This window comes from Sycon ciliatum, chromosome 10, assembly GCF_964019385.1.
Source record: "Sycon ciliatum chromosome 10, ocSycCili1.1, whole genome shotgun sequence".
Taxonomy (NCBI): Eukaryota; Metazoa; Porifera; class Calcarea; order Leucosolenida; family Sycettidae; genus Sycon; species Sycon ciliatum.
The window spans coordinates 6946444-7090622 of NC_088652.1; the positions used below are offsets into that span (position 1 = coordinate 6946444).

The 144179-nt window shown below is 47.2% G+C and overlaps 3 protein-coding genes and 2 long non-coding RNA genes across 9 annotated transcripts in view; 4 read left to right on the forward strand and 1 right to left on the reverse strand.

Annotated features, from left to right (window-relative positions):
* LOC135826578 (coadhesin-like) overlaps positions 1–3581 on the forward strand; it is a 5131-nt gene extending 1550 nt beyond the window's left edge. The window contains exons 3-6 of the mRNA XM_065339183.1: positions 1–589; positions 1368–1610; positions 2470–2703; positions 3120–3581. The exon at positions 1–589 is cut by the window's left edge and continues 250 nt beyond it. Of these exons, the coding sequence (XP_065195255.1) occupies positions 1–589; positions 1368–1610; positions 2470–2703; positions 3120–3364 (1311 nt within the window). The 3' untranslated portion in view covers positions 3365–3581. The remainder of the gene's footprint in view (positions 590–1367; positions 1611–2469; positions 2704–3119) is intronic.
* A 13816-nt stretch (positions 3582–17397) lies between these two features.
* Positions 17398–51140, forward strand: LOC135825657 (SCO-spondin-like). Of its 4 annotated transcripts, XM_065338273.1 has the most exons (16): positions 17398–17480; positions 19363–19791; positions 24674–26017; positions 27997–28212; positions 28571–28623; positions 28983–29120; positions 30690–30815; positions 31075–31203; positions 34883–35008; positions 35447–35575; positions 46444–46569; positions 47008–47136; positions 47913–48044; positions 48673–48729; positions 49195–49254; positions 50271–51140. In XM_065338273.1, the coding sequence occupies exons 1-16, from the start codon at positions 17402–17404 to the stop codon at positions 50373–50375; spliced, it is 3378 nt and encodes a 1125-aa protein (XP_065194345.1). In that variant the 5' UTR covers positions 17398–17401; the 3' UTR covers positions 50376–51140. The 4 variants fall into 4 exon arrangements, with proteins under 4 accessions (XP_065194345.1, XP_065194346.1, XP_065194347.1 ...); XM_065338274.1 differs by lacking the exons at positions 34883–35008; positions 35447–35575; XM_065338275.1 differs by lacking the exons at positions 31075–31203; positions 34883–35008.
* A 2128-nt stretch (positions 51141–53268) lies between these two features.
* LOC135826079 (uncharacterized) lies at positions 53269–71497 on the forward strand. 2 transcript variants are annotated; one of them, XM_065338717.1, is made up of 9 exons: positions 53269–53496; positions 59503–59577; positions 60389–60508; positions 65678–65754; positions 66676–66831; positions 67109–67231; positions 68928–69125; positions 70269–70367; positions 70811–71497. In XM_065338717.1, the coding sequence occupies exons 1-9, from the start codon at positions 53406–53408 to the stop codon at positions 70898–70900; spliced, it is 1029 nt and encodes a 342-aa protein (XP_065194789.1). In that variant the 5' UTR covers positions 53269–53405; the 3' UTR covers positions 70901–71497. The 2 variants fall into 2 exon arrangements, with proteins under 2 accessions (XP_065194789.1, XP_065194791.1); XM_065338719.1 differs by lacking the exon at positions 59503–59577 and having other exon boundaries at positions 53270–53496.
* An 86-nt stretch (positions 71498–71583) lies between these two features.
* On the reverse strand, positions 71584–73329 carry LOC135826080 (uncharacterized). Its single transcript, XR_010555208.1, has 2 exons — positions 73030–73329; positions 71584–72385 (listed from the first exon to the last, which is right to left on the reverse strand). It is a non-coding gene; the product is annotated as an uncharacterized LOC135826080 (long non-coding RNA).
* Positions 73330–106123: 32794 nt separating this feature from the next.
* LOC135826340 (uncharacterized) lies at positions 106124–130799 on the forward strand. The gene is made up of 3 exons (XR_010555258.1): positions 106124–106289; positions 118402–118854; positions 130359–130799. It is a non-coding gene; the product is annotated as an uncharacterized LOC135826340 (long non-coding RNA).
* Positions 130800–144179: the final 13380 nt, after the last annotated feature.

Below are 144179 nucleotides of genomic sequence, written 5' to 3' on the forward strand. Positions count from 1 at the left end.
CCTGCTAACAGCGGTGCAGGGTGTACTGGAGCTCCAACTGATATCAGGATATGCGGTGCTACCTACTGCCCAGTGGATGGGAAATGGTCAACCTGGTCACCATACAGTGCATGCAGTGCAACTTGCGAAGGAAGCAAGACTCGAAGCCGGTCATGCACCGACCCTGCCCCAGTATATCTAGGTGCTGAGTGTCAAGGAATTGCGACTGAACATGCAATCTGTGGTGAAGCACATTGTCCAATTGACGGGAAGTGGTCAGCCTGGTCACGATATGGTGCATGCAGTGGCACATGCGAGGGATACCAGACTAGAAAAAGGAACTGTAGCAACCCGCCACCAGCACACAAGGGGCTTCCATGCCAGGGCAAAAGCTCTACTCAACAGCAACGATGCGGCAGAAGTCACTGTCCAGTAGAAGGTGGGTGGTCGCAGTGGTCTCCAATTATGAGTGCTTGTTCAGCAGGCTGTGGGACTGGAAGTCGCACTCTGAGGCGTTATTGCAACATGCCAGAACCCCGGTATGGAGGATTGAATTGCTCCGGCGAGGGTGAAAGGAATGAGTCATGCTTCTCGCGGAAATGTACAGAAGGTAAGTAATGATGATTCCTTTGAACAACACGTTATGCCATCGTTGTTTTTACGCTTTGTCCTTGATTTGGGTAATATTCAGTATTAAAATGGAATTATTACTATTATTTTATTTATTTTACTAGAGTGTTTCCCACAGACCTATGGTCTTCTTACGGGAGCCCCTAGAAAGGTTAAGCATGAACGAACAAATGGGCGATAATCTGTACAAGAGCGAACAGAATTGCAGGGAACTCAAATACTCGTTCATGGTACCATGTGGTATACACCTGCAATAGAGAGGTTAGAATGCACGTTATTTCCGACGTGACGCGCAATTTCACGTCAAATTTGGCGTAAAACTCCAAATTTTGACGTGAGCAGCAGGTCGCTCCCGTTGATTTTTCGACGTGCGGACAAATAACGCGAGCTGAACTTTCGCAACACGTCGGAAATAATGTGCATCTTAACCTCTCTAATGTCTTAGACAAACCACCTTTCTCATAGAAGTCGGCTTTCTTCTTACATTGATGACTTTGAAGATACACTGCCGGCACATAGATCTGGAATTTGTATGGGCATACATAAAAACCGTAAATTGGAGTAGAAGCCTGATTTTACTAGAATCCCAGCATTGATTGATAGACGGAGAGTTTTCAGTTTCTTGCTGTGCACTTTTCAGTTAGGCATAGCTTTTCCATTTTTTTCTCCTTGACATTATGTATACCATCCAGGGGGAGAGGGGGGGGGGGGGTATTGAACGCTATCATTAACCTTTGCTGTCTACATTCATATCACAGTGTCTACAGTCAGTTCTGAAAGTCAGCGGAACTCAACTACAAAGGGTGGCGATCTACATCCGGGCAGCAGTCCTATGGAGCCTGCCCAGGGTGAGAGCTCGCAAATCAACAAATGGTCACGTTCCACATTCGTCGGACTCGGTGTTTCAGTGGGTGTTACTATTCTTCTTTCAACGGTTGCACTCACACTCTGGAAGATGAACAAGTTGCCAGTGAGGACGTGCCTCGCTGAAAATCGAGAAGGTGAGCATTCTCGTGCACTGTACCTGAATAATTGCATTCATGAATCCGAGGGAGTTGGAAAAGAATTATGTTTGGGATACATTTGATTACGACCACCATTCACGCAACAAAAGAGGTTAGGACACAGCCCTAGCTATATTCAGACACTTCACTTAAGACAAGCATCGAACCAACAGTAAGCTAAAATTAGCGTAGAACATTACAAGCTGAATCGACCGGATTGGCGTACTCGGTTGCAGGACATTGGAGGGCAGGCACCACGCGCTGTCTGTGGCCGCTCCCTACCCGTGGAACGCACGACCCAGCAACAGACGCACCATCTCCCCAACGCAGTGTGTTCAAGACCTCAGTCATACCCCATAAACTCACGCCATGAAACGTGTCAGCCCTCAGTTGTTTTGTTGACATCATTGGGTCACCCGGACAGCCACGACTCCTATACACAGTCACTTTTGTAGTCGCATCTGCTAAACAGAGCTTTCTAAGGTCGAAACGATACAAAACCGACGCACTTGGCTGGATACGAATGCTGTTGGATTTAGCGTGAAGGATTGTTGTTTGTTTATTTAGATCCGGGTAAAATGCTAACAATGTCTATTAATCAATAACGAACGTGTTCTTGTGAAAATCGTAAGCCAAAAAAAACGAGTGTGTGGTGAGAAATAACGAGAATAATGTCGAAAGAAAGATCGGTATTTTCCTAATTTTAACATTATCCATGGAGGTCAATCAATCCAGTTTAGTACTGAGGATGAGAATTGACAACGGTTGGCACATCATAATTTTATAGCTAGTCACATTGAACTATTTGAAATTCAGCACATAATAGTTATTTCTTCATCTATTTCAATGTTGACAGATGGCGATCTAGAACTCAGAAATGAGTTCGGTTCCAACCAGGATGCCCCTGTTCTGGATCTGAACACTCCTACAAGCATGGAAGCCAATGAGGCGTATGAGAGCTGTGGAGTCGCAACGAGTGATGCATATGGCTGTGTGGACTTGCGCGTCAATCAGGTGCTTGGTGACAAGTCTGAAACTGGCGGCGCACGAGAGTCTGAGAGCATCACAGAAGGAGAATACGCTTTTATCCGTAGGTGTTTTTTCTGTCCGCGTAAAGTGCTGGCAACTGAAATCCGACCCCCTAGCGGTCTCTGTTTCGTAGTTTTACCATCCCGTGTTGGGTCTTTGCAATGTGAGCGCACAGCTCAGGGGTCGGATTTCAGTTGCCAGCACTGTAGTTATTTACGGATGTCCCCTTACTTTACAGTATGCATGGAGGTCGAGCGCCCGAGTTTAGTACGTTTAACGCTGCACACACTGGGGGAATCAGAATTGCCGTCAGTTTGCACACAGCATTGATATCTCGCACTTCGAAGTAGTCACATTCAACAACAAGTATGATACTATTAGTGTTCTTATAAGCTTGCATGTGTGGGCAAGATGGGTAAACCTTAATATTTTGGTATCCAGGACATAATATTTCTTAACCTTCTTTCCTGTTGACAGATGGCGAACTGGAACTCAGAAATGAGTCCAGTTTTAATCATCGTGCTCCTGATTCGGATCAGAACATTCGAACAAGCCTGGAGGCCAATGAGGCCTATGAGAGCTGTGGACTCGCCAGAAATGATGCATATGGCTGTGTGGACCTGCGCCTCAACGAGATGCTTGGTGGCAACTCTGAAACTGGCGGCTTAGGAGAGTCAGAGAGCACCACAGAGGGAGACTATACTTACATCCGTAACCTATAGTACAAAAATAATGATCATTCATAACTTCCAAACACTTTTTCACCATTCGCTTGAGTTATGTACAGCGAGCGTCAACTGATCTCCATGTAGCAATGGGCACACGTTTCCCACAGATGCCTACTCAAATGTTATTTCTTATCTTCCATCCCTTTGTCTATCGAGTTGCATTTCTGTAGTCGAAAGCGTTGCCATACACCATGCGCCGTAATGCTAGCAGATCGACCGGAATAACATAATATTTCGTAATAACTACGTTATCATGTGTACTCGACATAATTATATTCTGTACTCTTTTCAGCATACATCCTTGTAGAAATCTCAAAATGATTGTATTATTATACTTTTCGAGTGTTGTAAACGATTTTTGCCTTGTCAGTATATGCAGTTAGTACATGTAGCAGTGTATACACTCTTGGAGCATATTGACTGACAATAGGACGAAAACTTTGTCATGTCTCGCTGCATTGGATTAGGCCGCACCACAGTAGCTATATGTAACGTCTCACCACGAGCGATCGCGAACGAAGACAATTATTTTCTGGTCGCTGAGGTGAGTGGGAGGAGGTAAAGATCTGTGAACAAAACAGACAGCACATTGGGACTGGGACGGTCTGGAGGTGTAAATGAGCAGATGACATCAGCACCTTACATGGAGTGCCTCCCCTCCCATTTGTCAATAAATCCCTAATGGTTCTAAAAGTCCATTCTCCTGATGTTTTTGCCATTATGTAACTCTGTCATTCTGATCGTCATTAATGAAAGTGCAAGAAACCGTTTGTATTCATAATCGGTAGCCTAATCTCTGAAAGCAAAAGCAGGACCTTGCTTGGCGTTATTTGTCAAGTCGCACCTTGCTGGTCATAGTAGTGTGAGCACATGTAGTGTGCTGTTTGGTGTCTACCAATCACGTGCTGGCCTGCGCATCATTGCACTGGAATTCGTCTTGCTCCAACTATGGTACATTAATCTTCTGCTACAATGGCCTGTTGGTTTATTCCCATTAATCATCTACAAGAAGTAGTCAAATTTTAATGATGAGATCAGGAAGAAAACTTGTTTGGTCAAACCGAACCAACCACGGTCCGTTCCTGGAACGTACTACCAGAGGTGAAAGTGACTAATTTCGAAAGATTTGGGAGGCGGTGGAAATATTTTCGCAATCTCTACCTTCTCATGCAAAGGCGCAAATCGACACAATCCAAGTTGTACAATGTACTGTTGAGATACCGAATTCAAATAAATCAATACCATACCATACCATACCAATAAAGTACACCTCCTTTGATCTATCGAACTTTGGGAAAGACAAGGTTTAATAGATGAGAAGAAGTGTCTACTAGATTGTGTGGATTTGCGTCTTTGCATGGAAAGGTAAAGATTGCTTGGGAGAACTTCAAACTTCAGGAATTAATCACTTTCTTTCTCAGATGGTTAGAGCATTGGTCATGACAGGCAAGGTCCCGGGGTTTGGGTCCTGGTGGTTCTGGCATTTCTTCTCTTTTCAGGCAGTTTACTTCCCACACTGATGCTTTGAAATTGTAATAATAAATGCCGTTGAGACACCACCCTCACTTCTTGCGTGTACCGGTTTCAAATTAACCATGCAGAAAAGCAGGAAATTCGTGTCTCCTCCTTTGAGCTATAGTAAAAATTAATATTCTTAGCCCTCCAATAACCGAAGGATCCTTAGGTAAAATGAACTTCAACTGATGCTCTATTTCCAGCCTCTTGAACAGGCCAACGATGCAGGCTAGGGTAAGCGCGACTTAAGGAGTCATCAATATTATTTGGAACTATCTACTGGCTATTGCCATGATATAATGCGAAATGACCTCTTTAACGGGCAAGGCGAAGCACAATCATTAACATGTATCAGTACAGTGAATAGTTTTTTGTTTGTTTGTTTCTTTTATTTGAATTCGTTTAGAGCACAGGCAATTCTGCCTTCTCACCAGAGGAAAAACCTCCGGTTTCTGCTAAGAACGAATATAATATTATGAGAGAAGGAAATATTAAAAAGAATCATAACATGATAATTCCTTGGATGCAGAGGAACTTAACCCAAAAATCAAAACTTCATGGTCCGTAGAGTTTTGGACACTGAGTCGAATGGTGAAGGTCCCACGTCAAACCGACCAAGCGTTGTTGAGATATATCAGTTTGAAATTGTCCTTTTCGGGTCCGTGCCGTGACGTCGCAACTCCGTGATGTCATTGAGACTTGGTGATCCTTTGGCCAGATCCAGAAACATTGGAATTTCAAATCTTCTTTCTGTTTGTCCATGGAAGAAGAGGGTATTTGCTGTCATCATGGCTTCTGGCTGTGTTGTTGGCTACTATAATCTTACTGGCAACCCCCCTGGGATGAACCTGCACCAATTTCCGCAGGATTGTGCTTGGTACAGGCCGAGCAGTGCACCATAGCAGCTATCAAGTGACATAATTATTTGCTTGACAATTTCGGGACTACAATGTAAATCCTTCGCGTGTGTTCCAGCCATTTGGCAGAGGAGGATTTTCAGGAGGAATATTATGCACTCATCCGATGCGGACGCTGGTGGATGAAACTGTGGTGTGTCCTTTTTTCGCACGCCACACTGTGAAGCGTCAGACGAAAAGCGGAGGTGAGTGCAATATTCCACAAAATATAGCTACTGGATATAATTCTTTCTTTTCCAAAGCATTTGTAGAACTGTTTTGGACTACATCACTACGAAATGTGAAGCTTTCCGAAAAAGGCCTAATGACGGGTGGACGGCAGTAGATCCACTGTTTCCCTAGGCTATACTGCGTGCGATCGATGAATCTGTCTGCGATTGCTGTTCTTGATTTTACAAGAAGAAGATCAAGAGCAGCTGTACCATCGGTCGCTGTGACTCACTGTTGAGCTACGACCACTGCCACCGCCCAAAGGTTATAGGAAGGACTGTTTGCAGCGCCAGCGCCTCTAGCTGGCAAGTTTTTTCCTGTATGAACGGACAGTATGTACTGCTAAAAAGCTACATCACGCAATGACCTCCAGTTCAAGGAGAGAAGATAGTCCACATACCGCCACCAGTGTACACCTATTCAGGAACTCGTTGCGTTTTCTCAGTATGGATGCAGATGAGAGCCAGACATTATTATTATTATTATTGTGTATATGCTTGCACGCGCGTGAGTGTGTGTGTGCGCGCGCCCCCGTGTGTGTGTGTGTGCGCGCGCACGTGAGTGTGTTTGCGCGCATGCGCGTGAGACACAGACATTATCATTATTATTATTGTGTGTGTGCGTGCACGTGCGTGAGTGTGTGTGTGCACGCACGTGCGTGACTGGGTGTGTGTGCGCACTTGCGTGAGTGTGTGTGTGCGCGCGCACGTGCAGGCGCAAACACGTGTGTGCTTTTGTGTAGCGTAATACATGTGTAACATTCCAAAGATATTCACGTCATCTATTCTGTGTACTCCTTTACGTCATTCTCTCCCCCTTGCGGGAGGGACATGGAATGACAAGTAGTAGATGCATTGCCCTTAGTGATCCTGAGGGATGTGTGCGTGTGCAACCAAGTGCATGAGTGCGCGCATGTGTGCATGGACGAGCATGTGCACAGGCACTTGTATGCTTATGCTCTCGTGTGCGCACGCGCTTGTGAAATTGCGTGTCTGCGTGCGTGAGCATGTGTGACTACTATACTATGTGCCCACCAAGGTGAGCACATGTGCGTGCGTGTGTGTGGGGCGCAGGCGGATATGTGCACACATTTTAGAATGATAATCAAGAAGGACGGAGAGCTGTTCCGGTAATGCAGTCATGAGACACCACACTAGGGCAAAACGCACTCAATATGCTACTGTGCTGTTGCTGCTGCTACTAGAGTGCACAGCGTAATTGTTGGTACACAGCTACGTGAAATACAAGAGAACGTCTCAGCATTCTGTAAAGACTAAGTGCAGATAAGGCAAAAGGTGAGAATGTATTTCGCCACAATACGAGGTGCATGCAGTCCACTTATGTGAGATAAAGCACAAGTGAACGGATACACATTGCACGACTTGCACGGAGATAATGCTAGCCATGTTACGCAGCAAACTCCATGTACAGGAGTACGAATGAGGAGACTATTGATCTGAGTACTGTGCGAATACAAAATTTCACACAATTTACGATATGAAGAGAACGATTCGATTTGTGAGCATTACGTAGGACTATACTGTGAAAACACTTACGGATTGTCAGGCTTGTCTGAGCTGCTTTGGTCTGCCGCTTCATTTCGAAATAGCCCAGCCAACCGGTCGCCAGATGTTGCTGATGGAGAGCGACTTCTCCAATTGCAGTCATTTCTGCTTCATCCACATTTACAGCCCGAATGGAAGCCACCGATTGCGCTGCCATATCCTTTCCTGAAAATTTCGGCTCATGCCCGAAGCCAAACATTTTCAGCTCAGGCTCTGAGCTTTCAAGCTCGTCTGATATGTCGGAATCGCTCATGGTGAGGACGTCTTTGTCAGAACTATTCCTTTCACATACCGTATTTCCCCGGTTGTAAGTCGCACCTTTTTACACTAAAATTCAGGGTAAAAAAGGGTTGCGCCGTACAATCGAGCATGACTTACTACTGAAGCGAATATATCGCAACAATATTGCTGAAACCTGAAAATGGGGTTGCGATAATCGAGAGCGACTTATAATCGGGGAAATACGGCACCAAAATGCTTGTACATCTGAGCTTGGCCCAGGCAGGATAGTCTCAATAACGTAGGAGAGCGTTTTGGGGGTGTGTCGCGGCCGCATGACGTCATGGCGCGTCCCCGAAAGTACAATAATTCAAGCCGAAGATTTCTCAGGAACGCTTGGTCGGATCGAAGTGGGACCTTCACCATTTGACTCAGCGTCCAAACCTCTACGGACCATGAAGTTTTGATTTTTGGGTGTAGTTTCCCTTCAAACTCAACACGAATGGAAAATATAGATAAGAAATAGATCAAAAAAATCTGTTATAAAATATTGAAATAGAAGAAATCACATGGAAGCGAGTTATACGAGTTAAATAAAAAAAATATTTGACATATTCAATTTCGAACACGCAAATCTGTGCACAGCAACTGTTTCCCTCTGTTAGAGCTCCTCAGCACAGCTCAGAGAACTGAAGCGCAGCTCTTTGCAATGAAACACGTTTCCTTGAAGCAAAGCATTTTTATAAAGAGCTGCAAACCCCACCAAGAGTGCTCGAAATGCTCCAAGAGCAGTGAGCGTTGCACAAGGCGAGTGGCAAGGGTTCGCGCTGAAGTAAGAGTGCTCAACCTAACGACATTGCTGACTGCTAGTAAATTTCGAACACGAATAGAATGAAATGATGTAAAAAATTCTATATCGAACCTGGAACTATCTAGCCATCCAAGACATAATGCAGGAGTTGTGAAAAAAAGAAAGACTGCTAGGGAGCATCATGCTCAAATAATCTGTGGACAGCAACTGTTTCGCTCTGTTAGAGCTCCTCAGCACAGCTCAGAGGACCGAAGCCCAGCTCTTCGCAATGAAATAGGTTTTCGTGAAACAAAGCATTTTTGTAAAGAGCTGCAAACCCCGCCAAGAAACCTCGAAATGCTCCAAGAGCAGTGAGCGTTGCACAAGGCGAGCGGCAAGGGTTCGCGCTAAGGTAAGAGTGCTCGACCTAACGACATTGCTGACTGCTAGGGAGCATAATACTCAAATCTGTGGACAGCAACTGTTTCGCCCTGTTAGAGCTCCTCAGCACAGCTCAGAGGAACAAAGAGCAGCCCTTCGCAATGAAATACGTTTACGTGGAAGCAAAGCATTTTTATAAAGAGCTGCAAACCCCGGCAATAGTGCTCGAAATGCTCCAAGAGCAGTGAGCGTTGCACAAGGCGAGCGGCAAGGGTTCGCGCTAAGGTAAGAGTGCTCAACCTAACGACATTGCTGACTGCTAGTAAATTTCGAACACGAATAGAATGAAATGATGTAAAAAATTCTATATCGAACCTGGAACTATCTAGCCATCCACGACATAATGCAGGAGTTGCGAAAAAAAGAAAGATCTTGTGTCAGTATTGGAACTCCGCTACCAGATCAACATGCAGAGAGTCCCAGAGACCACTCAAGCAGCCTTTGCACTACATGTATACATGCTTAAAAGCAATACTAGTAGCCAACTCCCTCGATGGTATGCCGAACGTGCTCTGCCAGGACTTGGTCAACTCTCGTCTAGAAGACTTCAGCACGGGGAAATCCTTTGAAGATATGTGGCAGCTATGGTATGACAAGGTCACCTCACTTCTTGACAGGCATGCTCCTGTCCGGGAGCACCACTTATCCAGCTCTAGACATCAGATTCTTACAAGATCCCCGTGGAAAATGGCCGTTTACCATGATGCAGTCCGCAGACGGAATCATGCCCACCATCGTTGGCTCCGAAAACCTACGGACACGGAACTTTACGACACATTTTCGGGTGCCCGCAAAGCAGCAAAGCGGCTTGCTCGTCAGCTGAAATCATCCTACTACACACAGCTACTGGACACGTGTCAATCCAACCCCCGGAAAGCTTTAAAGGTTCTCAACAACCTCTGCGGTCGGAAGAAATCGTCAACTCCTACTCGGCTCACTGCGTCTGCCCTCAAGTCCCAATTCAGTTCAGTCGTCAGCGATCCGCAGCGACCTGATGTCCTATCCCAACCTGAGGGACCGGGCATAGCATTTGGCTTTAACCGCTTCGGACCAGCCACATGCGAAGAAGTGCTTGCTCTCCTACTGAAGGTAGACGAGAGGAAGGCCACGGGTAGCGACGGAATTCCCTGCTATGTGTTGCGACACTGCGCTCGGGTCCTGGCCCCGTCACTGACTATCTTGATGAACGCGTCACTGGCCATGGGAAAGGTTCCCATGATGCTGAATATGGCCCCTATTCGCCCCATTTTCAAGGCAGGAGACCCCGAAACTGCTCAGAACTACCGCCCCATATCTTTGCTTCCGGTTGTTTCAAAGATCCTGGAAAGTATTGTGCATAAAAGGCTCTGTGTGCTCCTAACCGAACATGACCTCCTTCCTGCCGAGCAATTCGCTTACCGAGCTCACCACTCCACAGAGGACGCAGTCTTGTTGGCTGTGGATCAATGTTACGAAGCCGCAGACCAGCACCTGCATACCGGCGTGATGCTCATTGATATGAGCAAAGCTTTCCACAAGGTCGAACATCAGACCTTGCTCCAGGATCTCTTCGAACTTGGTGTCTCCTCTACGGCACTGGACTGGTTTGCGGACTACCTCCGCACGACGCCAGTGTGTGGTCACTGCCAGCGGTACACGCTCAGAGGAAACAGCTTGCACGTGCGGTGTCCCCCAGGGAAGCGTGCTTGGACCGATATTATTCGCGATCTACACGAGATGTGTCGCATCAGTAGCTGACCCAGTGCGTACATTAATGTTCGCGGACGACATCATGCTGTACCTGAGCCACGCTAGCGCTCACGCCATCAACATCACCCTTTCCGCAGCAGTGTCGGCTGTCGCCAAGCTACTCGATGCCAAAGGGCTTATCCTCAACACCAGAAAGACGCAAGTGCTTGCAATCAAAGCTGGACGTCAGGCACACCTCGACCTCCACATTACTTGCACTGCCACGCCTCTTACCCAGACCGGTTCGGCTCGCTATTTCGGAGTCACTCTTGATGAAAATCTTCGCTGGTCACCGCAAGTCACCTCTATCGTCCGACGCACGGCTATGAAGCTGCGGATCCTCCGCCAGATCCGGCACTGCCTAACAGTGCGGCAGGCGATGCTGTATTACTCTGTCCTTGTCATACCGTACTTTCTCTATGCGTCGAATACGTTTCTCCCAGGACTGTCCGCTGAGTAGCGGAACACAGTAGCCCAACTGGATAAACGTTGCATCCGTTGCGTGGCCGATGAGCACCCATTTGCCCACACTCTTCCCCTGTACACACCTAGCTTCAACACATCTCCGTAGCGCTAACCACCTTCCAACTGGGACTGGGCGACCGACCGGCTGTAGGGACTCTGCGTGGTGGTTTTCTGGACGTTACTGTGAGAGAGTGAGTCTGTGCACAAATATTATGTATTATTACGCGTCTGCGTGAGTGTGCACGTGTGTGTCTGTGTGTGCGTGCGTGTGTGTGTGTATGTGTGTGGTGTGTGTGTGTATGTGTGTGTGTGTGTGGTGTGTGTGTGCGTGTGTGCGTGCATGCGAGCATGTGTGTGTGCGTGTGTGTGTGTGCGCGCGCGCGTGTGTGTGTGTGTGTGTGTATGTGTGGGTGGGTGGGTACACATGGTTGGTATGTGGTGTTTATGTGAGCGTATGAAAATAATCTCTTCAATAATATTAATATCTTTATTAAGATTACCCAACGCCGGCGAACGCCTATCAGCTTGATCTCCTATTTGAACATGCGCATATGTGTGTGTATGATGTGCCCTAGCTCACTTAGAATTATTATTATGTTATACACGTAGATCATGTCCATGATGCCTTTCCTCTACGCAGGTCGACCGCACTATTGTTTTTAAGATTCACATAATTATTACTTTTGCATAATGCATTACATACTATGATCATGCTGGCTCCATCCCTTATCTCCTAAGCTACCACCCCCCGCCCCCCCCCCCCCCCGGTGCGTCTGCCCAGTGTTGACTCCGAGACCGACCGTCGGACGAGCTGCCCAGGCCTCACCACCACTGCCGTTTCCGTGCTGCCTTCTCGATACATACGTATGTACACTGTATATCATGTGCACATTCACATGTCTGAAGGTTTGTGGTTTTTAAAGAAAAAAAAAAAAACAAAACTTGGAAGGTTCAAGGTTATGGAAATACCAAAGAGGGGAAGGAAAGCGCAACGAAATCGAGCAAAAGGTACAGTCCCAACGAAACGAAGAATGTCGATTGTTACTGGACGATGACGAGACCAGCACGATATTTGACAAAGCGGTCTAACTACAATTCGAAGCAGCAAAGCAGCACACCACCCAACTAGGGTGGGTCCTAAATATCAAAGATAAGTAAAGAAATTGGAAGCTTTGCGAAAACGAATTGTACAAGCCGAAAGCCAAACTCCTACAGTACTCCTCATGCATTACATTGTGATGGACAAGCGCTACGGAGATGTGTTGAAGCTAGGTGTCAGGACGTCGAATGTCTCAGTACTCTTGTCAGTTTTGTGCCTAGTTATTTCACTTTCTGACTGTATATAGTATCCAGTTACAGCGATGGAGAGTTACTCTTAACTCGTATCCATATGTCCTTTTCCTTTCCACATTTATTTATGGCTCGACATCCGAGTTTCAAAATAGATATAAATAAAAATACGAAAATGGAAGTAGCAATGAGGGGAGGCATGGTTAAGACGAGCAGAAAAAATGGATCTCAAATTTACAAGTCGGGTCATCGTAGCATGATTCTATCGAGCCTCATCAGCAGGTAACGAAAGCCATTACATTTAACCGAAGTAAAATACGCCTAGCATGCATTTGCATTCACGGACAGATACTATGGACTTCATACAGTCGGGCAGGCCATTCCAGGGTCGGCAGCTGGCTAGAAGCGGTCGGCATGCGCCAGAAGCAATGTGGGCCAGGCGGAGAGGAAGGTTGCGTCCCAACTGACCTCGAGTGGTCATGCCTGTGGGCGGGCCTTGCAATACAATTCGGGACGACAACAGCTCACTGACGATTCCAGAACGGATTCTGAATGTCCGGAGTCGGAGCTTGCATTTCCCTCGTTCCAGCACTGGGCAGACACCCAGCCTGGAGTTTTGTGCCTAGTTATTGCACTTTCTGACTGTATATAGTATCCAGTTACAGTGATGGAGAGTTAGTCTTAACTCGTATCCATATGTCCTTTTCCTTTCCACATTTATTTATTTTCTCTTCATTTCTGACTCTTCTTGCTAGTTGTCATCGCTTTCATAATATTGGGCAAAACTGCCCGTTTGACATGCGATGTAAAATTAACAACAACAACGTACACCACGAATACAAATTAGAGAGGTTCCGGGGTACGATTTTCCGTGCAAAAATCCGTATGGGCGCTACGGATTTTTTCCAGGCGTGCACCATACGATTTTTCGGCACGGAGAATCCATGTGGACTGGCTTTCATACGAACCATGTTTCGTATGGAGATTTTGCGTCATCGGGTGCAGAAAGATTTTCACGTACAAATTTTGTACGAGAAACATCGATTTTGCGCGCGAGGGTTTGATTTCGGTACAATTTTTCAAAATTAAAAGGCATAGCGCGGGAATGTGACGTGTTTGCGATCGTAACCAAGGCAATGACGGCAAACGCATAAGTTCCGTACTCCGGAACATTTCGCTGCTTGAAAACGACGTATAAAAATCCGTCGCGCCTCTACGGATTTTGGCACGAAAAATCGTACTCCAGAACCTCTCTATTCTTGCTGCCCTGAGCAAAGCGAAGGACAAGCGACACCGCACGTAGGCCATTGGCCGGTCATAGGGGTCGATCGGCAGACGGCAGATGCCAGCAATCCACATACTCGCGTTAATGAATGTGGTACACTCTGGGCCAAGCCACCCCACTCTGGCAAGGACTAGAGGGGTATATGTCTACTAAATGAACCACGGTCGACATTGTTGATACGCCCGGCATACTCACTTTTCTTGCGGGGCTCATGTTGCTCCAGAAGATCACTTACGGACTTGTTTCTGTATGACACTGTACCCGAACGTTGAAGAACTCATTCTGAGTCCGTGTCCAGAATCCACGACCTTGGACATCAGTGCGGGCGTCGTTCGTGGTGCTTGTTGAGGCCGCTAAAAACCTCGCCTGTGATAGGATCAAGTACAGGCAGCTTGCTGCATATGCTGATGACACCACGTTGTACAAGTGCATATCGACCAATACTGCCGTACCCGAAGATATTACCACACTCCAGCTTGCTGTAAATGCGCTGGCAGACTGGGGAGTGGCCTGGCACATTAGGTTTGAACCTACAAAGTCTCTGTCCCTCCTGATTTCTCACCATCGCAACACAGTCGTGGTCCCACCGATTGTATTCCAGGGCACAGTTGTTCCGGAAGTCGACCGGCTGAAGCTGCTGGGTGTGCTGTTTGACCAACACCTGTCCTTCACAGCTCATATCATTCAATTGGCTATTCGAGGCTCGCAGCGTCCCGGCTTCCTCCGGAAAGCCTCACGAGTGCTGGACTCCAGGTGCCGTGGAGTGATCTGCAAGGGCTTTGTCCGCCCGGTTTTGGAGTACGGCATGCTCGTGTGGATGAGCGCTGCACCCATCACTCTGGCTCGCCTCACTGCCATCCAACGCCGTGGCCTTCACATAATCGGTGATGGTGCCTACCTCCCTAGCTTAGACATCCGCAGAATGGTCGGAGCACTATGCTTTCTGTACAAGCTCCACTTTTCAACTGGCCCAGACTTGCTTTTCACCCTTCTTCCACCCGAGCGACCAACACATCACGCCATAGCCGACGCACACAAAAGCATCTCTCACACCAGTTTCAGCTCACTTCCACTCTTCCGCCCAGAGCACGGAATGATGTCCTTCGGTCCTTCCCTGACGCTGTTGTGGAGGTCTGGAACCAGCTCCCGCAGTGCGTTCTGCTCAACCAGCCAACAAGGAAAGGACTGCAGACGTTCAAAGAATGTTTCAACGCCCACCTGCGCTTTACCCGCTGGGAGTGGGCAACGGACAGGCTATGAATCAAAGAAAAAAGACGAAAAAAGCTCTAACACTGTTCCCTCCTCTACTCACTTCGTTGACTCTCAGATAATTTTTTATTGTGCATACTTTTCCCCGTAATCCCCAGTTATCTACCCCCCCCCCCTCTGCGTATTTTCTGTAATCTTTTGTTTTTGTGGAGCGCTTCGGTTGCAATGAAGCCGAGACCCTATGATCGGTCAAGCTGCCCCTGCCTCTCCCCCACTCCTGCCATTCCATATGTCTCATCGCTGCCTTGCTGCTTTGTGCCGTCAAATGGTGTGTGGTTTTTTGTAAAAAAAAGAAAAAGAAAAAAAAGGCTCAACTGCCACATTTCAGCACACCTCCGTCAGGAGGTCCGCCACTATAGAGAGGTTTTAATTTTCGCTCCAAGAAATTACGCATCCACGAGCGCTTGTTTGAGAAGTGGTCTTCATCCGTTTATTTTTTTGTTGGGAGTCACGGACGTCGGAGGGGCGGCACCCTGCGTCACTGCCTGAGACGAGAAATCTTTGACTACGTTGTCCACAGCCGGAGACCCACAGACAAACGGGTTGGCCTGTGCCGTAAACTGGCGTGTCGACACCTTAAATTCAAAAAAGCACAATTGGTGTAACAGCCTCTGAGCAGTGAGAAGACAAGCAGGCATGAGATTTGAGATGGTTCCGGAGATGAAGCAACACGGGTTAGCTAGCGTCCGCGGACCAAGCCAAGAGTAGAGATCAAGCACAAAAATGAGGATTGAGGGTGACTCATCGTGCACCACTGGTCCGCGATGAGCGAAAATTACTGCGAAAGTTTGTTTCGCGTTTCCTGGAACTTTCCCGTTCAAAGCTGCGAACGTTCGCACGAAGTTTCGCTTCTCGTGACGTCAAACGAAAATTCGCGGGAACGTTCGCACTGAAAAAGCTCTCTCAATATCTCTCACTTCATTGTGGTGAATTGTCCGGAAACCTCCGCGGGGGCAAATTATCGCATGCGTGGCGTGGAACGGCTCCCCACATACACAACTACTTAGCTGGTGCCCTGTCTTGACATGATGTACCGGTATACTCCAGTCACACTGCGCTGAAAATCTGAGATTCAATTCACTTACAAGTAGATCATTGTGTGTGTGGCGTTTGAGATTCTAAGAAGCCTTCCAACTTGTGTATTAGTACATCACGTAAGATGATTTACTTCCAAGCAAAGGTGCTATTAATTTTACTCCCAGCCGCGCTTTATACCGTGACAACACAAGCTTGCAATGGAACAGGGCTACGTTTTGTTGTAAACTCTGGAGTTTCATAACTGTAAATGCATGAACGATGTATATTTCATGGTAGAATAGGCAGCAGACGTAATTTATGCGGGAGCAGCACTATACTTCTTGCTTGCCGTGGCTGGCACAAACAGGTGCTAAACACTTCAAGATTCCCCTTCGACTCAGCTGGATGCCGCGTTTTCCGCATCCTTAAGAACGCCAGATCGCTCTATGGATAAAGGCGCAAATGCTGCTCCTAAAGCGGTGGTAGGTGAGTAAATCAGACCCACAACAAAGTGGTCAAAGACCGAAAGCCCTATTCGCTGAATCCATGCTTCCCTCGTGCCTGGTCACGAGTTTCCAATGGGCGTGGGTACCAGCACGGCTGGAAAAATCCTTCCGCTTCCAAGCAGGACTTGAACCTGGTACCCTCCGTTTCTCAATCATGGTCTACTACCACTAAAATTATTAGTGATGAATTACACAATGAGCACAAACATCTGAGCATCTGAGCACAACATCCCTTCGTACATTGTATGGAAGAAACAGCACTGGCCAGGTCGCGTTATCAGCATGCTTCAACTGCTGCAGTTCATGTTTGGCATATAATGGTCAAAGAATATATCCGCAAATGGGCATGGTTCACTGTTGAAGAGGAAGCGCAAAGAAATACAGTGTCAACATTCATACTTCAAAAGGACTGGGGTTCACGGAGCCCCTGAGTAGAGCTGAGTAGTGCACACGCCAGTTGCGCATAACAGGTGTTTGTGGACAATCAGCTTCTCTATCACTCACAGCTGGCATCCGGTGTTATTTGATTGTACAGATGGCGTTCTGTTATCAACTGGTGGTGACTATTGATTGTGTACATGGCCGGTTTACAGAAGTCAGCCCAGTGAGAACAGGGTGCACTAGATTCACCAGTGACCATTGTACTAGCCCTCCGACCCCTGCTCGATCGCAAACCTACCCTTTACGCGAGAACAGCACGCCATATACTATGAATCCAAGCAGTGTGTAGTGCTCACTGGAGGCTAACTGGTATAAAAGAGATGTGACGTTCCAAGTTGAAGTTTGATAGCAATGGTTCAACGTGTTCTGCAACATGGATTTACGCCGGAGTTATACCTGCGTAGTTGTTCTTGTGATTGCTGTTTCGCAGGGATTAGCTGCTGCTAGTGCAGGTACGTAGACTTTGGGAAGAGGTAGTGGAAATTGTCTCCGTGTCTTATTGCACGCGGTATAGCAATAAATGCCAAGAATATAATAAAAAGATGCTGATATCCGTTTTCCTCTGTCCCTCTAGTCATCCTAATGATCCCAGAATTTTAACCTCTTGTCGGCGTGTCGTCGCTACAAAATAGAACCAAACAGATACTTGTAATACATTTAAGTCAAGTCTAGTTTCTCGCCTATTTTACCCAGGAACACACCCCTCACAGTAATAAATATAGGGGTGCGGACTGAAAGAGTCTTCGGAGTATGCCAAGGGACAACCCTTCATTAGACAAGCATGAATATGCAAATGAATTTTGTGATGCCGAACCAGAACCACTACGACATGCAACGTTCCACAATCCCGTTCTGGGACAATTGTGCGAAATCGTGGCAACAACTCAATTTCAATGCACATGCATAATATTATGTTAGTAGCTGCTGCAGACCAAAGGGATCTGTCATTAGTAAACGAAAAGTCCACTGATAAAGGGTGGATTGCCAGCAACATTATCTATTGGAATAGTTGGAATAGTGATTTGTGGACATCTATTGTGTAGCCAATTGCAGTCAAAGGTCGAGAAGTGAAGACATGCGCGAGCGCAGCGTGCAGGGAGCCACGTGCATATTGCAGCATTATTGCCATAAACGAAGTATCTAGCACCTTCCCCATGTTGTGTTGGCGCAGTTTCCGCCTTCCATTGGTCTCGGCATCAACGCCTTCTTCACGCATCAGAAAAATCCGTAGAGGAAAGGGGAAGAGAAACATTACCAAGGCGTTCGTTTCTGCACATGTTATGTTCGCTTGGCTTCCCTTCCAATCGATCTTTCAATTTTTAGAGTCACACAAGTTGCGTGGTATGTTGCTATCCGTCCTTGAATTTTTGATTGACCGTGTTGTCCAATTGCCTTGTCATTAAAGGCTTCGACAGACATGTACATCCTTCCCAGCTGAGACTTTCAGCTCATGCTTATCTTGTTTGCGCTCACCTTCCCTCCTAAGTTATTGTTATATTAAACTTAGAATCTTCCAAGCTATGGCAATGCGTATCAAAGACGTGCCAGATCCTATTGACAGTTTGTCGAAGAGAGTCAGTACCATTCGTCAGCGTCCTGTAATCTTACCATATGAGCTCATTGTCAAGTAACTGGTGGTGTTAGTGAATATTCAACATAGCATAGCGAACATAGTGTAACTTCATTCATGTTGTCTTCTTATAAATCCTTGGCTCTTCATCCGAGTCTGATTAGAAACAAAAGAGACAAAAGAGCGGCAGTATAGTGTTGAAGCTGAAGGTTTGATTTAAATTGTTGTTTATTAATTATTTCATTCCAAAAAAACACACACCATTTGACGGCACAAAGCAGCAAGGCAGCGATGAGACATATGGAATGGCAGGAGTGGGGGAGAAGCAGGGGCAGCTTGACCGACCATAGTGTCTTGGCTTCTTTGTATGTGTGTATGTATGTGTTCACGTGTAGATGTATACGTGTGTGTGTGTTTGTGTGTGTGTGTGCTTGTGTGTGTGTGTGTGCTTGTGTGTGTGTGTGTGTGTGTGTGTGTGTGTGTGTGATGTGTGGTGTGTGCGTGTGTGTGTGTGTGTACGCGAGAGAGACGGAGCCAGAGAGGGACGGAGAGAGTGTGCGAGTGAGCGGGCAGAGAGACAGAAAGAGAAAGAAAGAAAGATAGATAGATAGATAGAGAGAGAGCGAGAAAAAGAAAGAGAGGACGTGTTGGCAGAACTGCTAGCAGTTGGGGTGGACCCGCAATTGAAATACTGCAGAGTTGAAAAATAACTACCCTTTGCCTATATTATTTTCAATGCCATTGATTTCGATACAATTGTGTAGGGTGGACAGCATGTGGTGCAATCGGAGGAAAGCAGGTTCAGATGAAGCTCTTCACAGACGAAAAGAATTTCGCAGATTCTCAGAATCATTGCGCTCAACTTGGAGGAAATCTATCTACAGTGCAGACTGATGTTGAGAGGAAATGTGCCGACAGCGCTATTACTACTTGTGCTGCCTGTACAGTAGGTTCCAACTTATGGTGTGATCGAACATGTCGGGTATGGGTAGGACTTCAGAAACGCACTGGTAGATGGAAATGGCTAACCCATGCAACATCGTTAAGTAAATGGCAGTTGAAATGGCGCAGTGGGGAACCAACAGATGACGATTATCAGAAATGTGGGTACCAATACAAGGAGCTCTCAGGACTGGGTGACTACTCTTGCAATAACCAACTTTCTTACCTGTGTCAACGTTACCGTCCAGTTGGTAAGTGAACGTTTACCCCTTTAGAATCCGCCCATATTGCCAGAAAATTGATTTCTTCTTTGAAGTAGGCATATGCAACATTAGAAGTGCAATAAAGAATATAATTAATGCAGACATGGCCAGACAAGAACAAGTGGTAGGAATTATAAAGAATTGTATTATTCAAAATCGATTTTCGCGTACCGCTCGCCAGTGAATAGTATGGGAACTGAGGGTAAGGTGTACTACCCACCATGTTCCTGTGCCACCACCAACACCATCACCTGTGGTGCTGTGAGTGGTTGGGGCTGGGGTGCGGTTGCCACCAGTGACCTGGCCACCATTTATTGACTCATGTTGACAGCAGAGGAGCCTATTCTAACACTACATATTTGCTCTGGAAAGGAGGAGGTGCCGCCGAGAGACACTGAACCCTCACCTGGGTCCTTGCCTCAGCCTTAGCCACTCTTGTATCCTTTGGTGACTACCAAGACGGTGGTGCCCTGGCCCGTGGCTCCTGGCGACTGTATCTGGACAGAGAGGGAGCTCATCGGCAAACGGAAATAGTAAAACAAAATTGAACCAATAACCTTACCCAGAGACCCACAAGAAGCACGCCTAACTACTCACTTAAATTGTATGCACGGAATGGACTTCGCCCACGCAAAATGGACAGTGTAAATGTTGACCATTTTCTTTCTTTCTTTTTTTGCAAACTCTATAATAATATTATTATAAGAGCTCCTTGTCAGTTGTGTGCTACATTATGCACATCTGACTGTTCAACATCTGGTTTAGTTGTTGGACTTGATCGAATAACGTTTGCCCACAATTTCCATGGTACAAAACTCAATAATATATAATTGTGAAAAGAAGAAGGACAAAATGTTACAAGTTATGACTAACTATCCACCAACGTAATTATAGCTAGGTATTTTTCAAATTTCCAACATGTACTATCCTGAACAGAAGGGAGAGGAAACGTTTATAGATGAAAGGAAGTTGCTTCTTAATTGTGTGTATTTGGGTCTTCGCATGTGAAGATAATAAAAGTCTTAAAAATTCTTGGAACTCGTCATTGTGTAGCCATGTCCGCATCTATTATATTCTTTATTGCACTTATAAAATTGCTTTATCCTCGCCGACTTTTCAATTATGTAATATTTAGTACTATATTTCGGGTATAACTTCAGTATTAGTTTTCCGATGTACACAATCTTGAGTATTCCAGAAGGCACTCCTCAGAAAAAGCTCCAACGATGCACTGCACATATCACAAAGTCGTCCCAGAGCTGGATATATGAGCAATTCTCTTTCCGCCACCGGTTGGAGATAACGATTTCATTAAGTATTCGGTTAAAGTTTTGGAGTGTTACTTTAACGCCTTTGAGGGAAGATGGCGTCAGGATTTTACGCCAATAATACATCCAGTTAGTATCGGTTTCCAGTGCAAAGGTACAATGTACACACATTGTGAAGACTAGATAGCAGCTTTGGTCAATGCCACATATGGGTGTGTACAACAGTTCTAAAGTTACACATCCACACAGTGGCTGCTCTAGGATTACCAACCAACCGGGTACATATGTACCTGGGAAAACCCTTGCCACCAGTTCAGTCACGGCTATTGTATATCAGGGAGTTTTTTTATATTTTTTTACGATGATCAGTTGATCACAGCTCACAGGCAAAGTTTAAAAAATGCATAGTGGGAGCATAGTGATGGTGAGGCTTTTTGCCCTCAGCCGACCTTAGCTCTCGACATCATGGGGACATAAAAAAATAAAAAATAAACATTTCACGGTTCGCGTGAGACTCGGCCAAAGACCCAGTTTTCCGCATCCACGGGAACGCCACCCCTCCAAAGGACCAAGGCGCAGATGCAGCTCCTAAGCGGTGGGAGGTGAGTAGATCAGACCCACCGCAAGGTGGTCAAAGACCGAAAATCCCATTCACTGCATACATGTTTCCCTCGTGCCAGGCCACGAGTTCCCAATGAACTGTGGGTCGCAGCACCGCTGGAAAAATCCTTCCGCTTCCAAGCAGGACTTGAACCTGGTACCCTCTGTTTCTCAATTATGGTGGTAGACCATCCCACTGTGCCTGCCTGGGGACATAAAACGCACTAAAATAGAAAGAAGAAGATAAATGAAAGGAGTGACAGGTACATAATACGAAATATTAGAAGGGGGGACAGTACATTAGAAGAAGGGGAAGGATAAGACAGAGAGTGCTAGGAGGAGAAGGAGAGAAAGAAGAACAGACGTTATTGGGAATAGTATGTGGAGCGGAATTTGGAAGTGAAATTTGGGGTGAGGCAGAGATGATGCTGATACTCAGTGATGGTCATGTGTCCACGAACAGTCGTTGGTCGTCAAATAGCGGTTGGCTGCAACTTTGATATGTTGCAAGTTCTTGGTACAGAAAGGACCAGAGACGACTCCGGCGGGCAACTGGTTCCAGACGGGTACAACTGCGTGAGGGTAGGCTCGACACATGTTGTTTCGGGAACAGACTGGAAGTTCATTTGCCAGTTGGTGTGCGTGAGCATTATATTTCTGGAACGTACTACGGGTGGAGTGGACTGTTCGGTGTTGGGGCTGCTGTGGTGGCCACATCCTTTGTACAAGGGGATGTGCATTCGGACAATGCATCTTGTACAGGAGGCAAAGTGCTGCAACCTTCCAACGAAGAGCAATACTCGGCAGCCAACACATTGGGGCGATGGGGCGGATGACCCGGGCTTCCACACGGTCGAGTCTTGAAAAATGGGATGGGGCCGCTCCCATCCAGACAATATGGCAGTACCCCATCACTGGGCGCACAAAAGCATTGTACGCTTGGGTGCGACCGGGCACGTCTAAGAGGGTGACTGTTAGGACTTCTTGATTGAGTCCCCAACAGTTCCCACGTGACCGGTATTCTTTTTCCAAGCGGATCCAAGCACCTCCCCCCCCCCCCCAACCAGTTCACGGACCCACCTGACCACGCTCTGTAGCAGATATTGAATTCCATAAATATAGGCGACACTGACTCACGGCGCTATCTGGGCCCACACGCGGTTTGTTGTACCGTGAACTGATACCTTCCGAAAATTCGTATCACTGGTGATGGTTTAGTTTACGGACAACGTGGCGCTTGGCGTTTTTTACGTTCCCAAACTTTCATGGATAGCTTTGTTGATGTCATGCCAGAAGTGTGAGCAATGGTTATTGTAGCGGGATTCGAAACTGCTGGCCGTCATGCCGACGCATGTCTTAGTCAGGCGAGATAACACTTGCGCCTTGTACACAATGTCAGTAGTCAGGCACCCCCAAGGTGCCTGACTCTTGGAATACAAAAAACAATAGGGCTATTATGGAAATGGATAAAGCGAACTGTTCTGATGATTGTAACAAGTGGGATGAGGGGGGGGGGGGGGCAGTAGCCAGCAGAATGCATCCCTCGAACTGCATTATGTCTTTTAAATGTTGTTGCCAAGTGCGGTGCAAGGTAGAGCCAGAGCGCGCTAAAACATGACCACAGCTTGTTTTTAAAGTCGAGAAAATGGCGATTTCAATTCCGCGGCAAAACATACGAAGTGCAGTGCAAGGCGAGTCGCTGTTGTTGTTCTCCTCGGTCGACTGGACTGTTCTGGATGCATTTCTTTGTTGCAAGTAAGTTTATTTGTTTGAGTTTGTATTCCATGTTGCGCTGAGTCGCCTAAAACTGATCGTCATCGATGTATCGATGGAACAGCCTAGTAGTAGTCATGTACTGCGGAGCGGAAGAAGACGACATCCTCGCACTTCATGCGCAGGATAAAATATTTTGAGGTTTCGGGTCGGAAACAGAAGGAAGACGATGATGGCTACAGCGACGAGTCATTTGAGGGCGACACTTTCATCGAGTGTAAAAGAATTGATGCTGGTAGTCCCACGATCTGCAGTGACGAGGAATTCTACTCTGATGACAACCTGGCAAGCGATTGGCATCGACACTGACTTGGGAGGTGAGTCGGCCGATGATTTGGCCAGAATGGACATCGCTGCACATATCCGGGAAAATGCCAGTATTACTTGCAAGTGCAAAAACAATCAATGGACTCTGCTGCTCCCTCAACTTGCTCAAGTTGGTAATTTGAGTACCCTTATGCGGAACATCGCTAGCACGAGCAGTAGGCAGCGAAAGCTGTACTCTCTGGCGAGTGGAGAAAACTGTGTGCAGATGGGCTTTGGTGTGGGGAATATGAGTGCGACGTCCAGCATGTTGAGGAAGACTGTGTGCAGCAGTGTATACTGTATATCTGAAAGTACAGGTGGAGTGTGATGGAGAGGACGTGGAGTGCCAACTTCTTCGGCCATCTACAGATGTTGACCGTGTTTTCGCTGGCGGTTCTCCAGTTGTACTCCAAACAGGAGGTATTTCGGACACCCAGCTCAGCTGCCATAGAAATTTTGGATGTGGCCGGGTACCTGTCAGCTCATGCTATAAGACCCTGGACAGAGGAACTGACCCAGAAAGGATGAACCAAGGGACATATCAACTGTGTCCAAAAATGACAATCCCATTGCTGTACATAGAATTTCACCATTTCAACAGTGCTGCATATAATACCATTGTAGCAACACTTAGACATGTCAGATCAATCCAAAACTTTCAGACAGCGAACATTAGGTGTGTTTGTTCATTTTTGAACAAAATAACTGAAAATCGAATTTTTGGTCTGTGGTCATATTTTAGCGTGCTCTGGCTCATTTCGTTCGTTATCGCCGACCGTTACCAATGGATCGGCGTGACAGCCAAAGTAATGTCAAATAGGCTTCGCATTGGGTTCTCCATGAAATAGAGAGTGCACAGCCAACCATCTGCACGATGTTTTACTTTGCGAATGTCTTCTACGTGATTACTTCTGTCCCGGCAGATGGTGCATGGTCAACGTGGACTGGCTATGGAAGCTGTTCAAGTGTGTCAGGAGGTTGCTCAAAAACGCGTAACCGAACATGCACCAATCCACCACCAACCAACGGAGGAGGCAGTTGCACGGGAATGTCGCAGCAGTTTCAGACTTGCAATTGTGCCGTGAATGGTGGCTGGTCAAGCTGGACGAGCTACGGCCATTGTTTTGGTGTGTCTGGAGGAAGATGTTCAATACAGCGCCACCGCACCTGTACTAACCCAACACCATCCAATGGAGGAGCTCAGTGTACTGGAGACTCTCTGCAGCTTATGACTTGCAGTTGTCCCGTGGATGGTAGGTGGTCAACATGGACAGCGATTGGCACATGCTCAGTAAGTTGCGGAAGCGGAAACCAAATTCGTGTGAGAAGTTGCAACAGTCCACCTCCAGCACATGGAGGTCGTGTGTGCTCTGGTCAAAACCGCCAGACCGTATCCTGCCAAACAAACCCGTGTCCTATCAATGGCAAGTGGTCGCAATGGTCAGCATTTAGCCAGTGTAGCAAAACATGCGGCGGTGCGCAGCAGACTAGAAAGAGAACGTGTACGTCCCCCTCCCCAGCCCACGGTGGGTATGACTGTTCGGGGATATCTTCAGATACAAGGAGCTGTGGCCCTATCCAGTGTCCAATTGACGGAGCTTGGTCATCCTGGTCATCCTATACTCAATGCAGTAAAACATGTCAGGGAACCCACACACGTACTCGATCATGCACTAATCCATCCCCTGCTTTCAATGGTACAGAATGTATTGGAGGTGCAACCTATACTAACACATGCGGCGCTACCCACTGCCCAGTGAATGGGAAATGGTCAGCCTGGTCATCATACACTGCATGCAGTGCTACATGCGAAGGAAAAAAGAGTCGGTTCCGATCATGCACCAACCCTGCACCAGAGTATCAAGGTAGTAATTGTTCAGGAAGTTCAACTGAGGATGCAACCTGCGGTGCAACACATTGTCCAGTAGACGGAAAGTGGTCCCCATGGTCAGCTTACGGGCCATGCAGTGGCACATGCGAGGGGCACAAGAATAGAGCAAGGACTTGTAGAAACCCTCGACCAGCATACAATGGGCAGCCATGTCAGGGCAACAACTCTCAAACACTTGCATGCGGGACTTCAAATTGTCCTGTGGATGGTCACTGGTCGCAATGGTCACCTTACAGCCAGTGCAACGCAACCTGTGAAGGAACGCAAGTCCGAAATCGATCGTGCAACTCGCCAGTTAAAGCCTACGGTGGAAAGCCTTGCTTGGGAAACTCTACTCAACAGCAACGATGTGGCAAACTTTACTGTCCAGTAAAAGGTGGGTAGCGGCAGTGGTCTCGAAATATGAGTGCTTGTTCAGCTAGCTGCGGGATTGGAAGTCGCACTCTGAAGCGTTCTTGCAAAATGCTGGAACCCCGGCATGGAGGTTTGAATTGCTCCAGCGTGGGTAAAAGGAATGAACCATGCTTCGTGCGGAAATGTACAGACGTTAAGTGATGATAACGGATTTTGAATTTCAATGTGCGTGTACAAGACCATTAAACTTGATGCTGCATGTACGCAAAATAGTTTAGTTTGTAACGACATAATTCCATGACGTATTTTAATATAATTATATGAAAATGATCTGGCATCCGTCACCACAAACCTTTCACTGTGACGGCAAAGGATATAATCTATTTGGTTGTAAATGGGTAAAGGTGGACCTCCACTAGGGTTGTGGCGCCAGCCTGTCCATGTGGTGATATGTTCTGCACGGTGCTGAAACGCCGTGTTACAGGCAAATAGGTAATTGCTGGACGCGAAATCAGCCAAAGTCTGAACCAGCATAGGGTACGGAGTGGCAGTCACTGGGTGGTCGTTTCCCAAGTTTTGCGTTGAAGTCTCCCATCAGGAACAGCAGCGATGAAGACCTTAGTTTTTGAATTGTTTCCAGCAAGCTGTTGTAGAACTCGTCTAGGCATGAATGGTCTGCTGCAACGCGTGTTGACTCCCTCACATCACACGAGGATCTAGTTGCACTGAGGCAGCTCGCCCAGGATCGTCGAAAGTGGAAGGAACTAATGTGTGCTGTGTGTAATGGCTGAAGTTATACAATTACACTAGATACCCTTAACAATAATAACGGATATAATTACACTAGATACCCTTAAAACAATAATAACGGATACAATTACACTAGATACTCTAGATACTAGATACTCGGTACTCTAGATACTAGATACTCTAACAATTTTATCAAACATTATGATAATTACCACATCAAATGCTGCGGAGACCTATCCAGAATCGGCAATATGCTGGCCCTGGCCTGGAGATCTGCAACTATAATCAGCTTCTACTTTGCAACACTAACGGATTAGTCCCCTTTGTCGATTGATGGATCAATCGGTAGATTCGGCTCTGTTTTTCTTTCCTTTCTTTCTTGTTTTGAATTGTACGTTGAACTCATTGGATTTCTTTGTATTCTGTATCTCGTTATCGTTATATTTCCCTCTAGCGCTCTCGCTTAGGATGAGCTTTCTTTTTTATGGCAGCTTAAGCGAAGGCTATATACCTGCTTTATGCAGGTTGATGCCAACGCGAACAAGCAAAATAATAATAATAATATGAAAATAAAACATGCATAGTCCATCTTGACGGTGCAACACCATCGATTGCGAGATTATTGTATAGCCAAGAGTGTTTACAGGAAATGCTTCACTCATTTACGGTTCAGGTTCATAGGTTCTTTTTGGAGGTCAACCGCACATCTTCATTCTGCCTATCTATGGCCTTGCACGTTGTTGATTATAATATCGTTCTGCGCCACAATCGCGCGTACATGGTTGCACCTTGTATGAAAAATTAATTTACCTGACAAAGGAGCTCCTCGTGGGGCAGTCTCCATCCAAATGATGTAACCGTACGCAAAGGTTCTTTTCAGACCTTCCTCATACTGTCCCAACAGAAAGTGCTTTTCATGGATCGTGATTTTGCGACAAAATTTGGCGAAGTCTAACCCTATTAATTTTCATTTACATAATTATGTCAAAACGTGTGTATCCAGCCAAAATAAATGGAAGCATGTGGGTTTGCTGAGTTTTAGTGCGCCCTTGACCGCAGATATGGACGTTCTCTTTTAAGAGAACATGCATATCTGCTGTCAAGCTTAAAAGCAAAACTTAAATTAAAGATTGCATTTGATGGGGCATTTCGGGCGAACTGTGACTTGCAATCGTATATCACCCCCATTTTGTGATGGGCATCTTCGGTTCGCAGCATTTACATTGAGGACATCTTACTCTGATGGTACAGGAGACACAACGACAAAAGTAATCGATCCACAGCGTGACGCCGGGGCTATGGAACCTGCCGAGGTTGGAAGCTCAACAGGAAGCAAATCGTCAAGCTCCACATTCGTTGGATTAGGTGCGTCAATCGGAATTGGAGTTCTTCTTGTCACTGTTGCTGTCATACTCTGGAAGAAGGACATGTTACCCATGAACGATTGCCTTGCCAAGCAACAAGGAGGTGAGTTTAGAATAAAAGTGATACAAAAGAGTAAGCATGAACGTGATGATGTAATGTCCTCTCCTTAAAACCACTAGAACATGCTTTTACTTTGACTTATATATTTATAATTGTTTGTATATGAAATTTTCGATTGTCCCTGTAGTAGCAGCCCACTAGGGGCACGGAACAGAAATGTTAGGTTAACAATTTGACATGACTTGACTGTGGCACTATAGATGCAGAGACTTCTTCCCAAATTCATCATGAATAGTTTTTCTTTCAAAAAAGATCTCATAGATGTCTCTTTTCACCGGTTTGCATCTGCATCGGGGCCCTGATGAGTTGTCCGGCATCTTTCTTTTTCATTCAATCCCAGGAAGAAATGAAATGATTTGCAATTCTCGCAGTGAACGCTCGCACAACCATGAGGTGAGAATAAAACGTTTTCTTTCACTGAGTCAAACGTGTGAGGCTGCATAATACTATGATGATCATAGAATGGGCAATCAAATGCTGTTGCTAAGGTAGCAGTGTTACTTGTTTTTTTGTGTGTGAGGTCATAACACCTCGCCATAGGGTTGATCTTCCCAAACAACGCTTTTCACATTGCAGTTAGCAAGAGCACATGGAGACAAAATTAACCGCCCAGTGTACATACTTGTCATTAGTTATTCCGAACTTGGCTTGCAATCCTCATTATGTCTAAGCTGTAAACGTTTTCACTTTTGGTTAGCATCTTGTCCTTTACTTAAATGCGCCGGCCTCAACGTTCCTTTCCTACTGTCCAGCCATCTCCAGTTCCTGACGATTCCTACGCCGCTATCGGGGCTGACTTGCTGAATGAGACAAGTTTCACGGACACATATGATGTCATTGGTAACTCCACTGCAGTGCGTCCGAAAATCAAATCATCAGGACCTGGAAAGGTATGAATTTATCACACAAATCATAGAGAAAATTGCATTCAATCTCCAAACAGCTAGCCGTTTCCACCTACTCAGAGCTGGTGAGCGGCGCGCTGCATTTGAAAGCCCTATTTGAATATTTCTTCTTCCCTCCCCTTATTTCTATTTATCGCCGTGGTTGGCAATCACCCGCTCTCGTAACATTGGCCGGTGTTTCCGCCGAGTCTTGAGATGTTGGAATAAATAATAAATAAATAAATAATAATATTGTGGCCAGCTGTCTTTGATGGTAAGGAAGTCGTCAACTAGGATGAACTCATCTGCTTCACTACCTCTCTCTCTCCCTCTCTCTCTCTCTCTCTCGCTCTCTCTCTCTCTCTCTCTCTCTCTCTCTCTCTCTCTCTCTCTCTCTCTCTCTCTCTCTCTCTCTCTCTCTCTCTCTCTCTCTCTCTCTCTCTCTCTCTCTCTCTCTCTCTCTCTCTCTCTCTCTCTCTCTCTCTCTCTCTCACTCACTCACTCACTCCTTTCTTCCCGGTTGCCGTGCTTGTGACTTTTTTTCCCCTGCTGCCGTGCTCATATTGGTTATCTAACTACAGCTGTATCCTCTTCTTGGTTCTGTTTGTCCGCTTATTATTATATATTTTTCTTTTCTCTTATTATCAGTGGGACCATTGTCATTAGGTTTAGGCCTGTTTTGGAACTCCACTTTAAATAAAGCCAAACAACAACAACAACAACAAGGAACGGGACAGGTACGGGATAGCGCCAGGCATGCTGATGCTGTCCTTGATGGTACGGTACGGGACAGCCAGACGTTACTGACGTAACGTCCTTTGCATAGCTACGGGAATAAACCAGATTTTGAATAGTCAGGCCAGCATTCCATGAAGTATTGGAATGCATAGCTTGTGCTCGGCTCGATGGCGCTTGGCTTCCCCTCTTTGGAATTATCACTGATATCCATGAAGCTTCCGAGTTGGAAGGGCATTCATGCTGTGGATCAGTTCTCCTTGTCAGTTTTGTGCTAGATTGTTCACGTCTGACTGTTCAAAATCTGGTTTAGTTGGTGCTTGATGGACTCGATCACCTAACTTTAGCCCGCATTTTTCAATGTTCGAATTTTTCCTTGGCTCGGGACATCAAACGCCAAAGTGGCCGACCCCATCTCAGATGGATTTACAATATCAAAAATGATATAGAGCACGCTGATACTGATATTTCTGACTGCTTTGAACTGGCATTAGATGAGAAAAATGGCTTGTGGTAAAAGGTGCTGCGCTTGCCAGGTTGTTCTCTGCTACTTTCTAACAATACTGAGATGCCTTTTGTTGGCTCTTCTGCCTGGATTTCATTGACAGATGTGTTAAGCCCATGGATCCTTCCATGAGTGATATGCGAACTGTAACTATTATTAATGCTATTTGCATTCTACGGGAGTATGCAGGTGTTTGCGCGCGTGTATGTGTGTGTGTCTGTGTACGTGAGTAAGCGCGTGTGTGTGTGCGTGTGTGTGTGTGTGTGGGTATCGCTGCTTGTGTGGATGTATTGTCCGTACGAATATGCCTAATGTTTCCTTTGCTGTGTTTCCAGACTCGGCAGGAACAGGGGACACAGAACGTATACACCAGAGAATCAACCTCCAAAATAGGCTCAAGGTCAGCTGAGGAATCAGGTGGAGACGAGGATCATTATGACAACATTGGCCCCCTTGCCGAGGTAGGTTGCCAGGAGCTCTGAATTGACGTTTGCAGCACAACATAAGGGTTTCTGAATTGGTCCGAACACGTGGGAGACTGTATCGAGTTACATTGCAGATGTTACTTCAATAACCTAGAATTATTACGTTCAATTATGTGAATTTAGAAAATGGACAAGAAATGGAAGTAATGACTCAATAAGTTGATTGATAGACACGTTACTAGCTAAATCCTGACGAAACGGTTGTGTTCTTCTTTGTCATTTTTGGTAACTGCAGCCACCTCAACCAGTCCGAGATGAAAATAACTGTTGTGCACTGGGACCTTCTTTTGGACCGGCAGCAGATGAAGATGAGTACGACAACACGCATTTTCTGTATCCCGCAACTGAGGATGCGACAACAAGCGTAAGTGACATTCAGAATGGAAGTTATGTTTAAGTAATGTTTTCGCTTCTCACCTCCTTGTGTGTAACTAGTAACTGTTTATTCCCTAGGCCACCTCAACCAAACATGTATAGTCACTATTGTGTGTACCCAAGCCCACGTTTGATTTGATGTTGCTATTAAATTGATCACGTTCTATATTCAAACCCTCATACAGCCAGCCAGGTATAAAACAATCATAATAATGGAATGGAAAATAGAATATAAAAGACAAGGAAACGAGTTATGAAGCAACAATTTACGACTGTAACAAGATAATAAGCAGTCAGAAAGTGCTATAGCAGGTCACAAGACGGATATGCTACTGAGACTTTCAACGACCTGAGACATATCTCTAACACATCTCCAGTGCGCAAGAGCCTTTCAACTTGCATAGTAGCACGGTGGAAAAAGGGATTAGCATGGGGATTAAGAGCAAGTGCAGTAAGTAATAAGAAAGGAAAGGTAACATAATTATACTACTTATAGTTAACACTGACGGACCGTAACTACCTTGATTCTACTAGTGGCTTCCTCTGGGGGCAGCTGCAACGCGTTTGGAAAGCCTCTCCCTCTGACGTGCTTCTGCTTCATTAACCCAGGTGACCTGTGGATCTGGTGAAGGGTCGCGCTGACGCGGATACAGAATCTTGGACGTGTATGTATGTTTTCCACTAGCCATTTTTTTTTACTAATGCCACATCTTCCACTCATGACATGCAAAGCAGCGGTGCAGCATCGCAGGCATGAATCGTGGACGTGGTGACGGGGTCTGATGTGCTCCACCGGAGGAGAAGACGAGAAGAAAGAGAGAGATCGAGAGAGAGAGAGAGAGAGAGATCTCGAGAGATCGATAGATCGAGAGAGATCGATAGATCGAGAGAGATCGAGAGATCGAGAGAGAGAGAGATCGAGAGAGAGAGATCGAGACAGAGAGAGAGATCGAGACAGAGATCGATATCGAGATATCGAGAGAGATAGAGATAGATAGATAGATAGATAGAAAGACAGAGAGAGAGAGAGAGAGAGAGAGATAGGGAAAGGAAGAGAGGGAGAGGTAGAGAGAGAGAGAGCTGGGAGATAGAAGAGCACAGTGCTCTTGGTGATGGGGACTGCGAAGGTTAGTAGGTTCTGGGACATGTGCATGAGAATCAGATTATATTGGTGATGACAGCAGCAGGGTTATAAGGTAAGCAGCTGAACACTAACAAGAACAGGGAAAGCGTTGGCGAGCAGATTCAAATTGCATCAGTAGCAGAGAGCCAGTCCTGAGCAAGAAGGTGGCGGTAGACCTTTTTATTGAAGCTTTGCATGTGGGGCTGGGAGGGTGGGTGGTGGAACAGGTCTGGTGGCAGGGCATTCCACGTTGCAACGGTGCAAGCAGGGAATCCTTGGAGGCCGCTGTTCTGGGTGTTGGCAGGCAGGCCAGTTGTCATCTGGTATGGATGGGAATCCTGCAGCTGGAGAAACTGACGGGTAGGTGTTGTCTCGGGGGCACGGTGAGTGGCTGGTTAAGGCAGCTTCTGCTTCAGAGGATGGGTGCATCCAGATAGCAGAGCTTGTAGGTATAGGCAAGTGCAGCTACCAGGCGACTGAGTGCCAGGCTATGGAGCCAAGTACCTGCTTCGATGATGTGGAGGGCCCTTCGCTTTATCTGGTCCAGCTTCTTAAGATGGAACGAGGATGAGCCCAACCACACTAAGGGGCAATACCCGAGTGTGGGTCGCACAAAGCCGTTGTAGACGCATTGGCGGCTCTCGGCGTCCAGAATGGGAGACACTCGCTTCAGGAAGCCAATCCGCTGGTTAGCACGGGAAGCTTGGGATCGGAGGTGGAAGAAGTAGATAAGGGTGTCGTCAAAGGTGACTCGCAGTAGTTTCAGCCGACTTCCTTCACTGACCGGTGTGCCGTCAAATATTGCTCCAGTGAGCTGCCAGGGATGGCGATGGTGGCCTATAGACATAGACTGCGTCTTGGAGGGCTCACATTTGATCCTCTACTTATGTCCCCAACGGGAAAACGCATCAATGACCTGCTGGAGGAGGTCGGAGCCACAATCAATGTCAGCTCTTGATGTGAGGCAGTGGAAGAGAGTGGTGTCGTCTGCGTAGGCTGCTAGCTCCATATCTGGTGGGAGGTGGTCCTCGCCATCATTGGTGTAGAGGATGAACAGGGTGGGACCAAGGATAGTGCCCTGCGGCACGCCAGCTTTGGTCGGGTACGCACTGGAAAGTTCACCTCCAACTGCTACCCTCATATGACGATCAGTCAGGTATTCCCTCAGCTAAGCGAGAAGTGGACCAGTTACACCATAGCATTGAGGGTGGAAAGCCGCACTATCTCGACTCGCTGATATGAGAGGTCAGGGTCTGCAGCACGCTGGGCAGAGTGTGCTCTATACCCGGGAGGTAGCAGAGCAGTTTCATCGCAGGCTCTCCTGCGAGTTCGAAGACGTTCTCCCTGATACTATGTCTGCTTTACACTCCTACACCCCTACACTACGCTAACCTACACTGCCACTAATACTACTGTCCTACTTCCAGACCGGCCTGTTGCCAGCTGGGCTGTCAAACACTACGGAGCTGAAAAAGTCACAACTGTCCACAGTCAGTGCATTTGTACGTGGTGAAGCCCTCGTCGTCCGGGGACATGTGGGCTGCTTTGCCACGTGAAAGAGCAGGCAAAGCAGGAATCCCTGGGTTGGCAGCTGATGGTTGAGCCTTCTGCGAAGCTGTTTTTGTGGGGACTGGTACCTTAGATGCCTTAGATGCCTTCTTCCCACGTGGTGGCTGCTGTGCCTGTTGTTCTGGGGCTGGCATCTGCTGTTGGCGCAGGTCAGGTCCAAGGGTGACCGGGGGGGGGGGGGGGGGGGGATGGGCCGCTGGGAGGCCGTGATGGGGTTAGCATGCGTGCTCCCACCTTGCAGCAAGCTGGCATAGGTGGTGGATTTTGACCTGAACTTAATGTTAAATATTCAGTAAACACAATAATATCATAATCATTAAAGTAACTACAAAACACAAAAAAGAGCCGACTTATCTTGGCGACCTGTCAAGCTGCTTGGCTCTTTTATAGGATCCGCAGAGGATAATCAGGAAGTACTTGTAATGGGTGCTCCGAATAGAGGGTTCGGTGCCATTTCGCGTCATATACTGACCTCCCGACTCTGTATGTTCTTTGCCCTCATCCTGCCTATTCTGTTGTATAACTGCGAAATGTGGTCACTGACACAGCAACTCAGTACTCGGCTGGCCGTATGGCATTGACGGAAATTGCGGAACCTGCTTGGTGTTGGGTACTCTCACCACATTTCCAATGCCACGGTGCACTCTTCAACACAACAAGACACAGTCAGCATTATTTGCTGTAGACATCGAGTTATCTGGCTGTGCCATGTTGTTCGTGAAAGACCTGACTTAGCGTCTTACCAAGCACTTAAGAATACCGGGGACATCAAACGCCAAAGTGGCCGACCCCATCTCAGATGGATTTACAATATCAACAATGATATACAGCACGCTGATATATTTCTGACTGTTTTGAACTAGCTCTAGATGAGGAAAATGGCGTATGGTTGTAGAAAAAAGGTGCGTGTGTGTGTGCTTGTGTGAATGTGTTGTCCGTATGCATATGCCTCGTGTTTCCCCTGCTGTGTGTCCAGAATCGGCAGGAACAGAGGACCCAGAACATATACACCAGAGAATCAACCTCCAAATTAGGCTCCAGGTCAACTGAGGAAACAGGTGGAGACGAGAATCATTATGACAACATTGGCCTCCTTGTTGAGGTAAGTTACCAGGTGCTCTGAATTAACGTTTGCAGCAAAACATAATGGTTCCTGAATTGGTCTGATCAAGTCGGAGTCTGTATCGAGTTACATTGCAGATGTTACTTCAATAACCTACAACGATTTCCGTTCAGATATGTGATCAAGAGGGGTAAGTAGCAGCATTCGGAATTGTCCAGATTTTTATCAACCGCCACACCACACCGCTGCGCTCTCCGGCCGACCTTAACACGTTGCCGCAGCACACCATCAGCAAAACGACACTTCAGTTGGTACTCTGCTCCTTCAGACAGCAGCTGTTTCGATCATCAGGATACCTGAGTTTAGAAAATGGACAGAAATGGAAGTAATAACACAATAATTTGTTTGATAGACACGTTGCTAGCTAAATCCTGACGAAACGGTTGTGTTCTTCTTTGTCATTATTGTTAACTGCAGCCACCTCAACCAGTCCAAGATGAAAATTGCTGTTGTGCAGTGGGACCTTCTTTTGGACCGGCAGCAGATGAAGATGAGTACGACAACACGCATTTTCTGTTTCCCGCAACTGCGGATGCGACAACAAGGGTAAGTGACATACATAATGGAAGTAATGTTTAAGTAATGTTTTCGCTTCTCACCTCCTCGTGTGTGACTAGTATATTCCCTAGGCCACCTCAACCAAACATGTATGGTCACTATTGTGTGTACCCAAGCCCACGTTTGATTTGATGTTGCTATTAAATTGATCACGTTCTATATTCAAACCCCCATACAGTCAGCCAGGTATAAAACAATCATAATACTGGTATGGACAATAGAAGAGGAACACACAAGGAAACGAGTAATGAAGCAACAATCCACGACTGTAACAAGATAATAAGCAGTCAGAAAGTGCGATAGCAGGTCACAAGCCGAATATGCTACTGAGACTTTCAACGACCTGAGACCTAGCTCTAACACACCTCCAGTGCGCAAGAGCCTTCCAACTTGCATAGTAGCACGATGGAAAAAGGGATTAGCATGGGGATTAAGAGCAAGTGCAGTAAGTAATAAGAAAGGAAAGGTAAAATAATTATACTACTGATAGTTAACACTGACGGACCGTAATAACCTTGATGGCACTAGTGGCTTCCTCTGGGAGCAGCTGCAACGCGTTTAGAAAGCCTCTCCCTCTCATGGGATTCTCCTTCATTAGACCAGGTGAAGGGTCGCGCTGACAGGGATACAGAATCTTGGGCGTGTATGTATGTTTTCCACTAGCCATATATTATTATTTTGTTACTAATGCCACAGCTTCCACTTATGACATGCAAAGATATCCCTGATGTGGCAGGTTTGAGTTTTTTGAGCTCCGTAGGCTTTCGTCGTTTTTTGGCAGCCCACTCGGCATCAGGCCGGAGTGGAGGCTTAGCAGTCGTAGTGTAGAATCGTAGCTTAGTGTAGAGTAGGTGATATTTTGAGTAGCTGTCACTCCCTGACCTACTCTCCGCCATGGACGAGCTGGCAGGTGAGCCCCTGAGACTTCTGTGCAGTCTCCCAGGCATCGAAGCCAATGTCATCAGCTTGATCCAGCAATTGTCGTCGTATGTTAGTGAGTCTAGAGATAGAGAAGAGCGCGTGAAACAGCGTGTGGATGAGCTATGTGCACACGTTTCAGAATTACGAGGCGAACTGAGCTCCTTGAGGCAGACCGCCATTGCCCATGTCGACCAACAGCAACAAAAAAGCGAGGAGGTCAAGGAGAGTGCAGCTAGTAGTACGAATAGTACCCGTACGCTAACTGGAAAGTCTAAGCCGCGCACCAAATAGTGAAAAAAAGTCAAAGCAGCAGGCAGAACACGTGGGAACGCACACTGAACCCCGTACCCGTAGCGCTGCCACACCCTGGCACGCAGGCAAGACGGTGCCCTCATGCTCAGTGGACACGGAAACGGAGTACTATGTCATGTACTCTGACGCAGAGGGCACTGAACTCCTGCCAGTCAAGAACTCCAAGCCTGTGTTCAGCACCACCACGGACGACTCTTGGAAGTTGGTATCTGCAGGATCCCCCAAGACCAAGCGCTCTGTTGCCTATGTGGGCAACATCTCCCCAGATTGCACAGAGGACCGCCTGAAACAGTTCATCATGGACAGAAGCGAACAGGCAATGTCAGGATCTTCCATTCCCGTGCACACCTGCAGTGTACATGTAGGAGAGAGAGGACGAGTATCAGCCAGAGTCACTGTAGATGCCACCTCCATGCCTATTGTGACCGCCCCCAACTTCTGGCCTAGGCCTTTGTACTGCCGACCGTGGCGCTTCTTCAAAAACTCTGGCGGAAACCGCAGCAGCAACAGCGAAAACAGCAGCAGCAGCAACGACAACAGCAGCAGCGACAGCAGCAGCAACAGCAGCAGCAGCAACAGCAGCAGCAGCAGCGACAAAAGCAGCAACAGCAGCTGCAGCGACAACAGCAGCAGCAACAGCAGCAGCAACAGCAGCAGCACCGCAGAATCTTCCGCACCACAGCCAAACACCACTGGCAACGCAAGCAGTGCAGATGAAAGGTCAGTGAGGATGGAAGCTCTGCCGATGCAGGTACCTCGAGTCGGACTCCAGGGATGAAAGCTCGCTCCCACCAGCGAGATTCACCACCTGCAGACCAAGCAGCCAAGTACTCTTTCTCAGTTGGCAATGCGTTTGCACCCCTAAGCCGGTAATGACCAACAAACCCTGAAACTGTTCGTAACAAATGCCTTTGGGCTAATGAGTAAGTTAGATGAATTCCGCCATGTGCTCCATGCTGAATCCCCGGATGTTGCCATAGTAACAGAGTCTAAGCCGTCAGAGGCTGTGACTCAAGCAGAGTTGACACTCCCTGGCTACTACCAGCCTCTGAGACGCGATCGAAACCGCCATGGTGGCGGGGTGGCAGTTTGGGTGAAGGCCACGCTAGCCATGAACGAACTGGATACCATTGATGTCTTCGGCCAGGAGCTAGTATGGCTAAACGTCAAACTGTCAACTGGCCGGCCTGTGGCTATATGTGCTGCATACCGTCCTGGAACGTGCTCAGACACAGACACCAGCATCTTCGACGTGATCTGCAGGGGCCTCACCTCCACAGCCTGCCGCAACTCTGCTGTGATAGTTGCTTGAGACTTCAATGTACATAACCAAGAGTGGCTCCACAGTAGCAGAACAACTAGAGCCGGCGAGCATGCAGAGGACATGTGCTACATGCACGGTCTTGAGCAGCTAGTTGACCAACCAACGCGTGGCCGCAACACACTGGACCTGATTATGTCCGACCTACCCGTAGAATCATTGGCTACTGTCTTACCACCTCTTGGCAAATCTGACCATGCCTGTATACTTGCTGACTTCCAGATCCAGGCATCACGCGAGCCTCCCATATCAAGAACAGTATGGAGGTATCAGCATGCTGATTGGGCCAGGCTCCGTCACTTCTTCAGAACCACCAATTGGGCAGCTATTGCTCGGACAGATCCACACCTGTCATGCACTGGCATCTCAGAGAGTATCCTGGAGGGTATGAAGGGATTCATCTCCTCTAAAATTCTGAAACCCCGAGCATCAGATCCTCCATGGTGGACCCTTGAGTGCACTGCTGCCACAGTGAGGAAACGACGTGCATGGAGGTGCCTGAGAGACGACCAGTCTGACGACGATCGGCAGTCAGCCTACCAAGATGCACGGCTCTCAACGATTGCCTGTCTCAAAACTGCCAAGAGTGCTTTCATGGCGAAACTGAGACTGAAAATGACCTCAAAGCAGCTGCCACCCAGTGACTGGTGGCGCACCGTCAAGCGTGCCTCTGGCAATGGGCGTAGTCAATCTGTTCCGACATTACGTGATCCCGATGGACGTGAGTACACAGCCAGCGCAGACAAAGCAGAATGCATGGCCCGCTATTTTGCAAGCAAATGCAGTCTCGGACAAGATGACCTGTCAGCCCCATTCCCATATGTCAGACCTCGGACTGACCAGGCTCTTTCGGACGTCCGTTTCCGTGTCGCTGCTGTTGAATGCACCCTTCGCCAGCTTAACCCATCAAAGGCAACCGGGCCGGATAGGATACCGGCACGAGTGTTGAAAGCCTGCTCTGCTGAACTGGCGCAACCGCTTTCCGTACTGTTCACCCAATGCTTCCAAACTGGAGTACAGCCCAAGACATGGAAGATTGCCAACATAGTCCCTATATTCAAACGGAAATCAAAGTCTCTACCCTCCAATTACCGTCCAGTTTCGCTCTTGTGTATTCTGTCCAAGGTGATGGAGACAATCATCAACAGAACAATCACAAATTTCCTCGAGTCGAACAACGTCTTCTCCACCAGACAGTTTGGATTTCGCCATGGTCATAGTGCAGCCGACCTCCTTACCAGCCTCCACCACCAGTGGCTGCATACAGCCGGGGAGAAAGGCGTAGCAAGCATACTCGCCATTGACATCGCCGGTGCGTTTGATCGCGTATCACACCCCGGTGTGCTACACAAGTCCGACGTATACGGCCTGCGTGGGCAACTGCACCAGTGGCTCAGCAGCTACCTCAGTGAACGCTACCTTCAAGTGGTCATTTGTGGCCAGACATCCTCAAGGCTCCCAATTCAGGCTGGAGTCCCCCAGGGCAGTATTCTGGGTCCGACTCTCTTCCTCATGTACGTGAACGACTGCGAGGACCACGTACCAGCCGGTGCTGACCTAGCCTCGTTCGCAGACGACACTACGCTGTATGCCAACATCACCCCCACCACCCAAGAAGATACCACCCGAGCCCTCCAGCTAGCAGTCAACAGCATCTCCCGCTGGGGTCAAGAATGGAAAATAAAATATGAACCAGCCAAATCCCAGGCACTGACTGTCAGTTTCCACCGCACCACCTGGGACATGCCACCGATTGACTTTAACGGATCAAATGTGACGGAACAGGAGGAGCTCAAAATCTTGGGCATCAGTTTCGATGGTCAGCTTACCTTCCGGCGCCACCTTCGTACCGTAGCCCTCCGGGCAACACAGCGACTTGGTGCTTTGCGTAAGGCTTTCCACCTCCTAGACGTGCCCGGTCGCATCCAAGCCTACAATGCTTTTGTGCGCCCAGTGATGGAGTACTGCCCTATTGTCTGGATGGGAGCGGCCCCATCCCATCTTGCAAGACTCGACCGTGTGCAAGCCCGGGCCATCCGTGCCATAGCCCCAATGTGTTGGCTGCCGAGTCTTGCTCTTCGTCGGATGGTTGCAGCACTTTGCCTCCTCTACAAGATGCATTGTCCGGATGCGCATCCCCTTTTACAGAGGATGCTGCCACCCCAGCAGCCCCAACACCGAACAGTCCACTCCACCCGTAGTACATTCCAGAGATGTAATGCTCATGCACACCAACTGGCCAATGAACTTCCAGTCCGTTCCCGAAACAACCTGTGTCGAGCCTACCCTCACGCAATTGTCCCCGTCTGGAACCAGCTGCCCGCCGGAGTCTTCTCTGGTCCTTTCTGCACCAAGAACTTGCAACACTTCAAAGTTGCAGCCAACCGCTATTTGAAGACCAACGACTGGTCGCGGGCAAATGACCATCTCTGATTATCAGCATCATATCTGCCTCACCCCATGACTTCCAAATTCCGCTCCACATACTATTCCCAATAACGTCTGCTCTTCTTTTCTCTCCTCCTCCTAGCACTGTCTGTTTTATCATTCCCCTCCTTCTAATGTACTGTCTCTCCTCCTAACATTTCGTATCATGTACCTCAGTGTCACTCCTTTCATTTTTCCTTCTTTTTTGGTGCGTTTTATGTGCCCATGACGTCGAGACCTCAGGTCGGCTGAGGGCAAAAAGCCTCACCATCACTATGCTCCCACTATGCAATTTTTTGTCTTTGCCTGTGAGCTGTGATCATTGTAAAAAAAAAAAAAAAAAAAAAAAAAAAGCAGCGGTGCAGCGTCGCAGGCATGAATCGTGAACGTGGTGACGGGGTCTGATGTGCTCCACCGACCTAGGGTCTCGACTTCACTGAACAGCAAACGCGTCGAAAGAAAACGGGGAGCTAATAATTATCGAAAGATGGGGGGGGGGGGAGAAGACGAGAAGAAGGAGAGAGATCGAGAGAGATCGAGAGAGAGAGTAAGTTACATTTATAAAGACAGGTAAGTCTAACAAATGAGGACTGAGACCTCTACAACAGGGTTTTTACGCCTGAAAGCAGGTGTATGATTTAACAAGCAGGTTGTCAGTCTAGATTTTATGCGTAGATGGAGAAAAAATGCGCAGGATTTTTGTAATGAGATGAAAAAGCAGAAATAATAAGAAAAGATGAAATGAAAGCCTGCTCACAACCGCGCCCAGCCTTGCGAACTGGGTATGGTGGATTAAGAACCCGGTTCAACGTCCGAGCAAGCGCTCTTCACTCAAGGTGTTCACAGCAACTGATAGGAACTCATATGGGGAAATTATAGAAAAGAAATAATAAGATAAAGAGAATAAATTTCAACGCACCTCAATAAACGGAGCTCCACATAAAGTACCTCAGAAAAGTGGATCTTCCGACCAGTGTTTTTGTTGACGTCGCAACCAGATGATGTAGCTGCTTCTCATAGACGTCTTACTGCACAAATTACAAATAAATTTTATTCTTCGATTAGAAAACCCAAGCGCTTTCAGAGCCCTCCGAAGAGAGTCCGGGATGAAACCACGCTCACCTACCTCAACCGAAAAAGAAAATACCTGCCACCCGTTTGCTCGGCATTGATCGGCCAGATACGCATACCGCCTGTCCTTCCGCGAGTTACTGACACTGAATCTGTCCTCAGCACAAACTGTCAACTCCATCCAGAATACAATCCTACGACTCGTAGAGTACAGAACTATATCTGGTTTTAGGGTGGTAAGTGCAACACAGCTAAGGAAAGAAATCTTTGCACTAACTGAGTCGACAAGAAGTTTCAAGTCTGAGGCCGCTGACAGGAGATCAGTCGTAACCAACTTCCGTCTGGGATGAACGCAAACTGGCTTCTCTCCCGCCTTGAAAAACGTGATGAAGTCAAGCTCATTTGGAGAGAGATTGAGAGAGATGGAGATCGCGAGAGAGATCGAGACAGAGATCGAGATCGAGAGATCGAGAGAGAGAGAGAGAGAGATAGATAGATAGATAGATAGAGAGAGGGAGAGAGGGAGAGAGGGAGAGAGAGAGAGAGCTTGGAGATAGAAGAGCACAGTGCTCTTGGTGATGGGGACTGCGAAGGATAGCAGGTTCTGGAACATGTGCATGAGAATCAGAATATTGGTGATGACGGCAGCAGGGTTATAAGGTAAGCAGCTGAACACTAACAAGAACAGGGAAAGAGTTGGCGAGCAGATTCAAAGTGCATCAGTAGCAGAGAGCCAGTCCTGAGCAAGAAGGTGACGGTACACCTTTTTTATTAAAGCTTTGCATGAGGGGCTGGGCGGGTGGGTAGTGGAACAGGTCTGGTGGCAGGGCATTCCACGTTGCAAAAGGGCAAGCAGGGAATGCTTGGAGGCCGCTATTCCGGGTGTTGGCAGGCAGGCCAGTTGTCATCTGGTATCGATGGGAATCCTGCAGCTGGGGGGACTGACGGGTGGGTGTTGTCTCGGGGGCACGCTGAGTGGCTGGGTTGGGCAGAATCTGCTTCGAAGGGCTGGGTGCATCCAGACAGCAGAGCTTGTAGGTATAGGCAAGTGCAGCTACCAGGCGACTGAGTGCCAGGCTAGGAAGCCAAGTACCTGCTCCTATGATGTGGAGGGACCTTCGCTTTATCTGGTCCAGCTTCTTAAGATGGAACGAGGGTGAGCCCAACCACACTAAGGGGCAATACCCGAGTGTGGGTCGCACAAAGCCGTTGTAGACGCGTTGGCGGCTCTCGGCGTCCAGAATGGGAGACACTCGCTTCAGGAAGCCGATCCGCTGGTTAGCACGGGGAGCTGGGGAGCGGAGGCATTCTAGTTGGTTGCCGTGCACGTGTTGTAACCATTATTGTGAGGATTGGTTATCCTGCTGGGGTGGCTGCGCAGCAGGCTGGGCAGCATGCTTCGCATCATGCGACATCGAACCGGGTGACCGCTCAGCAGAAGAACGTTTGTGGCTGTGTGGCGGGTTACAGGTGTGCCGGCTGCGGCAGCGCACAGACCACGACTCGCGCTCAAGAAGTCATTAATCGTGGCGCACATCCTAAGTTGCTGTTGCTCTTGATCATGCTGCTGTGCTTCCAGCTGGTTGGTGCTACTGTTGCTACTGCTGCTGCGGCGACTGCTAGTGCTGCTGCGGTGACTACTGGTGCTGCTGCGGCGACTGTTGTTGTTGCTGCTGTTGTTGTTCTTGTTGTGGCGGCTGCTCTTGCTGCTGCTGGTGCTGTTGGCTGCATTCGCATTTGCGGAGGTGTGGAATCTCCATGGTCTGCAGTAGAGTGGCCTTGGCTATAAATTGGCGGACGTTACTGTCAGCTTGGAGGTGGCATCACCCGATATCCTGGCTGACACTTGCTCGTTTCCGGCTGTATGTAGGCTACATTGGTGGGCATTGACAGGCGTCCCCACGCTTTCCGACCTACTGTGTACAAACTTAGTGGGACTGTCCACTGTAGAGTCGTGGCTCAAGTTGCCCACAAAGAATACAGCTTATCTCTTGGCGAGCCCCCCGCAATTAATTTTCAACTGTCATCCTTGGTGACGGCCAGGATAGGTTGGCTCTTCTCGCAGTTTGATTGCATAGTCTCAGGATCGACCAAGCCAGAGTCGTCCGTACGGATACGGGTTTCGCGCTGTGCAGAGCCAGAGGCCATGCCGGTATGCCCTGACTGTTGTTCAACATCTGCATCGGCTGCATCAGCTGGGTCGAGCTGGTTTTCTGCTGCAGCTGGGTTAGGCTGGCCCTGCTGGGGAGGACGGTTACTAGATTTCATACGCAGGTACGAGATTTGTCGCCTTGGGCTTGGTGCTGAGAAGATCGTGCAGGGGCCTTGTCGGGAACAATGGCGGATTTGTGCAAAGAAAGAAATTCCTCATGTAGGGCTAAGAGCTGCGCGGAGAGATCGTCCACACGCGGATGGAGACGACCCTCACGATCCCTCGACTCGCTGATATGAGAGGTCAGGGTCTGCAGCACGCTGGGAAGAGTATGCTCTATACCCGGGAGGGACCAGAGCAGTTTCATCGCAGGCTCTTCTGCGAGCTCGCCCACGGCGAAGACGTTCTCCCTGATAATATGTCTGCTTTACCTACCTACACCCCTACACTATGCTACCCTACACTGCCACTAATACTACTGTCCTACTTCCAGACCGGCCTGTTGCCAGCTGGGCTGTCAAACACTACGGAGCTGAAAAAGTCACAACTGTCCACAGTCAGTGCATTTGTACATGGTGAAGCCCTCGTGGTCCGGGGACATGTGGGCTGCTTTGCCACGTGAAGGACCAGGCAAAGCAGGAATCCCTGGGTTGGTAGCTGATGGTTCAGTGGAGCTGCTTGTGTTGGGACTTGTACCTTAGATGCCTAAGATGCCTTCTTCCGACGTTGTGGCTGCTGTGCCTGTTGTTCTGGGGCTGGCGTCTGCTGTTGGCGCAGGTCAGGTCCAAGGGTGACCGGGGGGGGGGGGGGTGGGGGGCTGCAGGGAGGCCGTGATGGAGTCAGCAATCGTGCTCCCACCTTGCACCAAGCTGGCATAGGGGGTTGATTTTGACCTGAACTTAATGATAAATATTCAGAAAACACAATAGTATTGCCATAAATAAGATACATTGTGCACTCATAACAACAGCAAAAATGAAGAAAGTCAAGTTCCATAACGTTTTCTTGTGACTGTCATCAGTGGAACGCCGTCACATAAAAATGTAATAACTAAAACACACACTTATAATACATGTAGCTTATATGGTTTCAGTCGTTTGTTTTAACACAATAATATCATAATCATTAAAGTAACTACAAAACACAAAACGAGCCGACTTATCTTGGCGATCTCTCAAACTGCTTGGCTCTTTTATAGGATTCGCAGAGGATATTCAGGAAAAAATATGTGCCACGAATAGATTTTTCGGTTCCATTTCGCGTCATATACTGAACTGCAGACTCTGTATGTTCTTTGCCCTCATCCTGCCTATTCTGTTGTATAACTGCGAAATGTGGGCACTGACACAGCAAGTCAGTACTCGGCTGGCCGTATGGCATTGACGGAAATTGCGAAACCTGCTTGGTGTTGTGTACTCTCACCACATTTCCAATGCCACGGTGCACTCCTCAACACAACAAGACACAGTCAACATTATTTGCTGTAGACATGGAGTGCTCTGGCTGTGCCATGTTGTTCGTGAAAAACCTGACTTAGCGTCTTACCAAGCACTTTAGAATACCGGGGACATCAAATGCCAACGTGGCCGACCCCATCTCAGATGGATTTACAATATGGGCCTCAACCAGCGAAAACAGCCCTTAAGGTCAAAAATTTCAAAATTCCGCTTTGGTTGGAAATTTGTTGAAACACATCTACTGAAGGACCTCAGCCAAGAAAAGGTTTAATATTCTGATTCAAACCGGGTGTATTCACGAATATACAAGATGTACTCCAAATTGGTGCAATGTATGTATATGATGTATGTGTACAATGAATATTCAGCATTCTAAGGTGGGTGGGCAGCTGGAATACCTTTGAAATAGTGCAGTAGGCAGCTAAGATGCCAAAGAATACATGAAGAGTGCGGAGACATGATCGACATATTCGCAGCTGCATCCGGCGTGGAGTCGTTCCGCAATCTCAGCTTCCATTTCTTCCTCCGCAGCTAAAGACGCGATGTGGCTGCCGTCAATAGCCCCAGACTCAGAATTTATCAAATGATGACTCGTTTATCTTCCGACTCTGACGTGTCATCGGCCACCTTGAGCCGCATCGCAGCAGGAGATGACGACTGCGATTCCGCCTCGCTGTCGACATCTATGTCGGAAACAAAGCCAGTGAACGTCTCATGCTCACCCTGAACTTCAGCGGCTACTTCAGCATCCACTCCCCACCAGGATCGAGCTAGCTGTACACAATGACTGCCACGTGTGCTCTGGCGTCTGCAGCCATCGCAACAAGATCGGTGAACACTCGAGTCGACACTCGACACCACTTCAACTTCAAAATAAACTACTTCAAGCAAGGAGTTCAAGAAGTAAAGAACTCGTCGCGCCAGCGCTGTTCGCAGTGCGATCCAAAAAGGTTGAACATCACGAATCGACCTTTTTCTCGAAAAAAGTACGAAACCTCTAAGGGTCCTTTTCGCTGATTGCGGCTCATATCAACAATGATATACAACACGCTGATATTGATATTTCTGACTGTTTTGAAATGGCTCTAGATGAGGAAAATGGCTTATGGTTGTGGAAAAAGGTGCGTGTGTGTGTGCTTGTGTGGATGTGTTGTCCGTATGCATATGCTTCGTGTTTCCCTTGCTGTGTGTCCAGACTCGTCAGGAACAGAGGACCCAGAACATATACACCAGAGAATCAACCTCCAAAATAGGCTCCAGGTCAGCTGAGGAAACAGGTGGAGATGAGGATCATTATGACAACATTGGCCTCCTTGCTGAGGTAAGTTACCAGGTGCTCTGAATTAACGTTTGCAGCAAAACATAATGGTTCCTGAATTGGTCTGAACACGTCGGAGTCTGTATCGAGTTACATTGCAGATGTTACTTCAATAACCTACAACTATTTACGTTCAGATATGTGATCAAGAGGGGTAAGTAGCAGCATTCGGCCTTGTCCAGATTCTTATCAACCGCCACACCACACCGCTGCGCTCTCCGGCCGAACTCAAAACGTTACCACAGCACACCATCAGCAAAACGACATTTCAGTTGGTACTCTGCTCTTTCAGACAGGAGCTGTTTCGATCATCAGGATACGTGAGTTTAGAAAATGGACAGAAATGGAAGCAATGACACAATAAGTTGATTGATAGACACGTTGCTAGCTAGATCCTGACGAAACGGTTGTGTTCTTCTTTGTCATTACTGCTAACTGCAGTCACCTCAACCAGTCGAAGATGAAAATTACAGTTGTGCAGTGGGACCTTCTTTTGGACCGGCAGCAGATGAAGATGAGTACGACAACACGCATTTTCTGTTTCCCGCAACTGCGGATGCGACAACAAGGGTAAGTGACATACATAATGGAAGAAATGTTTAAATTATCATCAATTTCGCCTCTCACCTCCTTGTGTGGAACTAATATATTCCCAACGCAACCTCAGCCAAACATGTATGGTCACTATTGTGTGTATCCAAGCCCACGTTTGATTCGATGTTGTTATTAAATTGATGACGTTCTATATTCAAACCCTCATGCAGCCAGCCAGGTACACAAGAATCATAATACTGGTATGGACAATAGAAGAGGAACACACAAGGAAACGAGTAATGAAGCAAAAATCCACGGCTGTAGCAAGATAATAAGCAGTGAGAAAGTGCGATAGCAGGTCACAAGACTGATACTCTACTGACACTTTCAACGACCTGAGACCTAGCTCTAACACATCTCCAGTGCGCAAGAGACTTCCAACTCGGAAGGTTCATGGTGGGGTAGAGCCGAAGAGGGGAATGTGAGCGCAGCGAACTGGATATGTGTTAGAGCTTGGTCTCAGTTCTCAGGTTATCGTGGATAGTTGTTCATAACTCGTTTCCTTGTGTCTTATTATTCTATTTTACTTTATTACTGGCTCATTATCAGAGTTAAATAATAATGGGAAAATACGTACGTTACTTTGTTTCTGATATCAATAGTGCTAGACTTGATTAATTTCGCTTGTTGAAAAAAATCATATTCTGGACACTTTCTGGACTCCACCTTCTAGAAGATCTATGGCACAAGTTTCCGGTCTTGTGTATTTTGATAGTTGTTTCAACTAGCCCTCGCTGGTGTCTTCCCTACAGACTGTAAATGGAGAGGAGTCAAACGCCACCTATGACACTCTACAATCCTGGCCTCTTCCTGAAACGACTGAACAAGCTGCGAGCACCACATACGACACACTGTGTCGAGGTGACAACATCCAGGGAGCGCAGGTGAAACATACACCCTGACGTTACATTTATGTATTTGGTTATAAAGTAGTAGGCAATCACTCATTTTCTCATCTTTCCCGCATGCGTTCACAGCACACAACTAAATATCTACTTTGAAGTACTGGAAATGCAGAACATAAAATTCCTCCACACTACACATGTTGCCAAGAGTACCAAACCCCTGAGAGTGTGCAACTCGACTATGGGTGCTGTCCCGACAGAATTTCAAGTTGACGTCATTTTGATGATGCAACGCGCACTGTACACGGATTATCAGACGAATCCGGAACATGTGGGGGACCGAAGCCGATCTGATCATGTACAAATCATTGCAAAGACAAACGTGTGAGGCGTTGACACCCGTACAAGGAGCATTGACTCATAAATAATGACGTCAACTTGAAATTCTATAGGGACAGCAGGGTATGTGGGAGTTGCACACTCTGGGGGTTATGTACTCTTGATGTTGCTTATTGGATATTCGGCATTTGACGCAAGGGTTTTGCATTGATTTAAACAAATTCATAGGAAGGGAATAGTGAAATCATTGAATGGCAGTGTTTTGTATATTTAGGCTAGTCCACAATAGACGTGTTCTGATGATAGTGTGTCAACTTCAATCTTCCAGGATGATCCTGCCTTGGCGAACAGTACGGTATACGAGGCTGTGGAGGCGCATCCAAAGGTAATCTGTTACGTAACCTGCACAATGCCGCATACAGAAGGGCACGGAAAATAGGAGGAGAGAGTTTAGCCGGCCGGCTTTCCGAAAGTTTCCCCCAGTCATCACGGTATAAGTTGCTGGATTGTATCGGCGTACTTTACTTTACAGACAATTTGCCATAGAGGGTATAACATGTATTTACGTCGCTGAACTGAATTCTCACAGTGAAACTTCCAAGAGGCAGCTCTGGGTCAGGAGGAACCATCTAATCGTTCACTTCCTTAGGCAATTTGAGCCACCTTTGCAATACCGTCAAAAGAGACTACTGTAGTATAATCTCTACTTACATAATGTTACTTGGGTTTGATTAAGTCGATATGATCACGAGAAGTGAACTAGGTGGCGAGAAGTGATTATATTTTATGACTTTCCCTTTTCGATTCCCTATACCTAAGGATAGTTTTATGCTTTTTTATTTTCCTTCAGGGAATTGGTGGAGATGGATTAGCAAATCCGCTGTATGACTCTATGCTACCGTGCACCATCGTAAGTATTTGCCCTATCCCATTGAAAATTACTGAATTGCCATAGACTACTATGGGACAGCTGATTTAGGATTGATATGAATTGCATTTTGGACGTTGAGACATGAATGAAGATTCACCAAATGTAAGTTTCTATTATCAAGATCACAATAGAGTCAGATTGTGCGACGGATAGGCCCCAAAATATCACTTCGCTCCCTCGAAAAAAGAAACGTTAACGAACAATTTCGTTTAAAACTTGGGTGTTGAGTCAAAAATAAATGTAGAAAGGAAAAGGACATATGGATACGAGTTAAGAGTAACTCTCCATCCAATTGCACACCCGATGAGCCGTCATGAACCATACGACGAAACGTACGTCGTGTGAAACAACTTGTTTTGTAGTCAACTAGTCCATCACAATATCATGCATGAGGAATACCGTAGGAGTTTGGCTTTCGGCTTGTACAATTCGTTTTCGCAAAGCTTCCCCTTTCTTTACTAAGCCTTATCTTTGATATTTATGACCCACCCAAGTTGGGTGGTGTGCTGCTTTGCTGCATCGAATTGTAGTTAGACCACTTTGTCAAATATCGTACTGGTCTTGTCATCGTCCAGTAACAATCGACATTCTCTGTTCCGTTGGGACTGTAGCTTTAGCTCGTTTTGGTTGCTTTTGCCTTCCCCTCTTTGGTCTTTCCATAACCTTGAACCTTCCAAGTTGGAAGGCTGTCGGTTAGCGCTACGGAGATGTGTTGAAGCTAGGTCTCAGGACGTCGAATGTCTCAGTACTCTTGTCAGTTTTGTGTCTACTTATTGCACTTTCTGACTGTATATAGTATCATGTTACAGTGATGGAGAGTTACTCTTAACTCGTATCCATATTTCCTTTTCCTTTCAACAATTTCGTTTTTCCACATAAAATGAATGTCTGGATTCTACTAAACGTGCATAGGCCTTCACAAACTGGTGTTTTCGACTTGCAACTCCCCATTAAAATTGATGAAATGGCGTGCATGGCTTTTTTGTTCTGTCCAGGCCGCTACCAGTGCCCATGGCACCTCGATCAGTGTTAGCATTCCAGGCGACACAATATTTGACGAGACTATTTACGACAACACACTTCTCCCCGCGGAGTTTTAATCAAGAAGGGTATTCACCAGCATTCATAAAGCATCCAATAGTTAACAGGAAACATAGCACTTCACCATTCTCTGACCCTTGTGTAACTCTAATAGCATCTCCTCTGTATGGGAATTCTCTATGCTGATCAGAGTGACATCATTCAGGCATGGCAAACTGAACAAAAAATCACCCAAGGTTCTTATATTTCACTCGTCATCATTTCTTGGCGGTACACGCCTACCATTTGTCTGCTATATTTATAAATATGCAAGCCAAACCGTTTTACAACCACGGTTAATATTTGCTCCCCAGAGATCTTTACGTCTCATGGCAAGTCTTCACAAACGTGCATGATATAAGATGGTGGTGCTTGGAGCGAGCATTTCCCACTTTGTTTTTACAACATTAATATTCGCTTCCCACGGATCTTTACGTCTTGTTGCATGTCTTGAACAAGGCGAAAGATTATGTAGATGGTGTTTGCCTGTAGGATTTCTATCTCACAATCTTCCTGAATTCTTGTTGTTCTCTAAACACAGCAATCAGTAACTTGTTGTTCAGCATCAATCAATAATATTTTTTTTCTGCAAAGCAAACGCCCGCCGACTGCTGATTTTCAATGGATAATTTGTTCTCATTAATGTATACAGCTTGTAACACGAGGCAACGGTTTCATTGTTTTGTTTGTGCCTGTATGTTGCACACCTCTCGGAGTCATAGGAACGCCGTTTGCAACGACAATGAGCTATTCTGTGGCTCGTTAACCTCTTGTTCACACATGGACATACTGATTTTTGTCATACAAATTTCAAGTGTCCTTGTATTTCAGGCTGCAGCCCTTTGAATTCTACAAAGTGCGATCTCCAGGGGAAAGTATTCAAATTTGGAAAGACATTTCCATGAACATTAGACAGTCGCACTGCGAAGTACAGTAACAAGTACGATTTAGGTCGCAATTGATAGATTTTTTGAAGGGTGTTTGGGGGGGGGGGGGGTGCGGTATTGCATGCCCATGAAATCCCACAAGAACAATATAAGTATTTTACAAGAACTGAGTATGTCAGTACGCTGTTCAGAGTAAAAGAAAATAACTGATCACCTTACGTGTGCAACATGTCCGTGGTCATACTAGTTTTGGTATCTGTAAACTGAATGACAAGTACACAGTTTTATCGATGTGACTGCCTAGTGGAAAAATATACTGTCACAATGTCAGGATGCATCGATTTCCCGAGAAAGCTTGACCATGGCTCCCAGCTGTTTGCAATTCGTTTTTCTGTATTTATGGCGTATCTGTTGAGTTCCGCTGCTTGCACGCTCCTAGCTTCTCGCATCTACTTGTGACTTACGTGACAGTGCAAATGTTCGATGGTGCATTTCTCGGAGTGGCCCGTACATAGTTGCACAGACAATGCGTGCACTAGTAACAGCCATTACTAGGGTAGAATTTATTCTTCATTTCTTTTATACCAATCTTTTCGATGTTATTCTTGCGTACAGCATTTTACATCACAAGGAAAATTAGTCTCCGAGACTCATTGACTAAGATTTTTACCCAGACTACAGTGAGCGGAGCTCCAGAGCTCTCAAACCAACAACCATCAATAGCTAAAAATAAATATGCGCAGGTTGGCCAAAATTAAGACAATATTCGATTTTCACTAGTTTGAGGGAAAGACACAAACGGGAAAAGTCTGAAGATAAGGTTTTAGTTTTAGGGTGCGTTTGGTTGGTAGGATCTAGAACAGGATCGAACAGCTGGTGCACATGGAGCAGCCTCATGTCAACCAAACGGTACTCCAGAAACAGAGCACATTTTTGTGAAAAATGTGCGAAACTTTTTGGATTTTTCAAAATGCGTATGGGTCACCATGGTCACTTTGTACGGTACAACGAATCCAACCCAAAAGCGTATGCACGTGATCATTTGGGACCAATATCGATGTTCCCGCCAGGTTTCACTGTGATAAAGTGAAACTGCTCGGTCTGCTCCGGCCTCGAGCAGAACATGGTCTGGCCGACCCAGAACAGGTGCAGTCCCAACGAAACGCACTGTTTTGGTCAATCCTGTTCTCGTTCGTACCAACCAAACGCGCTCTTACTTTTTTTTCATTATTTTCTGATGTACACAGACTGAAGGAGAGGTTGCTGCGACTTCGGCTATATTTGGGGAACAATGAGACTGTTGAAGGAATGTTTGACGCCCAGAAAATAAATTTATACCAACAATGTTTCATTGCTATCAGGTTGGGCCTCATTTTCTTTGTGCTGTGCTGTCCACAAAGGACGAAACAGTTCTGTCCGCAGATAGAGTATTTCGCTCTTGCTCTTGTAGCGGTTGAGCACTCTCATGTGGGGTCTTTGCTGTTCGCTTTATGCAGAGCTCACTGACTTGTCAGTTTGAGCACTCTGGCAAGATACGTTCGGGTCTGGTTTAAATCTGGCTTTGGAAAATTTATTTTTCTTTGCTATCAGGTTCGGCCTCATTTTCTCTGTGCTGCGCTGATGAATCCGCAAAGGACGAAACAGTTCTGTCTGCAGATTGAGTACCAACAACAGCTAAACGCGTAACACTGGGAAGTGAAGGAACTAAAGAAAGGACAGCAGGTTGGTAACAGCTTGTGCGACCTGATTGACTAGGCAACTGCGCACAACGTCTGTATCAGTGGATGATATCGAGTTGAGTTTCATACAGCAGTTGATGCTGCATCCGAATCTCAAGCCATACTTTTGAACACTACATGTATTTGTATGAGCATGAGTAGGTTATAGGTAGGTGCACTAGTATGTTAGACTAGCCTACACACACACAAGTCACAGAACATTCTCAGTACCTGGTGCGAAGGATTCTTACCCTCCTAGACTAGTCTATATAAGGTAAAAGGCACCATCGAGCACATGCAGCACCCAAGCAGTGACTGCTACGGATTGTGTATCCGACACGCAAGCGTTCAAATCACACGCAATGAGCATGCAAGTGAATGTCTTGGCATAGTCCCTTTAGTACTGGGATCGACTGTTACTGCTTTGGAGTGCGTTGCTGACGCTATGCGAGTAATGACGCTGCTGTGCTATCGTTTCCAAACTCTGGTGCTGTTGAATCTAGTTCAAGATTGTTTCAATCTCTTGGCATTCGCAGGTAAGTTTCCTTTCCTACAAGTCGGCTATGATGTGCGATTTTAACTCACCTAAAGTACGCTGTTAGTAGTAGTAGTAGTAGTAGTAGTAGTAGTAGTAGTAGTAGTAGTAGTAGTAGTAGTAGTAGTAGTAGTAGTAGTAGTAGTAGTAGTAGTAGTAGTAGTAGTAGTAGTAGTAGTAGTAGTAGTTGTAGTAGTAGTAGTAGTAGTAGTAGTAGTAGTAGTAGTAGTAGTAGTAGTAGTAGTAGTAGTAGTAGTAGTAGTAGTAGTAGTAGTAGTAGTAGTAGTAGTAGTAGTAGTAGTAGTAGTAGTAGTAGTAGTAGTAGTAGTAGTAGTAGTAGTAGTAGTAGTAGTAGTAGTAGTAGTAGTAGTAGTAGTAGTAGTAGTAGTAGTAGTAGTAGTAGTAGTAGTAGTAGTAGTAGTAGTAGTAGTAGTAGTAGTAGTAGTAGTAGTAGTAGTAGTAGTAGTAGTAGTAGTAGTAGTAGTAGTAGTAGTAGTAGTAGTAGTAGTAGTAGTAGTAGTAGTAGTAGTAGTAGTAGTAGTAGTAGTAGTAGTAGTAGTAGTAGTAGTAGTAGTAGTAGTAGTAGTAGTAGTAGTAGTAGTAGTAGTAGTAGTAGTAGTAGTAGTAGTAGTAGTAGTAGTAGTAGTAGTAGTAGTAGTAGTAGTAGTAGTAGTAGTAGTAGTAGTAGTAGTAGTAGTAGTAGTAGTAGTAGTAGTAGTAGTAGTAGTAGTAGTAGTAGTAGTAGTAGTAGTAGTAGTAGTAGTAGTAGTAGTAGTAGTAGTAGTAGTAGTAGTAGTAGTAGTAGTAGTAGTAGTAGTAGTAGTAGTAGTAGTAGTAGTAGTAGTAGTAGTAGTAGTAGTAGTGTTCGTGCAATAGGGATGGACGATGCTGTTTCAATTGCTACCCAGGTCAAGTTGGGCGCTGCAAGAATTTTGGAAATTGTGATTTGCATGATGTTGGAGGATCAGAGGTGCCTCAAGGCCTTTCTGCTGGTGATCCGCCGGCCTGGAGTGGGCGAAGAGTGCAGCCTTCTCGATCGGGTGAGTCCGCTGCTGGCCGGACCGGTGGTGTGCCTCGCGAGGTACGGGCGACTTTGGTATCCAGGCCCCCGTCATCGGCCGCCGAACGCTCGGGTGCGGCACCGGCGCCTGAGGTCGCTGGGTCTTCCCAATCTTCTGTGTCTGCGACTGCGGTTCCGTGTGGGGAGTCACTACGGGTGGACTTGCCTGTTCCTGTGTGCTCCGGGATGGTTCCTGATTGCGCTGCCGCCCCTTCGCCCGTGGGTGCTTCTGCTGACCCCACTGCAGCTTCCCGGGTACCTGCGTCTGCAGCGCCGACCTCTGTGGGTCCCGGCTCGTCTCGACAGCCTCAGTTTGTTGATCTGCCACCCGAGAAATGTGATTCTCCAGAACCTGATGGCTTTTGGTCGTTGCCAACAGACGATATAATCATTTTAATGGACAAAACCCATGCAGAAATAGTCAAGTGGCAACGGAATCTATTTATCATACCTTTCGGGGATGAGGGTCGTCGGTTCGTCAAAGAACTAGCTCGCCTGATTGGTCTTTTCAGCGGCGGAACTCGCGACGGAGCTTTTGCATGGTCGGCTGTGGTCATTGCTTGCCATCTGATTTTGCAGCGGCCTTTTGTAGTATCCAATGCCTCTGACAACAAGAAATCGTTACGCAATCGTCTTGACTGGTGGATGTGCGGAGACATGGCGGCATTGCTGCGTGAGGCACGGTGCATTCAAGCCCATCTACCCAGATCAACACCTGGCAAAACAGCAGCTAATGGTCTGGATGACGTCGAGTTCGCAAAAATGGTATACAGCGACCGCATTGGAACAGCTGCTCACTACCTGGAGGATGATGGTGGTGGTGGCGTACTCCCGTTGGACAAGATTGTGGGTGGCAAGTCGGTACTGGAATTGTTGAGAGACAAGCATCCTGTTCCGGCTGATGCAGAACCAGAGATTCTACTCGATGATGAAGCCACAGTCCAGGAGAATGTGCTGTTTGATTCAATAACACCAGCTCAAATCCGCAAGACCTGCATGATTATGAAGGGGGCAGCGGGTCCGTCAGGCCTTGACTCCGCTGCCTGGCGTCGGATGGCCTCAATGTATACATCAGCTTCTGACGACCTGTGCTCGGCTCTGGCTCGTGCTGCCAAGCGTCTTTGCACTGAGGCAATTGAGCCGCGGGATCTCCGCTCATTCCTGGCAGCAAGGCTCATTCCATTGGATAAGCAGCCTGGGGTAAGGCCTATAGCCATCGGGGAGGTGTTTCGCCGCGTGATCGGGAAAGTGGTCATGTCGGTTATCGAGAGGGATGTGGCTGCGGTTACTGCTCCTCATCAGCTGTGCGTCGGCGTCCCGTCGGCTTGCGAGGTCGGGGTGCAGGCTTTGACCGGCCTCTATGACCGCGAGACGACTCAAGGTATTCTGCTGGTGGATGCGTCCAACGCCTTCAATTCTCTGAACAGGGCCGCGGCGCTACACAACATTCCAAGAATCTGTCCTGCCGCTGGGCGAATTTTCATTAACACCTACCAGGCCGACATCCCTCTATACCTCAATGGCGGAGAGGTCATTTATTCCCGGGAGGGTACATGCCAAGGGGATCCTCTTGCCATGGCGTTCTACGCTCTCGCGACTGTGCCCCTGGCATCTTGGCTGTCGCGTCGACTTCCAAGCACCAGCCAGATTTGGTACGCGGATGACGATGCCGCAGCCGGAGAGCTCCTGCCGCTGCGTGGGTATTGGGATTGCATCGTGGAGGAGGGGCCCCGGTATGGCTACCACCCCAATGCCATGAAGACGGTTTTACTCGTCCGTCCACATTTAATGGAAAGGGCCCAGGAGGTATTTGCCGGCACTGATGTCCGTATCCGGAGCGACGGCGTTCGTTACCTTGGCGGGGCCATTGGAGACCAACAGTTCCGAAAGAATTTTGTGAAGAGCCGTGTTGAGGAACTGTCCACATTGGTTAGGCGCCTTGCTGGTCTGGCTGTCACCCAGCCTCAGGCGGCCTTTCGCGTCTTCTCTGCCTCTCTGCAGTCCCGTTGGACCTATCTGCAGCGTGCAGTCTTTGTGGACCCTGTCCTGTATACGCCACTGGATGATGTCATCAACAAACATCTGCTGCCAGCATTGACAGGCCATCCTCTTGCGGCTGATGGTGTACTCCGTCAGCTCTTTGCAATGCCTGTGAGGAATGGAGGGCTGGCTATCCGCATTGGCAGTTTGCGTGCGGAGGCTGAGTACCTCCTTTGCCGGACGTCGATAATGCCCATGGTGGATTGCGTGCTGACTGGTGCTGTCGATGGTCCTGATGCTATCGACGGTCCTGTTGCCGATATCATCGCTGCCTCCAGGGGTTTGGCCACGCAGGCTCGCCGGGAACGCCGTGCGCAGCACAATGCTGCATTGGAGGAGATCAGGCCCGCTCTGACGGATGAGCAGCGCCTACTAGTGGATGTCGCGGGTGACGGCGGTGTGTCAACGTGGCTGGTTACGCCTCCATCGGCTTCATCTCCTTTAACTATATTCAACAAGTCTGATTTTCGAGACGCATTGTGCCTGAGGTATGGCCTGCCGCTTGATGGCATATCATTATCCTGTGTTTGTGGCCAAGACATGTCAGTTCATCACGCCCTCACGTGCCCAAGCGGGGGATACCCTACCCAGAGACATAATGAACTTCGCGACCTCCTAGCGGACGCACTCGCTAGTGTTGTTTGCGATGTCGAGATTGAGCCACCGCTGATGCCGCTGGGTGGTGAAGCCGTCTCTGGGGGCTCAGCTGACGGTGCTCGTGTGGATATACGGGCTCGTGGCTTCTGGACCAGGCAGCAAAACGCCTTTTTTGATGTACGGGTCACGCACCCAAGGCCGTCTTTGCTGTCTGGACCAGAAGTGTCGAGGCAGTTATCCCAACACGAGCGTCAGAAGAAACGTCAGTATTCCGATCGAATCAACCAGGTGGATCGAGGATCGTTCACTCCGCTTGTTTTCGCCACCAGTGGACAGTGTGCTCCCGAATGTGGCATCTTCCTCAAGACCCTCGCAACACAACTGCACCATAAGAACTCGGACATACCGTATCGTCTCATCATCAGCCACTTGCGCTCGAGAATCAGTCTATCTCTGATGCGGTGGCAGATTACTTGCTTCCGGGGGTCACGTGCATCATACCTACGCAGTGGATCCGGCATTGGCCGACATTGCCGACATTGCTTTGTAACGGAGTGCCGTACATTGGCTCATATGCCGCGCTGACGGGCATCAATGGACTTGCCATAATATTGTCATTGGTTTCATTCTGTCTCAGAGTGTTCTGTTGTATTTGTTTTCGTTTTAAAAGCGTTTGAGCGGTTGGGTGAATGGAAACGTCACCGTACTGGTAGTAGCGATGCTTGGATGGTGTTTGCGGGTTTGCTTTTTGTTTTTGTATTCCCTAGTTGGCTTGATTCTTTTATTTTATTTTATTTTCTGATTGGATTTTCCTATTTATTTGATTTGATTTTTCTTGAATGGTTTTGTCACCATTGCTTTTCTTGCTTGCGCTTTTCAGTTTCTTCTTTCTGATACCCGGTTTGTTTTCAAATAAAAGCGAAGTTCAGTAGTAGTAGTAGTAGTAGTAGTAGTAGTAGTAGTAGTAGTAGTAGTAGTAGTAGTAGTAGTAGTAGTAGTAGTAGTAGTAGTAGTAGTAGTAGTAGTAGTAGTAGTAGTAGTAGTAGTAGTAGTAGTAGTAGTAGTAGTAGTAGTAGTAGTAGTAGTAGTAGTAGTAGTAGTAGTAGTAGTAGTAGTAGTAGTAGTAGTAGTAGTAGTAGTAGTAGTAGTAGTAGTAGTAGTAGTAGTAGTAGTAGTAGTAGTAGTAGTAGTAGTAGTAGTAGTAGTAGTAGTAGTAGTAGTAGTAGTAGTAGTAGTAGTAGTAGTAGTAGTAGTAGTAGTAGTAGTAGTAGTAGTAGTAGTAGTAGTAGTAGTAGTAGTAGTAGTAGTAGTAGTAGTAGTAGTAGTAGTAGTAGTAGTAGTAGTAGTAGTAGTAGTAGTAGTAGTAGTAGTAGTAGTAGTAGTAGTAGTAGTAGATGTTATTTTTTTACTAGGGGAGTCCCAACAGGCGTTGCCTTTTTACTGGGAACCCTCGGTGAATTTTTACGATGTTTACATACAGAGTAAGAGACGGGGCCTGACGGCAGTCAGTGTGAAGAGGATTCCATCTGTCTGCCGCCTGGGTGTCAAGTCTCGTATATTCAGCCGGTCTGATCAAATTGTGTTTCCACCCCATGATTGCACTGCATTGGCTATCGTCCTATTAAATTATGTTATATTACAGTATTACCGTTCCCTTCAGTCGTCTCCACCTTTTGTACTGTGATGCCTTCGATTGATAATTATGGATACTGCTGTCTGTTTGTTAGCAATGTAGCACAGTGATACGCTAAAATAGCTTGCCAGATATGCGTACAATCACATGTTTATAGAAAAAGCTAAAGGTATTTGTCCCAAGTTCCCACTCTTTTGCGCAAGTTACATGAATGAATCAAGCTAAACATTACACGGAGGTGACACACCATCCGTGGCTATGCAAGCTGTTGATAAATTACTTTCCTATAGCTTTGCGACAAGGCTAGAATGCAGGAATGCACCACGTCTAAACATTGGTCCTCAATTTTTAATCCTGACATTGGTTGAAAGAATGATTTGTGTTTGAAACAATGCACTGACTGTTTCGCATGCAGAACAATCTCACTGCATTTTTATTCGAGTCAAAAGCCTTGGCCAACAGAATGAGCATGTCGTGGACGAAACGAATCTGATGATAGCGCCATAGCGCTTTGTACTGCCTATCTACCCATTACAATTGAAGATCAGCAAAGCTGCGAAGCAACGACAATGGGTTCTTGCTCAGTGTGCAAAAATCAAAGCGTCTCCTTCTGCCCGAGTGCATGTGTCTGCATTGGTTTCTCAAGCTTTTAACTTCTGACTTGCACCTCCTTTCAGGCATGAACAAGACACACCGAATGATAAACTGCTCGCGACCTCTCGATAGTGAGTGTCAAAGCGTCCCAACAGACGGTACGTAGTTGTATCGACAATAACTTAATGTGAGTTGGAGTGGAAGTACACTGGTAAAAGCAGTACCAGACTCATATTCATGAGCAATCCAATTATATTGTGTCACTCTAGTTCTTCCCCGTCACCTATTAGTGAGCATTCCATGGATTTAGTTTTGCATGATGTCAATAGCCCAGACCATCGATGGGGAACGCATGCCATTGGACAATCAACCGAAATTGGATTGACCAGTTCGACGATAATAGCTTCCCGAATCTTGGCACTCTGTAGATCTTTCTATAATATATGTCCATAAGTGGATTTCCATTAATGAAAGTGCGTTCCCAACTAAGTGCATACCCAACTGTTTCCCCTGCCTTGACCCATGACCACATCACAGAGACAATAAGTCTGATAATGATCGAAATGGATTATAATACTTTTTTTTCGAAGTGAGATCAAGGCACAGTGCTAAATATGACAAGTCATTCCGCTCAACGTGACACAAAACGCAAACGTCAACACCCTATAATAAGTATTATTATGCGAGTGCTCAACTACCACTAGAGCAGGGGCGGTTAGGGAACAACAGTTTCTTTCTTTGTGGACTTATTAGCGGAACAGCGGGAAAATGGGGTCGACTATTTGCACATAACTGTACAATCGTGCTGGAATGAAAGATACAGAGGGTTACAAAGGTATTTGGCATTTGGCCACAGAGGAAACCTAAATTCACAAGTAGTTTATGATTGGGGTTGCTAAAAAGATCTCGTATATTGACTAGCGCCATTTTAACTATTCACATTGTTTTCTGGCTTATGGTCCTGGGCAGCGACTGGAATCGGAGTAGGAGTATTCTTCGCAGTGGTTGTCATTGCGTTAATACTTGCGATCGTCCTGTGGAAGAAGAAGATTTTGGTGATGCCCGAGTGCCTATCAAAAAGGATCGAAGGTGAGCTTCCGTTGGTATACTTTAATGTAATTGGTAATTTGTATTTCGATTTTCAAAATTGATGTTGAATTCCAAGTGAAGAGTTTTAACAAGAAAAAGTTAATATAACGAAATAGAGATTGCGACTTCGGCGATGATTTTGTTTAGGAATGCTTTTGCTCCCACACTGGAGCTCGCGCTATTCCGCCGACGACTTGACACTTGACTGACTCACGACTGCCATCCAGAGAACAAGAGGAGTCCATCGAACCTTCGACTCGGCAAACCTGCAGTGTTTCGGGGAATTCACCCCTCATCCCCTTCGAGCCTCGCCCGGCCAGAGCTGGTGCAGGCACTGCGGAAGCACGGCGTTGGAGGGAAGCCCGTCACTGACACCGGTACGTCGTGGATTAATGACTCTAAGCTAGATAGCCTTGCTAACACTATCCAGGCCTTGGCGGGGGAGATTGCCTCCATGAGGGAGGACAGGGATAGCATAATTTTGTCCTTGAAGCTGGAAATTTCGGAGCTGAAGGGGGAAGTGCAACAGCTTCACCAGCAGCAGTACAATGGTTCATCCAAGCCCGTACACTGCGACACTCCAGACATGCAATCCCGTTGTACTCGTACAGTGAGTACGAATAGCACACAGCCAGAAGAGGATGCACGCACTCTACACAGCAGGTCAACTAGCACTAGCAGGGCCACCGTACCTAACACCAACCACATGGAACGCAGGAACATACCCGTACACACTGGTAGAAATGCAACAACTGGGGGCGCACTTACAACAGCAGGCGCCGGTGGTGCACCAGTACAGCCCACATGTACTCAGGGTGTTGCTGGGAGCACAGAAGGCGATCCCCATCAGAACAACTGGCAAGAACAGCGGCGAAGGAGCAATAAATCAGCGGCCCACAGCGATCCCATTGCCCGGGCAACAAAATCCAAAGTTGTGTCTGTCTACAGAAAAATGGCCACAGAAAACCCCAACCCCAACACACTCACTGGCACACATCTTCCCAAGCGATGTGCCTTCTTTGTCGGGAATGTTAGCCCTGGAAGTAAGGCACAGTCAATTGTCACCTGGTGCGCTGATAGGGGCGTTGATGTATACGCATGCACAATTGCCGAAACCCAATACTTTGGTACCTGCTATGCACGCGTTTCTGTCGCGGAAGAGTTTGAGCAAACGCTGCTTGACAAGGAATTCTGGCCCGACACCATTGCGCACACCGTCCGCAAATGGCGCTATGCCGACTCCGCTAGCAAGTGATGGGTCCTCCGTCACCTAGCCAACAGCTAAATCCTCTTGCCCAACCCTTTGTGCCCCACGCAAGTTCATCACACCCTTCCCCTCATTGCGTTACATATTCTTCTATATCTAGTGGTCATATTCCACTTGCACCACCATTCCTTCCTGATTCTGGACGACAAACTACTAAAACTCCTAATCAACAGCAGCTCCACGACGCCCCCTACCACAAACTAACGTCGGGCTTCACCCCGTTGAGCGCTCATGCTTTCCCGTTTTTCCCGGACCACGCACATTCCATTAACATTGTAACTATCAACTGTCGCTCTGTAACAAACAAACTTCCGGAATTGTACGCAATATGTCATGCCAACAAGCCCACCATAATATGTTTAACAGAAACCTGGCTAAGCCCGTCACTTTTATTCAGTGTTCCAGGCTACACATGCTTCCGTAAAGACAGATCTACACATAAGAACCTGAGATCAAACCTACGTGGCTATGGTGGCGTGGCCATTCTCATACGTGATGGGACATTTCCACATTGCACCCGTCGCCATGACCTTGATTCTCCCCAAAGCGAGGCCTTATGGCTTGAGCTTGGTGCACCGGCAGGTCTCCGGGCCAATCCGCTACTCATTTGCTGTCATTACCGCCCCCCTTCACAATCCCTTCTTGATATCACCTCCTTTTGCGACATACTTACCGACACGCTGTGTTCCTTGGACCTCTCTTTATTTGATGTTTTTCTTACCGGTGACTACAATGCCCACAATTCTGACTGGTGGAGTGGTGACACCACATCGCGTGCTGGTACGGAGCTATCACACGTGTTCTCTAGCTTTGGCCTCCAGCAGCTTGTCAATTTCCCCACCCGTGTCGCTCCGAATGGAAGACTGTCCTGTCTGGACTTGCTTGCTACGAACCGCCCCCTCTCTGTACGCTCTGTTGATGATGCTGCCCCGCTTGCTGCATCGGATCATTTGCAAGTCATTACAACGCTAGCCTACAACATTGCCACTGCTAACACCTCTTACAACTGCTCTCAGACTCCTACCCCTCCGCGACATGCCTTCCGCAAGGTTACACCCTCCACTTGGTCAATCATCAACTCTGCACTTTTTGCCTGTGACTGGCATCTTTTATTCACCTCCACTACTGTTGATGAAGCTGTGGAGAAGTTCACCACAGTTCTTGATGACGTGCTCTCCTTCTATGTGCCACAATACGGAGCAAGACCCGCTACACCCAAACATGGCAGCCACCACCCTCGTCAGTCCAGCCGTAACCCCAAGATCCCTTGGCTCGACAAAGATCTCCAAGGTGCAATTAAACTCAAATACGACTACTATAGCTTAAGTAAGAAGTACTCCACCTATGCTAATATTTCTTTATACAAAAAACAGCGCAATCTGGTGAAGTCATTGTCACGTTCTAAGTATCGAGCATATTTACGTTCGCTCACTACCACCCTATCTCACCCCTCTTCCAGGCCTAACCTGTATACCTTTGTTCGCACTCAAAGGACAACTAGTACACGTCAAGACATACCACCGTTATTAGCTTCCAATGGTTCGATGGTGACTGACCCCAAGTCTATAGCTAATACTCTCAACACGCAATTCACATCAGCTGGTATTCCAGACGACCATTCCTCTCCAATACCACCTCTGCAGCGTTCTGCGACTGTGTCTTCTGATCTGTGCTCTATACATACCACCACATCATCTGTTCGCAGCTACCTAAAAAGACTAAAAAGCAACAAAAGCCCTGGTCCTGATGCCCTACCAAATGAAGTTCTCAAAGTTCTGGCTCCATCTCTGGCGTACCCACTGTGCCTTATATTCAACCTTTCCTACTCCTCCGGCGTATTTCCTGATCGTTGGAAGATCGCTAAGGTCACGCCCATCTACAAGTGTAAAGGCTCCCGATCACAAGCCTCAAACTATCGTCCAATATCTCTTCTCTGCTCCCTTTCAAAAGTATGTGAAAAGGTATTTTACGACCAGTTGTATTGCCACATTTCACCATGCCTTAGCCCTTCCCAATCTGGCTTTCGGCGCAACGACTCAACCTCTGACCAACTAGCTCGTCTAGTACAAGACATTGCCACCCTTCGTGATGCTCGACACCATATTGCTCTCTGTTTCTTTGACTTGGCAAAGGCCTTTGATACTGTCTGGCATCGTGGCCTCCTTGCCAAGCTACATATTGTCTTTGGTGTGTCTGGCCCTCCTCTGTCCTGGCTGGAGTCCTATCTGAGTAGCCGATCACAGTTTGTTTCTGCCCTCTCCATCAACTCTGATCCTCTACCAGTGTCTTCTGGAGTTCCCCAAGGCTCCATACTTGGACCTCTTTTGTTCGTAGCATACGTAAATGATTTACCCTCTATAGACCCAGGTGTCTCGTTATTTGCTGATGATACAACCCTACTGTCAGCATCCTCGTCCCCAGCGGCTCTTGTACCTCGAGTGTCGGCTCAGATATGCAGTGTCCTACGCTGGATGCAAACATGGCGACTTAGACCCAACCTGACTAAAACCGAAATAATGTTCCTTCCCCCAATCTCATCCATGTCACTTTTACACCATCCTGATTTCCCAGAACCCATAAAGGTTGTTTCCAACCATAAACACCTGGGAATAATGCTTGATGATCGTCTCTCTTGGTCTTTCCATATTGATGCTCTTTGCAGCCGTTCAAGCTCTGCCCTAGGTGTTATACGTCCCCATTGTTTCCATCTTCCTTTCAAATGTAAAATTTTGTTTTACAAACTGTACATCCTGCCTCTTTTCATGTACGCTGCTGTTAGCTGGTGTGGCTTGTCCTCGGTTCTCGCTGAGCATCTCGAAATCCACCATAGAAAACTTCTTCGTATCCTGTTTAGTCTACCCCCTCTCTACTCTTCTGCTTCCCTGTATGTCCTTGCAAATGCTTGCCCACTGTCGACCCACCGTCAAAAATTAATTTGCACTTTTGCTCACAAATTTAAACTAGCTCTACATCCTCCTCATCTTAACGTGTATAACTGGTTCCGAATCACAGATGGCTCCCAGACAAGATGCTCTGTTGCCCTCCCCTTGGCTAAAACGTCCTCCCTTGTACGCTCTCCACTCTTTGTTGCTTACTCTGCTTGGCTTGCGCTGCCCGCTACTACGCGCAATGCCAGTACCCTGGACGCATTTAAATCTGCTCACTAGATTCACCATCACCTGTCCCTCCCATGCTTCTCCGTCTTGACCATTACTTTTCTTCTTTTATTCACCATGGTTGGTTAACACCCACATCTCCCGTACTGGCTGATTTTCTTCTCATGCCATGAGGTGTTGTCTATAATAATAATAATAATCAATTGAGCTTCAGTAGGCTGAGGAAGATTGTGCCTGAATAGCACCACTTATAATAGTGCTGTCCAGGCACAAACATCAGCAGGAATACAAACTTACAGAAACACTCCATTTCCAGCGCGACACACACCTCGTGAACACCAGATGGCACCGTGAGTCAGTTATCGCTCCTGGACGGTGAGAACAGACGTAGATGACCTTATAATTATAAGTAGTGCTCCTCATGCACAATCTTCCTCAGCCTACTCAAGCCCAACTGATGAGGGGTGAATTCCCCAAAACACTGTGTATTGAGCAGGGAGTGGTGCGTTCTTGCAGGTTTGCCGAGTCGAAGGTTCGATGGACTTCTCTTGTTTACTGGATGGCAGTCGTGAGTCAGTCAAGTGTCAAGTCGTTGGCGGAATAGCGCGAGCTCCAGTGCGGCAGCAAACCCATTCCTAAGTAACTGTTAGTCAAAGTAATCCACGAGGATGCAATAACCTGGATATACATGTGAGGAGTTTTACGGACGCCGACTCCAAATATTATCATATTCCTAATGCTGCTCTACTTTCCTTCTCAGTGGTCTACTGTCACTTGTGTATGCAGAACTTACCTTAGCTGGCAGTATGGTGCTTGCGAATGTGCGCGGAGCCGGTAAAGTCGTGTTGGGACCTGACGTGGAGGTATGTACACTATGTCTCATTGAAGCCTTTAGCCTGAAGAGAGTGGTCTCGCATCTATGTCACGTGACTGAAATTTACAAAAGAAGCGATTATGGGATGTGGACATTGGAACCAAAATGGCCTACATTATGTAACCCATACGTCGAAGTACAGTTGTGGCAAGTGAAATCTGATACTTGCCATAGGGGACCGCGCCTCAAATGGACATCAATGATGTAATGCACTGCACCTTATTTGTACTATAGAGCCGTATGCATCCCAAACAGGTCGAAAGGTCACAGCTTAGATACACACAGTTCACAAATATGGTACACATAAGGAGTATTGGTATCCAATTCCCATTCCTTTTTGGCAGCACCTTTTGAACCTTGACTGTGATGAGAACGAATTCTGTCATCGGACAGATAAAGTTGTATGCAGCACAGGTACTGTACGTATGCAGGGCTGCAGAGGCTGCAGGATGCACGGTGCAGTCCCTTATGCCAAGTGTCGGGTTTCACTTGCCACAACTGTAGATCAGGTGGTTGAGTGGAGTTAGAACCAACATGGCTGCGCTGCAAGGTCATGTGACAGATATGAAACCACTCTATTGGTGCATTGTCTTTTTAGTTTGATATCAGGTCTTGTATTCATGGGCCTGGCTTATGTGGATACATTAAATGTGAAGTAAATCAAAGCAACAACAATAATAACAAATATTTGGCAACAGAGCCTTCACTACATGCCTGGAAGTATTTACTATGCAGATTGCTCAGTTGGCCCTCTGGTTAGTTGAAATATGGAGCGTGAAATAATTACGCTGTTTGCATGGCAGTAGTGGAAACATTAAGCTTACGTTGGTTGATGTCAGTGTCCCAGTAATTCCGTCTGGGTTCCTCGCACAATTGTATGTTTTTCTTTATGTCGGCCCCTCCTGCGCAGAGACAGCAGCAAGACGACCATGGTGTTGCAGTCAACATTGGCGACGGCTCATATGCAGATACTGGGGCAAACCTTTGCACACAGGAGAATGGATATGATGTGATTGGCGCCGCTAGTTCCCTCAAGGCTCGAAACGCGACCACTTCACAAAAGCAAGTACGTAACCTTAAAAGCAAAACCTGTAAACTGTTACATTACTAGTGCGTCATAATGCAATGACAAACCTTTTTCTGTTTTTCTTTGTAGACTAAGAGACAGTAGTCTTCTATTTGTCAGTGCAGGCATGTACTTTACGTAACCCGTGGTGATTTGCGTATTATTATTTTATTATTTTGTTTTACATCGGAAGCTCAACAGTGCAGCTGCACAAATATGAAGAGGTACATGTATTCCATGCTTTTTGTTTTTGTTCCTGCCGCACGTTATGAAAAAGCAAGTGACAAAACGACATACTGTTCAAGCTGAGTTCATGTATGCCAACGCAGCTGAACCAGCCACAGCAAGTCAAGCCGGGTTGGTTGAGGAACATTATGAGAACGGGTGCGCTACGCTGAAGGTACATGTACTGAGTTTAAAAAAAAGTATGTCCATGAGTACATGCGGCAAAGGTGCCGTAATCGGGGATTCACACGACGGGCAAACTCACGTGTGTTGTACTCTTTTTGCTCGTTAGACCCTAGCGCGTACAAAATCTTGGTAAACTCGATCGGGGTCCTAGGCCCACGTTTGTGCTTTGCGCGCGTGTAAAACAGTGAGCGTGCTTAGGGCCTATCCACACTATGTAATAAAAACGGCGTGCCGTTTCAGAGTACGTGACGTACACGCGATGCTCTGTCCACACTGCACTCTGTCACCAGTGTAACTACGTCGTGTACCTGTTCATATTTTCTCTATTGCACAATGTTTGTAGCGCGTAGACCAGGAAAGGACTCCCTGGCTTGGTCTAGACCTACCCAGCTAGCTACAAAACAAGTGGCGGCCCAGCGGTGGCAGCACTGACGCCGAGCTCAAGGAATATCACCCTGAACTCTGTTCCAGGTGCGGAAATTTGGCAACCGTGTGACTCTCGCGGCACCGCAGCGCCAAGGTCGAGGCCGGCTGTAGCATCGCTTGACGAACCAGTGTTGGTGGCCGCCGTGTATTTCCAGTAAAACTCCCTGGCTTTGGCCTTCATGTTGTCAATTTTGGTCACAAGAGGGTTCTGCTTCCTCTCCAAACAATTCTTTCAAATCAGTGCTAGATCAAATTTTCAGTGAATTGTCCGAGTCTCGCTACTACACCTTCCTCTTCATCAGACCCCCGGGATTTCTCTGCATGTCCAGCCATGACTGTATCAATGTCGCCTCCGAGTGGTCGCTGAAACGGACGTGTGGCAACTCCAAAGCGAAAACAAGCGGCAGCTGGAAACAGCAAGAAAAAACTGTGATCCACAAACTCCATCGAGGCTCACACAACAAACACTACGAAAACGGCACGTAGATGAGAAACGTGCTTTGTACAGGGGTCCACGACTCACGTTCCGCGTGAATCCCACGTTTTCCGTTTTCGGCCATTTTTCGTCACTCACCTTGGCAACAAGCATGTTTACGGCGTGTTTACGTGGTTTTCTACCTAGTCTGGACAGGCCCTAACGTATGGTACTCAAGTTGATGAGTATACAGATGCGTGCGAGATTTGCACGGGTCTGTTGAATCCGATGGACAGCTGATCCACTTTTATACAAACGTGTTTTTTTATCAAGAGTTTGCACGCGCTAGGGTCACACGAGTACAAAGAGTACCACACACGTGAGTTTACGCGTGTTGTGAATCCCCCATAAGTGAAGTATTCCCGAGGATAATTAGAATGTCATCTTTACGGGATCGATGTCTCATATCATGCTAGAACATGGAAGCATGCACTTGCTTGGAGGGTGAAGTGCAGAAAGCCGAACATAGAACTGAAAAAATGTACGTTTGTAAATCGGATGGAATATCTATAAAATCAGTGATCTGGCTCAACGTTATGAACAAACGTGCAATCCCACTTGACTATTAAACCGTACAGATCATATCGCAACTTTGGCCGTACTGAACAGCAAGCCATCTATAGAGGCTTGAGTGATCAAAATGAAAAGGCCGAACACCCCTTATTCTGCGGACCTGGGTTGTAAAGCTCCTCGCCGTTCCGCGTCCAAGTTATTACAACAGGTGTGATTGCTCTGTTGATGTAGTCTGCATTCATTATTATTCTGGTACTGTGACTACGTGTAGTTTCGTGCAGCTGAACAAGGCCAGTACAGTTATGCAGCTGACCAGGGCCAGTACAGTTGTGCGTCTGAAGGGACCATACAGGCATCGCTGGCTGACAACGTGTACAGCAATGTTGCGGAAGGACCGCTAGTTGCCTCACTGGATGAGAGCCAGTATGACAATGCAGCCCCAGTGCAGCAACTACAGACCTCATCTGCAGTAAGTGATAGGGATAAATAGGGATGTTTAGGGAGGAATGAATTGCTGTAGGCGCAGGATCGTGCGCTTATCCAGCGGAAGTGACATTTGATAGACTTCTGGTGTGGCCTGGAAGCCCCCGGTGAGTTAGTCGGGTGTTAAATCAGGGGCGCAGGAACAAAATGTCCAACTTCTGAGAAATCTAATTTAGGTATAGCTTTTGAACATCAACATTCTCAGCTTGGACACCCTTTACACAAAGTACAAGTACGTGCAGTCGTCCTGTGGATCCAAATTGTACCCCCACTTCTTATGTCTACTGCTGTTGGAAACTGTCGTTCGTGCATGTTTGCGTTACCGTTAGTCTTTGCTTCCGCCGCTTATAGTACATGTACCAGGGGGTACATGTACTTGCGATTGGTAGTAATATTCGAGTAGGTCTGCAAAGGGAAGGGCTTCTGGCTAGAATGACATTACAATACAATCAAGATTATCCACCATGCACCTGCTACTTGTAAATACCGACGTGAAAAGTCGCTTCATATTATAATATCTGTAAAGAGAAAGACCACTACTACCAACGCATATGGCCGATTGGTTTGCAGGCCTGCCTGCGAATCATGAGGTCCCGAGTTCGAGACCCGCGCTGGCAGCAGGGAGCGTGTAAAAAAGACTTTTTACGCGTGTTGAACTGCGCCGACACCCACGGTCAACTGGGTACTCACAGCTCGAGTGAGGATAACAAGGATGCAGTTTACAGGGTTATGGGCCGTTACACGCCCGATTGGTTGAGAGACTCACCTCCTCTCCCCTGACTCACTTGTGAGGTCTGCATTCGCCACTAAGGTGTAAAGGCATAGTGGTGGCCTGCGGAAGCGAAGGCTATAGCTTGTGTGTTTCTGAACATTCAAGTGATGCTAACGCGGATCCCGCGAATATTATTATATAAAGAGAAAGACCAAGGAACTACAAGTTACGCTATACTGTCAGTGTCGTGAAATGTCATCGCATGAGCTGATTGTTTAGTAACTGGTGGTGTTAGTGGACAGTATAGCGTAACTTGGAGTTCCTTGATCTTTCTCTTTATATAAATTAAACCTTGAATCTCCATTTGAGTCCATATTATAATAATCATTCTTAAATATTTTTGCCACCTTGCATCAGGATGGACGTGATGTTAGCACTTACGATGTGCCATTGGGCCTTTATCCCGAGACTTCAGGAAGCCCATCAACATACGACAACACACTGTTCCAAACAGAGGTAAGTTGGTTAAAGGAAGTTCGTCTTCACCCCAGATATGCTAGCGCTGAGTGGTTCATCACGCCAGATATTCCCGATTTGAGAGGAAAGTGACCAATTTCTAGGGATGAATGGCACGGAGTTTATTATGGTTAGTTTATAAGTCCAAGGATGAGGGACACGCATACCTAAATGCGTAAATAAGCGCTAATAAAATTAGTTACGGATGTTGTAGATTTCGGCAGGCATGATACTCGTTTAAGCTTCATTTATTTGTGCCGTGGCATTTTTGAACATTCACTTGTATGCTGTGCTAGGAAAGAACCTGAAGTGACGTAGCCATTTTGTGTTTGACGGATGATTGGATTAATGCAGGTTTAGAGCACTACCTGCTTTCAAACACCATTAGCAAGATATACGCGCTTTAACTAGGATTTTTCGTTTTGTCAATATTTTTTTGGCAGGTGCCGCCTGGTGGTGGAAAAATGGCTGAAGAAGCTCTTTACGACAATCCACTTCCCCCACAGTTCCTTTGCGTAGCACGAGAAGCGTGAATCTGTAGGGAATTGGTGCCATGCGAAATGAGTAATCCATCTTCCTAACTTGGAACTTGGACTTTCTCTTAGCACAACTCTAATTTCTGCAATATGGACCCCATGCATAATCTTTGGCTATTTTCACTGAATTTTATTAAACATTTGCATTGGTTTTATTGTAAAGAAAATACTGTCACATATCGAACCCTTACTTATCAGATTTTGAGTACCCATTTAAATAATTTCAAATTTGTTTGGCCCATATCAATGCCTTATACATTCTGCAAATGTCCCTCCCCGAGATGTAAAGAACAGAGCGTTTATTTCACCTGTCGTGCAGCCAACATCAATTCGCATCAACTAATGGTTCAAAACTCCTATTTGCATTGCGCGTATCATCGTTTGAGGCATTTCCACTTGGTTGTACCTCTTCTTCGTATATTCCAAAACCTTTTGTGTACTTGTCTGATTTCATGCGAGTCTATATTTTCAATAATCATGGTCGTATGCTTCGAAAGTAATATTTTACCACGCTTGCGTTGCTCTCAGGTTTGGTATAAAGCTCCCATGCTTTACAGCCGAGTAATAATAAAAGATCAATACACATTTCCAGGACTTTGTTCACATGCGTATCTCCAAACGAAGGTTCTGTCTGGTCAATGCTGTTGTATTCTGGCTCTTTCGTCTCATTCTATGATTCATAACCTCCAACATTTAATCATCAAAAACATAATGTGAAATCAATCCATGTGCATGAATAAGCAAAGTAATAAATATGCCTCGGTATCATCGCAATTTCCAGATACATTGTCAAGCAAAGAAAGACTACGAACGGTTACAAAATACTTCAAAAGGATTTGTATGGATATTCAGTATGCAGAAACAGCCATGAATCGTAATCCATTTCCGGGAGAATGGATTATATGAGGTACAATAAAATATTGAAAATGACTTTGAATTATATAGATTCGGAAAACACCCTAAATACTTGGCCTGATGAGGCTTCATGATAAAACGAGCCACAAAAGGCTTTCCAGGTACCTTCGTTAGCGGTTTATAGTAATGACAGTATTAAATGACAAATGACAATTCATCTACGTTTTGCAAATAGGATAGGAGTGAATGTTGGCAATATGACAAATTTTTGTTAACTAACCTAGGAATATTGTTCCTCTGATTCTGCTTAGCCGCCAACTCTAGTCTCGTTAGGTGTGACCTTCTTGCCAGGCATGTGCATAGAGTCATACTCGCCAAATCCAGCTAGCTCACATATTTTATATTCCCCGTTGCCATCCTTACTCTCCGGAGTGTTATCAACAAGTTCGAAATTGCTTCCCTCCGAATCTCCTGACTCTCCCTGTTGCTCACGATGGTTGTGCCTGATTCGATGGAAACGTCTGAGGATTACTGCCGCCCCAATAGCACCCACCACCACTCCCCCAATACCAACGCCCAGAACCGTGCTCATGTTCGGAGAAGACGTAATACACACCGCCTTTGTGTCTGGAAAACAGAGAGCACAAACGAAAACCATGAATACAGCACTCGTCTAGCTTTGAATCTCTGACTACCCACAGAGGTGGCAAGCAGCACTCCAACCAAAGTGCGTGGCTTGGGAATGTAGAAGAAAATTCTGGACAGGAAAACCCTTCGAAACCTAATTTGTCATAAACGGGTTCCATGCATTACGGTACTATTGAGCACTGTATATTACACGTTATGCCACATTGATTCCTTCCAACGGCTTCTGACAGCTTGTTGAGGGTGCAGATTTGAGTGCGACTTGATATTTGCATTACAAAACATATTGTGTGCGCTCCCCTGTACATCCCCCTAAGGGGAAGGCACGAATGATAGTTTGGAAACGTTTAAAAAATAATGTTGATGAAGAAACTGAGCAGCGTAATTTTTCCCAGCGTTCTATATTAAATTTTGATATTCGCATCACTAGTTTGCAGCATCATGAGAGCATCCACTTATTTAGCATAGTACTAAACTAACCAACTGCTCATATGCGAGCTCGCGCACCATTAGAAACCTAAAGAACATGGTAAAAGTGGAACATAGGTCTGCTCTGCATTTCATTCCACCGTCATTCAAAATCATTTGACGCCCTAAACAATGTGGAAATAACCAAATTTGCCTACCTCGTCTAGGGCTAGGCTTCGCATTGAGGGGCGCTAGGAGAACTAACCACAGAAGCACTGAAAATAACGTAAGAGCCATTATTTCTGAAGTTGAAGATACAATCTAACATCAGCGGAGACGCTACAGGTTATACAAGGCCGACTCGATCTTCTTGCAGCAGTCACCAAAGGCTTCAACTCAACCTTCAAAATGCATACTCTACAGGTATAATTTGCAGAGACATATCGTTTACATGATTAGGGTTCTCATTAGGTACGGGCCACAATCAAGGCTTTCTTTGACACATCTATTCTTGAGCAAAATGTTGTTCAAAGGTGTTGTGCGTACTCGGAAGCTATGCAGTAGATGTGTATGATACACTCAGAGAAATTGCGTGCACATGAGTATGCTAGGGCCGGTGGCAAGGCGACTCTAGCAACACATAAGATGCCACTCTGCACCTATGGGAAGCAGCGCTTCTTTATCCATGTCATCGGATTTATCTGGACAGAACTGAAGTTATCACGCGAGATACACGCAAGACTAACACACGCGCACCGGAATCACGGCGATCACTAGACATTATGTTGGGGTTTAAGTCTCCAGGTTTTTCCCGCTTCGGGAAGTCAAGCAAACCGAAAAAGGATGTGAACGTACTATATTCATTTCACATGTGCAGTGTTATCGTACCGGTGCTCCTTTGTAAGAAACTAACCCAACGTCATGGCGACGTTCAGTTCAACTATATACACGCGTACACTGAGGTGCATGTGTTCCGTTCGTATGCAGCCATGCCTACTTTCATGTTCTGAAAGACTACAATACATCAACCCTCCCTAGCAGCCGTGACATTAAAATGGCAAAGAATAGAAGTATCTCATCCCTAGCTACACAGGTTGTCACCTCCACTCCATTGAAGACTGGCTTTGTCATTCAGCCCATGGAAACCAGCTGTTTACCAGTGAAGCGATCAGGCAGTGTAGCTCACGCTCCACTGGAATCTACATCACTACCGCTTTGAGCTTCATCAAAATCATCTACACAGGATACAGGTTCTGGTTCGGTAGAAGGCACACAGCTGTCGTTTAGGGTAACGAACACAGAGGGTATCTTCAAAGCGGAAAGTCATGCGTCGTTTCTTGTTAAAGCCAGTTCAGCAGTCTAAGACTGTGCTAGTTGAATCTTCTCGTGTAGTTTTCCGCGTATTAGGCAATTTCAATTCAGTGTACATCCTGCTCCCACCATCTCAGTATTTCTAGACAGGCTGTGTAGATTTGACGGTGGCGTGTGTTAATAAGTCCTTTGGGAAATGTCGAACGGTCGCTTCTGGGATGACGACAACGCTATATTGACGTTTTGCAGCATCGCTGGACGTACGCTTGGATCCGTGGTTCGAGGTCTGGTGGTTTCAGTAAATTTCTTCATACTTTGCCTTTTTAACTTCCTCAAGCTCATGAACATGTGAACGTGTCAGGGAAGTGAACTGCCTGCCAAGAGACAAATGACAACCCCACCAAGACTCGAAATAGGGCCCTGCTGGTCATGTTCAATGTAATAACCATTTCAGCGATGGGACCAGGTGGTATGTCGGCATCTACTTGTCTACTATTACTTCCCACAATGTTTGATCCCTATCTTCGCTCAAAAGCCGACGTGGATACAATAATCATAATGGGATGAATTAAATTATAGGGCACTCTGATCACAATCATGGCTATCAATAACTTGCAATGAATAGCTTATAAATCCTATTACTATTTGGGCCTCAACCAGCGAAAACAGCCCTCAGGGCAAAAAATTTCAAAACTCCTTTTGGTTAGAAATTTGTTGAAACGCATCTCCTGAAGGACCTCAGCTGAGAAAAAGTTCAATATTCCGATTTAAAACGTGTTTATACACCAATATACAAGATGTACTCCTAATTGATGCAATTTATGTGTACGATGCATGTGTACAATAAATATTCAGCATTCTAAGGTTGGTGGGCTCTTGACTACCTTTGAAACAGTGCAGTAGGTAGCTAGAATGGCAAAGAATAGCTGAAGAGTGCGGAGACATGATCGACATATTCGCAGCTGCATCCTGCGTGGAGTCGTTCCACAATCTAATCTTCCATTTCTTCCTCAGCAACTGAAGACATGGCGTCGCTGCCGTCACTAGCCCCAGACTCAAAATTATTTATTTCAGGTGACGACTGTTCATCTTCCGACTCTGACGAGTCATCGGCCACCTTGAGCAGGACATGACGGCTGCGATTCCGCCTCGCTGTCGACATGGATGTCGGAACCAAAGAACGTCTCATCCTCACTCTTCAGCGGCTACTTCAGCATCTGCTCCCCACCAGGCTCTAGCTAGCTGTACACAATGAGAGCCGCGTGTGCTCGGCGAACAGCTCTGGCGTCCGCAGCCATCGCAACAAGATCAAGGAACACTCGAGTCGCAACTCGACACCACTTCAACTTCAAAATAAATTACTTCAAGCAAGGAGCTCGAGAAGAACTCGTCGTGCTGTTCGCAGCGCGATCAAAAAATCGTTCAACGTCACAAATCGACCTTTTTCTTGAAAAAATTACGAAACCTCTAAGGGTCGTTTTCCCTGATTGCGGCTCATTAATTGATATTATCTTCTGTCGCGAGTTTCCATTGATAACTGTCAGGTGAAAACGTTCTCGAATAATTTATTATTTATTTGTTGCCGTGTTTGTGATATGAGTGTGCCTATAGTCATTTTCAGTGCACTAGTCTCTCTGATTGGATTAGAGGCTTACAATGCAGCTTAATAATAACGTTCGTGCCGAAAGGGTTAATGGAAGTTTCCGGAGGAGGAAGGAGGAAACTGTAGTTATCACCAACCCTCACCGCGCCCAGCTCACGCCGCCACGGCGTGCGACCTGAGCTGGGCGCCCTGCCCAGTATGGAACTGTCCTCAAGCCAGTCACGTATTTGGCAGCCCAGTGAGCTGTCTACCGGATCGCAGCGTTTAGAAGCGCCAAATGCGGCAGGGCCAGTCTCAGGCTGGTCGCGTAGGCGGCAGGCCGGCGGGCGACCGGCAAGGCTGCATTCGCATTTGGATCACCGAAGTGATACAGGTGCTTCAACGGCACTCCGTGGCGCATCAAGGAGGCATCTGGGGCCCAGGCAGCCCGCCCGTAAGCGCACCACCGTATCAGGTATGCGCAGGTGGAGCAGCAGAGCAAGATGTGTGCCGGACACTCACCATCATCCGGTCGACTGCATGGTTGTGCGACTTTACACAGCCGTCACTCATTACTTGCTATTGCTTGCAGAAGGCCAGAATTTTTTTGCTCTCGTTTGCTCTAAAGCTAGTTGGTTTACATGGTTTATACCCGTACCTGAGCATGGATCCTACTCAGCAGCGGATCGCTGGTATTCCTCGTTTGAGACCGCGGCGACGGCAGCGTCGGCCCTGACCAACAAGCCTCGGGCGATGAGCATGCCGGCCGAAAATGCAGGCATGGACACTGTCGTGTATGACCAGTTTAGTTGAGTTCCTTGGAGGCGCCATGATGCCGGCCGGCGCATGTGTTGGCGCACGGGAGACGATTAGGACAATACAGCGTGCGGAATACGTCGAGCTGGCCACAATGCTTCCTTCCTGTCCTGCCCACACGCAGCCAGCAGCCAAACGTGTTAGAATCGATCAATCCGATGGCAATCACTGAGTGGAATTGTCATTGGCGGCTCCTCTTCTGGCAAGAGAAAAACTGAATCTCTAATCTACTGGGTCGAGGCCTGGCAGACTTTCAGAACCATCGCGCCTTGCAACACGAGCTTACGCCCTCTGGGGCCCTAAGTAGTCCGACAAGAAATTCATACTGCACGGCGACAAAAAGGCAGTTGGAGCAGTCTGAAATCCGGGACTTGCCGAAATCCAACCGTGACGGAACTAGCCCACTTCAGCCCCCGCATGGTAGCAGAACACAAGGCTTTATCTCGCTGACTACCCATATTACGGTCACGGACAACTCCGCTGCGGACGCTCTTTCACGCGGACGATTAGTCCATTTCCTCTCATCGGCTCCCTAATCCAGCTGCTGGACTCGGCTTAGTCCCGAACTCATGCTATGCGGGTGCAACTAATCATGGCAGCAAACCGGCTGAACTTCTTCTCAACCAATGCGTGCCTCCTTTTTCATTCGCTGTGTAGTCTATCTCTCTCAGCACACGTGGGTAAGCACGCAAGCACACACACACCCTCGCACACGCATACATACATACATACATACATACATACATACATACATACATACATACACACACACACATACTCTCTCTCTCTCTCTCTCTCTTTATCCTCCTCTCCTCCATCCCTCACCCTGCTTCGCCTCTAAGTGCTGTCGCTCCCCTCCCCTTCCTACTCGTACTAGGCGGCATTACACCAAGTCTCAGCATGTGGGGTCTACTTTGCTGTTTTGGGGCTTTGTTTGGACATGGCAAGCTGTTATCTTTTTCCTTGCGGCTGTCGTCGCTGTTGCCATTGTTGTTTAGATACCACGGCGAGTCGGCAGTACGTGCCGGTGTTGGCGGGCTGGCGACCTTGTTTTACTTTCAGTAATTAACACTTTACCCGAGGTGCGACGGATTAATCCGTCACGACCGCGCAGGGCATATTGCAGACACGCGTATGTGCATTACACACACACACACTCACACATTATGCGCACCCGGCGGGCAGGGCGATTGGCCCATGCTGCTTATTCAGTTGTACTAGCGGAGGCAGGGGCGATTCCCCTACGTAATCGCCCATGTGGCGGAATACCCGGCGGCCTGATACGGCGGCGTTGCGAGCAAATGCAGGGGTGGTTCCCTTTTGAGCTCTGTTTGTGGCGGCGGCAGAGGCAGGGGCAGTGCCCCTAGCCCATGCGGCGGTTGACCCGGCGGCCCGACATGGCAGTTGGCCCCGGGGTCCGATATGGTAACTGACCCGGCGGTCTGATATGGCGGCTGACCCAGCGGTCTGATATGGCGGCTGACCCAGCGGTCTGATATGGCGGCTGACCCGGCGGTCTGATACGGCGGCTATGCGAGCAAATGCAGGGGCAGCGCCCCTTTGCGCGTGTTGTTTGCGGCGGCATTGGTCAAGGCAGGGGCAGCGCGCCTCGCCTGGGTGGCGTTATGCCCGGCGCTGCGGCTATGTTTGCAAAACGCAGGGGCCGCTCCCCTTTGAGCTTTGTATGTTTACAGCTATGTTTGCAAGATTCAGGGGCAGCTCCCCTTGGGGCCTGGTACAGTTATGTTTGCAAAAAGCAGGGGCAACTCCCCTCCGAGCCTTGTATGTAATCGTTTACAGCGATGCTTGCAGAAAGCAGGGGCAGCTCCCCTTAGTGCGTGGTATGTTTACAGCTATGTTTGCGAGGAAGAAACAAAAAAAGGGCTTGGAGCTGGGTATGTTTACGGCCACGTTTGCAAAATGCAGGGGTAGCTCTCCTTGGAGCTTTAGCTAGTTGACAGCTACGCGACAAAATGCAGGGACAGCTCCCCTTGGAGCTTTGGATGTTTACAGCTATGTTTGCAAAATGCAGGGGCAGCTCCCCTTGGAGCTTTTAAAACTAGTTTACAGCTGTGCGGACAAAATGCAGGGGCAGCACTCCTTGAAACTTTGGATGTTTACCACTATGTTGGCTAAATGCAGGGGCAGTTCCCCTTGGGGCTTGGATGTTTACAGCCAGGTTTGCAAAATGCAGGGGTAGCTCCCCTCAGAGCGTTGTAGGTTTACAGCTAGGTTTGCCAAATGCAGGGGCAGCTCCCCTTGGAACTTTGGATGTTTACAGCTATATTTGCAAATACAGGGGCAGCTCCCCTTGGAGCCTTCTAGTTCTACGTTTACAACTATGTTTGCAAAATGCAGGGGCAGCTCCCCTTTGAGCTTCGTAGGTTTACTGCTAGGTTTGCAAAACGCAGGGGTAGCTCCCCTTTGGAGCTTTGGATGTTTACAGCTATGCTTGCAAACTGCAGGGGCAGCTCCCCTGGGAGCTTTTGAAGTTGGATGTTAACAGGTGTGGTCGCAAAATGCAGGGGCAGCTCCCCTGGGAGCTTTGGATGTTTACAGCTATGTTTGCAAATGCAGGGTCAGCCCCCCTTGGAGCCTTGGATGCTTACAACTATGTGTGCAAAATGCAGGGACAGCTTCCCTTTGAGCTTTGTTGGTTTACAGCTAGGTTTGCAAAACGCAGGGGTAGCTCCCCTGAGCTTTGTATGTTTATAGCTATGCTTGCAAAATGCAGGGGCAGCCCCCCTTGGAGCCTTGGAAGTTTACAGCTATGTTTGCAAAATGCAGGGGCAGCTCCCCTGAGAGCATTGGATGTGTACAGCTATGTTTGCAAAATGCAGGGGCATTTCCCCTTGGAGCTTTGTATATTTACAGCTAGGCTTGCAAAATGCAGGGGCAGCTCTCCCTCGGAGCGTGGTTTGTTTGCAGCTGAGATGGGGAGTGCAACCGAAGATCTCCTTTCGAGCTTGCTTGTTCGCATTTGCTTGTTAGCACCGTAGCTCGGGCACCCAGCAGGTCCTGACTGGCCCTTAGCGCATACTCCCGGCCACATTTATTGCCTGGTGCAGGATAGGAGCCTCACCCCATATTTTTTTTGGACGATCGGCGGGCGGGAAGCCGTCACCGACCTATTAAAGAGGCAAAATACAAGAATAACTGAGAAACTAATAATTGTATACAACGCGCCAACCCTTTGGCTCTGTTGTCGGCTCTGCGGGGGGCACCCAGGCATCCCCCTCGTGCGAACACCACCCGTGGAAGCGGAAAAGTTGTGACGGCGTATTCAGTAGTGCCCAGCACCAGCAGGACCTACCAATCAGGGGAAAGCCTAGCAGTCCTTCATGGCAATTCCCTTGGTAGACCCCCTCAAGCTGACACAGGATCTGGCCACCAGGAAGGGGCCTGGACGGCAGCTCTAGGTCACCGGAAGGTGGTCAGGGTTGACCCGCAAGAGATGCATGTGCGGTGGAGCCTTTGACTAAGCGGCCACCCCTTGGGGCCAGAGAAAGCGGTCTTGAGGGGCATGTGGTCCTTAGTTGGAGGCTTGCACCGCTAACTATGAATGTGAGACCGTCCGTGCCCGGCGAAGGTGTCCATAGTACCAGGCGGGTAGCTAGTCACACTTGTATCCAACACGACAGCCCTTCGGCTGTTGTCTGCCCGGCTTGGGGCGCCCAGGTATCCCCCCGTGCGAACACTACCCGCGGAAGCTGACAAGTCGTCAGCGTATTCAGTAGTGCCCAGCACCAGCAGGAGCTACCAACCAGGGGAAAGCCTAGCAGTCCTTCATGGCAATGCCCTTGGTAGACGCCCTCAAGCTGACACAGGATCTGGCGGCCAGGAAGGTGCCCGGACGGCAGCTCCAGGCCGCCGGAAGGTGGTCAGGGTTGACCCGCAAGAGATACATGTGCGGTTGAGCCTGTGGCTAACGACCACCCCTTTAAGCCAGAGAAAGCGGTCCTTAGTGGCAGGTGGTCCTTGGCTGCAGGCTTGCACCGCACAACCATTATGAATGTGAGACCGTCCGTGCCCGGCGAAGTGGTCGGTAGTACCAGACTGGTCGCTGGTCACGGTGGTCTTTAGCTACTGGTTTCACTGTATACCGAATCAGGCATGCCATAACAGGTCTACAGCGAACAGCACAGAGATCGACGGGACCAAGAATAGGGGATAGCGTGCGGCGAGGCCACCCCCATTATTTTTGGGAGGCACGGCTTCATGTTAGAGCAGTAAATTGCAGTTAGGGACTCAGCTGAGTCAAGCTGGACTCAGCGTGTCAAGTTTGGCATAATACAATAAGCGCGCTATCCCCAAACAGTTGTGTGGTTATTGTGTGAGTGTATATGCAGGAGTCCGCGGTCACGTGAGGGGGGAGTGATAAATGGAAGTTTCCGGAGGAGGAAGGAGGAAACTGTAGTTATCACCAACCCTCACCGCGCCCAGCTCACGCCGCCACGGCGTGCGACCTGAGCTGGGCGCCCTGCCCAGTATGGAACTGTCCTCAAGCCAGTCACGTATTTGGCAGCCCAGTGAGCTGTCTACCGGATCGCAGCGTTTAGAAGCGCCAAATGCGGCAGGGCCAGTCTCAGGCTGGTCGCGTAGGCGGCAGGCCGGCGGGCGACCGGCAAGGCTGCATTCGCATTTGGATCACCGAAGTGATACAGGTGCTTCAACGGCACTCCGTGGCGCATCAAGGAGGCATCTGGGGCCCAGGCAGCCCGCCCGTAAGCGCACCACCGTATCAGGTATGCGCAGGTGGAGCAGCAGAGCAAGATGTGTGCCGGACACTCACCATCATCCGGTCGACTGCATGGTTGTGCGACTTTACACAGCCGTCACTCATTACTTGCTATTGCTTGCAGAAGGCCAGAATTTTTTTTTTTTTTTTTCGCTCTTTCCCTTCTTCCAGGCACGGCTTCATGTTAGAGCAGTAAATTGCAGTTAGGGACTCAGCTGAGTCAAGCTGGACTCAGCGTGTCAAGTTTGGCATAATACAATAAGCGCGCTATCCCCAAACAGTTGTGTGGTTATTGTGTGAGTGTATATGCAGGAGTCCGCGGTCACGTGAGGGGGGAGTGATAACTAAACATTGCATCAAATACCTCTCATGAATTTTCTGGTTTACTCCACCATTCTTTATACAGACATACACAACCGGATATCGTATGGTATTGTATTTATTTAAAAGGATTCTCCAAAAGCAAATGGATGCTTAACACGGAAGTCTCCCACATAAATATCGCAAGAAAAATGGGGAAATGGGGAGAGGAGAGTGGAAGATGAAGCATGGGAAGAAGGGAAACAAGTACCTAAATGTACTTGGCCAAATACCAATACCGTTTTAAAGTACGAAAACCAGGCAATGGAAAGTAGGAATAAGAATAGATTTTGCGAAGTAAAAAAATTGAAAAAAATTCATGGGACACACCAAAATCCGGGGGACCAAAAATGTTTCTGCTCACGAGTGTCATGCTCAAAACCAATCATCAGGAGACTGAATTTCAAGAAATATTGTAAGGAAATGAGCGTGCCTTGAATGCAGAAACAATGTGACAGCCATGGAGTTGAGGGGTTTTCTCCAATGATATAAAGCGAAAGATTCGAGGCCGATTCGTCCAAACAATGGTCAACCGTCAATCCCCGAATTACACCAGAAATTGCAAAAAAAACACTGAACATTCGTTCCTATTATTTAGCTCCCATTATGGATTATTGCTGCATCTTGCAAGTGTCAATCGCTGAATGGCCCACAACGGAAGGCAAAATTTCAAGATTTAGATGAAGGCCACTGCAAAAGAAAAAAATACGAAAAAAGTTGAAAATTGAGCAAGTATGGAAACACGTAAGGTGCGAATTTGGCCGCAGTGCATTTATTTTGGTGTTAGCTGGGGACAAGCTGCTTCGAAGAAGGCATTAATGGCATTATTGGCGACTTAAATAGGTGTATTGGCCCTCTGTACCGCTCTCCGGCTCTGCTGCGCCGTCGCCTGCAGTCTCGTTGGTGAGCACTTCATTGCCTTGTAGGTCCACAGAGCCGTACGCTGCACTTCTAGCCAGCACACATCTTTCATATGCCTCGTTACCGTGTATGCTTGGCCGAGTGTTCTGAACAAGTTCGAAGTTGCTTCCCACTGAATCTTCTGGCTCGAGGCGTTAAGTAGGCTGGCTGCACCTGATTCCACGAAAACAGGTCAGAAACACTGTAGCGCCGATAATGCCCGCCACCACACCACCAAGACCAACGCCAATCACGAGTCCGATACTCACAGAATGCGACACGTTCTTAGTATTGGAATCTGGAAACCAAAACGCAAAAACACGCAAATGCAGTCCATAACATTTATAACAGACCACGAAACTGTCGCACTACTGCATACTCTTAGAGCCTGGGTTAGAATTATACAAGATTGCAGCTCATCACAATTTTGGTAGCGTGTACTCTAGAGGCAACTGTCTGATCTGTTTAACATGTAATTTGGCGAAAGATTGAAATTGCAATGAGGAATGTAATTGTGTTTAATGTCCGCAAGAAAATGGACGTAGATTCACGTGACATCATTTTCAAACCCCCAAAAAGTGGAGTATGTTTCATAAGTCAGCAGACAAGCCCCATAGACTGTGAATAACCAGACAGAAGAACGAGCAGTCACAGTTTCGTCACTCTGAGTTTCTGAAACTGAATCTATCATCAGACGATAATTGTTTCATTCTCTATATTCCGCTCTTTGCCTTCGGCAAAATGAGCACTGTGCGGATGGTGGATGAACTTCACATGGTACACTGTATATACCTCTTGATGGAATATACACTCGGGTGCTAGAGTGGGATGATGCGGAAAGAGATTCCATGCTTATTGAAGCTGTTTCGTAGCTTGAACGTTCAGGGTAAAGCTCGCTAGATACCAGAAATGGTTCTGTGGTGACTAGAGGGGTAGATGTCCCTGGAAAAGGAGAGGAAAGAAAAACAAATACATCAAGTCGGAATAACAATCAGACCAAAGAAGTCAGTCGACGACCTTGGAACGGCAAGAAGCCATTTAACGTGATGAGGCACGACGTTAGACCGACCGCAAGCCGTTGCTGCTCGTTCATATCTGCTTTGTAAGACCCGGCACCCTCCTGAGTGGGAAACCCCGAAGCAGATTCTTAATCGTACTTGTGACTGGTCATCCCTGAAGTGGCGTCGTCAGATTCTGTCCTTACTGTATTTTCATCATGTCTTTTACCAGTTTCCGTCTTTGCTAATTCGTTTCAAATTCAAAGTATCCCTTAGTTGTCGGCACCCGTCCTCTATAGTTTTACCTCGTTCTGGCGCCCATTTCCTTAAATCCCCTGTCTTCAGTTTATCTGTGGAATGGAACAAACTTCCAGAACACATCCGCTGCGTTCAGTCCTCTGTCAATTTTCGCATTACTCTAAAGGCTCATTACTCTCAGCATAGATATTCTCTGACTGGAATTCCGAACTTTTCCGTTTGAGAAGTTTTTTTTCCTTGAAATTAATCCTTGCTGGTTTTTTTTCCATCTAAATGTCCCGCTATTATCTGCAGAGGTGATTTCTTCCCTCGTCGATTTCTTTCCTGCTTTTATACCTCGATATTTAGGTACTTGTTTCCCTTCTCCCCATGCTTCATCTTCCACTCTCCTCTCCCCCATTTCCCCATTTTTCTTGCGATATTTATGTGGGAGACTTCCGTGATAAGCATCCATTTGCTTTTGGAGAATCCTTTTAAATAAATACAATACAATAATACAATACATTATAAAAGTAACCTTTACACGGACTAGTGCTGATACGCGTGAGAGAGAGAGAGGCGTCAGATTCGGTGCACATGTTACTTGATAACGCGAAGAAACAGTACGGATGGTGTGACTCATGAAAACACCTTCGACGCAACTACATGTTCCTTCTCCGTGGAGGGATCTGCAATGATGATACGTGTACAAAAAGCTTCCAGGACTTTCAACTGCTGTTACCTGTAGTGTGTCGTGTTCGTTATGTGGAGTGGGTTAGTTTGTCAATAATCCCGAGCCAAGCATCACTATTCTTTGTTGCCATCTTCAATAGGTCCGTCAACTAGTAGTAATAGGTTTTTCATTTGACCCGACGAGACCACACGAAGCTTGCAGACCAGAGCACGAACCGTTCACCAGCCACACTCCACGAAAGCAAGTAGTGTTACTCCTGACAAGTCTTGTTTCGTTCCATAAAGATGACGGGGAACTCTATAGTGGAGAAGCAGTTCTTAAATGAAGAGGTTAAGCTGAATAATGCTATATTTTTGAGAATATACCTCTTCTATGTCACACCCTGCAGCCATCCTTTCACCTACTATTGGCTGAATTTCAAGCAGCGAGGTTCGTGAAGTATGTGTCTTGAGCACTTAGCAATCTTTAGATGTGACGTTAGACGTCTATGATGTTTTTTTGGCTTTCACTTGGCGTCTAATTTTCATCTATCTTTGTCTCCACCTCAGTACTCTTTGTGACGTGTAAACTAGCGCACCCCATTTCTGTGTATCTCTCCTTCTCATTGTGATTGATTTAACACTTGTGATAGTTATGTCTGGTAGGGTTCATAACACCTCCACCTGCACTATTCATTTTTGTGTCGAGTTGTCACAGATGCGAGTTAGTTGAGTGTTTACACCTTGCGCCGGTATCTTCTCTATAAAATGGCATTATTTATTTATTTATTTATTTATTCAACATGTGGTCTACAAGCGTCACGTGGTCTCGTCGGGTCAAATGAAAAACCTATTACCAAGCATCACTACCCAACTATTGTGGCAAATTGGTGTTTGTCGCGCTGGAAATGGAGCGTCTCTGTAAGTTATGTATCCCTGGTGATGGTTTTGCCTGGATAGCACTATAGACGTGGTGCCTTTCAGGAACAATTGTCCTCAGCCTACTCAAGCCCTACTGATGAGGCATGATTTTCTCCGAAACATTAGGTAATGACTAGAGATTGGTGATTTATTGCAGGTTTTCCCAGTGGAATGTGCGACGTGCTCTTCGTGTGTTCCGGATGGCAGTCGTGAGTCAATCAAGTGACAATTTCGGCAGGAAGTGTATGTTCCTCATTGGAGCAACCAACGTCGAAAATTCCTTTGGCTGCTATAAGGAGCCCATGATTGGATTGCCACAAAATTCTGTGTTGGTGAATATGAACTCCCGAGGCGACTAGAGCGCAACGTCACATAGACATAACACACTGCACAATACGCAGCCTGAGTATCTTAGACACTTATCTGAATAGAAGAACATGTAGGTGTTTGGCAGAGACGGTAGTAGTGGATCTGATCATTGTCTTACCTGTTTCTGAGGCTGAGATAATAATCACGTCGGCCCAATCACTCCAGCCACCCTGATTCTCCACAGATGCTGTGATATTGAAATCTGTACTAGCACGTAAGAGAGCATGTCTGAGAAAACCAGAACATATGTGCAAGTCGATCTCTCAGTGTTCGCTCAAATTTTGCAGGTAGGTTTGCTTTGGGGTGTAGATCGACATTCCAAAGCCCGCACAAAATCTTTTGAAGGGAACCATGAAATTGGTAAACCCCTCAATATTGGCCCAATATTGGCACGATTTATGGGTCAACAAACGAGCCACGGCACAGCGTGCAAGAACAAGCTTCGAACAAAACTCCATCAAGCCATCATTACCTCACCTTAGAAGAGTTTTTGGGGCAGCACCACTTAGCCACGCCAGCATCCAAGAAGACTGTTGTGAAGACTGTTGTGAAGACTGTTGTGTGACCTATTCCAACAGCACCTTCAACTCCTTGTCTACCATACATTCTAGGTGAAGAATTTCCACCTCCTCTAATACATTATAGATGCCTGATTTCAACGCCTTTTTGTTGTGAACCCTCTGGTTCTCTTAAGTATCAGGAACGAACGACCCCACACGGCACGTGGACAACTATGTATTCTCAACAGTATATTTCACTTCCATCGACTACAGCAATGAACAATGAATGAACGACTGAATGAACAACTGAATAACTAACACTAAAACCACCAGGTAGTTATAGCGTTAAAATGACAGCGTATATGAGAAAAGCATACACATACAACGTACAACTACAGCGCACACAGCGAACCGCACATAGCGCCTGTAGCGTATGCCACGTCGTAAACATCAGTGGTACGGCGGAGTCAGGATACAGCTGCATTGAAACGAACACAATGTCACAAGCGAGAAGGCCTTTTACTCTCGAGAACTTGTCGTTTCACAACATTCTCCCGACCAAAGGGCTTCTCACCGCCGTACAACAACTCACAAGTCAAACGATATGGGGCTTACTACGCTACATCTGCTGCTGCGGTGGTGGCCATGGCAGAATATCACTAATGCCCACCAATTCAGAAAACTCGACATCGCGAAGCTTGCCGCTGTGGACTGTCGCACACGACACTGTCACCGATCCACTTCGACATGGGGCAGACGCTGGACCAGACAACACACCACCGACAATGTCATAAAGCTCGACGATGTGGGCTATCACACACGACATGGTCACCGGTACACTGCTTCGACCCGGGGCGGGCGCGGAATCCGAGGACACACATCGGATCTCTGTGTTCCACACAGTCTCGCCGCTTACTTCTTCCGTGCTAACCAGTATCGCCCTTCTCGTTTCCTTATCTTCTACGCCTTGCGCTTTTATGTCTTGCGCCTCTAACTCTTGCGCCTCTAACTCTTGCGCCTCTAACTCTTGCGCCTCTAACTCTTCCGCCTCTAACTCTTGCGCCTCTAACTCTTGCGCCTCTTGCGCCTCTACGTCTTGCGCCTCCAAGTCTTGCGCCTCCAACTCTTGCGCCTCCACGACTTGCGCCTCTACGCCTTGCGCCTCTACGTCTTGCGCCTCTACGTCTTGCGCTTCTACGTCTTGCGCTTCTACGTCTTGCGCTTCTTCGTCTTGCGCTTCTACGTCGTTCGGCCGAGACTCCAGCTGCTTCTGAGCGTCTCCGACCGATGTTGCCACGCTCTGTACCGACGCAGTGGGCCTTGGATCTGATCCTGCCACTGGCTTCAAGCACTCTTCTGACCGCTGCTTGTCTGTAAGCAAAGTCTTACACGCCTTGTCCGGCGTCCTTCCGGGCTAGGCAAGCAAATCTCGCTTTGCTTCCTCATAATATGTACTGACGGCGATGCGCTCGGCCATCTTCTTGAGCTTTTCGTTAAACTCTGTGCGGAGCGCACACTCTTGCCGTCTAGCACTGCGCTCTTCAAACTCCTCGCTCTGTCGGAGCCTCTTCTCCACGTATTCTCTCAACCTATCGCCTTCAAATCCATACCGAATTCCGTTGGCGATAAAGCTGGCTTCGATGATCCATAGTTCCTGTGCCATGCTCGCTTCGTATCCTGGCGTGGTCGCCAAATGTTGTGAACCCTCTGGTTCTCTTAAGTATCAGGAACGAACGACCCCACACGGCACGAGGACAACTATGTATTCTCAACAGTATACTCCACTTCCATCGACTAACAACAATGAACAATGAATGAATGTAATGAACAACTGAATGAACACTAAAACCACCAGGTAGTTATAGCGTGAAAATGACAGCGTATATGAGAAAAGCATACACATACAACATACAACTGCAGCGCACACAGCAAACCGCACATAGCGCCTGTAGCGTATGCCACGTCGTGAACATCTGCGGTACGGCGGAGTCGGGATACAGCTGCATTGAAACGAACACAATGTCACAAGCGAGAAGGCCTTTCACTCTCGAGAACTTGTCGTTTCAAATGTTGTGAACCCTCTGGTTCTCTTAAGTATCAGGAACGAACGACCCCACACGGCACGAGGACAACTATGTATTCTCAACAGTATATTCCACTTCCATCGACTAACAACAATGAACAATGAATGAATGTAATGAACAACTGAATGAACACTAAAACCACCAGGTAGTTATAGCGTGAAAATGACAGCGTATATGAGAAAAGCATACACATACAACATACAACTGCAGCGCACACAGCAAACCGCACATAGCGCCTGTAGCGTATGCCACGTGGTAAACATCAGCGGTACGGCGGAGTCGGGATACAGCTGCATTGAAACGAACACAATGTCACAAGCGAGAAGGCCTTTCACTCTCGAGAACTTGTCGTTTCACAACATTCTCCCCACCAAAGGGCTTCTCACCGCCGTACAACAACTCACAAGTCAAACGATTTGGGGCTTACTACGCTTCATCTGCTGCTGCGGTGGTGGCCATGGCAGAATATCACTAATGCCCACCAATTCAGAAAACTCGACATCGCGAAGCTTGCCGCTGTGGATTGTCGCACACGACACTGTCACCGATCCACTTCGACATGGGGCAGACGCTGGACCAGACAACACACCACCGATAATGTCATAAAGCTGGACGATGTGGGCTGTCACACACGACATGGTCACCGGTACACTGCTTCGACCCGGGGCGGGCGCGGAATCCGAGGACACACATCGGATCTCTGTGTTCCACACAGTCTCGCCGCTTACTTCTTCCGTGCTAACCAGTATCGCCCTTCTCGTGTCCTTATCTTCTACGCTTTGCGCTTTTATGTCTTGCGCCTCTAACTCTTGCGCCTCTAACTCTTGCGCCTCTAACTCTTCCGCCTCTACGTCTTGCGCCTCTACGTCTTACGCCTCCACGCCTTGCGCCTCTACGTCTTGCGCCTCTACGTCTTGCGCTTCTACGTCTTGCGCTTCTACGTCTTGCGCTTCTTCGTCTTGCGCTTCTACGTCGTTCGGCCGAGACTCCAGCTGCTTCTGAGCGTCTCCGACCGATGTTGCCACGCTCTGTACCGACGCAGTGGGCCTTGGATCTGATCCTGCCACTGGCTTCAAGCACTCTTCTGACCGCTGCTTGTCTGTAAGCAAAGTCTTACACGCCTTGTCCGGCGTCCTTCCGGGCGAAGCAAGCAAATCTCCCTTTGCTTCCTCATAATATGTACTGACGGTGATGCGCTCGGCCATCTTCTTGAGCTTTTCGTTAAACTCTGTGCGGAGCGCACACTCTTGCCGTCTAGCACTGCGCTCTTCAAACTCCTCGCTCTGTCGGAGCCTCTTCTCCACGTATTCTCTCAACCTATCGCCTTCAAATCCATACCGAATTCCGTTGGCGATAAAGCTGGCTTCGATGATCCATAGTTCCTGTGCCATGCTCGCTTCGTATCCTGGCGTGGTCGCCAAATGTTGTGAACCCTCTGGTTCTCTTAAGTATCAGGAACGAACGACCCCACACGGCACGAGGACAACTATGTATTCTCAACAGTATATTTCACTTCCATCGACTACAGCAATGAACAATGAATGAACAACTGAATGAACAACTGAATAACTAACACTAAAACCACCAGGTAGTTATAGCGTTAAAATGATAGCGTATATGAGAAAAGCATACACATACAACATACAACTACAGCGCACACAGCAAACCGCACATAGCGCCTGTAGCGTATGCCACGTCGTAAACATCAGCGGTACGGCGGAGTCGGGATACAGCCGCGTTGAAACGAACACAATGTCACAAGCGAGAAGGCCTTTCACTCTCGAGAACTAGTCGTTTCACAACACCTTTTATAGGTCCTTTGGTAGGTTGAGTTGCTTCCAGCTTATCTACATCCCCAGCGTAGTATTGTTGATATACAAATATTTGTCGTAGGCCTTTGTTCGCAAAAACAAGAGTCTCCGAAGTTCTACAACTGTCTCTAAACTCTAAATCCAAATTGTAGCCTCGACCCGGCCCTTTTCGGCCGCTCCAGAACGTGCCAACAAATAACATTTTGATACGAGTGTAAATGCGGATAGCAAATTGGAATAAAACAATTCCAAATGCTGCGAGTGCACAACTAATGAACACAATGAAAGGACTACTCCATTTACGGTGATGCTGCAATAAACAGCAAACACCATTCACGTTCAGTCAGGTGAAATCCGTAATGTGATTGTGGCTATACTCACCGGGTGGGAAGTATTGCTGGCATAAGTATGGGCGCATTTTATCTTTGACATTATAATATAGTCCATCCCTTTCAGGGTTATAGGCGACCAAGTCAGTCTTGCTGGCATTCTGATGAATTCTAGGAATCCACGTTACGTTACCGGGTGTCGAACTGGAAGGTGTTGTAAACCATTCCCACGTCTGAAATTGTCCATTGGAAATGTTGGTTCCAGTAAGGCCGACCCAGGCACCGCATCCACAGCCTGAAGACTTAGAAAACGAACGCGGGGAGCAGTCACATCTTTTCTTGACACAGGTACACGTTCTGACTTTCTGCAGGGCTGCGTTGGCACATTGCTGTTCCAGTGAAGAATACACAGTAGCAAGGTCTCCATGGAGACTTTGACAATGCTGTCGGGCTTTAGCATGCGACTGCCTGGTCAAAAAGGCAGTCATCTGGATTTGACCATGTGCCGCACCACAGTCCATCCATGATTCTAAAGAATGATAGGATTAAGCACCGGCGAATTATGTTAGCATAATTATTGGCATAATTTGGTGGTTGAACATTTGGAGCATAATTTGGCATCCTTTCGGAGGCAGGAGCATAACTACTTGTACAATCATGATTGTACCACCGTTCTAGTATGTAGGCTGCACAAATTGTGTACAATGCAGCTGATCAGTGCTGGTGGTCTGCATGGTAAAGCCTACTAAAGGGTTCGGAGGTCATGCAGATAGTGTTGTCTCCCGTTGATACAGTACATGTAGCAGAATATGCCAGTGAATCAGCCTTTATCAGGTATCCTGGGGCGGACGAGATAGTGAAGGGTAGCCCGCAAAACTCCGCGTACATGTACATTATGCATGTTATGAAGTCATGACTTCTTCATTTTAGCAGCCATGACTGTGCACTGCGGCTATGGATATTGCTCTAATAATTTAAAAAAACTTTAAGAGGTATAGTTGATCGTCGGTCATGATGGAAGGAGAGGTCGAGCTACGGGAGAGATAAGCTGATTATTCGCAGGGTGAGGGTGACATCGGTTGGACGAGTATGGCGATCATTAATTAAGACAGTTGAACATGATATTTTTCAAAGGTAACTCAAACTACATGTGATTTGACAATGAAAAAATCTTTGGAAAAGAAGTGAACTAATGAATACTGAGAAGAAGGAATGTTTTTTTTCTTTTCCATGTTGATCTCTAGCATGTAGGGATACCTTGGTATGGGGTAGGCATTGGCGGATAATGCTCGAAAAGGTGGCAGATTCTGCTCGAGAAGCAGTGAAATTGGCAGAACCATACAAACCTTACGGCGGGCAATTCCTCGAATGCTGCTCCATTTCTTTATCCACATACCAAACAGGCATAAAACTTAGAAGAACAAATAACGAATTCTGCCAATATTTGTGCCGGCATTATCCGCAAAGGCCTAGTATGGGGATACTCATGTAACATTTTGTTATACTTACATGTATGGCCACTTGCAAGTACGAAAAAGCACAATATCCCGAATTTTGAGGCTCCATAAGTACAACAAAGTGAATATGTGTCACCGCGTGCCAAAGCATAATATGAGGATTTTGCGAGCATAATGCGAGAATCCATGAAAGCATAATTCCATGATATCGCGAGCTTAATCCGCCGGAGCCCCAATAGGATGGAAAACGTAGAAGAGGATGAAAAGCCGTGCAAACCCGAGTCTCACGGGCGACGAGATCATCTCCTAGCATGTCAAGACGGCCAATTTAGTTGAGGAGAGGGTGCGACCCCACGTAATAAGACGACAATGAAAATAAAAATGAAAACCATGTATACAAAAGAGGATTTAATTAAGGAGTGGGACATGCCAAGAGGATCTGGTGGGATAACGACCACACCACACCAATATGCCTCATGAATAACTAACCATATTCTGCTCGTAACTACTGTAGTTAGAGTGCTTCTCAAAGAGCAGAAAGTAGATCTCGTAGACAGTGTTCATCATTATTTTTATGAACCTTTGGCGCGTCTTCAATGTTATGCTCAAAGCGCTGTCCTTCATTCTCTATATCCCTGACACGGCTTTGATATCATTGTCCAATGAAAAGCACAAAATGCACCTATGCTGGATTACCAGAGGTTGAAAAAGATTTCATTTCACCCTTTTCCTGAAAAGTGCTCTTCCATTATTTAAATGATGGCGAAACTAAATTAATTGTCTTAACAAAAGCCAGAAAAGTGCGTACCTGTTCCTGAAGTTGAATCAGCACTTCGAGTTATAAGGACGACGAGAATAAGAGTCGATGGGCAGAAAGCGAGCAACATTCTTCCTAAAGGCGTTGAATATAAAGAGCTCTCTCAACAGTGAAGACACAACAAGTTCTGCACGAACAACGTCTCGTCTTGATTTGTTATGACTTTCTGATTTCTCAAAACGTCCCAAAAGAATTTCATCTGCAAAAACGTATTATTTTGTATGAGCAGCATTCTCGCTAGGTAAGGAATGCTTCACCGTTCTCATTTGACATATTTACTCTTGATCAATATTGTAGTCCACAATCGGAAGTTATACAGCGGACATGCAAGGTAGCTAGCACACGCGAAACACCACACACTAACACGCGCGCACTACTCTCGTTATTTTGGGACTTCGATCGCCAGTTATCAGGCGCATTAGGAAGTCAACAATTCCAGACAAGGAACCTAGCGATGCTGAATACCAATTGATCAGGCTTTGTGTACTTGTACGACTGGAAACTGGTCCACAACATCCCACAGTATGATTGTCGATCTACATCCAAAAGTCAAAACTTCATGGTCCGTAGAGTTTTGGACGCTGAGTCGAACGGTGAAGGTCCCACTTCGATCCGACCAATTGTACTTTCGGGGACGCGCCATGACGTCATGCGGCCGCGACACACCCCCAAAACGCCCTTCTACGTCATTCAGACTAGCCTGCTTGGGCCAAGCTCAGAAATACAAGTATTTTGGTATGTGAAAGGAATAGTTCTGACAAAGACGTCCTCACCATGAGCGATTCCGACCTATCAGACGAGCTTGAAAGCTTAGAGCCTGAGCTGAAATTGTTTGGCTTATGGCACGAGCCGAAAGTTTCAGGAAAGGATATGGCAGCGCAAGCGGTGGCTTCCATTCGGGCTGTAAATGTGGATGAAGCAGAAATGACTGCAATTGGAGAAGTCGCTCTACATCAGCAACATCTGGCGACCGGTTGGCTGGGATACTGCGAAATGAAGCGGCAGACCAAAGCAGCTCAGACAAGCCTGACAATCCGTAAGTGTTTTCACAGTATAGTCCTACGTAATGCTCACAAATCGAATCGTTCTCTTCATATCGTAATTTGTGTGAAATTTTGTATTCGCACAGTACTCAGATCAATAATCTCCTCACTCGTACTCCTGTACATGGAGTTTGCTGCGTAACATGGCTAGCATTATCTCCGTGCAAGTCGTGGAATGTGCATCGGTTCACTTGTGCTTTATCTCACATAAGTGGACTGCACCTCAATTCATATTGTGGCGAAATGCATTCTCACCTTTTGCATTATCACTTAGTCATTACAGAATGCTCAGACGTTCTCTTGTATTTTCCCGTGGCTGTGTACCAACAATTGCGCTGTGCACTCTAGCAGCAGCAGCAACAGCACAGTAGCATATTGAGTGCGTTTTTCCCTACTGTGGTGTCTCATGACTGCATCACAGGAACAGCTCTCTGTCCTTCTTGATTACCGTATCATTCTAAAATGTGTGCACATATCCGCCTGCGCCCCACACACACGCACACACATGTGCTCACCTTGGTGGGCACATAGTATAGTAGTCACACATGCTCACGCACGCAGACACGCAATTTCACAAGCGCGTGCGCACACGAGTGCATAAGCATACAAGTGCCTGTAAACATGCTCGTGCACGCACACATGCACTTGGTTGCACACGCACACATCCCTCAGGATCACTAATGGCAATGCATCTACTACTTGTCATTCCGAATTCCTCCCGCAAGGGGGAGAGAATGATATAAAGGAGAACACAGAATAGATGACGTGAATATCTTTGGAATGTTATATTACGTTACACAAAAGCACACGCATGTGTGCGCCTACGCGCGCACACAAACATACACTCACGCACGTGCGCGCACACACTCACGCGCGTGCGCGCTCACACACACACGCGTGTGCACGCACACACACAATAATAATAATGTCTGTCTCTCACGCGCGTGCGCGCAAACACACTCACGTGCGCACACACACGCACGGACACACACACACACTCACGCGCGTGCGCGCGTACACACACACTCACACGCGTGCACGCACACACTCAATAATAATAATATCTGGCTCTCATCTGCATCCATACAGAGAAAACGCAACGATTTCCTGAATAGGTGTACACTGGTGCCGGTATGTGGACTATCTTCTCTCCTTGAACTGCAGGTCATTGCGTGATGTAGCTTATCAGCAGTATAATTATACTGTCTGTTCATACAGGGAAAAAACTGCCAGCTAGAGGCGCTGGCGCTGCAAACAGTCCTTCCTATAACCTTTGGTCGGTGGCAGTGGTCGTAGCTCAACAGTGAGTCACAGCGACCTATGGTACAGCCGCTCTTGATCTTCTTCCTGTAAAATCAAGAACAGCAATCGCAGACAGGTTCATCGATCGCACGCAGTATAGCCTAGGGAAACAGTAGATCTACTGCCGTACACCTGTCATCAGACCAGTTTCGAAAAGCTTCACATTTCGTAGTGATGTAGTCCAAAACAATTCTACAAATGCTTTGGAAAAGAAAGGACTACATACAGTAGCTAGTGTTTTTGAAATATTGCACTCACCTCCGCTTTTAGACTGACGCTTCACAGTGTGGTGTGCGAAAACAGGACACACCACAGTTTCATCCACCAGCGTCCGCATCGGATGAGTGCATGCTATTCCTCCTGAAATCCTCCTCTGCCAAATGGCTGGAACACACGCGAAGGATTTATATTGTAGTCCCGAAATTGTCAAGCAAATAATGATGTCGCTTGATAGCTGCTTTGGTGCACTGCTCGGCCTGTGCCAAGCACAATCCTTCAGAAATTGGTGCAGGTTCATCCCAGGGGGGGGGGGGGGGGTGCCAGTAAGATTATAGTAGCCAACAACACAGCCAGAAGCCATGATGACAGCAAATACCCTCTTCTTCCATGGATAAACAGAAAGAAGATGCGAAATCCCAGTGTTCATGGATCTGTCCAAAGGATCCCCAAGTCTCAATGACGTCACGGATTTGTGACGTCACGGCACAGACCCGTAAAGGACAATTGCAAACTGATATATGGGCCACAACCAGCTAAAACATGTCTTAGAGTGAAATTTTTCCAATTTGTTTTCCTCCAGAAAACAGTTCTTGGGACCTTACTTGACCTCTTGAAGGTGGTACAGGGCAGAAAAGTAGTCTACAAGTGCCCCAAACACCACTTTCGAAATTTGTACTTTGAAATAGAAAATGACAGTTTTCGCACAGTCTGACACAAAGAGACAAACTTAGTGGCTTTTGTGGCGGAGCACAATACAAGGGAACGAAAGATGTTGACACAGACTTGAGCATGTCAACGACATCAGTTCCAAAGCATGGACCAAGTTCTTCCTGGAAAGCAGCACGATGCTCTTGGCGGCGTGCCACTTGCATACTCTTTCGATTCTGCCAGTGACACTTTTGATCGTCGCCTGTGCTTCCAAGACTGCGTCAGACGACTCATGAGTAGTAGTAGTAGTAGTAGTAGTAGTAGTAGTAGTAGTTTTTATTATTTTGCCAGGGGAGTCCCAACAGGCTACTGCCTTTTTACTGGGAACCCTAGGTGAAGTTTAACCATATTAATGAACAGAGCAAGAGTGTGGGCCTGTCGACAGTCAGCTGGAAGAGAGTTCCACCTGCCTGCCACCAGAAAAAAATAGAGCGCATGCCATACTGCGTATAAACGAGTGGGAGAACTAAGGCTCTTTGTGCCTTACCCCGGGTGCATGCCTGGTGACCAGGTGCAGTTGCCCGAAGCTGGTACAAAGACTGAAGAAGAGGACTAGCAAGATGCTGGGCCAAGCAGCGTCACACAAAAACAGAGAGCTTGAGGCTAATACGCTGTTCCAAAGAATAGAGGTGATATAAGCGAAGAACTAGTTCAGTGGGCGTGGTACGATCGAGTCCAAACACTCTCTTCATTGCTATGTGACTAACGGTCACAATCCTATTGTACAGAGTTGTGCTTAAACAATATAGGTAAGCATTACTGGCATAGTCTAGGGTAGACTGAATAATAGACAAGTAGAAATGAGAGCAGAACGGCAAGTAACGTAGTATTCAAGGCAGTTCGCCGCCTGATGTACTCGCCCAAAACTTGCGTCTCTTCGCTACTGGAGACGACGGGGACCATTCAGTTACGTTGTCGATATCAACATCACTGAGATCCCAACAAATTGTCAGCGTCGTTCCGCAGACCCGCCGCCACGGACTTGCTGACACCTGACCAAACCTGGGCCATGCACAGCGATCGTCTGGCTCTGCGAGCTGCTCTTGTGTCACTACATACGAACATTTTCAGTCTTTGCTCGCTACCTACTTGAACTTGACCGGCAAACAAGTGTTTGAAGAAAATTTGAGAAGATGATCGCCACATCATGAATGAACCGCAGAGTGAACGAGCTCGAAAAAGCATTTATTTTATTTTCTTCATTTCTCAACTTTTTTACGAAACCCCAAAGACATGTTTTAGCTGATCGCGGCCCATATCTCAAGAACGCTTGGTCGGATCGAAGTGGGACCTTCACCATTCGACTCAGCGTTTAAAACTCTACGGACCATGAAGTTTTGATTTTTGGGTGTAGTTCCCATTACATTCACAACAACATACACCTTTCTATATAGTCAAAATACTGCCTCTCCCCAGATTTGAAATTTTCCATCGTGTAGGTTCTTTCTACTGGCACGTAGCTTGCCCTATTACCTTCCATTTGACTTTTTAAGTCGGCTGCAGTGGTTTTATCGGTGGTGATTTGGCCTGCTCTGCTATTCTTGAGACCCAGGTGATTCATTGTCCTGCCGGTTCTCCATTGACATTGTAGTTTTAGGCTGCCCTCCCGTTTGTTGAAGCTGGGTGGCTGTGTGTAGCATTCCTCGTCGGCCTTGTACTTTGAAGACGCTAGTTGCCACACCGACTACGTTGTTGTCACGGACAAGCCCAGTGTGCTGTTTGCGCACCTGGCTTGCCATTCACACTTCTGTTGGATGCTGGGACTAGTGAGAGGCGTGAGAGGCGCGCGCTGTTGAAACCACGTCAACACAGCTACAGAGCAATCATGTCGTTCGAGGGGATGGTGCGGGCCTTGGAGGCTCTAGTTGGCACGCCAGCAAGTGCTGCCTCTCTGGAACGGAGGCATGTTGGTGCGAGTGCTGTCAGGGATTGCGCACATGTACAGCCTCGACCTGTGTTTGAGCTGGGAGAGCTGTCGGAGTCACATGAGAGTGTTGCTTCGAGCGTTGGCGTTGGTACCGGTCGAAAGTCGCCGACACAGCTCCCGCACCGGACTCTGTTGGCATCGTAAATGCAGACCACCTCATGAAACAGTTCCGCACCTGCATGAGCGATCTTTTAGGAGAGCGCATGGAGACGGTCCTAGATTTCATTGCTCGTATCCGTGAGAAGGTGTCAGCCGTCAGTAACTCGTTCCATGGCTTGGATACTCGACTCAATATTCTTGAAAGAAGGCTTGAGAAGACGGATACCGGACCCTTGGAGCAAGCGATCAGGTCGCAAGGCGAAGAAATCCGACGTGTGGCTGCTAGCGCGGACCTAACTTGCAGTCGAGTAAGCAAGCTGGAGGAGTGCCTGGCCGGTACCCAACCAGTCTGTACCAGTCCTTCAACGCGGGTACATCCACGGCCCGCGCAGGCTGTGGGTGTGTGCCAGGCGCAGATGCACCCCCACTCCTACTCCAGGGCTGCGGCTGCGCCGGCTACCGATGGCTTTCGTGCCAAGGCTGCCCAGGCTGCACCAGACAGGACGAATGCAGGCTCAGTAACGGAGCCCGCCCTTCAGGCAACGGTGACATCTTGCTATCAGGGCCCTGCACGCAAGCACGACCGGTTAAGGGGTGCCAGTCGGCTAAAGTGCAAGGCCGTCTACGTTGGCCGTGTTGATGTCGGTTGCTCGGCAAGTTCAATCGCTAAATAGTGCGAGGACCGTAGGGTGACTGTAATCAAATGCTCAGTATCTGCGGCACGGTATTTTGGTCTGGCGTATGCCCACCTTGTTATTTCGGAGGAGCATTGGCAGAAGGTCCAGAGTCTAGACTTCGGGCCAAGTGGCATTTCGGTGCGTGAATGGCGCTTCAAATCAGACCGCATCACTCAACAGAACTGAGTGCGTCGCTCAATCCACTTGCGCCACCATTCATTCCTTCCTGATTCTGGACGACAAACTAATAAAACTCCCAATCAACCTGCCCAATTACCTTCATCCTTCTCAGTGCTCTCATTTAACTGCCGCTCCATAGTAAATAAGTTAGCTGAGCTTTGTCAAGTCTGTGAGCAGTATTCTCCAGACATAATCTGCCTATGTGAAACGTGGCTGACAGCTGCCATAGACGTCTCAATTCCAGGCTACACGTCATACCGCCTGGACCGCCCACCCACGACCAGCTCTGATAACCTGCCAGCAAGAGGCTATGGCGGTGTTGCTACTCTTGTAGCTGACAGATCGTTCATGTCCATCAAGCGCCGCTTCGACCTTGAGCGCTGTGGACTGGAGGCGGTTTGGCTCGAATTGCGGCCAGTGATCCTTCCCTCACTCCCCCTCATCACCTGCTCTGTTTACAGACCCCCTGGAGACAGCATCTCCCAAGTCCAGGCATTTAGTGACCTCCTAGAGGACTGTCTGTCCAATATTAGCCTCCCCAATTCGGCGATTGTACTTGCAGGAGACTTGAATGCTCGCCACTTTGACTGGTCTCCTAGTGACACCACGAATCGTGCTGGAAGGGAGTTCCGTAACCTCTTCTCTTGTTTTGGCCTTGAGCAAATGGTGACATTCCCTACACACTTTACCCCCCACGGCTCAACATCGTGTATTGAAGTTGTACTCACGGATCATCCTCCCCTACTACTCTCTGTTACATATGTTGCTCCTCTTGGTGCATCTGACCACGCACAGATCCTCAGTCATTTCCTACTGCCTACTGATGCTGTTTACCGCGAGGAACCTGCTGCAAGCGGACATCCCGCTGCTGCACCCCGAAGCCACTTCAGCAATGTTCCTGCAAAGCCGGAATATGACTTTAAATCCGTGCCATCTTCCGTCTGGGATAGTGTGAATGCAGAGCTCTCTGATATTGACTGGAGCTGGCACCTGCGTGCCAGCAACGTCGATGATGCGCTTTCACACTTTTCTTCCATTCTCAACAGTGCCCTTGAGAAGCACCTCTGGCCATTCGGAAAGCAGCCGTATTCTCACCGCTGCCCACGGCCCAGTCAGCCACCCTGGGTTGATGCCCATCTCCGCACAGCAAACAAGTGGAAATATGATCTCTATAGCATTTTTAGGAAGTACCCAACACAACAAAACAAACAAGCATACCAACAGCAGCGAAATATAGTGAAAACCCTTACGCGGACAAAGTACAGAGCTTATATCCGCTCAGTGAAAACTACTTTGCAGGGTAGACACCGTCCATCGCTTCACCAGTTTGTGAGACAAGCAAGAATTCGACACGTATCACGGGAAATTCCGTCACTCAGAACAGGGACTCAGCAGGCGGCTGACCCTTTGGCCAAAGCCACGGCATTAAACGCCCAGTTTGCCTCTGTGACTCGGCCAGATGACCCGTTGCTCTCTATTCCCCCTATTCTCCCCCCCTCGGAGCCCTCAGCTTGTTTCACGTCCGTCATCACAACAACTGCCACTGTCCGACGTCATCTGAAGAAGCTTCCGACGTGCAAGGCGTCTGGTCCTGACGGCATCCCCAACCGGGTCCTCAAGGCCCTGGCACCATCCATAGCATTCCCTTTGTGCCATATTTTCAATATGTCATTTACCACGGGCATATTCCCTTCCGCATGGAAAACAGCGAAAGTCATACCTGTATTCAAGAAAGGTTCCCGCCACGAACCTGCAAACTACCGCCCTATCTCTCTTCTTCCCTGCGTGTCCAAAGTATGTGAACGCATCTTTTATGACCACTTATACAGACATGTTTCGCCGTTTCTGAGTCCCGCACAATCTGGGTTTCGTAAAGGCGACTCCACCTCTCTTCAACTGACCCGCATCGTGCAGCAGGTGTGCCAGCATAGGGATAACAGATCGCTTGCTGGCATTTGCTTCTTTGACTTGGCCAAGGCTTTTGATACCGTCTGGCATCGAGGACTTTTGGCAAAGCTCGAGCATGCATTCAGGGTACGCAAACAACCACTCTCCTGGCTGAAATCTTATCTCTCTGGGCGTTATCAGTACGTAACTGTGCTTGGCACATCCTCGGCTGCAGAGCCAGTATTGTCGGGCGTTCCTCAAGGATAAATTCTTGGTCACCTACTATTTATAATTTACGTAAACGACTTACCTGCAGTCTTCCCTGGAACGTCTCTGTTTGCTGACGACACGACCCTTCTCACCTCATCAGCTTCCCTCACTGGCCTGAAAAACAACTTGCGTGCTCTCATTCAGGAAGTTCTTTCCTGCATGTCGTCCTGGAGGTTGTCCCCAAATCTATCAAAAACAAAGATCAAGCTCTTCCCGCCCCAGCCGGAGTTCACAACCCTCATCCATGCTAACTTTCCAAATCCAATTGACATAGTGTCTTCTCACAAACACCTTGGCATTGTGATTGACTCTGCACTCTCTTGGGTACCTCACATCGAATATATCTGTAAAAAATCAAGTAAATCCTTAGGAATTCTCTCCCCCCACTGCTCCTACCTCCCACTTTCTTGCAAGCTTCTTTTTTATTTAGCCTACCTTCGCCCAATATTTCATTATGCGGATACGTCTTGGGTTGGGTTATCCTCTTCCGCTACTGCAAAGCTTGAAATACATCACAAGAAAATCCTTAAAATTCTCCTCCGTCAACCCCGCATGCTCTCATCATCCGCCCTTTATAAAATCGCTCACACAACCCCGTTATCACATGGACGCAGTGCATACCTGGCTTCTCTTGTCCATTCTATTAAGCTTGAGTTGTGCCCACCTCATCTCATGTGTTTTAATTGGTTCTCTTCTCTAAGAACTAGAAACTCGCTCTTACTCCCTAAGTGTAACTCATCCACTCTTTTGCGCTCCCCTCTCTTTATTGCTTATTCTGTTTGACTCACTCTACCCAGAGAAGTTAAGGACCTGACCTCACTCCGCCTGTTTAAGATCCGTGCCGCCCCTTATTTACTACGACATGCATAGCTCATTATCCACATGTCCTTTGCGTCTGTGTGTTTTTCACTGTTTTTATTTGACATTATCTTTCTTTACGGAGTTGTTGTTGCTGTTCGTTTTGCTACTCTTTCTTTTTCCCTCCCCTTATTTCTATTTATCGCCGTGGTTGGCAATCACCCACTCTCGTAATATTGGCCGGTGTTTCCGCGGAGTCTTGAGATGTTGCAATAAATAATAATAATATGAACGTAAGATTCATATTTTTTCTCAGATTCGGGGTCCTCGTGGACTTTGAGATTATGTGTGCAATAATGAACGGCTAATATAGCTCGCGCGGGCGAGCTGAACCAGGAGCGGGGAACGGGCTTTGTGCCCTATCATCACGTGCGTTGTCCTTTCGTGTAAGGGATTAAAAAAAAGTACAAACGGTGCCACATCTTCTAGTATCCGTATTCAAGGAAACGAATTGCTGCATACCCAAGTGACTCTGGGGATACGTTGACATCCAGAATACTCACAGCACCCCTCCCACCTCCCCCTCCACGTTCAACTCTAGAACGGACTTGCTATGGAATGCGCATATGGTGACGTCTCACAGCACGTTGAACAATTTTCACGTAGACGCCGCCAACATATTTGGGTTTGCAGTAGTAAGAATAGTACGTCTAATATAGACATACATGTACGTGTACCGGAATGCATGTATTATAATTTTTATATGCACACGTGACTTTGAGTTTCCTTATCATAGACTCCATATGCAGAGCTCGCTATTGAGATTGATCAAGACCTTTCCTGGGAAATTTTGCAATTCCCAGGTCTTGAAACCAGGAGTGCATTTTCAATTATTTATTGCACTGCAGAGACAGCTGTCATCGCTGAGAGTGTACATATAAATGCAAACCCTCTTTGCGGGTTCCATATACCCGCAGCTTTACTGTGGCTTCAGTGGGAAAGTGTTATTTACAAACCGCCACAATAAACAGAGGATGATAAGTTCGTTGTAACGCGTTTCACACATGAGACGAGCTTAATACAACATAATGAGATAAATCTGGTTACTGGTTTATATACCCACTAAGTAACGATGTGATTTACAGCAGTGCTCTATATCAAAGCGTGACTGATACAGCAATGCATGGCATCATATCCGATTATGCTGTATGATAATAGCCTGGTTCGTGTAACTCAAGAGTTACAACGAACTTCTAATCTTCTAATTATTGTATGTGGCTCAGTCCTTTGGGCATAGAGCATTGTTTCGGAAAGCCTGAAACCTTCCTGGTTTCCAAAACGTGACGTATAAAGCTCATATTGGATTTGGGCATTCACATCTGTTTCAAATCCGTCCTGTTAGCCAGAGATGTACTGCTGAGAAACACCGATGCAGTGGGGCCTGGTCTGCAGACCAATCATAGGCCACTTAGCATAGAAGAACCTGCCGTAAAAGAGAGCCATCTGCTGGGTACTAAGCATTGGAAAGGTCCATGGGGAGAAAGAACCAGGCCAGTGGATTCCTGTAGTCTTGTTTCCCCGTGATATGTCTGGCTAGTTATCTCTCTGAGGTGCACTATTGGATCGACACATTGTATTCCTGTGAAGATGTGATGCTTGGCTCCGTAACCTTTTCCCTCCTGTCAATGTTCATCGTCACAGAGGCTGTGGCGTCAACAGGTACCGCAACTCAGTCCTTGTCGAATGTTAATGTTGCGCGCAACCAGGACAAGCACAAGCTGATAGCATCAGCTGTGAAGGGTGTTGGCGGAGAGACATGTATATCGATAACGATACTGGCAAGACACCATTAAGTTTGACAATACGGTCACACCACGATTCTAGCGCTTACAAGATGTGCTAGAGCTGATTTGCACCTAGTCGTAGAACGTCCGTACCGTCGCTCAGTGTCGTGCAATATTGTCGCATGACCTCGTCTTTTGGTTTTTTTGCATCATTGCATGTACAAGAACTCTATCATTTCACGTTACGATGTTAGCAACTTTTGAGCCTCTTTTGTAAATGTGGGTGCGATTTCAAAAAACTTTCACTTGTTTTGGCGCGGTTGCGAAAAGCATTAGTTGCGAACAATTATGGCATCGTTGGAAGAGGGCTACTCTCCATCCGAGTCCATCCTCGCACAACTGATAAGCCCTACTTATTAATTCTATTCGGCGATACTCTGGTCTTGTGAAACTGCTGCTTAATTGACATATAAATTGTGATAGTCTTTCCACAGTACTGTTTGATTGAGGCATTCGGTTTTGAACGAATTTTTGCGTGGCATTGCGCCCTTGAATCGTCGTTTGAAAGTATCATCCAATCATCTTGTCAGTATCGTCATCGATATACATGTCCACCCACCAACGTCCTTCACAGCTGGGAATCTTAGTTTGTGCTTGTTTTGGCTGCGCGCACCATCTCCAACTATGCAATTACCGCTAGAGCTGATTGCTAGCCAGGTGTAGAACTCATTATTATCATAGGTAACACCGCCACAAGTACAGTACATTGTCATGGTATCAGTGGCAGTGTAACTTTGATAGTACACGTACAATTGTAGTTACTTCCGTGAGATATCCAACATGGGAGTTCATCCACGACCATGGCCTATGGTCCGGGCCAGCGTCCCCATTTGAATCCACAGGTAGGAACCTCGTGCTACTGGTTCGTTCGGGTCCCGTCATTCGCGATTTAGGTGGATCAGTTCACATTTCTCCAGTACTAATTTCTTATTTTTACGACGGAGCAGCACTAATTAAGGTTTTTCAGAACCGCTCACAGAGCGATTTTTATAATGGATAATGCATGTGTGTACCGCTTATCAACGGCTGCATGGCCAGCGCTCTGGGGCCGCCAGACGTGCCCTACGAGCATTCTCGTCGTAGGGTAGCCATGTGTGTCATAAGGCAAAAGCATAAAAAGAACAGAAAAAGAGAAGAAAAAAGATAACTACACCGATAAACAAGCTGCCTAGACCTATCATGGTCGGAAGAGAGAAAACTGATCCAGTCTTTGATATTGGTATCAGATGTTGGTGAACCAATTTTGACTGTGGCGACCACGACGTCTTGATCCATGCACCATTTCATTCAAGATATAGTGGGAGTAGCTATCGTGATGCCTTGCTACATGTCCAAACCACTTCAGCTTAATACATTTGACAGTTGAATTGAGGCGTGTGAACGGACCAATAGCATTCTTGACTTCCTGCAGTACTGACTTATTTGTGCGATGATGATAGTATTTGATACAAAGCACAGTGCTAGCAACTAATACTACCCCTGAGCGGTGCGCTCACATCGCAAAGACCCAACACGGGATTGTAAAACTACGAAATAGAGACCGGTAGAATGTGAACGCACTGCTCAAGGGTTGGATTTCAGTGGCCAGCACTGTGGCTTGCGCAGATACCCGAGCTCAAAAGCTCTAATTTGTTTTAGGCTAGCGTGTGAGATGTTCAAGGGCAGGCAACCATAGGGCCAGTCTTTTCTTGACTTGGACGTCAGATGTTCCACTTGCAGGGATGGTCGATTCGAGGTAATTGAATTGTTGTACCGGCTCCAATGCAACACAATCCGCGCAAACTGCAGGATCACCAGCTGAAACAGGTTGATAAGGGGTCACCCTATGTAACCAGCGAATAATAATAATAACACTATATTTTATAGTCTGATGAGTGAGTTTTTGAACGCGAAACTCGGGATCACGAGAAAGCCTTTGGTCTCTGTTGTTCTGCCTTGTGTAGTAAGCTCTGCGCTCGTTAGGGTATTGAGCACGATTTTCAGCAAGAACCGCGGGTATTTTGTCTACATTGTATGGATATATTTGGTGTTGCTGTGCCTCAGGTATGTAGCAGAGGAACGATGCACTTGTACTGGATGGTGCACTACTGCCACGGAGATAGAGAGTGCAAAACAGGGGATGAACGATAACATACAGATCTGCAACCATGTATAGTTAGCTGCTGAGAAAATTTGCTCTACATAATCACAATCATGGACAATGCATAACATTATAACAGATCGCGGCTATAACCATTGTTTTCATTTCCGTCGATGCTGGAACCAACAGGTGAGACACAGCAGCACTGTCCTGAACGTGCGCAGGAAGCAAACCACTCACACTGACTGTTGTGTACGTAACAAGCCAAACGCTGAGAGCGGATAAGATCTGGTCTTCTTGTAGCTCGCTTCGTATTTAAACTACTTCACAACACAACCCAACGTTTCTTATGTAACTACAAGCATAACGATAGTGGACGGAGGTGAATGTTAGTTCAGAGAAATATTGAAGAGTGGAAAGCTTACTGTAGTTTCGGAGCGGGAAACGAATTGCAGCAATGCAGATACAGATGTGGCTGTACACGGGTATTGTGCTGTACCTCAGTTATACGTGTATGCGGACGTACGCTACACAACAAGCGTGTAAGATTTTGATATATCGTTATATTTTGTGTTCATCACTCCACACTATTCGTAGTTTGAGAACTCTAACAGAACATGGAGCTATCTTATTTATTTTTAATGGCTATATTGCAAACTTTGCACCATGGCCCGTAGTTCGGCTTCCAGCTCTTTGCTACACTGAAGTCGCATGGATGGCAGAACCAGCTTGCTTCCTACTGCATTGGGTATTTATATCCTCATTTTTTAAAGTTTTCCCAAAGGTTGTTCGCCTGTTGCCTCTTTTTATTCCACTGTCCATCTGAGTCGGAAGGAGAGAGTAAAAAATCTGCTATCGCCGCTCTATTCTTAGAGAATCCACTAGGTAGAAATTAACGCAACCTTTGAACGTATCAGCATTAACGTTTCTGAAGTTTCAAGATTCTGGAGATATTTTCAAAATAAATCAACGAAAGTGAGCTCTCATAAACAGTCATTATACGGCGAAGAACAAAAGAAATTACATTGATATGTACAAGAAACTAACTCTCCTCCTCCATGCGCTCTAAAGCCGACCATTGCTACCCTCGCTACCCTACCCTCATTACTCACACCAATAACTTCAAACAACGAAGGGGTCAGGGGTAAAAAAATTCCTTCTGACAGCTGTTTCGCCTATCAAAGGCTCGTCAGAGAAAGTGATACTGACTAGTAGTGGCCAAGGCACGCATCCTGTGAACCTGCAGTGATCTTACAGAGTTTGTATAATCATCACTATATCATTCGTTTACGTAATTGGGTTGATGCTTCACAGCTGCCCGTACAAGCGGCTCAAAGGTGTTTGAAAAAAAGGAAAAAAGCACGTGCTAGCTCCAGCCTGATCGCCAATTTTCCGTTTTCTCGTAATCTGTTCAAAACGATTTGCCGTTCTCGTGTAAACTACTTGAAAACGATTCGTGGCCAGCCTGCTTTCGTTCTGTTTCGTTTCGTTTCGTCTCCGTACAAACGCAGCCTCAGAGGGCACTAATTTTTGAACTCAACACCTCTTGATCAATCAGCTATAGGCATTGGTCTCCCCTGGCGCAATTATGCGGTCTGCTTTCCCCACTGATGATTAAATTATGTGTGAAGTCGCGGACCGAGGATGTGAACGGGTTAGCTGCTCCCGGCTAATGAAGTCCCCACACACCAGAACACAGGGGTTTTATATGATTGGATTATGGAAGTATTCGGCAAGAGTGTAGACAGGAATGGAAAGGAGAACAGGACAACGACAACTCAAGACTAGACTAGAACAGAACGGAGCATGCGCTCTTCATGTGAGTGGCTCTCATCGCCAAGGGGAACGAGCGGGAAATACGAATAGTGAGTATGTACAAGTCGTAGCATAATTACACCTATTACACTGTGCCCCCCCCCCCAAGCTAAAATTTACGTCCACGGGAATGAACGAAATACCTAGGAAACAAAAGAAAACAAAAACAAATAATAAATTCAGTCCAGGACATAGTCAGCCAGTCGAGCAGGTGCAGGGCGGACACGGCCAGAACGACGAGGAACAGGAGAAGAAGCACGGACTGGACCAGAAGACTACGGCTGTCGCGGCGGAACGCAGCGCGGCAAATCATCCTCAGACAGCGTCAGCGGGTGAGGAGGCAGGCGGTTGACAGTCGGGAGGACGGGAAACGGCTTCAGGTGGACGAACAAACTGGCCACTGGCAGCATCATACCTGGTGAAACACTCAGATAGAGCAGGATCAGCACATGGAGCAAGAAGACTCTGAGGCTGGAAACAATCTAGTGACGACGGTCCAGAGGCAGAGGCACCAGGACGACGAACAAAAACGGCCGGAGAAACAATCTCGGCAGCCGGAGGAACATCAGCAGCAACAGGCACTTCAGCAGCAGCTGACAGCGGAACAGCACGGGCAAGAGGCGGCGGACTCGGCGGAGGAGACGGCACATTGGTCACCACGCGGGAGATAGCATCAGCATTCCTGTGTCGAGAACCAGGGCGGTGCACAACAGTAAACTCGAATTCAGCCAAAGCCTCGATCCATCGAGCTTTCCGACAACGTGGCTCCTTGGTTGCCCGCAACGCAGTTAATGCGGTATTGTCTGTCCTTGCAGTGAATTCGCGACCAAGCAGATAATGCTGGAAGTGGTTGGCGAAAAAGACAAGGGCCAGGGCTTCGCGGTCACTGGCGTCATGGTTCCGCTCCGCTTTCGACATTATTCGGCCACCAAACGCAACGGGGCGTTCCACCTGGTCCTGTACCTGGCTCAGGACACCACCAATGGACACTTTTGAGGCATCCGTGTCCAGAAAGAAAGGACCGGCATCTGGTCCGAAGTCCGGGAATGCCATAACCGGAACACTCGACAGCGCAGACTTCAGGGCGCGGAAGGAAGCGTCGCAAGCTTTTTTCCAGACAAACTGTGCATTCTTGCCAGTTAGAGCCGTCAGTGGGGCAGACCGCTGCGCAAAGCCACGGATGAATCGACGGTAGTATCCCGCGAAACCAAGGAATGGCCTGACTGCAGTGACAGACGTCGGCGTCTTCCACGTAAGTATCGTGGAAACCTTGTCCGGATCAGGGGCAATTCCGTCTGCCGACACGCGGTGCCCGAGGAACGCGACGTCCGACCGGAAAAGGGAACACTTCGCCACGTTAAAACGCAGGCCTGCTGAACGCACACGCTCAAAGACTCGCGACAAAATTATAACTTGGCCTGACAATGTTTCGCCCGCATTTAAGACATCGTCAAAGAAAACACGGCAAAAAGGTTGAGCAGCAGCTTTACACAGCCCACGAAGAACAGCTTCCATAACTCTCTAGAAGGTGGCAGGACCATTCCTGCACCCCATCGGCAGCACTGTAAACTCATACAGGCCCAATGGTGTTGTAAACGCGGTCTTCGCTCGGTTGTCAGGATCCATCGCAATCTGCCAATACCCAGACACGAGATCGAGCGACGAAAACCACTTACAGCCAGACAGCGAGTCGAGCATGTCATCCACCCGTGGAATCGGATAGGCGTCCCGCTTTGTGACACCGTTTAACTTACGATAGTCAACGCAAAGTCGTAAGGAACCGTTCTTCATAGGAACCAACACGATTGGAGACGCCCACGGACTGATAGACTCTTGGATGATACCCTTCTCTAGTAACTCATCCAATAACGTCTGCAGAGCAGAGCAACGCGACGGTGATTGCAACGCTAACGCCGAGACCCCTGGTCGGTCGAGTTGCTCCCTGTACATCGGCACGTCGTCCCTACATCCCCTGTGTCTTGTCTTGTGTTTGTCTCCACATGTCTCTTTGTAGGGCTGTGTTCCCAAAAAAAAAAATAATAATAATAAAAAAAGATACGGAATGCGCCGAGCTGCTTGTTTAATAGGAGTATGTGTGCTTGTAACAATTTTATGCGGAAACATATCACAATAGCCATAGTCGTCTTCATGCAATATAAATAGGTCGTGATTATCAATAAGGAGTGTGGTGAGCATGCTTTTGGTTTCGGATGAGAGGTTTTGTTGTTATTTAACGTATTCATGAATGGTAGCCTTGCGCTGTTCTGTGAGTTCAGGTGTGTGATCAGTGGTCACGGATGAAACGGCGGCTTCATCTTCATCATCATCATCCATAATGAGAGGAGACAGTTCGCCAATATTGGTATTTTATGTATAATAAGATTATGCTCAGCGTGATTCTCAATTGTCATGGCAATGTGTGAGTGATCGGGACCCACTGTTACAAGTGCAGGTGTCACCGACAACGTAGGAAACGTATCCACAAACGACTCTAGTGGATCAGCAACACAATCCAGACTTTCCGAACAAGCATCCACATAGACACATGGTACTAGCACAACATGGCCAGCAGGCACAGACAACTCATCGTCAAGGGCAACACGAGAAGAATACGACGAAACAGGTACATCGTCGGAGCATGCATCGGAATGAGGAGTATGAGTATTACATGAGGAGGAAGAATACGATCATAGGGCGTACGTACCCGACGGAGGACACCCAGAACCAGAAACATGCAACGGAACAGACACATCGCCAAACATTACAACACCACCAGCAATATCTAATACACCACCATGCTGCAACAAAAAATCGGAACCAAGAATCATGTCGCAGTGAATACCAGGAGAGACTACAACTGTGTGCTGGAAAGACAAATTTCCTAGCGACATACACAGATCCATGGATCCAACGACAGGAAGTTCAGTTGTGCGCCATTGACTGCACACAACCGCGGAGCAGACTCTAGAGGAGGTCGCTCTGTCAAATTAGGCAACAATTTAGAATGCACTAACGACACACTTGAACCCGAATCAACAAGAGCAACAACAGGAGACGAAGACGAAGACGAAAGACAAACATCAACGTGTACAATAATGGGTGAGATAGCACCACATACCTCCTCGAGGGACTCCACTCGGACGACTGACGGCGGCCCCGTGTCACCAGTCCAACCTAGTTTTTTGAGTGCGGGCAAGATGCAATGAAGTGGCCCTCTTCACCACATCCATGGCACACTCCACGGACAGGCCTCGCCAAACACTGGCCACGACCACGGCTAGGCGCACCGGCACCAGCACCACGAGCAACAAAACGTACATGGTCTTGCTGGGGTCGGGTGGGGCGATACAGACTCACGCTCTCCATTTTCGCCTCCAAAGCAGAGAGACGGGAATCAAATCTCGGCAAAAGCGAAGCCAACTGGTCTCGCTCAGATTCCGATTTCAGTGGACTGACTGCTGTGTAGGGGTCACGACCATGAGCAGTGCGACCGGGCTTCACTTCCGGAGCAGCAGCAAATACGGGCTGTGCATACTGGTGAGGTAGATCTACGGTGCGGGCCTGTTCGCGAGCATAATTAGCACCTACCCCGATGGCCTTTTGGACCGCCACATCCAAATCAGTGGGGCGAGGTGACGCCAACGCCAAGCGCAAATCCTTCGATGCTTGTCCATCAAAAAATAGTTGCAAAAGCATGGAATCAAGCAGTGCACCTTGTTGTCCTGGGTAGGCTCGACGAGTGAGCCGACGAAGTTCCGTGGCATACCCGTGCTGAGTTTCACTCGCCAGCTTCACTCGCTGGCGAAGACTGGCCTCGTGCATCAGGGCTTGCTGGGGCGGCTCAAGACGGACATGCAGAGCCTCGACTGCGTCGGAAAAGTGTATGTCAGGCGTGTGAGTTAGAATTTCGGTGAACATCTCATGAGCTGTACCAACAAGGTGAGCAGGTAGTAGCCGTAGCTTTTGGTCGTCGTCGTACCCACTCAACTCGCATGTGGGACGAAATGCCTCATGTACGTGTTGAAATCTTGGCCTGGCTGATTTCCGAATGTCTCAGGAAGCAAGACTGGCTTCGGCAGTGGACGTGCATGTGGTGTGTCTGTGTCCGGCAAGCGAAAACGATGGGACAACCCTTGTACCGGCGAACTCTCGCGCTCTTCAGCAATGCTCATGTCACAGCCACCTTCAGCGAAGCTACGCTCTAGCTTTTATTAGGGACCTTTAGCACCACGTCGTTTACGACGTAAGCCTGACGTAGGGCCTTGTCCGGGTTCGGGGTCACGTCGCGACGTAGGATGTACGTTCATCAGGCAACGTTTTCGACGTAGAAAAGGCCTTTTGTACGTTGTGACAGGACGTAGGAATTTGCCTTTACACTTGCACCAAGAGGTCAAGAGTTCAAAAATCGATGTTTTGATGTTGTAGTTTTTGTTATTCAACCGAGGAGGTACTACTAGGTAGTATCGATCGACAGGCGTAATGTTATTCTTTGCTATTTTTGTTTTGTGTTTCGGTATGGCTGCCGAGGACACGCAGACTTAGGCTGTGTGCCAGAAATTTCGTTTTGGAGCCAAGGAGGACAGTCATCAATTTGTTGAAAGAAGTAGTGGCAGCGTCGAGCGAAAAGCCCTTCTCTCGTGGCTCGCCGGCCTGGAACACTGCACTCCTGAATTTGGCAACTATATACCACCCCAAATGGAAGCCGGTAACCATCCGTACACATCGAGATAGAGCTCATTTGCTGGTGACTCGGACTAATTTGCGAAGTACTGTACAATCATGTAGTTTACTAAAAAAACAGTCTTTTCGTCCACATTTCCCGCGAGGAACTTTGAAATCACGCGCGCCATTCTGCTCGAGCTCTGTTCCTGTGGCAACGACGTCGATCCATAATCACGTCTCGCTAAAGGCTAGCCAAGTATGCAAAACACGTATCGCACACCCCCATCGACGTAATCAAGTATGTCAAAAGACCTACGTTGTATCTGTAAACGTGGTGCTAAAGGTCCCTAATGTCTCTTGGATTTCGCTGAACGGCCCATTGTTAAAAAAATTGTTTGTGTATTTTTGAATTTTCGAAACAAAATTATCTGCAAAAATTTCCCGTGAACTCGATCGACGCCTCGATCAACTATCGATCTAAAACCTATCGTGCGTGGCGGCAAACAACTAAATTTGGCAGAGACAATTCCAAATAGGCAACTACTCGTACTCTATCTACGGACACAGTGTAGACTCTACTACCCAGCTTGCAGATATCCTAACAACAGACAGCAGTCAGTATGCACAAAACACGGACACAGAAAGTGTTCTGAAAATGTTTGGCCAGACAGGTTGGCGCCAATGCGTGACCTATGGACTGTAAGCAAATCACTGCACGCAACAAGAAAACGACGAGCAGAAAGAAACACAATGCAGAAAGCAAAATATCGACGGAGAGAGTGGTTGAGGATATGGTAGTTCACTTGCGTGGGCCTTCGTGGTTCTTCATAGTAGGCGATATCCGAAGGAGTACACACTCCGCCAGCGATGTAGTGGTGGACGTTTTCCGCTGCCACCAGTGTTAGCTGCTCCCGGCTAATGAAGTCCCCTCACACCAGAACACAGGGGTTTTATATGATTGGATTACGGAAGTATTCGACAAGAGTGAAGACAGGAATGGAAAGGAGAACAGGACAACGACAACTCAAGACTAGACGAGAACAGAACCGGAGCATGCGCGGGAAATACGAATAGTGAGTATGTACAGGTCGTAGCATAAATACACCTATTACAAACGTCTCTGCTTGACGTGTTCCTCAATACGTCAGATCATGCGGTCCCGAATCCGGCTTACTTTACTAATTTTTTACCACTAGTCAAATTTCGAAAAGTGTTCTGGCTCCTGGATGGGTTTCCTTGTGTTAGATAAAAATGAGGATGACATTATTGATTTCTAATTTTCTTTCACCGCCCACGGCCGCACAAAGTCCTTGGCTACAAAAAAAATTAAAGTCTCTCCAAATCTCTCAAAACCTAACTTCAAACTCCTTTCCAAATTTTCGCCCAAGAGGGCATCTTCAGGGAGAGTTACGCCATCCTTATTAAATGATGACATTATTACTATTTTCACTAGTTTGAGGTAAAGAGACAACCGGGAAAAGTCTGAATAAAAAATTGACTGTCACCACCAGGACTCGAACCAGGGACCCTCGCTTGTAGCTAGCGATGCTCTAACCACTGAGCTATGGTGTAGTCGTCATCCCAGCAGAGACTGTTCAACATTATTATTATTAAATTTTTGATAGGGCAATCCCCACAGGCCTAAGGCCTTCTTACAGGGTACCCTAAATGTGCCAATACACATATGTTGGAAAGTTCTCAGTGTGAACGAATAGCACATGTATCGAGATTCTTTGTTAACACGATTGAAGTAAATCAGTTTCACACTTCCAGGTTTACATCACTCGCTCTTCCAAACGTAGCATTTTTGCAATCACCATTTATCTTGCAGATCATTGTGAACCTCATGAAGGAAATTTAAACGTTGTAATATTGTGAAATGAGGTGAACTGTTGCAGTGTTAAACTGTTAATGGAAGAGAGCGTGTGGGCTCTACTACGTAACTGTATATGAAACTGCAGGAAGCCTCCCCACTTTTACTTAGTTTGTTCTCCTCTTCCAGGAGTGAGGCGCCATGGCATTATTTGCAATGGTCGTGCAATCTTCAACGGACCGAATGCCAGCTATCACTTCTGCTACAGTGCCGAAGGGAACGCCTTATTCCTGGCTTCATCACCAGGTCGGTGCGGCCGCCTCCAGAATCAAGACACAAGGGCATCCGCCACCGACGACGATTCGAGTACTGCCTCCGTCTTCTGAGCGATGCAACACAGGACAAGTGCGCGGAGAAGGAATACCGTTGGAGACAGTGCAGACAATATCGGGAGCCGCTCTGGACATTCTGCAGGGAGGACTACATTTCAATTCAAAGCTCTACAGCGATGTGTCACACTGGACGAGCGCATCACGTCAAATGTAAGTCTACGCCACAAGCTATCCAGACTCCGCTCGGATGTTAACAGGGAAATGGCACATGGGGCTGGTCGTGCCACATCTCCTGTTCAGAGTCACCAAACGGATAATTGTTCAGACCAGGGCGTGATGGAGAGTGGCGGCCGCGCACTAGTCGTTGACTCTTGCCTTCCGGAGGAATCCAGGCGGCTGTTGGAGCTTGGGCCAGGTTTGTACCGTCACCGGGAAATTCAAAAAACGTGAACGATCTGAGGTGGTCACATCTGTTGAGCGGATGGCCTATACCGTAAGGTGGCAGCAGGCGCAGCCCCAGGAAGTGGACCTCTCCGATGGTGACCCTGATCCCGGAACGGGAGCTGATCGTAAGCTGTGGAAATCGAAAAAGAGAGGATACAAGCAGCCTCCAAAAATGGCCCAGGATGAGGAGAGGAAGCTTGCTAACTTCAAGGATGACGTTCTGGCAGCTTACGACGCACACCGACCCCCGAAGCCAAACATCACCAAAGAGGAGCGCGAGGAGCTAGCAAGACTTCGCAGCAACTCGAGTACTATAATCAAGCACTCTGATAAGAGTAGAAAGCTAGTGGCAATGAAACAAACACACCATTTGGAGAAAGCGGAGGCAATTCTGTCCGATACCTCAATGTACAAGAAAGTTGACATCACAGTTACAGAGTTGGAGAGAAAAGTAAGGCGCACTTTGAACGAACAGTGTATGGGAATGGATCCCGAACTACTGAGGGCAATACTTCCCAGCGACACGAGATTTCCCGAATTCTATGGTTTGCCAAAAGACCATAAGGAGAATTTACCCCTCCGACCCGTCGTATCTGCGCGTGACAGTCCAGTCCCCGGAATTTCGATTGTGCTAGAACGTATACTTCATCAATTACTAGATAATGTCCCTGCGCACCTTACCAATACCAAAGGAGCCCTCGATCATTTACACACGATATGCCGTCAGGCGAAATAGCACGTCATAGTACATTTGAGATCAGCGGGAAGAAGATGACGACGTCCACGAATTTAGTATCTGTGCACACAAATCTGCTGTGTGTGTGTTACTCTGTGTGTCAGCTATGGCATCATCGCCTGTGGTTCCATGCCTATTCTCTTCATAGTATATCTTCCACCATTGAAATTTCGAATTTCTTCGAATTTTTTGCTGAGAGGCGTGGCTTGCAACCTCGATATGGCCTGTTCCAGGCATGCTTTGGAGCCATCGCCTGTTGAAGTAGTGGCGGGGATCTGCCTTGCAACAGCTACAACAAAAAATGATTCGATCTGAGAAAGGGTGAGACCGCGAATCTCGGTTGAATATTGAGTATTTCAAGCCTTTTCACGACGAAGATGGAGTTCTTTTTGGAGATGGACGTCGCGGCAAAGGACATGGTCCGACTTCTGGCGTCTGGTGAAGCCAGGGATCATTTGTCCAGTCAGGTCAGCAGCCTAACCGTCGGTAAGTTTGTGTTTGGATCCCGTTCTGCTCGATGTGGTAGATCACAAATAATTTGATATCGCACAAACTGATCTCAGCATCGTGCGTACGGTATTTTATATTCAGAAAATCCCAAAGTGTCTCTGTGTCGCCGTCCTATGCCACGAGAAACTCCAATCAGGCTCCTATGTCCTCTGCCTTCATGATTGAATGTCCACTTCGTTTGAACAACGAACACACCAATCGAGGACGGCTTTGCAATGAAAAATACAGCTATACTGGAGCTGAAAAAAGAAGAAAAAAACGTGCTCAGGATGAGACTCGAGTACACGCAAACTCTCCCAGCAGGTGAAACGCAAATTTTTGTGAAAAATGCGTGTCGCTGACTAACCAGTAATTTCGCCTGACGCCCTAATCTCAAGGCCCCACAAGAAGCAATTCTAGCCACGATGGATGTGGTGGGCTTGTACCCGAGTATCCGAATTGAGGAAGGCGTTGATGCCGTCGGCGACATCCTAGGTGAGCATTTTCAGCAAATAGTAATATTTGGCCTCGATGTCTGCCAAGCCAAAAGCTTGCTCAGATTCGTTCTTACTCACAATTACGTCAGATTCGGTCACCAAATTTACCATCAGCTTGACGGGGTAGCTATGGGCAATAATCTTGCACCACTATTTGCAATTGTGTTTATGCACACCATTGAAACACGTATTCTCCAGGACTCAACCCTTGCGCCAATTCTGTATAGAAGGTATATTGATGATATCATTATCCTCTGGATCCATGGAAAACAGCGACTTATGGAGCTGATTGACCGATTGCACAACGTCCACCCTCGAATCAAGTTCACCTATGATCTGACCTGCGACAGGAGCTGCCTAGACTATATGGATGTCAACATCGCTGTTCAAAAGTCAGTCGAATTTTCATATAGACTATTTCAGATGCCGTGCAGCAGTGGTCTGTTAGTTGACTACGCATCTTCAGTCCCTACTCATGTCAAGTTGGCCGTCGCACAGTCGAATTCTTGAGGGCACAGCGACTCTCATCCAATGCTCAGATGCGGGCGGAAAGTGAACATAAGATACACCAACAACTACTCCTGAACCATTATCCAGAAAACATCATATCAGAGGCAAGACAAGCGGCAAGGAAGCCTAAACGTCGACGCAGAGGAAACCCACGCTGTGCATTCCTTAAACTACCGTTTAAGTCAGATCAAGTACACCATAGGGTGAACAGGGCCATTCGCAAGTACAAACAGCCGGTAAGAGTAGTTTATGAGCACTCGGGCAGTCTCCGTAATGAATTGTGTCGTTCAGCACAGTCTCTACCCCAGTGTGTCAAGGAGCAGAATGTTACGCAACGTAGGAGACGAGGCCACCCGCTTGAGCCATGTATTACTTGTGAATACGGTGGGGAGAATGTTTGCATGAAAAAGAATGTAGTATACAGAATAGATTGCAAATGGTAAACGGAATATTACGTTGGAGAGACAGAACGATCACTAGAGACCCGTCTAAATGAACACAATGGAGAAGCACGTCGAAGCACTCGTGACAAGCCTTGGGGTGACCATATGAGAAGCAAGCATCCGCGCAGGAGATTGAGGCTGCGCCTTCACAGCAGTATCAGTCCTCGCTCGAGAAGGCGACAGAGCTAGCAGGAAATTGAGGGAGGCTGTGGAGATCAGAAATTTGGCTCCAAAGATAAACACTAACGCTGAGTGGTCATTGCTGTAATTTGTATCGCCACTCGTTTATTGTCTGATTATCATGACATCGGCGCTAAATGATGTGTTGTTTTGGTTTTACCTCAGCTGTAGTCCCCTCCACTGATAGTCGATGTTAGCGCTAGTATTAGCTGAAAACCTTTTCGCGCTGCTTCTCACATCCTCTTTAATGCTTCTAACACAACCTGTGACTACAATAATCATGAAATCAACCCCAAAACATTTTTTGCAGTTTACTTTCGTAGAGTTTGCGACTTTGTGTTCCTCAACACAACTTTCAGCTTACTTCAAAAATACCCTCAACCTCGGTTCTGTCCTAGATCGTATATACATGCATTCATTGTTTCGTCTCATCATCATGGAGCAGTTTATGCGAAGGCTAGCCAAGCTTGCTTGGCGATGCCAACGCGGAAAAGCCTATAATAATAATAATAATAATAAATCTCACACCCTCTTAATGACAGGGAGTTGTTGGCCTTTAGCAATGCTGGTTTGGGAGCTTGCACATCATTGTTAACCTGATGAAGGCGATTTGCCGAAACGTAATATTATTAAATGAGTTGAACTGTTCCAGGGTTAATGGAGGAGAGCGTGTGGGCTCTACTACTTAACCATTTGTCTTGGCTGTCTTTTGCACAATTCTTACTCCATGCAGTGATATGGAAAACCTGTGCCCAAACCAATGCTAGGACATGGCAAGTAGATTGGGCATTTTGCGAAACACGAGAAAAGTGGGAGGATGCAAAGGAGAGATGTAAGGACGCAGGTGGGAACCTAGCTACTGCCCAAACAATAACGCAACGTAGGTGTGCAAGCTCGACGGTGACAAGAACATCCACCCAAAACTGTTCATCTAGTAGAGCAATGACGGGTTGTGGTGTATGGGTAGGCCTGAAAGGTACCTGGCCTAGGCGCGGAGGAACATGGACGGCCTGGAACTGGGAAGTTACTCAATTTCCTTCCGGATCAGCACCTCCATGGACATCTCAAAACCCCATGATTGACGAGGATATGAAATACGGATACTACTGGCCAGAAAGGAATGGCCTGGAGAACACCGACAAGAACAGCATGCTCATGTACCTCTGCCAGCGATATGTACCGAAAGGTAGGTGGCCGTTTTGAACAGCCACACACGCACACACATGAGCAGGTATTGGCACTAGCTGAAAGAAGGTGCCGAGACAATCCAAAGGCATGATATTGAGCTAGGTTGATTACTATGACCAATATCGATTTAGCACCCAGACCAAAAAAGGGGATCATTTCGTTTTGTGCCTTGTTAAAAGCACCTGTATGTAAAAACAGATAATTCAAACAGTCATATCCTTTGATGGATGATGTTGTTTCCGAGATTGTGCATAATCAACTAATAGGCGAGAGCCATGCCGAGGAATAGGTACGATCAACGTTAAAATGACATACACCCCCGCCCCCACCTCTTCCCCACAACATATTGAGACTCCAATATCGCATGAGAGCAGCACAAAAATGATAGTTTCACGTAAACAATAATGGCACCATTCTCAAGATTTATGGCGCAGATGACCCTTCTCAAGGGAAGTCAAGTGAGTTTGCTTCTCATTCATACTTTTAGCATATCACACTATGACGATCTTTGATCCCGAAAGACGCACTTAGTCATTTTCAAGAACGTCGCAAATGCGAAGTATGGTTTAACTCGCTTGCAACTATGCCAGTTGGTGCAGTGCATATACATCCCAGTTGCTATTGCCGTAACTCCACTGTCCTTTCTTTGATTGTCAAGAACGAGAGCTCGTTGGTACGCCGGGAGAATACGCATTCTAACGACGTGTCGTTTCCGCAATGAAGAATCATTGAGCCCCGAAGGGCGAAACATGTTTTGCGCCTCTGTGTGGTCCAGTAGGAATCTGTGCATGCTTTGGTACGTCTCAAAGGTTGAAATTAGAGTTAAGGGTCAATTTATGTAACGAAAACATATGTCACCCCACATGGCCAAATTTCCGATTTCGCTCAAAGTTGACTTCGTTTATCCCTGAGTGGACCTTGTTCGCCTTGTTCCTTGTGTAGGGTACGAAGAGGAGTCATGATTCTCAGACACAACGGACAACGGGAACTGGTAGTTGGGAAGACATTTATTATAGACGAAGAGACGGAGACAAAGACGAACGAAACGACTGGAAGAGAAAGCGAGATCGAATGAGGGTGGGAAGATAAAGGGCCTGGGTAGCTATGTCAAATATGGGCGGGTAAGTAGCTACCCAGGTCAACGGAACGAAAGGCGACAAAAGGAGACAAAAGGTAAGTACGAGGGTGCATGCAGGCCAGCTTGGAAAAGGTTGTAGAACGTAATGGAGGAGGTACCTAACACTTGGATATTGTGCAAAATAAAAAAAAAGATTCGACTACAATACGCATTGAGACAAGGTACAAGAACCAAAGGTCACTGCTGATCACAACAAAGCTGCGCCAGCTAAACCAACTATGCTCTCACGTGGATCGAAGTTACCTAGTAAGGTTTAGCCTTCCAAATTTCGATTGAAGATTTTTTTTTACTATGTTCACATAACCAGCTCGAAAAGAATACGGACAGACAATGGTACAGAGACTAAGACAAATGTGACAACTAATGATCAGCAGCTGCACCGAGACGCAGCAGTGATGGTGGGGCATTGATGACTCTGCCGACCTGAGGTCTCGGCGTCACGGCCAAAAACACGCACCAAAAACTTGCTGAGTTAGATGGAAAGCACACCCGGAGTGCCTCCATCATATACCTTTTCGCTACCAGCACCGAGATATGAGCTTAATCTCTTCCGTCAAAGAAACTCGAATGAAGCCGCTACGAAGCGTCTTTTGCTGACCAACAGCCCACCATAACGTGAAAGAAGTACTCTTCCACAAAAACAGATCAGCAAGGACTGCAACAGTACCACCATCTAGGGCCAGAGGGATCTCTTGTGCTCGGCAGCTATAGCTCGGGAGTTTCACAGGAGTACCACGCACCCATCAAAAATTCAAAATATCCCTCAGGTAGCTTTGAGCCCATGTACTTCCTGTGCGTGTGCGGTTACATCATGCATATGCGATTGCAGGGTTCTGATAGCTACTGCAGGGTTTGTATAGCCACCCCCGGCTAACAAGGAAAGGAGTAAAAAGTCACAAGGAAAAGGAAAAGACGAAAGATGAAACTACATTAGGATTTATGCACTTGGAGTGAAACCACGAGGATACAAGAATAGTAAGAAAAATAGAACAAACTTAGGAAAAAAATTGCACAGGTAAAAAAACTATACAGGTGAGAAATGATAGGAAATTCAGCAAGTGCAGTGTGACAATGGATATGTATGTGCAAGTGTGTGTGAGTGCAAATGTACTGGAATAGTGTGAGTTCGGCAACATTTTTTATTTCTTTACCTAATGTTAAATAATCAGAAACACAATATAATAATTATAGTAATTAAAGCCGACTCCTCTTGGCGATCTGTCAAGCTGCTTAGCTCTTTGTTAGGGTTCGCAGAGGATGTTCAGGCAAGAATAGGTGCTGCGAATAGAGCGTTCGGCTCCATTTCGTGAAATCGTCATAAACCGAGCTCCAGACTTTGTATGTTCTCTGCCCTCATTCTGCCTATTCTGTTGTATAACTGCGGACTATGGGCACTGACACAGCAACTCAGTACTGGGTTGGACGCATGGCACCAAAGGAAATTGCGGTACCTGCTTGGTGTTTTGTACCCTCACCGCATGTCAAATGCTGCGGTGTAATCCTCAACGCGACAAGACCCAGTCAGCACTACCTGTCGCAGACATCGACTGCTCTGGCTGGGCCATGTTGTTCGCGAAGGACCTAACTCAGCGTCCAAGCACCAAGCACTGGAGATGGCAATTAATACGCGGGACATCAAGCGCCCACGTGGCCGAACCCTTGCACGACTCCAATGTTTGAGGGGAAGGCCTCTCCAAGCTGACCGGAAATTTTTACTCTGGCTGTGGTGTTTGAGATCAATGCTGATACAGTCGATGTCTGTGCCCCCGCCACCGTCATCCTTACCAGTGTTGTACTCCTAACCAAGGTGTCGAATGCACCGGTAAAGTCCAGCAGCACTGCTGAGTATGACCAATCACCAAGCATTGCCAGTTCACACAGCATTCTTGAATAGAACACACCGTCTGCTGTTGAGCGGCCTGGTCTGAATCCTGCTTGAAACTCCCTTACGTAGCTGTCTACTGCTGTTCGCATTCGACCGTTCAGCATACATGTCAGCACTTTCCTCACCACAGATAATAGCGTGACGAGTCGGTAGCTCTTTGGTTTAACACTCAGCCCATTGGCTCCACCTTTCCGTCCTGCACCCACAACCACGCACACAACTTCACACGCAAATGCTGATATATTCCACTACTCTGTGGCCACGGTAAATGCTCGCTCCATAAATAACAAACTGGCCGATCTCGCGGATTTCCTATGACATACAACCCCCTAGTTGTCTGTCTCACAGAAACATGGCTATTCGCAAGCCAGCCTCTCACAGTTCCTGGCTATGACTGTTACCGCAGGGACCGGCCAACACTGGAAAACCGGCACAACAGGAATGATTTACGGGGCTACGGTGGGGTTTCTATTTTAGTCCGCACTGCAATATTTACTAAAGTCCGTCACCGGACTGACCTACACCTTCCCGATCTGGAGGCGACGTGGGTTGAACTTACCCTACCTTCCAACTCTCAGCTCACCAAACTCAATTTAGGATTGGTGTATAGGCCGCCATCATTGACACACCGCTAAACCGATAATTTCTTCACTCAATTTCAATCCATCTTGCAACGCCTATTTATACCCGACTCCATGCTTCTAGTCTCTGGGGAATTCAAAGCTCGTTGCTGGGAATGGTATGGATCGACCACAGATGCGGTTGGTCATCATCTGCTTTGTCTGCTTCAAATGCTCTCCCTATCACAGCTCGTTACCTTTCCCACACATTACTCCCAACGCAGTGGTCATGCTTGTGCGTTAGACCTGGTTATAACCAACCACCCACTACTTCTTTCTAACCTCTCAACCGCCGCACCGCTGGGTACCTACGACCACGACATTGTCCTAGCCAGACTCCAATTACAAGGTCAGCGAGACACACGAAGTGTTGCCATCCCTGACGAACCAAGTCAGTTCAACTTTTTTTCATCCGATACATCCCTCAGAGCCTGCGAAGAGTGGTCCCTCGTTGGCCAGTGCTTATCGACTATCGAGTGGTTCAGCGAGCTCCAGATTCCTCTTGGTAACCCATCCCATTCAGTGGACTTACTCAACCATATACTGATGAACACAATATCGTCGTACGTTCCTATGCGCCGCATCCGATAGCCATCCAATCGCCCACAACTTTCCCAACCTCCCTGGCTGATACCAGCCCTGCGAGCTCAGATCAAACGCAAGCGTTGTGCATTCAGTCTGTACAAAAAAATCCCAACACCCGCAAATCAGGCCAGATACAAGACAGAACGGAACAACACCCGCAATCTCTCCCGCTCAGAGCACCGTCCTTAGGCTAACTCCCTTACACTGTACTCACAGGCCACAACGCCAACATCACGGCCAACGCTACATACCTTTATCCGATCAATACGTTCACAACCCAGCCAGCGACAGCCCACAAAGCAACTAACTGTTCAGGATGAAACGTTTACGTCACCTTCTGACGTTGCAAATGTTTTCAACAAGCAGTTCGTAGCATTTGGTACCTCCAACAATCCCGAGTGGACTATCCCGCCCATTGCTGACGCTGATAGCACCTCCTTCTTCACAGACATTATAACAACTCCTACCAGCGTTGCTTAGTACATCAAACGCCTCAAGCTGCGCAAGGCAGTTGGCCTGGATGGTATCACAAACGAACTACTAAAGATCCTTCGTCCGTCAATCTGCGATCCATTGAGTTTAATTTTTAATCTGTCCTTCTCATCTGGTATTTTTCCATCTGTCTGGAAACGCTCTGTTGTTGTCCCCATTTACAAAAATAAGGGCAGCAAATTCGATCCAACAAATTACCGTCCTATTTCCCTCCTTTCTTCATTATCAAAACTGTGTGAGCGCCGGCGTCATGTACGACCATTTGTATGCCCATGTAAACCCTCTAATATCTCCAGCCCAGTCTGGATTCCGCAAAGGAGATTCTACTGCGTGGCAAATTGCACGATTTACTCAGAACCTGTTGGAACGCAGACATCAGCACAACTTCAGCCTAGTTTGTTTCTTGGACCTATCATAGGCCTTTGATACAGTGTGGCACCGTGGTTTGCTGGCCAATGTCGCCTCCTTTAACATTGGTAGCAATGTTCTGCGGTGGCTCGAAAGTTACCTATCCTGCCGGGTCCAACAGGTCAGGGTGTCAGGTTCGCTGTCCCAACCGCTCGAAGTATGTTCCGGTGTGCCACAGGGCTCAATACTTGGTCCTCTTCTCTTCTTGCTCTATGTAAATGACTTAACTCGTGTTCCAAATATCTCCCTGTACGGCGATGATACTACTCTTGTGGCATCGGAACTTTCCCTGCCCATGGCGTGTAATTCTTTGCAGTCGGAAATTCGCTCAATGGTTGAATGGATGCGTCTCTGAAAACTTCGACCTAATGGTGGAAGGACTGTCATATTGTGCATTGTACCTCATCCGCGTTCCGATCTTTCCTACATCGCCCAGTACCTATTCCACTTCCCTGACGACTGGACGCCCCTCCCAATTGTTAGCCACCACAAACACCTTGGTGTCATCTTTGACTCAGGCATGAGTTGGTCCCACCATCTGGAGTATCTCGAGCACCGGACAAGTTCGGCTGTTGGTGTTCTATACAGTCACATGAGCCATTCACCACTAGTCTGTCGTCGGGCTTTCTACGTCTCCTATATCTTACTGGGAACAGAAGATTTAACAACAACAGGAACAACAACAATGACAACAACAACAATGGTAACAAATTACCATCAAGATCAAAGGAGGCGTCAACGAACAGAGGTTCAGCAACATGAAGCGAACCTGGGACCGATCGGTGTTGATGAGGAGAATGACATGGAGGACAACACTGAGGTCGAGTTGGAAGATGAGACTGGGGACGAGGTTGCGGTTAATGGAGACGAGGAATCGGATGGTGATTGTGATCGTAAGAAGTCTGCCGATTTTCTTCATCTGTGGTCTCACCCTAAGTGTGTGCAGGTGTATGATGGTTTTAGTTTTTCTGTTCTTTGTCGTGCACGGTACGCTAGTCAGTTGAAAGTACTTGATGCTGTTTGTATTCGTTTCAATAAGACTGATCTTTGTAAGCAGGAGAAACATGTAGTTGCGTTAAGATTGTTTTCGTAGATGCACAGCATAATTGTTTGTCTCACTACACAGTTCTAGCATTGCAATTAGTTCCTCACCCCTGTTGCACTTAGCTCTCACTTCTCTTCTATTGTCTCACCTTCCCTCATTCTATTTTAGCACTTTGTTTTGTTCTCGTAACACATTATTGAATGTATATAAATCATTGATTTAGCATGGTTATTCTTCAGTCACGGCTTTCCACTGATGATTGTGACAAGAAAATGGATTTTGGTAAACCTTCATGACTTTGTTCTAGTGTGGCGATGACAGCAGAATTTGTTCTCTTTATAGCTATTATAAAATTGTCGTCTCCGCGTCGATTATTTAATAATAATAATTTGAAACTAGGACGGAGGCAGAACATATTACAAAAAATGTGTTATCTACGCATGCATCTACGCAAGCGTCACCACTAGCCAATTAGGACATGTTTCAAAATATTGAACGTTTTCGTTCCCTTCTTGTCAAAATACTACAGGTAATGATGGAAATAAGCTAAAAGACTACAACTATAAGGAAAAGAAGTTCAGAAAAACATCACTCCAATTATGTGTAGAAGTGACACAAAAAAATAGATGTGAAGAATCAAGAAAACAGCATGCAAATCCAATAAGTGACAAAAACGTAGTGACAAGAAAAAGAGAGAAATATCAAGAGATCAAGGGATCTATTTCGCACCTTCACGACGAACAGTGCCAAATAACTGCAAAGACAACACATTCTCCTTCTGAACACAAAGCTCAGGGTGCAACTTACGTATGTACAAAGCTTCCAACATGGCAAGATGTAACAAAGACCTACCACGCGACAAAACAGAGAATACATCATCGGAATACCACTCACGACAACTAGCACTGCCCAACAAGTGACACTTGATTGCCGAGGTAAATTTTCCGTGACCCGACGACTCGGCCGTTGTCACCTCCGATCCTGCCCCTTGCGAATCTCTCCCATTACGCCCTGCGTCCCTACAATTCCGATTGCCTCGGTCGACATCAGTGTGCTGCTCCACGTCCAGTCTGTCCTGCTTCCGTGGTCTACCTCGTTTCTTCACATTAACCGTTGTTGTCACTTCCAGTATTGGTTCTTTTGATTCCTCATCAATTCGTCTCCTCAATTGGCTTCTGGTGACTCGTCCGGGGCTCGATTGTTCAGATGTCAGTTTCGGTGGTTTCCGTATCCGTCTCTTCTTCTTGTTGACTGTTGTTCGGGTTGGCTCCAGCCCTGCGCCCGACGAAAAGGAGGAAGGGTTGGCAAGCGTATCCACTGCGGAATTGGACAAGTCCACCTCAGACACAGACTGCACTGGACACTTTGGTGGACGACCAAGTCGAGGCCGAGAACCACGTGCAGCTACAGGGACAAGATTCAACGGTACATGTTGACGAATCCGTGCGCCCAGGTGCTGAAAGGTTCTACCTACGTACCGACATCACCGGAACCGACATCTGAACAATCGAGCACCGGACGAGTCACCAGAAGCCAATTGGTACTCGCCAAAACATGGTACAATACAAAGAGCTGGGTGCTGCATGTTCCACACATGTAGCGACTCTCACGCAGTCGATTGTTTCCGTCGCACAGCACACACTTGCGAGATTTTCTCAAAACCGGTTATACTTGTCTTGAGGAATCCAGCTATACCTTAAAAACGGATATATTCGTCCTTCGTCCTCAAAGGATTAAAAGAAGAAAGCAGGAAATATGAACTAAAATTGTGGTGTAACGGTAGAGCAAGGCTGTGTTATTGCCAAACTGTGTCAAACGCCTTGGCACGATCGAAGAAGCAAATGCCCATGTGAAACGTTTCTGCTCTTGCTCCGATAATGTCCTGTACAAGGCGAGTCAGCTGCAGTGAAGTCGAGTCTCCACGACGAAAGCCGGACTGAGCAGGATGAATGGCAGGGGCAACATGGCTATATAACTGATCATTAAATCGTTCACATAATTTTGAAATGTAGGATAAGAGAGAGATCTGCCTGTAATTTCCGGGGAGTAGCTTTACTACCTTTGCCCTTAAATATCGGCGTTATTTTGGCCACGTTCCATGCCAATGGAAACTTCCCTGTTCTGAAAGACAAATTAAATAGAAGACATAGAGGATATGATAATGATGGTGCTAGAGCCTTAACGACTTCATTGGAGATGCCATCCATACCAGGCGATTTGTTAAGCGTAAGCTTCGCAATAGCTTTGCGCACTCCAGCTGTGGTTATTATCGGAGCACGAAACGCATTCGGGAGGCAAGGGTGTTGGTCTAAGAACGGCAATGGTATGCTTTGGTCGTCAACAACCGCCACTGATGCAAATTGCTCGTTCAAAGCTGCAGCTTTAGCTGCAGGGTCTGTTGCCAACTTTCCATTTGTTGCAAGGTCCGTTATCCCAGGGCTATTTCCCAACGATCTCTGCATGCGAATGAATTGATGCAATGACTGGTGATTACTGGTATCGGAAATCAGTACCTGCAGTTTTCGGATATACTCCCGGTGACATTTCCGGGACAGCGACCTCACAATATTTCGTTGCTTTTTTATACAGATATATGTTGACAGGACTTGGGTACTTCCTACTCCGACTGTGAAGTTTCGTCTTGTGACGGATAGCACCTTTCAATTCCGTATCAATCCAGGGTGTAAGTTGTTTCGACAGGCGTGATCTCCCTGTATCCCTGACGGAGCCAGGCTCAGAGTGCTGGGTTTAAATGTGCTGCGTAAAGATGCGCTCTAGAACAGTCTGAATATTTGCAAGTGATTCGGCCACATCTGACGAAACAACCGCATACCAGGCAACTGCCGCTAGATCATCATTTATACCCGCCCACATCGCAGGTGTCACTCTCTTAAAATTGTACTTGCGGGCAGAAGATGACTGCACCCAATCCCTGGATGAAGCTCAAGAGGGAAGCGGGTCCATGGGGATATCAAACTGGCATGAAACGAGGAGGTGATCCGATGCACCAAGAGCACAGGCTGTGTCTATGGACGACACTAGTTTACTATGATTACTGGAGATGAGGTCCGAGCATGCCTGGTTGCCTGAAGGTGCGGTGTGCGTGTTTGTGGCGACCAGTTGTTGAAGACCAAAGCAGCCAAACCCTCGTTGTATCGCAGCACCAGCAGGACATGTATGGTCTGTTGCGCACCAGAGGATGTTGTTTCCATTCAAATCTCCAGCGATGATGACGTGAGAGGACGATACCGGAATCATCCTGAGAGAATCACCAATCATGTCGCAGTAGCGAATTATATCCAAGCTCCTGGTTGAAGACGGTCAATACGTACAGCAAACGACAATTGGTTCAGTACGGCTTGACCTGGGCGTGAGCTGGACCCATACAGCCTCACACATAGCACGGAGTAGATCTGGGCGATATCGTATGGATCTAAAACGGTGTTCTAGAACAAGGATTGCAACACCACAGTATGCCTGGGAGGTGGTGCCAGACTTGTTCTCACAAGGCGGTCAGTCTCGCCGATAGGTTAGGTATCCCGGAATATAGTAGGGTATGGTAAGCTCTAACCAAGTTTCAGTTAAGTAAATCACATCATGGTGGTGTTGTTAGACGATTACGGACAATTCAGCATATTTATTCACAATTGAACGGCAGTTTGTTGTATACCATAGGAGCTTCTCGAAGCTAGTCTCCTTCACTTGCTCGGCTGGTTGCCGCAGAGGAGCATACGGCCTGGCATTGGGGTTAAGGTTAGAACATTCACGGGATTCGGGGAAGAAGAAGAATGGAGAGGCATGTGGGTTCAATGAAGCCACGGGAGGAGAGAGCAGTCACTGAACAGCGATGTCCGCAGACACCCCCACCCCATCACTGAACCTCCATGGCCGAACAGCATGCTGAATAGTCTCCGGCGACAAACAGTCACCCATCACCAGATTGGTGGTATCCTCAGTTACGGTTAGTCTCGCGTAGGAGGTGCCAAAGTACCGCGATGTGGCTACAGAGCATGCAAGCACCTCGACATCTCACTCTTTACACCAGTTGACAATATATTTCGCCTCATAGCCAGGAGTGATATTGCCGATTAAGAATAGCTTCCTCCGGGTTCGCACAGCTCCGGTTAGCACGTTCGGAGAGGTATTAACGGGTGTGGGATTTTGATAGGCAGAAGTGACCGTCCTGGTCAGGGCCTCATTATGGGTGGTTGAAGCGGCAGCAGTCGGGGCTGTGTCAAGCTTGTTGCGATGTCGCCGCCGATTGACCTTCCACCAACCGGAAGCAGTAGAACTACCGGCCCCAGGACCAGTACGAACAGAGTCAGGACGAGCAGATGCAACAGCAGCAGCACAAGAACCCACCGTCCCCTGCAGAACAGCGCTATGCGGAGTCTGAACTCGAGAGCAGGACGCCACCGGCAGAGGCCTATAAATGGCTGGCGTGGTTAGGAAGCAGGCTCCTGCACATGAATGCAAGATTCAGACTCTGAGGCGTAAACCTCTTCCTTAAGAGATCCAAGTGAAGCAAGACGGAGAGCCTGTACTTCACTCCGGAGTGGTATGACCCATGAGTCCAGAATTGCTACACCAGAAGTCTCCCGTCGCCTATCAGCTCTCATAGCCACTAGCTCAGCTGAAACGCAACCCACATCATGCACCAATTCATCAAATTTGCCAGGGGCGACGCTATCAAGACCGGACTGCACAAGGGACGGCAAAACACCAATACCAGCTTTCCGACATACATATAACTGGAGTCGCGTTCTTTGTGAGCCTCTTCAACAGGCTTGCTTATGTTCTCATACGCTTGGGAATTGGTAGTAGACACTGGTGCGAATTAGAATTTGGTTCCCTAGCCGCCTTAGAAGTGGGCATGTTCTGCTCGCACCATCGACGTACTTGTAGTATAATTGGATATTGTGGTCCCTCAAGTCACGCAAGTCCTTAAATTAATTATGTTTATACGAACAAATTGAGGGTATTGTTCGCTTGTTTCGCTTCCCCAGATACACAGACATGTTTCCCTTCTCGACTTACCACACAGTTCGACTCTTAATAAAAAGGAAGAATGATTAACTAATACTGACTCCAAAAAGTACCAGGCTTTTTAGCGGGTGCAATGAAGTCCGAGGTCAGTTGCATTCCGCACCGTTCCAAGATGTGCGAGGTGCCCAGAAGGTTTTCCTGGAATACTGGCTATAGAGGGGCTACGCATAAGCGCCTTATCTCACTTTGAAGTCGTTTCCATGCCGCCACCACTTCTAGGTCTCCAATTGTAAATCAACAATGTCATCTACATGTGTCGTGACTGTGTCTTTTGTTGTACCAGAAAACTGGTACTCCTGCAATTGCACAGCGGATCAAACAACGGGATGCATGCAGACACTCTACATTTCAACGCCTAAGAATTTCGATGGTGCTGCTGCAGAGTGCGCCACTAGAAGCAGCATTTTGGCAAATATCCAGAATATGGACCACAAAGAATGCGCTATATCTCTGTTAGGACCCCGAAACGGTCAATGCAACAGTACAAGCTGTCGGGGATCCTGCAAGGCCAACACTTGCAATGTCTGGGTTGCACTGAAAAAAATGAACTCGAAATGGAAATGGCTGTCACCTGTTCAAATTGTGGCACGTAACATCACCTGGATAAACAATGAACCCAATACAAAAGGAGGATTCCGATGCGTCTATTACTCGCCAGAACATGGCAGGTTTGAAAATGAACGTTGTCAGTTAAAGAAAAGTTTCTACTGCCAAAGATACATACCGAGTGGTAAGAATGTACTCTGGAACTGATGCACTTGCAATTTGACCAGAGCGGGACTTTGTCACTTGATTCGGCTGGATGACCCCAAAATACAGACAAATTGTCAGGGATTACAACACTAGTGGTTTGCGTGCTAATGTTTCAAAAGAAGGATCTAGGGGAGGGGGGGAGAGGGACTGTGTTCGAACTCAGGGATTATTAGGCCGCGGTCACACCAAGCGCGATTCAGCCATACAGCTGAAAAAGCGCTTTTTAACGTCAGCGTTGCTACAGAAACGGCTGAATGTTCTGCTTAAGCCGTTCTCAGCAGGCAGTGGTTTTGGAAGCGCTAGATGTAGCAGTGGATGGAGCGCTGAATTGAGTCAGGCACTCTCAGCCAGTCAGGCGCAGTGGCGGGTAAAACAAACTCGTGCAAATCACAAGCGTATCTTGCCATCGTGGCATCATGTTCTGAAATATTCCCGCTTTCGTTGTTTCTTTTGTTGTCGGTCCAACTTCTCTCATTGTCTGCTGCCTGTTTTTGTCCTCATCTTTCCTTGTGCGTTTTCCCCGAAGTACGATTTTTTTCCGCAGCATCCGACAAGGGAGAGTATTGTGCGATAGAAGTATGTACATCATGAAATCGGTGCAGAGCAAGGTGCAGACAACGGCACGGAGTCTAGTTTCAGGATCCATGACTGCACTACAAGCTCAAACCTCCCTCAAACTTTCAAAAAGGTACCCAGATTCCAAAGTGGCAACGACGCTCCTCCCAAAGTACAGTACCAGGACTCTGCTTAATGCCACGTCCATGTCAAATCCAAAAATGAGCGCGAAGAAAACCCTGTAAAGAAAGCAAAAAAATTAGCGTACATCGTATGGGTCGATGTGACCAATTTCATACAGCCCAAGCTGCATGGACACGGCTTCTTTTGGTGCGACTGCTACACTGCTCCGCACCCGACTATACTTTGTTCTCGCGATGTTGCTGTTCGTGGGAGTACATGGGACCAGGGCTCCAGCCACTGCCAAACGCCAGTGTTGCGAAAGATAGATACACGGGCAGGATTCGAACCCTGCAGACCTAATTTACCGGGAGAGTGCTCAGCGAGATAAGCTGCAGGGATCGGGCACACATACACGCTCATATAATCGCACACACACGTGCACTTCCTCACTGCCAAAACGGGTCTCGTGGATCTCCCCCGGAGAAGGGAGAAAGACTTAAAAGGAATATAGGAAAGATGAATCAATTGGCCATTGAACTGCCCAACTGCTGCACCCTGCTGAACCCCCCAAACCTTAGGTGGACTTGGAAAGAATTCCACTTAACCGCTCGCCACATTTCAGTGAGTGGTCGAGGACAAAGTGCACAAAAAGGATTTACAGAAGCAGGGTGTCCGTCCCTGGATCCAAATGCGTTCACCCTTTCCCCAGTGATAATACTTGCTACTAGTGTGGGTGGCTAAATCAGAGAGTGGATCTGATATAGCTGTCACTAGCATCATGATTACACAAGAGTCAATCCAGCCCAAACAGTCCATGGTATGTAGACTTCAAATAGAAAGCATATGTACCCTGAAATCAATGAAAACAAACACACACACACTCGTACAAACGCACACATGCACATATTTATGCAAACACCCACATGTACACGCACCCACATGCACACATACACACACACACATACACACACACATGATCCATCCTCCCTCGACTACTCTCCTCACGATCAGGCTTTCAACACTGATACAATCGTTACGAGTAACATCACGGAACAGCGTTTCGCGTCAATATTTCACATTATCAACCTTTGTCAGTGACCCATCAAAACGATGACCCAGTATCATCCAATTATAAGACCGGCGCAATAGCAGTTACCACGATATAAAATAATAAAATAAAATAATTCACGGTTCGCGTGAGACTCGGCTGGAAGCCAGGCTTTCCGCATCCGTAGGAATGCCACCACCGTTCAAGGATCAAGGCGCAGATGCAGCTCCTAAAGCGGTGGGAGGTGAGTAGATCTGCTCACTAGCAATTGGTCAAAGAACGAAAATCCCATTCACTGCATCCATGTTTTCCTCGTGCAAAAAAGAATTAGGGAAATTGATGTAAATTTTTTTTTGAGCCACATGCAGTTAAATATGCTCCTATAACTAGGTGATATTTGCAGAAATTTCCTTTTGTGTCCTATAGTTTGAGCATTTAATTCCTTTCTGTGTCGGTCAATACTCGGATTTTTTGCACCATTCCTACCACGTCAGTACTATGGAACCACGGAACAATCTTTTGCACACTAAAACCACCTTGGAGGAATAAGGTTTATTACGAGGGAGCTTGAAAGCTCATCGCCCTGTGCTATGCTTTTTGCATAGCTCATCATGCATGTTATTCGAACTGATAGCCGCGTCTTTGGGCTGATGTTAGGGAGGAGATGTATGCGTTAGAACTGTAGATGATTTCAGGTACTTAGTCCGTTTCATCGCAATTGTCGCTTATCTATCTCAACTAAGAACAGGAGTTATTTTATCGCTCTGTAAAATTTCCAATACGCATAGTGAAGAAGCATGATACAGGATTCCTGTCCGCCACAAGAAAAATAATTCAGCGATGGAATCTGATGAAGCAAGTCGAAGAAAGGAAGCAAGGTTACAAAAAAGTACAAAAGAAAACAGCGACGGAGCGCGTTCTTGCACTCACGCTTTAGTTTATCCTACTCTGGCTCTGTATCACTCGACCTGATGTCACTTGAGCTGACATTCGCTGGTGTGTATAGCTGCTGGCGTAGAGTATCTCTTGCTTTCTCCGCTTGGCGTATGGCAGCGATGGGAAAGGAACAGTCTTGGCTGTCACTTTGGCACTTGGAGGAAAGTGGGCAGCGTGACCCGTGTGTCACCACTGTGTGTTTCAACAATGTTTTCGAATCATGCACACATCCCTCTCCAGACAGCTATCATACGCTCTGCTGGATACGCTGACCACGACTCTTGTACTGCCGCTGTCAGGTCGGACAATGTCTTCTTTGCCACCATCTCGCCCACAGTTTGCAGGCTTGCAAAGAATGCCAGGTCGTTGCACTTGCAGTTCAAACGTGGCGACTGAGCTGGCTGGCCTCGCCGTGACTGTCACGCTCTCCAGGTCAGGATGTCGATTTCCCCTACTACAGCAAGGTTACAAAAAAGTACAAAAGAAAACAGCGACGGAGCGCGTTCTTGCACTCACGCTTTAGTTTATCCTACTCTGGCTCTGTATCACTCGACCTGATGTCACTTGAGCTGACATTCGCTGGTGTGTATAGCTGCTGGCGTAGAGTATCTCTTGCTTTCTCCGCTTGGCGTATGGCAGCGATGGGAAAGGAACAGTCTTGGCTGTCACTTTGGCACTTGGAGGAAAGTGGGCAGCGTGACCCGTGTGTCACCACTGTGTGTTTCAACAATGTTTTCGAATCATGCACACATCCCTCTCCAGACAGCTATCATACGCTCTGCTGGATACGCTGACCACGACTCTTGTACTGCCGCTGTCAGGTCGGACAATGTCTTCTTTGCCACCATCTCGCCCACAGTTTGCAGGCTTGCAAAGAATGCCAGGTCGTTGCACTTGCAGTTCAAACGTGGCGACTGAGCTGGCTGGCCTCGCAGTGACTGTCACGCTCTCCAGGTCAGGATGTCGATTTCCCCTACTACAGTTCCGGTCTTCGAGCTGCGCTTGGCTTTTCGCTGCAGTGAATGTGTGCATTCACTGCAGTGCATTCACTGCAGCGAAAAGTTCCCCACTTTCCCATCACAATCGTACGAATCGCGATGCCATTGGCGCTAGTCGCGATCGTTTTTTTCTTTCTGGTCTCCTTTGATCTTGCCATCACAACCTCCCAAACGAATGTGAGTTAGATATCGAGATCGGACTGGGTTTTACCTGTCAAAAGGTGTGTGGGAGATAAGCGACAATTGCGATGAAACGGACCAAGTAGAATGAAAGCCAGACACATAATCTGCCAGAAACTGTGTCGTGTCCGGGTCTGACTCATCTTCGCCATCGAACTCCCGGACGCCTGATCGAATCGGGACAAGACACTCTCGGTGGAAGCAAACATCTCGCCAAATGAAGCCCTATTTTTAACTGTCATTAAAGGTTGGTTCACATATCGCCGGTACGCGCCAGGAGTCACCAGCGGTGGGCTTCTTCAAACCTCTCCCGGCGCATTGCGATTGTGTGAACCAGAGCAGTCGTAACAAAATCATACGGTAAAATATCGTAAGGGACCGCCGGCAAAGTTGGACAGTGCCCAACTCTTGCGATCTGCCCTGGCGCCGATCCCGTACATTTTTACTAAAAGTGGTTTGTGAACCGTTCGCGCCGGTGATCGCCGGCTGCCAGGAGCCAGACTTTGGCAATTTATCAAACCAATACTTGTCCTAAATTTTCATAAATTGAAGCTAGAGAGGAGGTCCGTTCGCTATTCTTGTAGTCACTTCAAGGTGGCAAATACGTCAGCATACCAACCAGTCCTTCTCGGATGATCTGCTTGACCATTGGGCAATGTATGAGAAAAAATACAATTGAAACAAACAAAATAATTATATTATGATGGAAACATTGGCAAGTTCTTGTGACTTCATCAACGTAAGCAATCATAATTTCGACGAAATGGCTTACTAGGCTGCAATAAAATGTGTAGAAGTAGTTTCATGATCTCCAGTAAAAGGTAGCGCAAAGTGGCCATCACCGAAAGACCTTGAACTACTGAGGGAACAAAGAATTCAAGCTTCAATTGGCAAACCTGTCGTAGCATTTGGGCACATTCTGTACTACTTTGTGGTAGATTTAGGGTTGGTTCACATATCGCCGGTACGCGCCGGGAGTCACCGGCGGTGGGCTTCTTGCAACCTCTCCCGGCGCATTGCGATTGTGTGAACCAGTGCAGTCGTAACAAAATTATACGGTAAAATATCGCAAGAGACCGCCGGCAAAGTTGGACAGTGCCCAACTCTTGCGATCTGCCCTGGCGCCGATCCCGTACAATTTTGACCAAAAGTGGTTTGTGAACCGTTCGCGCCGGTGATCGCCGGCTACCGGGAGCCAGACTTTCATAAATTGAAGCTAGAGAGGAGATCCGTTCGGCATTCTTGTAGTCGTTTCACGGTGGCAAATAAGTCAGCATACCAGCCCGTCCTTCTCGGATGATCTGCTTGACCGTTGTGTAACTTATGAGACAAATACAATTGAAACAAATAAAAAATATAATGGATACATTGGCAAATTCTTGTGACTTCACCCACGTTCGCAAGCATAATTTCGACACAATCGCTTACTACACTGCAATAAAATGCGTAGAAGTATTTTCATGATCTCCAGTAAAGGGTAGCACCGAGTGGCCATCACCGAAAGACCTTGAACTACTGAAGAAACAAAGAATTCAAGCTTCAATTGGCAAACCTGTCGTAGCATTTGGGCACATTCTGTACTACTTTTTAGTAGATTTGGTACTCGAACCGTATTCGCAACGGATCGGTAGCTGGGTCACCGCCGATGTCTTGCGATTTTGCTTATGTGAACCAACCCTAAATTGTAAGGTACGTGACATGTACGGGATGGCGTCAGGCATGCCCGACGACATCACAAACAATTTGGGTTAGCTGTGTGGACCCTGGCAAGCGCCAGACGTTACTTGAGGAAATTCTTTCCAAAGCTACGGAAATATTAACTTTTCACCATCGTCTATAATAAGTACTTTTCAACATGGGTTTTGCAAGAGGCCAGCACCGGGATAGGAACGTTATATGAGGCCAGAATCTTGGGTGCAGCCTGTTTTTCGAGTTTATGGAGCATTATTTTGGATGTTCACGAGTGGGAATCTATTACAATGTCCTGTAAGAGTTATTAGTCACATATAAATTTTGCAAGGGACGTATCTAATTAGTGTAATAATTATACTTATGGAAACCTGTCGTGATATGTTCCTTTCACTGCAGCGCCCTTCAAGATAACTGTTAACTCAACTGAAAATCAGATCTCGGCACGGATTTTACATTCAAACGTGCTACCAGAATGGATAACTGGATTCTGCTTGAATTACTCGATGCAAGTAGCCGACAAAGGGAACACAGCCGCCCGGATTATTTGTAACACGGATGAATTCATCCTGTTGGGAAACCTAACAGCAAATACGATGTACAGAATTGTTGCATTCTTAAACTCTACAACTGGATTATACAGCAGCATTTCCCCTGAAGTCTGCATAGGGACTTTACCCAGAGGTAGGATATGCAGCATTCACAACATGGCCAGCAATCGAGGACATCTGGGAGTTGTAATTTTTGTACTCCTCCGAGGTGTGATTTTTGGCGTGCTGGGCCAAGCACAAGGAAGCCATCTGCAAAAAAACTGCAGAAAATGGTTGTTGTTTGATCCTTTGGTGTAATCTTTGTTTCTAGTCGAAGCTAATTGCTGTTTGGAGCAGAAACGCTGAAATTGACTATTTTCTGCATGTACTCATACATGTACTCATGTACTCAGTCATGCAGTCTTACTCGTATTTTAGCTCTTTTTTCTGGAATGGATGCTGCTCTGCGCCCCTTGGTGAACATTTCCTGCGCTCGTGGAGCAGCTGAAAAGGACCACTGGTATGTCTGGTTCCTGGTTTGAAAGTGGAGAGTCGACTTTTGTGCCTTGAAAAAGGAGTAGAGAGCGATAAAGGTACGTCTGTGGCTTATTTTTGAGTGCTCCTCGTACATTTTTGATCGTGATAGAAATTCTCAGACCAAAGTCAGACCAAAGTCAGCGCGATGATGGCCGTACAGTTTTCTTGTGGATTTTTTAGTTGTTTCATCTCGTATCTATGTCAGTATCGTGATGGTGAAGTGGAGAGGGTGATTTTCTTCCTCTAGGCTTCGTTCAGCCGACTTTGCTTCGTCCTCGTTGAAAAGTGATCCTGAAAAAAAGGTCGATTAGCAAAATTATGTTGATTTTCAATGTACGTGATGACATGCGATTGCTGGCTATGAAAGCCTATCAGGAAGTTGGAAACAGGCCGTCGAAGTCTGACGTCACAGTTTCTTGACAACGCGTAGTTACTAGGCCAAGTGGTGACAAAAAAAGGTCGCGTCACATGCACTTGTGGTGTTTCCAGTGCCAGCAGCATGCAGTGAACACAGCTACAGCATCATTTGGATTGAGGAGCGCCCGAGCGAGATTATTCGTTTCGAGTAAACTGCTACTTGTCGCCGAGCTTGTAGTTTTCGCCCTATAGAAAAGGAGAAGTCGCACCTGAGTTTTCCTTGGCCGGTACTGTGAGTGTACTGCCATTCGGCTTTTCACGTAATCGCCAGCCAAAAAGCAATGATGGTCGTTTCTGTTATTTCTATCGCAGCGATTGCTGATTTCTTTTAGTTCTGAGACCAACCAACTCTGGACTCGTGTCCTTGTCCTTGTCCAGCGGCAAGCTAAAATCAGAGAGGCTATCTCTCAGGTGGCGATGAACACTAAGCAAGAAAATGATGCACGATGGCTTGAACGCGAGGGATAAACTTCTTGAGGTTAAACAAAATGAAGTCATGATCTTGCACCAGCGCACTCCAGTCAAAGTGATGCTGTGACCGTTGGAAACACGACAAGTCCAGATGACGCGACTTTTGTTTGTTTGGCACCACTTGGCCTTGTAACTACGTGTAACTAGGAGTTTTCTGACAGCATGACGTAGGCACTTCGACAGCCTATAGGAGAAGTACATGTAAAACATTCCGATTGAACGGACAGTTTGTATTCGAACAAGTTGGAAGGTATGCACTCAATGCAGTTACTCATACGCAAGCATTCGCTTCATGGCGTTGGGAAATCCTAATAATAGTGTCTTTGAACTTACCACGGCCAAATAAATACATAACGATGCTGTTGTCAAAATAATACCTCTATGATATATACTACAGTCGCTGTAGCACCATTGTCAATTGTCACAATGCAATCATAATGAATATTTTTTACATATTTCCGGTGTTGGGATGTTACCGTTACACTGAAGCTCTTGTGTCACCATATTGCAAGGCACGTATAGTGCAGAGGTTTCTCTTTGCAAGTCCACAATTAAGTCCCTGCGTTACACTCATTAACCTTTGCTATGATCATTCGTTCCACACAGAGAATGGAAAAGGAGATTCCAATATTCTACATTGGTCGCCGTGTTACTATCAAAAGCTACATGCTTATTGTGTGTTATAAGAAAGGCATAGGCAACCCATGTTATTTGAAGTGGAAGGAGAAAGGAAAGAAAAGAGAGACAATAAGAAGTAGAGGGTGGTAGAAAGGTAGCGAAAGAGCAAAAACTAGACACCTTTTCAAGCTAGAGCACCTAATGACCCTCGCAGATCTGATTTTGTGATCTTTCAGCGCCAAAGATGCTCATCAATGGCACCATCACGAGTACGACTATTGCCGTGTGTTTATATCCAATCCAAGAAGGAAACCTTCCCGCCCAGAAGTACTGTGTGACCCTAAGAGCTGCTTTTGATCCGTATGGAAATCTGTCATTGATTTCGATATGCAACGACTCCATTGCTGTCACCATTACCGGCTTGGCTCCAAACACGACCTACAATGTCAGCACGTACGTTGTCAATAAGTTCGGAGACAGTGCTACCTCCAACTTTATTCTCTTCACGACACTGCCTCCAGGTATGGATGTATGTGTGTACATTATGTACCCAATGATGTAGGCAGCAAATTGTTTCGGCGATATAGGCCTCATTAGTACAGCTATGAGCTTAAATAAGCCCAGATACCAGCCATATACCTGTATGATGTATATCTCATAACCAATTGGTGGTTTAAAGTGCGCTAAATGCGTTATAAAGCAGCAGCAATAAAGAACAAGAAACTGACTGCCGCAACAGCAAGAGGGAGAGTGAGAGAGAGAATTTGCATGATTTATGAATAGAACCCGCTAAATGTATGACTGTTTTCATTTCAGATTATCATTACACTCCTTACTGGCATTGCCAAAACCCCTATGACAGTTTGTGGGGTTCTCAGCAGATCAAGCAGGACATGCAGCACATCTTACCTCCGCAATCACGGTCTGTTCCGAGTAGCGTACCAGGCACAATAACGATCGATGGCCGCATGTCGAGATCTAGGAAGCGCGTCATCCTACGCCAGGAAGCACGCGATCTCACCGTGCATCATGCAATAAAATTCAAAAAGCCGCGCTCAGCAGGACTTGATTCACTTTTGCATCAACGACCACACCACAAATGTTGGTGGCGCAAGGAGAAGCGTGTTGTTTGGAGTGACAAGTGATCACCACTGATTCTCCTTGCCAGAGTCAACAATACCCTTTGTTCTTTAGCGTAGGGAGTAGTGTTGGAGTACATGTTGCTGAGATGATGTCGCGGGGGGGGGGGGGGGGGGGGGCTAGCCTTCCTGCGCAGGTCTGACTTTGGCTGTATTTCAGCATGGTGGAGTGGAAAATTCCAAAAAGGTTTATTTTAAGAAAACCCCTAAAAGGAACATGGAGACATGCCCTCAGTGCTAGAGGATGTGTTCTACTATCTGCCGGTGTAAAGTTCTTGTTAATTGAGGACTTAGCCCGCTGTTTCACCAGCGCTTGTAAATTGGCTTTTTTCAAGATGATCATTTGTGGAGTCAGGTGGTGATTGCCCTCGTATTCTAGGATCCTGGCGTGGCTAAGCGGTACTGCTCCAGGACATCTTCTAATATGAGGCAATGTTGACTTGATGGAGATTTGTTCTTAGCTCGTTTCTATACGCTGTGGCGTGACTCGATTGTAGAAAATATACACAATGTGATATCTCGGCCATTTTTGAGGGGTATGCAAGTTTCAATGTTCCCATCAGAAACATTTTTAGGGCCTTACACAATCGATCTACCCCCGAAGGCAACCGACATGCAAATCTTAAAATGAAATAGGGAGATCGACTTGCACACAAACTTTGGTATTTTCAGATTTGCTCTCTTATCCCTAGAACTACCGGAGGCATCATATGATGCATTTGCGACTTTCAAAATGGAATTGCTGTTATATGGGACTTAGAATCTCCCCAAATTTTGTGACTTTTATTTATTTTGTATTTGGTTAATGGCAGTGAGTTGTGTTTTCAAGCATTTAATACAGTTCCGAAATGCCAAGGGGTGCTACCTAGAACAACCGTGCGGCATCATATGACTCCACATACCATAGGCATCAATAAAGGGCGAATTCGGCTTAGAACCACACGTGAATAAAGTGAAGAGGAATACATTTGGGAGCAAGGAGATTAATGACCATGAAGGTGGTGATATATAAATATGGACATGCTCATATGCACATTTCATGTGTCGTTATGGTCAATATCGTAATCCTGAATCCTGCCGAAACAGACAAATTTGTTTGTCCTAAGTTTCGAAAGTGATTCACTATGTCATCTGCAGCATAGAACGATAAGAAGTGCCAGGGCAGTTATAACATTCTAGGAACGTCCTTTGAGTTTACTTTGGTCTGGCGGAAGCCATGTTCAGTAGGCGAAGTTTTTTTTCTTTTTTCTTTTTTTTTCTTTCTACAAAATCCACATATCTCCAGACACTGGGGTGAATGATGGAGTGTGGTGGTGACGCCCATTATGCTCCGCCGACCAGAGGTCTCGGCTTCATAGCTCCATGGACGTACCAAAGGGATATTTGGGTAGGGAGGATTAAGTTAAATTGAAAAAGAAAACAGAAGAAAGAAAATGGAAAGATTGTATTGCTCAGTTAGCAAAAGAATAAGTTGAGTATTGATGTGAACGCTGTTAGACTTTTAAATTCAAGAGGAGACTATCCGTGAGGAGAGATTACATGTATGTCCAAGCAGGGTAGGACACTGTACCCTCTTACTCGCGTATGCTATGAGTGGCCCAGTGCCAGTTCGTTCTGAGGAGATGGTGATAAGCTGCTGTCTTGAACCTTTGGATGTTCTTTGGGTGAAATGGGTGGGGAATGATAGAGGTAGGCAGCTGGTTCCAAATTGGGATGACGGAGTGGGGAATGGCTCGGCTCACATTGTTCCGGGAATTGGCAGGAAGAACATTCTGTAACTGATGGGGATGCGCGGTGGAAAGTCGTACAGCCTGGCGGGTGAGGCGTGTGGTCCTGGGTTGGTGTGTCGGTGGAGCCATTCTCGAGAGAAGAGCGGGAGAATTATCGCAAAAGGCTTTATACAGGAGGCAGAGGGCAGCGATGGCGCGGCGAATTATGAGGCTAGGAAGCCAGCATTGCGGATGTATTGCCTTGATGGCTCGCTCCTGCACCCAGTCCAGCCAATTCAAGTGGGAAGGAGCTGCCCCCATCCAGACGATTGGGCAGTACTCCATAACCGGCCGGACAAAGGCTTTGTAGGCTCGAAGCCGGGCAGGAATAGTCAGCAAGTGAAATGCCTTGCGCAAGGCTCCAAGTCTCTGCGTTGCTCGGACTACAACAGTTCGGATATGCTGGCTGAATTTTAGCTGATGGTCAAACGTGACACCGAGTACTCTGATGGAGGGCTGCTCCTCGACAGGAGTTCCATTGAAGACAATGGGGGGTATTGGCCAGTCCCGACGATGGTGGGATATTGTAAGGGCCTGAGATTTGGCTGGCTGGAACTGCACTTTCCAATCCGAGCCCCAAATGGATACAAGGTCGACAGCAGCCTGGAGTACTCTAGCGTTGTCAGGAACAGCAGCGAGCGTTGCAATTTCGGCGTATAGGGTTGTGTCATCGGCGAATGAGGCAAGGTTGGAGCCGATTGGGAGGTGGTCTTCAAGGTCGTTGACGTAGACCAAGAATAAGGTGGGGCCCAGGATACTGCCCTGTGGCACCCCAGCCTTAACTGGGCGTCTGGCTGATGTCTGGCCGGAGATGAGGACTTGAAGTGTGCGGTTGCAGAGGTAGTCTTGGAGCCACCGATGCAGGTCTCCCGAGATGCCATAAACTCTAGCCTTGTGCAACACACCAGTGTGAGACACCCGGTCAAATGCTCCAGCAATGTCGATGGCCAGCACTCGAGAAGCTCCTTTATCTCCGGCGGTGTGCACCCACTGGTGGTGGAGAGCAGTCAGCAGGTCTGCTGCACTGTGGCCGCGACGGAAGCCAAATTGCCGTTCTGACAGGACGTGATTCGTCTCCATGAAGTTGCTCATTGCCCTGTTGACTATGGTCTCCATGACCTTGGAGAGGATGCTCAGTAACGACACTAGTCGATAGTTTGATGGCGACGATTTAGACTTGCGCTTGTGGACTGGAACTACGTTTGCAACCTTCCACTGTTGTGGCTGGATGCCGGAGCAAAGACAGCATGTAAATAGTTTTGAAAGCGACCGTGCCAATTCTGCAGAGCAAGCTTTCAAGACGCGGGCAGGTATCCCATCTGGACCAGTGGCCTTGGTGGGGTTGAGCTGGCGGAGAGTTCGCTCGACTGTGGTCTCGCGAAACCGGACGGTGCAGAGGTTGCGGTCAGTACGTGGTCGGACGTAAGGAAATGGAGCGGATAGGTCGTCTGCCCCTAGACTGCATTTGTTGGCGAAGTGTTCGGCCATGCACTCTGCTTTGCTGCGGTTGGTGTCGTGCTCCGTACCATCGGTGCTGCGGAGAGTAGGTATGGATGGGCTGTTTCCGTGGCCAGAGGCCTTCTTGATGGTTCACCACCATTCACCAGACGCCATACACCCAGAGGAAGTGTCGCTGCCGATAAAGCGTTTCATTTGATTTTGAAAATTTTTGGGCGGGAGTTTGAGGATGAATGCTAGTAGAGTGCCTGGAGCATTGTGCGTGAGCAATTAGAAGTGAACGAACACAGAGCCACATAGTTATATGCTCCAGATGAAGATGAGTGAATACTAATTGCTCCGGTTTCTCGATCAGTCTGATACGGGACCGAAGTCGAGGGAGCAAGCGGATAATGGTAGTGATAAAGCAATGGAGCCATACACATACCAGAACATTACTCTCCAAAGCTCGGGCAGGATTTCCTTCATGAAGCTGGATTCTCTGGCAAAGTTGATAGATAGTGGGAAATGTGTTGCACCCAGCAAGCGCGAAAGAGCGCAACCGGTTGTTGCTTCCGAAGTTTGCGGGCTTTTCCGAGATATTCACAATTTTGAAGATGGGCAGATGCATTGTTTGCATTTATTGACCAGAATATGATCCATGTCATGATCAAGTGCACAAAGTAGGAGGTAAACAGAAAATTTGAGAAGACTCTACTTTGAGTGAAGGCAATATCATGGCATTGGTTTCGCAAATTTCTGCAAGAGGTGTCCTCTGTACGCGCAATCATCTGCCGACGGCCCATGGGCTGGATAGGAATGGACGCCATATAAGTAAGTAAAATCCCTAAAAATAGTTTCCAGGAACTACTCTGCTACTTGAGGTTTGATCACGAAGATGGTC

Bases quoted from the DNA above. Each gene is read 5' to 3' on its own strand.
- LOC135825657 (XM_065338273.1), top strand. From the start codon at position 17,402: ATGGATTTACGCCGGAGTTATACCTGCGTAGTTGTTCTTGTGATTGCT. The intron at 19,792-24,673 runs GTAAGTGAACGT...CTGTCCCGGCAG, and splicing joins TCAACGTTACCGTCCAGTTG to ATGGTGCATGGTCAACGTGG. The intron at 48,730-49,194 runs GTAATCTGTTAC...ATTTTCCTTCAG, and splicing joins CTGTGGAGGCGCATCCAAAG to GGAATTGGTGGAGATGGATT.
- LOC135826079 (XM_065338717.1), top strand. From the start codon at position 53,406: ATGCGAGTAATGACGCTGCTGTGCTATCGTTTCCAAACTCTGGTGCTG. The intron at 59,578-60,388 runs GTACGTAGTTGT...GGTCCTGGGCAG, and splicing joins TCAAAGCGTCCCAACAGACG to CGACTGGAATCGGAGTAGGA. The intron at 66,832-67,108 runs GTACGTAACCTT...GTTATGAAAAAG, and splicing joins CGACCACTTCACAAAAGCAA to CAAGTGACAAAACGACATAC.